The sequence below is a fragment of the Dipodomys spectabilis genome, unplaced genomic scaffold, assembly GCF_019054845.1.
Source record: "Dipodomys spectabilis isolate Male_0828 unplaced genomic scaffold, ASM1905484v1 ptg000266l, whole genome shotgun sequence".
In the NCBI taxonomy this organism is placed as follows: Eukaryota; Metazoa; Chordata; class Mammalia; order Rodentia; family Heteromyidae; genus Dipodomys; species Dipodomys spectabilis.
Genome location: NW_024870943.1, coordinates 2196403 through 2322500, shown reverse-complemented (window position 1 = coordinate 2322500; position 126098 = coordinate 2196403). Strand labels below are relative to the sequence as shown.

General features: G+C 53.9%; 13 protein-coding genes across 14 annotated transcripts; 1 reads left to right on the top strand and 12 right to left on the bottom strand.

Moving 5' to 3' along the window:
• Nucleotides 1-6258: 6258 nt before the first annotated feature.
• On the bottom strand, nt 6259-8705 carry Klk4 (kallikrein related peptidase 4). The gene is made up of 5 exons (XM_042700189.1): nt 8642-8705; nt 7705-7873; nt 7114-7364; nt 6874-7010; nt 6259-6411 (listed from the first exon to the last, which is right to left on the bottom strand). Exons 1-5 carry the CDS (start codon nt 8703-8705, stop codon nt 6259-6261), a joined length of 774 nt encoding a protein of 257 aa, XP_042556123.1.
• A 6218-nt stretch (nt 8706-14923) lies between these two features.
• Nucleotides 14924-19060, bottom strand: Klk5 (kallikrein related peptidase 5). The gene is made up of 5 exons (XM_042700163.1): nt 18982-19060; nt 17746-18004; nt 16862-17118; nt 16649-16782; nt 14924-15076 (listed from the first exon to the last, which is right to left on the bottom strand). The coding sequence occupies exons 1-5, from the start codon at nt 19052-19054 to the stop codon at nt 14924-14926; spliced, it is 876 nt and encodes a 291-aa protein (XP_042556097.1). The 5' UTR covers nt 19055-19060.
• A 3279-nt stretch (nt 19061-22339) lies between these two features.
• On the bottom strand, nt 22340-27382 carry Klk6 (kallikrein related peptidase 6). The gene is given in 7 exon segments (XM_042700092.1): nt 22340-22438; nt 22440-22505; nt 23802-23938; nt 25349-25569; nt 25571-25594; nt 26375-26531; nt 27343-27382. Coding segments are annotated over 7 exon segments (744 nt in total).
• A 5934-nt stretch (nt 27383-33316) lies between these two features.
• Klk7 (kallikrein related peptidase 7) lies at nt 33317-37132 on the bottom strand. Its single transcript, XM_042700180.1, has 5 exons — nt 37060-37132; nt 36583-36742; nt 36040-36287; nt 35562-35698; nt 33317-33483 (listed from the first exon to the last, which is right to left on the bottom strand). Exons 1-5 carry the CDS (start codon nt 37130-37132, stop codon nt 33328-33330), a joined length of 774 nt encoding a protein of 257 aa, XP_042556114.1. The 3' UTR covers nt 33317-33327.
• A 5743-nt stretch (nt 37133-42875) lies between these two features.
• Klk8 (kallikrein related peptidase 8) lies at nt 42876-45968 on the bottom strand. The gene is given in 5 exon segments (XM_042700173.1): nt 42876-43031; nt 44251-44384; nt 45168-45430; nt 45693-45889; nt 45891-45968. Coding segments are annotated over 5 exon segments (828 nt in total).
• Nucleotides 45969-47980: 2012 nt separating this feature from the next.
• On the bottom strand, nt 47981-53155 carry Klk9 (kallikrein related peptidase 9). Its single transcript, XM_042700091.1, has 5 exons — nt 53113-53155; nt 52789-52945; nt 50154-50419; nt 48421-48557; nt 47981-48136 (listed from the first exon to the last, which is right to left on the bottom strand). The coding sequence occupies exons 1-5, from the start codon at nt 53153-53155 to the stop codon at nt 47981-47983; spliced, it is 759 nt and encodes a 252-aa protein (XP_042556025.1).
• Nucleotides 53156-57049: 3894 nt separating this feature from the next.
• On the bottom strand, nt 57050-61205 carry Klk10 (kallikrein related peptidase 10). Its single transcript, XM_042700198.1, has 6 exons — nt 61142-61205; nt 60576-60674; nt 59101-59281; nt 58261-58535; nt 57991-58124; nt 57050-57589 (listed from the first exon to the last, which is right to left on the bottom strand). Exons 2-6 carry the CDS (start codon nt 60658-60660, stop codon nt 57437-57439), a joined length of 828 nt encoding a protein of 275 aa, XP_042556132.1. The 5' UTR covers nt 60661-60674; nt 61142-61205; the 3' UTR covers nt 57050-57436.
• A 1931-nt stretch (nt 61206-63136) lies between these two features.
• Klk11 (kallikrein related peptidase 11) lies at nt 63137-65822 on the bottom strand. Its single transcript, XM_042700196.1, has 5 exons — nt 65759-65822; nt 65192-65348; nt 64677-64942; nt 63771-63907; nt 63137-63464 (listed from the first exon to the last, which is right to left on the bottom strand). Exons 1-5 carry the CDS (start codon nt 65793-65795, stop codon nt 63312-63314), a joined length of 750 nt encoding a protein of 249 aa, XP_042556130.1. The 5' UTR covers nt 65796-65822; the 3' UTR covers nt 63137-63311.
• A 3292-nt stretch (nt 65823-69114) lies between these two features.
• Nucleotides 69115-73993, bottom strand: Klk12 (kallikrein related peptidase 12). Its single transcript, XM_042700090.1, has 5 exons — nt 73957-73993; nt 73117-73294; nt 72236-72492; nt 70125-70258; nt 69115-69270 (listed from the first exon to the last, which is right to left on the bottom strand). The coding sequence occupies exons 1-5, from the start codon at nt 73991-73993 to the stop codon at nt 69115-69117; spliced, it is 762 nt and encodes a 253-aa protein (XP_042556024.1).
• An 8588-nt stretch (nt 73994-82581) lies between these two features.
• Klk13 (kallikrein related peptidase 13) lies at nt 82582-89945 on the bottom strand. Of its 2 annotated transcripts, none has more exons than XM_042700177.1 (5): nt 89894-89945; nt 85595-85784; nt 84898-85166; nt 83205-83341; nt 82582-82770 (listed from the first exon to the last, which is right to left on the bottom strand). In XM_042700177.1, the coding sequence occupies exons 1-5, from the start codon at nt 89943-89945 to the stop codon at nt 82582-82584; spliced, it is 837 nt and encodes a 278-aa protein (XP_042556111.1). The 2 variants fall into 2 exon arrangements, with proteins under 2 accessions (XP_042556111.1, XP_042556112.1); XM_042700178.1 differs by having other exon boundaries at nt 85117-85166.
• Nucleotides 89946-95248: 5303 nt separating this feature from the next.
• Klk14 (kallikrein related peptidase 14) lies at nt 95249-98971 on the bottom strand. Its single transcript, XM_042700089.1, has 5 exons — nt 98923-98971; nt 98149-98323; nt 96446-96699; nt 95884-96020; nt 95249-95401 (listed from the first exon to the last, which is right to left on the bottom strand). The coding sequence occupies exons 1-5, from the start codon at nt 98960-98962 to the stop codon at nt 95249-95251; spliced, it is 759 nt and encodes a 252-aa protein (XP_042556023.1). The 5' UTR covers nt 98963-98971.
• A 5852-nt stretch (nt 98972-104823) lies between these two features.
• Nucleotides 104824-108038, bottom strand: Ctu1 (cytosolic thiouridylase subunit 1). The gene is made up of 3 exons (XM_042700157.1): nt 108004-108038; nt 106549-107097; nt 104824-106219 (listed from the first exon to the last, which is right to left on the bottom strand). The coding sequence occupies exons 2-3, from the start codon at nt 107054-107056 to the stop codon at nt 105585-105587; spliced, it is 1143 nt and encodes a 380-aa protein (XP_042556091.1). The 5' UTR covers nt 107057-107097; nt 108004-108038; the 3' UTR covers nt 104824-105584.
• Nucleotides 108039-115456: 7418 nt separating this feature from the next.
• On the top strand, nt 115457-122028 carry LOC122125620 (sialic acid-binding Ig-like lectin 13). Its single transcript, XM_042700154.1, has 7 exons — nt 115457-115937; nt 116118-116396; nt 116597-116647; nt 117321-117578; nt 118119-118215; nt 118480-118630; nt 121566-122028. The coding sequence occupies exons 1-7, from the start codon at nt 115490-115492 to the stop codon at nt 121767-121769; spliced, it is 1488 nt and encodes a 495-aa protein (XP_042556088.1). The 5' UTR covers nt 115457-115489; the 3' UTR covers nt 121770-122028.
• Nucleotides 122029-126098: the final 4070 nt, after the last annotated feature.

Genomic DNA, 126098 nt, shown 5'->3' with positions numbered 1-126098 from the left:
CCTTGGGTTTGATTCCTCAGTACCACATGCACAGAAAAAGCCAGAAGTGGTGCGATGGCTTAAGTGGTAGAGTACTATCCTTGAGCCAACGAAGCTCAAGAACAGTGCCCAGGCCCTGAGTTCAAACCTAAGACTGGGAAGAAATCAGTAATAAGAAAATCTTAAATTGTCTTACAGTTGTATGGCAGACTTTAATCTAAATTTATTTTAATTGTATATGCGTGTCTTTTACATGTTACTGTGATTCCACTCTTTCTTTTTGGTGCCTGTCTTGGGGCTAGACCTCAGGGGTTGAGCATTGTCCCCGAGCTTTTATGCTCAGAGCTGGTGCTCTGCCACTTGAGCCACATCTCCACTTCAGCTTTTTGCTGGTTCATCAGAGGTAAATGTTGCACTGACTTTCCTGTTCAGGCTGGCTTTGAATTGTGATCCTTGGGTCTCAGCCTCCTGAGTAGCTAGGATGTCAGCCACCAGTTCTCAGCAGTATCATGCTTTGAGGACATTGATGGTGCATCATTCAGGCGTGGTAGTAGATTGGCTCCATTTCCAGCCCTGTCCCCTTACTCCGTTCTTGTTTTTTTTTCGGTCGGTCGTGGGGCTTGAACTCTGGGCCTGGGTGCTGTCTCTCAGCTCTTCAGCTCAAGGCAAGCGCTCTACCACTTGAGCTACAGCGCCACTTCCGGTTTTCTGGTGGTTTATTGGAGATAGGAGTCTCACGGTCTCTCCTGCCTGGGCTGGCTTTGAACCGCGATCCTCAGATCTCAGCCTCCTGAGTAGCTAGGATTACAGGCATGAGCCACCAGCGCCCGGCCCTTACTCCGTTCTTGATCTCCTTGTATCTCATTCTCCTCTTGGAGCCCCAGGATTTCCTCTCCTGCCACTTGCATCCCAACGGGCTCGGGCACTTTGAGTCAGGGACCAGAAGGCAGAGACGAAACACAAGTCTACAGAGACGGGGACATGGCGCTCACAGCCTCCCTCTTGCTTCAAGCTCTGGGTTCGAGACAGGGAATCTGGAGACCCAGATGGGAGCAGAGCCAGCAACAAATGCAGGGAGGCAGCCCCCAAAAGATGGGCTGGAGGTAGGAAAAGCAGAGGTAGAGAAAGGAAGAAAAGAGAGAGAAGGGAGGGAGAAAGAGGAAGAGAGAGAAAGAGATCTAAACTCTTAGAGATGGAAGTACCTTCTTCCAGCTTATTAAAGCTGCATCCTGCTGTCATTATCTGCGGCGGCCTGGCCGTGACGCACCTGGCTCCTCACTCATAATTATAACTCAGCTCTGGTGGCCCACCCACCCCATCTCCACCCTCCCCAGCCTCGGTAACAACCCGTTCACCCCAGCGTCTGTGGGCCGACATGTTTCCGAGGTCCACACGGGTGAGATCATGCAGGACTTGTCCATCCACGCCCGGCCACATGCGTGGATGGACAGTCTTCCACACCACCAGCTGTCAAAGTTGTGCATTTCCTACGCCTTTTCCTGGTTATTTGAGTTGATGGGGGTTTCTCAAATGTCACATTCCCCTTTCTGCTCATTTGGAATTTAGTAGCTGTTTTAATTTTTCAGTGGTCACCCTAGATTTTTTCTTTTTTTGGGGGGTCCGGTCGTGGGGCCTGAACTCTGGGCCTGGGCGCTGTCCCTCAGCTCTTCAGCTCAAAGCTAGCGCTCTACCACTTGAGCCACAGCACCACTTCCGGCTTTTTTCTTTTTGCTTATGTGGTGCTGAGGAATTGAACCCAGGGCCTCGAGCATGCAAGGCAAGCGCTCTACCACTGAGCCACCTTCCCAGCCCCTAGATTTTTCTTATCAGACGTAGTCATGCATTTTTTATTTTATTTTTTGGTGCCTCGCTGTTTTCCCAAACAATGAAAGACTTTAGAACAAATTAATTCTGATCAGTTTTTCAAACTATTGTTCTCCAGTATTAAATTTTTTTTGATATTGCCTTTTTGTTATTGTTGTTGTTGGTCATGGGGCCTGAACTTTGGGCCTGGATGCTGTCTCTGAGCTCCAGCTCAAGGTGAGCACTTTACCACTTGAGCCATAGCGCCACTGCCGGTTTTCTGGTGGTTCATTGGAGACAAGAGTCTCAGGGACTTTTCTGCCTGGGCTGGCTTTGAATGGTGATCCTCAGACCTCAACCTCCTGAGTAGCTTGGATGACAGGAGTGAGCCACCAGCACCAGGTGCCATTTCCTTTTAAACTGAAGGTAGCCAAGCATGGTGGCTCGTGACTATAATCCCAGCCCTAAGGAGGCTGAAAAAGGAGGATCTCAAGCCTGAGGCCAACCTGGGTTATAGAGTGAAAGCAAAACAAAACAGAAATTGAAGTTAAATTCACATGGCATAAAATTAATCATTGTGAAATGCACATGTGCCGGCACTTGATGCATTAACGTGGTTGTGTAGCCATTACCTCTCTTCTGGATTTCTTAATTACTGCTGGGAGTCTGGCTGCTTTCCTAACTGCTTTCTTGTAGGTGGTTAGGCCTTTAGCTCTTTACTTCTTTCAGCACCTTCTCTTTGTTTTGGGAACTCCGTACCTTCTTGGGTCTAGACAAGGATTCTCATTAGCATCTTGCTCAGAACACTGTCTAGAGCCATATTTTCTAGCAGATCATTATTATTATTATTATTTTTTCTCTCATTTTTTATTTTATTTTATTTTTTGTGAACACACTGTACAGAGGGGTTACAATTACATGGGCAGGATAATGCGTACATTTCTTTTTTTTTTGTTTTTTGTTTTTTGTTTTTGTCGGTTATGGGGCTTGAACTCTGGGCCTGGGCGATGTCCCTCAGCTCTTCAGCTCAAGGTGAGCGCTCTACCACTTGAGCTACAGTGCCACTTCCGGTTTTCTGGTGGTTTATTGGAGATAGGAGTCCCACGGTCTCTCCTGCCCGGGCTGGCTTTGAACCGCGATCCTCAGATCTTAGCCTCCTGAGTAGCTAGGATTACAGGCGTGAGCCACCAGCGCCTGGCAATGTGTACATTTCTTATCAAGCATTGCAGCCTCCTCCTTTGTTTACCCTTCACATCCCTCCCCGCCCCCACCAACGTTGTAAAGCTCGTTTTCGACATGACAACTTGTACTTCTCATTGTTGCAACAGGTCCACCTGTATCCTTAAACGACTTGTTTTTCCCCATCTACTCCACAAGTTATACTGACATCAAATATAGTGAAAGCAGGGGTTATACTGTGGGGGAGGGACATACAAAGCAACAAAGAGATAATCTTATAAATGCGTTAGAAACAAATGCATGAAAGAAAAAAAAACATTAAAATACATATCTAAGGGTTCATTTTCCTGACATCACAGTATCTGACCTTTTCCGCTTGACTCATACATATACTAGATATTGCAAATAAGGGAAACCATGGGACCTACGTTTCTTTGGGCCTGGCTTACTTCACTTAATATAATTATTTCCAAGTTTTTCCATTTCCTAACAAATGGGGCAATGTCATTCTTTCTGATGGAGGCATAGAATTCCATTGTGTATATATACCACATTTTCTTGATCCATTCATCTACTGAGGGGCATCTGGGCTGGTTCTGTATCTTAGCTATGGTAAGATCATTATTATTTTAAGGATTGTTTTCCTCTCTTCTGTGTTCTCCCTTCTGGGAGGAATTCCCCTCTGTGGTCTCATCTGCCTCCTAAAGGTCCTCTCACATCTCTCACACACTATCCCTCTCACATGATCTATCTTCTTTTCTCCCTGTGTGTTTTGAGTAATTTCTTCTAACATCTCTCTCATTTCACTAGTATTCTATTCAGCACTGTCTAACATGTTCTTTGACATTTCAATAGATTTTATAGGAAAACTGTAAGCATATAGTAAAATTCTGATTTTGCTTGTTAACTAGAGGTCAAATTTGTTCAAACTTCTCTGATGTTTCCGGCTGCTGCTGCTTTTCTTCTTCTTCTTCTTCTTCTTCTTCTTCTTCTTCTTCTTCTTCTTCTTCTTCTTCTTCTTCTTCTTCTTCTTCTTCTTCTTCTTCTTCTTCTTCTTCTTCTTCTTCTTCTTCTTCTTCCTCTTCTTCCTCCTCCTCCTCCTCCTCCTCCTCCTCCTCCTCCTCCTCCTCCTCCTCCTCCTCCTCCTCCTCCTCCTCCTCCTCCTCCTCCTCCTCCTTCTTCTTCTTCTCCTCTTCCTCCTTCTCCTTCTCTTTCCTCTACCTCCTCCCTCTTTCCTTCTCCCCCTGCTTTCCTTCTCCTTGTCCTCCTCCTTCGTGCAATCTAATCATGCCTGGCTTGTCTTGTTGAGATGGGATCTCAAAAGATTTTTGTCAGGATGAATCTCAAATGGTGATCCTTCCAGTCTGCCTTCTCAGTCTCTAGGGCTTTAGGCATGAGCCATCATACCAGTGTGCTTGTCCTTTATTATTTTTGTTGCTCTGAGATGCAAATGTTACCATTGGCAATATTTGATATGTTTATTTTCTTGTGCAATGATATTTGTCACTTTTCCTCCTTGTGATGGAATATTCAGGAGTTGTTCAGGGAAGAATGATTTATTTTGACTCATGGTGTTAGAGGGTTCCGTCCATGGCTCCTTTAGGTGCAAGGCCAGGCTGGGCTTTGTTGTGGGGAGGGTGGGGCAAAACTGAGCTGCTCACCTCATGGAGCCAGGAAACAGAGAGGGAGGGGCGGGGCTTGAGGTATAACTTTCAAACAACCGATTTCCTCCATCTAGGCCCCACTTCCTGGTTTCCACTAATTTCCAATAATACCTCCGATTTATGAACTCATCTGTGAATGAGTACCAGCGTCATAGATGGTACATAGTTAAGTCATAGCTCAATATCATATTAGGAACCAAGATTTCATCCTCTGAGCCTTTTTTGGTGGGACCTTCCTGATTGAAACCACCACAACCACCCCCATCACGATCAATTTCAGAACATCGTCATCCCTCCAAAAGGAAGCCTGGGCCATTAGAGCAGTCATTCCACCCTCTCCATCCCCCTTTGTTCTCAGAAATCACCAGCCTGTCAGACTCTATGGATTTTTCTATTGAGGGAATTATATACAATACATAGTTTTTCTTGGTGTCTGAGTTCTTGCAATTAGCATAGATATATGGCCAACATTTCATTTCTTTGTTGATTTATTATTTCGGAGATACTGGAGTTTGAACTCAGGACTTTGCACTTGCTAGGCAAGCACACTACCACTTGAGGCCTGGCCTCCAGCCACTTTTGGTTTGGTCATTTTTGAGATAGGGTCTTGCTTTTTGCCAGCCTGTGCTTGGACTTTGATCATCCTGTCTATGCTTCTTGCCATTACTGTGATGACAAGCATGCACCAGTTTCATCTGCCTTTTGTGACTGAATATTTCATCATATGGGCCTGGCATGATTCATTTGTGCACTTTACTTATTTAGGCTGTTGGGCTATTCTGTTATAAAAATATTCCCACAAACATAGGTATGTATGTATATATATGTATATATGTATTTTTTCTATGTAGTCTAAATCCCTACGCACAAATGTTATAGATGTTAAGCTATTTATTTCCTTATTTTGTGCTTGTACTGGGGCTAGAATATAGGGCCTGGGTGTTGTTCCTGAACTTTTCTACTCAAGGCTAGAGCTCTACCACTTGAGCCACAACTTCCCTTTTGGCTTTTTAGTGGTTCACTGGAGATAAGAGTCTTGTAGACTTTCCTGCTCGGGCTGGCTTTGAAACACGATCCTGAGATCTCAGCCTCCTGAGTAGCTGGGATGACAGGTGTGAGCAACAGTGCCCAGCAGCATGAGTTTGTTCATGTGTGTACACAGGAGTGGAAATTTTGCAGGTTAGGTGGGTGTATTGTCCCCACTGCTAAATGAGATTGGGACAGTACATTTCATTCTACTTCTGGATATCTGTTCTTCCATATTTCTGCATTTTCTCTCTGGACTTGGGAGTAGGAATCTCAGACTGGGAATGGAAGCAGGAAAGATGCCGCGTGCGCACACACACACCCCCTGTGCTCACACTTTTATTTCTGTTATTGTTGGGAAGGGATCAAAAACATTAGTGAAAAACCAACTTTGCAGTGGCAAGTTCAGGTCAACACGGGGACGCTAGGGGGCAGTATGTACAGGAAAGGACTTCTGAGTCTGAGGGAAGAGGCCTAGATCTGAGGGAAGAGGTCCAGGCTCCCCTTGAGGAAGTGGGTAAAGATGTGGGTTCTTGGATGAGGGCAGAGGTGGTGGGGTTTCTTCAGCAGGACCATCATGGGGTGGCTTGGGCCGGGGTGTGTTAGACTAACTGGTCAGGATGGTTTTCGTTATCCAGTTGGTGAACTTGCACAGATTGGTATAGACGCTTGGTACACTGGGCTGGCCGCACTTGTCCAGTCCCAAAGACACCAGACCCTGCAAGTGTTGGTTGCAGACGATGGGGCCCCCAGAGTCACCCTGTGGTGAAAGAAGGAGGGAAGAGAGAAAGAGATAAAAGAAAGTCTCAGAACTCAAGACACAGAGAACAGGCGCTACAGGTGGAATCAAAGGGGAACCAATGACATTGGGAGGCAGAGACAGAGCACCAAGCAGCACAACAAAACACCAGCGCCACACACCCGCCCCTCGGAAGTCCCAGGTGTTGCTCCTGCCCCCTCACAGCTAGCAGATCCCCTGAGGGTGGTCTCTCTCTCTGTCTCTCCTTTGTCTGTCTGTCTGGGTCCCATCTCTCTCTGCATATAACCTCAGGCCTTCTCCTCTCTCCCTGGGTTTGTCTCCTTCAATTTCGGTGTCTCTTTCCCTTCCCCTCTCTGTATTCCTCTCCTTCCTCCCCCCACCCATGTCTCCTGGTGTCTTCTACCTATGTTTCTTCCACCCCGTTATCCACCCCCTTATCCACCCTCCTCGCTCGGCTCTCACGTTACAGGAGTCTTTGCCATCTGGTCCTCCGCCGGCACAGAACATGCTGTAGTGGTACACAGGCGAGAAGACCTCCTTACACTGCTCCTCTGACACCACTGAGATGTTCACGCACTGGAGCCGGCTGGGCAGTCTGCCTGGGACCCAGAGCTTGGGGGGTCAGGCCCTTCCTGGCTGGATAGGGGGGATTTGCCCCCCCCCTCCCAGAGGGGCAGATCACCCACTCCCCAGCTCACCCACCGTTCCTCAGCAGACCCCAGCCGGAGACCAGGCATGATTCCCCAGGGGTGGGGCACTGAGTCGCCACGGCGATACTCCGGATAGTGTGGGACTCGACCACCGATTCGTTCAGCTTGATGAGCATCAGGTCGTTGGCCAGAAAGGGGTGGTTGTAGTCAGGGTGCTGGATGGAGAGCGAGGCCTGCAGCTTCCTGCTGCCTGGCTCCTGTTCGGCCTCCAGATTGTGCAGGCCCAGCCCGATGGTGTAGGAGCTGAGGGCCAAGCGTCAGGTGAGAGCTTCTGCAGCTGCGTTGGCACCCCCACCCTGTCCTTCACCCCAAGACCCCTTCCCAGCTGGATGCTGTGCTAAGAGCTCCCCAACCAGCACCCGAAGCCCTCGGATGGTGGCCCCTGGGACCTGATCCAGCCCCTAAACTGGGATTTTGTCTTGCTTAGGGCTTGTTTCCTAAGCAATAGCGTCTGTCTGGCGGCGCCTCCCTCTGGGTTCTGCTGGTCCAGGCTCAGTTCCCATGGCAACCACCCACTGGGGTCTGGGTGGAGCCTGATCGTAGGTCCCACCCGAGGACACCTGCAGGCCCCTCCCTGCCCCACCTCTGTATGCAGTGAGCGGCCGACAGCACCCACTGCGGATGCACCAGGACGCCCGAGCAGAAGAATTCGTCGTCGGCGAACAGAGCTGCCTGCCAGGGCTGCGAGTAGGGGCTGCAGTCCTCCCCGTTGATGATCTGGCCGTGGCTGTGGCTGTGGGAGGCGAGGGACCCTGGGGGCGGAGTCAGGGCTGGGGGCGTGGCTGTGATCTGGGGGCGGGGCCAGGGCTGGGCTGGGGGACCGCCCAGAAGGCAGGCTCAGTGCTCCAAGGGCAGGGTCAAGTTTTCAGGGTGGAGCCAAGGCTGAGTCCCGCCCAGAAGGCGGGCCCAGGGCTCCAGGGGCGGAGTCTCAGTGGTCAGGGCTGCAGGGGCTGGGCCCCATCTGGGGAGGTTGAGGCAGGACCAGGGCTTTCAGGGCCCTGTGTGAGTGCAGTGGGATGACCAGAGCCTTGGGGGCCGAGCCAGGGGTCTGGGAGGAGTGTGTGTGGGGTGGAGATGACAGTTTAGGGCCCCTCTGAGTAGGGGAGCGGGCTTGGGGGATGTGACCAACCCAGACAGAGTTCAGGGGTGGGGACAGGTTTGGGGGTCAGGCCAGGTCCCTCGGGGAGAGTTAAAGCCCAACGGGGCGGGGCTTAGGTCTGGGAGCCAGGATGAGCTCACCGCAGGAGGAGGGGCTGGGCTTGGAGGGGGCCCGCCCTCAGGACCCCCACCCTCCCTGCCCTGCTCACCGGGCTGGCAGGGTGTCCCTCCTCTCTTCTCCAGAGAGTAGGCACAGATTCTGCAAGGTGCGGTCCCTGGAACCCCGACCCCCATCTGGTGGTGCCTTCAGCTGGCCCTGTCCCCAGATCGCTGAGATGCAACCCGTGTCACCCAGAAACACCACACAGCCGTCACCTCACCACATGTGTGGCCACCCTCGGCAGACACCCACACACGCATACCTGTGACCCCAAAGACGAGGTACCCCACAAGCCAGCCCCAGGGAGCTCTCGTTGTGACCATCATATCAGAACCTGGAAATAAGAACGGGGTCCTGGGGTGAACCTGGAGACCTTTGCCCCCCTTCTCTGTCCCCTTGTGACCCTTGGGGTGTTGGTTGGGAGCCTACATTGCCCCCACCCCTACAGATGGGAGGGGGAAAGAGAAGGAGGGAGAGAGGGAGGGAGAGAGGGAAAGACAATGAGAGAGGGAGAAGGAGAGAGAAAGGGAGGGAGAGAGAAAATAAGAGAGAAAATGGCAGGGTGAGAGAAAGAGAGAGAGAGAGAAGGTGGAGGGAGAGAGGGGAGAGACAGGGGAGAGGAGGGGAAAGGGGAGGAAGGCGGTACAGCATCTCTCCCTCTCCCCATCTGTTCCCAGAGTAAGAGGTAGAGGTGAGATCGAGCCCTGGTCAGGGCACTGGAGGCTGCGGGGGGAGGTGGAGATGTAGACGCCACAGGTCCAGACAAGAGCTGGGGACAGTCCTCTAGAGCGAGCCCCAAGGGTGAGGGCAAGGGCAGGGGCGAGGGGTGGCAGACTCACCTTCCCCGAGAGGTGGGGACCTGCGCGTCTCACGGCTGCCTCTGGCTCTGAACCCGCTGCTGTGTCTGCTGCGGCTGGATTTATAAACCCCGCCGCTGGGCTGGCCTGCCGCAGCCGGCCACCAGGGGGCCCGGGGGGCTTCGAGCAGGGGCCAGAGCCTGGGCCCACGCCCAGCCTACGCTCTGCAGACCTCCTCCTCCTCCTCCTCCCCCCAACTCCTCCTCCCCTTCCTCCTCCTCTTCCTCTTCCTCTCCTCTTCTCCCTCCTCCTCTTCTTCCAGCTCTTCTCCTTTTTCCTCTTCCCCACCTTCTACTCTTGCCCTCCTCCTCCCTTAGTCCTCCTCCATCTCCTCTTTCTCCTCGCTTCCCCCCCCTCCTCCCCCCTTTCTTCTTTCCCCTCATTCATTCTCATTCATTCTCAGGTTCTTTCTCATTTTCCCCCATCCTCCTCTCTTCTCCATCCATCTCTTCCTGGGTCTCCCTGTCACTCTGCAGTTCCTGGCCTGAATCTCTCTCTCTCTCTCTCTCTCCCTCTCTCTCCCTCTCCCTCTCTCTCCCTCTCCCTCTCCCTCCCTCCCTCCTTTTTCTCTCTCCCTCTCCCCCTCTCTTCCTTTCTCTCTCTCTGCCTCTCTCTCTCTCCTCCTCCTCTCCCTATTCATCTTTATTTCTGCTTTCTTTTCTCTCCCTCTCTCTCTCTGCCCTTGTCTGTCTCCTCTGCCCCTTGTCCGAGTTTGGGTCCTATCTGTCCCTGGCTCTTAGCGTCTCTGTTTCCCTGGAGCGACAGACCGCACCAAGGAGGGTGGGTGGGGGTGATGGATGCCCACTGTGATCGGGTTGGGGTGCAGAGCTCATGAGTGGGGGCCAGTGCTGCAGAGGAGACTGGGCAGCTGAAGGCGGGGGAGAGGTGTGGGTGCTGCCCCAGGCCTGGGCCTGAGCCCCGGCTGTGTCCTGTGTGGAACTTGAGGTCAAGGTAGGTGAGCAGCGTTATCAGTGCAGATGCAGCCAGAGGCAGGGGTGGAAGGGGCCCAGCAGCGCCGGCCATGCTGACCTGGAGGAGCAGATCCTCCTCCAGCTCCCATGGTGGCCAGGCCAGCGGCCAGCAAGCCCTTGCCATCCTGGCCGCCTCTTGCCGGGGCCCAGTGAAGACTTTAGGGGAGGCACCGGGCAGGGTGGGGAGGACTTAGTGTAGATAACTCACAAAGCTGGGGACAACAATGCCCTCCCGGGGTGTGCCCAGGTTGGGGTGCTCAATCCGGGGTCCCCTCCAGAAGGGAGAAAGAAAGGGAATTAGAGAGAGAATCTGAGGTTCCTCTAGCCCTGGGAGAGGGGGCGGCATAGGGAATCCTGACTTTATCGACAGAGAGGAAGGACAAGGATTCATGGCCATTAAGTAGTCCTGGTGGATGGTGATTTCAGTCCTTGTTTCTAGAAGGTTCCAGAAATGCTGTTATGACCATCATCACTGTTTAGTAGGAGTCATCACTACCCCAAGGGAGGTCTGACCCAAAGACACTCTGCTGTCCCTCAGGAGCCCCTGGCTCATAAAGACGATATCCATCTGCCTGGATTCCAGAGTGGATTCCAAAGTGTCTGCAGAGAATGGCTCAGAGCAAAGGCATGCGTGTGTATAACATATAATATTATATAGTAGAGAGTTGTGAATATGTGTGTGTATGTATAACCTGTGTCTGTGTGTGTTGGTGTGTATACTCATGGGCCAACAGTGCCACCTGCTGGACCACAGCGGGCTAGCAGAGGAGACCCAGAGGCTTCAGTCCAACAGTGCCACCATGTGGACACCAGGGTGGGGGACTTGCAGGGGGAGCCAGAGGCTGCAGTCCAACAGCACCATCATGTGGACACTAGGAGACTTGCATGGGGAGCCAGAGGCTGCAGTATGACAGTGCCACTTCGTGTGGACCAGGACCAGGAGAGAACCAGAAGCTGTGATCTGACTCTGCCACTTCATGGGGACTGGGGGACTCACATGGGAGGATCAAAAGCTGCAGTCTGACGGCCACCTCATGAACCTCAGAGGACTCTCAAGGAGAGAACCAGAGGCTGGCAGTACCACCTCATGGACACTAGGGGGACTGGTAGGGAGAACCAGAGGCTGTAGTCCAGCACTGACACCTTGTGGACACTGAGGGATTTACAGGGGGAACCAGAGACAGTAGTCTGGCAGCCCTACCTTTTCAAGGACACTGGGGGACTCAGAGAGAACCCCAGGCCGCTGTCCTGCAGTCACCTCGTGGGGACCAGAGGCCGGGGTCCCACAGCACCACCTTGTGGGCTCAAGCCTGGCTCAGATGCTGTCCAGCACATGGGAGAAATGTCCATACTCATTTCCTTGCAATGGTGGCCACGAGGAGGTTTCATGTCCTGTGTTTACTGTACTTTGGTGTTGCTTAGAGTGAGTTAAAGCTGAGGATGGCCAAGGCTGTGTAGCAGCACCTGGGCCATAAATGCAGGAGATAAAACTCACCACTTGCTGCACATCTTGTGCTCCATCTTTCTGCTCGCCTGTCTTCCATCTCTCTGCTCACCTGCCTTCCATCTCTCTGCTCACCTGCCCTCCATCTCTCTGCTCCCCTGTGTTCCATCACCCTTCTATTCTGTGTTCCATCTCCCTGCTCCCCTGTGCTCCATCTCCCTGCTCATCTGCGCTCTATCTCCCTGCACACCTGTCCTCTTCTCCCTGTAGACCGGTCCTGCATTTCAGTGGTCGCCACAGCTGTAAGCTTGTGCCAGCTGTGTTTGCATCACTGTCTGGTCTCTGGGCTTTGTCCACCTCAGCATGCCTCATGAGTCACAGGGTCGTGGTGTGTGTCCCCTCATAGGTGTGTCAGACTCTTTTGGTTCCTGGCCTGGGAAGGAATCACTGAGTCACCAGGAGTGTGTTTGCTGCTTTAATTCAATCCCTGAGCTGTCCTTCCACCCAGTGAAACGTGAACTCACGGTTTGTCCTGACCTCCTACCCTCTCTGCTTCCGGGCTCACTGGCTTCTCCGGGCCATAACTGAGCCCCATCAGTGGCCAGCTAGCGTCTGGTGTTCTGTGTGCAAATTGCCTGTTCTTACACATCATCTCAGTTCTGATAAAGGCACTGCTCTCTTTTTATTTACTTATTAATTCACAGTGGTTTTATTTGTTGTTTATTTTAGTATTACAGATCATGTTCTCAATTACATTTGCCTTTGAGCCTTCCATCACCCACCCTCTTGCCATTTGTGTTTTGTGTTTGGAACAAAGTCTCACTAATTTTTTTTTTTTGCCAGTCTTTGGGTTTGAACTCAGGGCCTGGGCACTGTCTCTAAGATCTTTGGCTCAAGGCTAGCGTTCTACCACTTGAGCCACGGCACCACTTGTGGGTTTTTCTGTTGATGTGGTACTGAGGAATGGAACCCAGGGCTTTATTCATGCTAGGCAAGCACTCTACCACTGAGCCACATTCCCAGCTCAAGTTTCACTAATTTTTAACTTTACCTAAGCTGTCTTTCAACTCATAATCTTTCTGTGACTACTTCCTAAGTAACTGGGATTACAGGCTGGAGCCACCACGCCCAGCTTGATTAGTGTTGCTGACATTGCAAGAAGGCTTTCCTATTTCACAGATCCTCCCCCAGATCTGAACGTTTATCTTTTACTTCAAGGTCACTCATTCAGCCTTGGTCCACCAGTGTCACCTGCCTGATAATCTGAGGGCACTGAGCCAGGCATCCCCCCATCCCTCCACTGGCAGGACTGCTCTTCCATCCCAAGTGAGTGGGGAGCAATGATGCCATTCCGGCAGGGTCTTCTGAGATCTCCCTTCTCTCTGGAAATCTGGTTGTCTTTAGATGTGGTTTTTGTTTTGCAGCCTCAGTGAGTGTCTAGGAGGGTGGGGAGCTTTTTTCTTGTACTGCCATGGGGTGTGTCTTCCATGCTTGTGTTAGTGTACAGGCCCAGTGTGTCTCCTTCACACATGTGCCAGGGTGCAGGCTGATCACCATCCTACCTGCCCTCCATAGCAGACCCTATCTTCCAACTCCTGGAGCTATCTCTAGCTCCAGAAAAGACACATCTTCATCTGGAAAACAGAACTCAAGATCTCAGCTCAGTGTTTGGTTTCTAGAAACTTCCCTTCCCATACCAGCCTCTTTCAGTCAGCCTTAGGGACAGCCAACTACTCTGTCTAGACACTAGATTTTATTCTTCTCCCTGAATCAAAGGAAGCTGTGTTCTGGCAACCTCAGCTCAACCTTGTCTTCTAGACTCACCATAAGGTGCCTGGTCTACCCTCGACCATCAATTTTCCATGTAAGAAGAGGCAGAGGTGCCAGCACTGACCTTTCCCTTCTCTTAGCCACCCAGAAAACTATGAGGAAAGTGCAGACAGATTTTACCCTACAGTGATTGCTTTGCTACTGGGGAGGTGGAGACTGAAAGTATCAAAGTTTGAGTCCAGCCCCATCTCAACAGAAAAATCTGGGCATGATGGGGTTTTCCTGTCATCCTGGCTGTGATGGACCAGTTTTACAAATGGCAACAGATGCCACAGGTCTGTTTTGTGCGCAGACCCAGTATGCCTCTTCCACATGCAGGGATTCTGTCTTTCTTGGTAGGCAGTCTATCTCTTGAGCCATTCCTCCATCGTTTTTGCTTTAGTTACTTTTCAAATAAGATCCCCTCCCCCATTTTTATGCAGAAATCATCCTGACTCCTTGTGTTTACCTTAGCGTCCCATTTTCCATGAAGAATCATAGGTCTTTGTGAGAGAATCATAGGACTTTTGTGAAAGCCACTAAGGAGGAGCTTGTTTTGGGGGGGAGGGGAGGTTGCCTCACCAAAAAGGAAGATCTTACAAGGTGAACGTTTTAGCAAGGATTTATTTTTAGTAAAACATGGTTGCTGTAGGGAGAAATAGAAAAAAGAGAGAGAAGGAAACATTTCCTGTTCCTTGTGCAGAAAATAGGAGTCAAACACGCCTAAGAATATTCCTTTTTAGGCCAGGCACTGGTGGCTCATGCTTGTCATCTTAGTTTCTCAGGAGGCTGAGATCTGAGGATTGCAGTTTGAAACTGTGAAACTTTCATCTCCAATTAAAAACTCAAAAACTATAAGTGGAGTTGTAGCTCAAACTGGTAGAGTGCTGGCTTTCAGCAAAAGAGCCCAGGGACAGCACTCATGCCCTGAGTTCAAGCCCCGTGACTGACAAAAGAAATATGTTTTTTACTTTTTTGGTCTATTTTACTCATTCCAATGTTTTCACTTTCTGGAGTTATTCTTAGAGGAAAGCAGCTGTGAGGCCAGCTATGTGTGGAGGGAGTGAGGAGCAGCCCGGCTGGTCTTGGTTTCTTGGGGGCTGAATGACCCAGCATGGGAGGCAGAATCAAGGAGGACACACACACACAGAAGCTGCTTCTTTTCAGGCCTTTTATTTTAAGGACAGAAATGTGAGTCGTGGCTGCAGAGAAGACTGGACTTTGATCTTGAGGGAAGACACATTGGGAGACTGAGTCACAACCAGCTCAAGAGACAGGGCCTGGCCCCTGTGTGTGTGTGTGTGTGTGTGTGTGTGTGTGTGTCCGTGTGTCTGTGTGTGTATATACATGTGAGGGGCGGTGAGGGCTCTGAGTCAGGGGCCCCAGAGAAGCCTGGGAAGGAAGGGGGGGGTGGTCTCTGCTTCTGAAAGATGCTCCAGCGTGCCAGGTTCTGGGGTGACTCATCAGTTTGACTTAATGGTTTTCTCTATCCATTTGCTGAATCGGCAGAGATTGGTGTAAACGCCAGGCTTGTTGGGCTTGGCACAGGGGAAGTCACCCCAGGACACAAGGCCCTGGAGATCACCATTGCAAACCACGGGTCCTCCAGAGTCACCCTGTGGGGGATGAGGGAGGGAGAGGAAGGGGGGGGTAAGAGGAGAGGGAAAGGGAGGGAGAAGGCGGGGCAAGACAGAGGCCCAGATGCAGTGCGAGTGAGGGGAGGCACACCAAGACCCCCAGAGATCCCATAGATGGAGAAGGGCCAAGGGCAGCAGACAAGAGGACAGAAGGCGCATTAGGGCCAGGATGAAGCCGTGGATAAAGAGAGACAGAGGGAGACAGACATTAACCTTCCACCCCAGATGCTTTGTCTCCTGCGTGGGGAGGGAGGTTCAGGGGTTGAAACTCAGAAAACTTGAGCCCCCACACTTGCTATGCAGGTGGCAGGCTGGCCTCTGGGGCCGAGCCCCGCCCACCAAGGTCCTGCCCACCGCAGCCCCACCCAAGCCATGCCCACACCACCAACCTGACCATTCCCACCAAAATCACCATCACAGCCCTGGCCACGCCCACAAAGCCCCTCCCACTACATCATCCTGACCACACCCACCAAAACCACCACCTAGTCATGCCCTACTCAGTGCCACCTCCTGGCCACACCCACCACAGCCTCTGCCCACTGCATCACCCTGACCACACCCACCAACGCCATCAGTGGTCACGCCCCACTACAGTCCCTCCCCTGGTCAAATCCACCATGATCACACCCACCATGGCCACGCCCACTTGCCTCATGCCAAACCCTTTTTGGTTTAATTAGATAGGGTCTCCCACTTTTGGCCTTAGATCTTGACCCTTCTATTTCTGCCTTTTCAAAATACACAGGTAAGGGCTGGGAATGGGGCTTAGTGGTAGAGTGCTTGCCTAGCATGCATGAAGCCCGGGGTCCAATTCCTCAGCCGGAAGTGGTGTTGTGACTCAAGTGGTAGAGTGCTAGCCTTGCGCAAAAGAAGCTCAGGGACAGCGCCCAAGCCCTAAGTTCAAGCCCCAGGACTGGCAAAAACAAACAAAACACCAAAAAATCCATGACAAAACTGTAGTGAGTGCTTTGTGAAGGTAAATACCCCTTAGACATGGAGTCTCCTCCTCTCCCCTTCTCTTCTTTCCTCTTCTCCCCTGCTCTGTCCTCTCCTCTCCCTTCTCCCTGGTGCTGGGAGTCAAGGTCTTGTATATGCTATGCAGATGCTCTGCCACTGAACTATATATATACCCTCACCACGGAACTATATATACCCTCACCCTGAGTTTGAACTCTACAGGCCTGGCATTTTCTTGGCCGGATCTCTACCACTTGAGCCTAGCCTTCATGGTTTTGGCTATTTTTCTGATAGGGTCTTGGATTTTGTGAGGGCTGGCCTGGATTCCTACCTATGCTCTCCCCCATCGCAGGAATGGTAGGTATGAACCACCACACCCAGTTACTTTGTTAACATGAAGTCTTACCATTTTTTTTTCTTTTTGGCCTGGGGCTGGCTTTGAACCACAATCCTTGTGATCTCTACCTCCCAAGTAACTGAGATTACAGGCCTAAGCCACTACACCCAGCCCCTCACATTCTGTTTCTATGGGATGGTGCTACTCGGGAATATGAAGTCAGTGAGATAAACGGAGCTCACTTGCAGCCTCACCTGGCACGAGTCTCTGCCCGCTTCATCGCCGGCACAGAACATGGTTTTGTCGATCTGTCCTGGGTAGGCATCCTTACACTTGTCCTCACTGAGCACAGTTATGTTCAAGCACTGCAGGACCTTCGGGAAGCTATCTGTGAGACAGAAGTGCATAAGAGGCCCGGGTGGAGGGTGAGGTCGGGTGGGTGGCAGCCGGGGGAGCTGGGGACTCACTCTGGGGACTGGTGATTGTCCCCCAGCCGGACACCAGGCACGTGGTCCCGGCGGACGGACAGTGGGAGGAGATGCGGATGGGCTTGACGGAATGCGAGCACTTGATTTTCTTGTTCAGTTTGATGAGCATGAGGTCGTTGGAGTGGCCGGGATGTGAGTAACCGGGGTGGGGGATGGCTTTGGCCCCCTGAAACAGCTGCTGCCCAGCTTCATAGACGGGAGACATGGAATGGTGGCCAAGGCGGACGCGGTAAACCCTGGGCGAAGGGGGTATGGGGCATGATCAGCCTGGCTCCCTGTCCTCGGGGGTGACCCCAACTCGGCCCCAACCCCAGCTTTGACAGAGCCTTGTCGTCTCTGTCTCAACTCTCTACCAATTCCTCCACCCCAACCCTGAGTTTCCACCCAGAAGCTGTCAACCTCCTCATCGACCCACCTAGAGCCCCTCCTCTAGCACCCTTTCCCCCCAACCCTAACCCAACCCCAACCCCGCCCTGCCCCCAGCTCTGCAGCTGCTCCCCACCCCCATCCTCATCCCTGCCTAGCCTCCGTCCCAGAGAAACCCGTAATTCCCAACTCACCCCGATCCTCCTGCCACCCCAAACCATCCATATTTCCCAAACCCAGCCACTGCCAACTCAATACCAGGCCAGCTCCAGTCCTTTCCCACCTTCCATTCCCAACATCCATCCTCCACCCCACCCCATTTCTGTCCTCACCCCACCCCGATGTAAGGCCTGTCCCAATCCCATCTCCATCCCAAACCCTTCCATAAATGCATCCTTACCCCCACTCCCCGCAGCCACCTCACCTCCATCAGGGTCTCCCTCCCCCCGCCCCCCATTTCCCTGTGCTGCCCCTGCCCCGTGGGCCCGGTCACTCACGGCTTCCGGCAGTGGGCGGCCGTGAGCACCCACTGGGAGTCCACCAGCACCCCTCCGCAGTACAGCTTGTTGGGCCCCAGCAGCAGTGCGGCCTGCCACGGCTGGGTGTCCTTCTCGCAGTCCGAGCCATTCACGATGCGGGAGCTGCCGTCTGATCTGGAGCTGTCCCTGGCCCCGCTGTCCGCGTCGCGGCTGTCCCCAGAGGTCTCCTTGTCAGAGGGGTTGTTGCAGGTGACAGCCTCGTTTGTAAGAACAGGCTCTGGGGGTGGGGAGGAGGGGAGAAAGTGGGCGGGGTTCACACTTGGGGCGGGGCCTATGCACCGGGAAGTGGGACTGATCACACGTGTCTGGCCAGACTTTCTGCCACTGATGATGAGGGGCGGGACCAGGCTCCAAGGGAAGGGGGGGTCCTGGGCCTTGGCTGGACCTTAAGGGTTCCTGGGCTGGGTTAGAGCTCAGTGGGGGGATAGGGGAGCCCGGGAAGGGTAAAGCTGGGTACAGAGGCCCTGGGACACCCTGAGGTCCAGGATGCAGGGGTCAGGGCTGCAGGGGTTGTGGAGATGGGACTTGGTTTTGAAAGTGGATGGAGAGAGCAGAGCCTGTCGTGATCAGCTGGGCAGGGACAAGGCCTTGATCTTGTGGGGTCGAGGGGGTAGGAATCCTGCATACAGACGCCCTGACTTGAGGACATGATGGTCTGGGTCCAGAGCTGGGCGTTCACTTGGCAGCAGCCCTCCACACCCACCACCCCGGGCACAGACACATGGTCAGCCCTCCACGAAGCTTGGTCCTGCCACAGCCACGCACAGACAGACAGCATCTCCCTGGCACTAGCACCCATATCCACGCACCACGCCCAGGCAGGGCGCACAGAGACGCCCCGGAGAAGGCTGGAGCCCCAGACACCCCGGACAGCAGCAGCCCCGCGTGAGGCCACGTGGCCAGCCTGGCTACAGACTGTACCACACTAGCACCATAGATGTGGAGCCACAGAGTGGCCGAGATACACACTCTGAAACACATACCCTGTGTCACACAGTCACACACATGGACGCCGAGGGTTGGTGCCCCTCAAGGTGGGAAAAAACACCCACACGCGTGTGCCTTACACATGCACACACACACACACACACATGCCCGCATCACAGCCCACCCAGACTTGCACGCACTCACCCCCTGCTGGGGTGAGACCCCCACCCCCCCATGTACACTCACAGGGTGGGAGGGAGCGGTTACCTGTGACCCCCAGAACCAGCGCCGTGATCACCACACCCAGCACCCACATCCGGGAGGACCCCGCCGTAGCCATGACCTCTGCGCCTGGTGTGGGAAGGAGAGGGCTGAGTGATTCCCAGTACCCTTGCCCCCCACCCTTCCCCTCCCTTCCCTGCCCCATTTCCCACACAGACAGGATCCCAAATTTCCACCAGCAGTACTGAGCTGACGCCCTGGGGGCTGATGGCCGAAGGCAGCCCCGCGGGCCCCCCTGGTCCCTGCACATCCCATCTGGGACCACAGCCCCCCTCCGCAGGCCTCACCCGCCAGCCCAGCGTCCCCGGGCAGGGCAGCGGTGGGTCAGGCTCCCTGCTCAGCTGCCGACATCACACCTTCCTGCAGCCTTCTCTCCCAGGCTGCAGCTCCTGCCGGGTTATAACCACCCACAGGCCCCCGGGGCCCTCCCGGGCAGGGAGGGCCTCCCATCTGGCCTTAGCAATCACTCCTCCTGCCTCCCCTCTCCTCCACCCCAGAGTACCCCCACCCACCCTCTCCGGAGCAGGTGCCACGCCCTCCCTCCTTCACTTCCTCCCTGGGTTGTGGAGGAGGGAGGCCCAGGTCAGCCCAGGCCAGGGCCTTCCCCGCTTCAATCTCTCTGTCTGTCTCTGTCTCTCTGTCTGTCTCTGTCTCTCTCTGTGTCTCTGTCTGTCTGTCTCTCTCTGTCTCTCAATGTTCTTCTTCCCTCCGACTCGTGTCTGCTTTCGAAACTCTTCTTCCTCTCATCTGAGGGTTGTCTTTCCCAAGCCTGTCTCTGCCCATCTCAGTCTCGTCTCTGGGGGTTCAGATCTCTCTGTCTCTGTACATGCCCCCCCCCCCCCCCGTCAGTCTTTCTGGGTCTCAGTGTCTTGCTGTCTGTCTGTCTTTGTGAACCTTTCGTGGCAGTTCAGTCAGATCCACCTCCCCTGATTTCTCAAGCATTTTGTCACTCTATCTGCCTTGTGAACCGTATAACCATGTGAGTTTACACACACACACACACACACACACACACACACACACAAACACACACACACACACCCCAAACCATCACTACAACCCAGACGGCAAACAAATCCATCATCCCTGAGACTGTCCTTGATCCCTTTTGTGAGTGTGCAACCCTCTGTCAAGACCCTTTCCATCTGTTGCTTCCTCTTCCTCCTCCTCCTCTTCTCCCCCCACCCCACCCTGTCTCTGCATCTTCCTGTCTCCCTGGCCATTTACAGAGAAACCATTCACCACCACCTCCCTAGCCCCTGCCCCTCACCTGAGCCCAGACCACCGGGCAGAAGGCGGCAGAGACTCAGGCCAGGCCCCGGCACGTCCTTTGGCTGGGCAGGCATAGCCGAGCGTGGGTGCCGGAGCTGGGCAGGGCTACCTGTTGATAAAAGAAGAGGCTGAAAGCCAGAACAGGGGGCGGCAGCTCCTGGCCCCTTGGGAAATGGGACACTGGGTGGGGATCCTGAAGGGTGGCTGGGCCCTCCCAGAGGTGGCTGTTTGGGCCGCCTCACCTGACCTCTGTTCTTCTCCCTCCCATCCTAACTCTTTGTCCTGATCTCTGTCCTTGCTAGCAAGTAGAGCCAAACATTTGTGTGTTGTGTGCCAGACACAGCTCTGGCATGGGTAAGGTGACAGATGTGAAGCTTATGTCCAAGTTGGGTCCCTTTTCCCCAAGGGCAGGAACGGGGTGCCAGTTGGGGGCTCAGAACCCCAAGACTGGTTTGAATCCCCAAGGAGAGGAAATATTCCAAATGCCCAAAACCAGTTTGGGCCTGTTTGGGCCACACCCTATCCCTTCTGTGGTGTTTTGTTTGTATGACAGGGTCTTTCTAACTTGGCTGGTTTTGAACTCCAGATCTTCCCTGTCTCTGCCTCCCAGGTAGTTGAGACTGCCATAGATGCACCATGCCTGGCTTCTTTGGTTCCTCACCCGGAGGTCTTTAGGCTTGTCCAGTACCCAGGTGTCCTTCTTTCCCTCCGAGCCCTAGGGTCATGATCTTTTCCTCCTGGTGACCTACAGTTCCAGCCACATCACCTGTGCCTTGGGATCCAGGATGTCCCCTGGGGTTCCCTGACCCTGTCTTCCCTCTATTAGGAATGCCTTCAGCTCTGTGCGGAGGTCTTCTACCCCATTACCTTTCTCCAGCCCCGGCTCAGCCCATCTTCTCTCCCTGCACCATGACTCCACACGCTGACCCTCAGCTCCGTTCTCTCCCCTCCCGTCCATTCTGCTGCCCACACTCCCAACCCTTCTACAGCTGTCTGGGGCCTTCAGGACAAAGTCCAGACTTCCAGAGTCAGCCTCCTGCTGTCTCCTCCCATCCTGTCTCTCTTCACCACCACCCCTATGCAACCGTCTCTAGACCCGCTCTCCTCCCTGCTTTTCCTGCTAAAAAGCCGATGGGAAAACCATCCCCGGGGACTAGCATGAGATAGAGTGGTCCAGGCATCTTCCTGGGGCAAGTGGCAATCCAATGGGGGCGGTAAGGGGCAGAAGAGAAATGGGAAACTACCAGGTGTTTGGTGGCTCACACCTATCACCCTCGCTACTCAGAGTGCTGAGATCTGAAGATCATGGTTCCAAGCCAGCTTGGACAGACTCGAACCTACAATTAACCACCAAGAAGCTCGAAGTGGAGCTGTGGCTCAAGTGATAGAGAGCCAGCCTTGAGTGAAAAATCTGAGGGACAGCACCCAGGCCCTAAGTTCAAGTCTCAGAACAGACACAACCTGCCCCCCCCTTTTGTCCCCCTGTCCTGGGGCTTGAATTCAGGGCCTAAGCGGTGGTCCCTGAGCAATTTTGCTCAAGGCAAGCACTTTAAGCCATAGCTCTACTTCTAGTTTTCTGGTGGTTCACTGGAGATAAGAGTCTCACAGACGTTCCTGCCTGGGCTGGCTTTGAACCACGATCCTCAGATCTCAGCCTCCTGAGGAGCTAGGGTGACAGGCGTAAGCCACAGGCACAAGCCACCGGCACCCAGCACAAAGAGCTTCTATTAGTGACAAATCCACATGGTACAGTGGTGTCTGTAAGCACATGGGGTGCACTAGCCCATGCATTTCTTGCCTCAATTGCCCTAATGTCTCAGGCAGGAGCTGTTGACCGAGGGAGTTCATCCCCAAGGGATCAGGCAGAGTCTGTGGTCTTGCATCTTTATTAAACATGCGGGGCCAGATCTCAGCAGGGGCTGGGATGGGAATATTGAGGATCTAGACAGTGCGGTTGGGAGTCAAGAGTGGGGCCAGCTGGTGGAGTTGGAGGTCAAGCATGGGGCCAGCAGGTGGGGTCAGAGGTCAAGCGTGGGGCCAGCCGGTGGAGTTGGAAGTCAAGCCTGGGTTGTCACAGGCCAGAGCCATCCTGGCGAATGACGTTCTTCACCCATTGGAGAAGCATGCAGATGTTGGTGTAGACTCCTGGTTTGTTCTTGGATCCGCTGGGGGAAATCACCCCAAGCCATAATGCCCCGGAGATGGTTGTCACATATCAGGGGGCCCTCGGAATCACCCTGTCAGAAAGAGGGAGTGAGTGTGATTTAGAAGCCGGAGGGAGGGGGAGAGTGGCTGAAAAACGGGGGTGGGGGTGGGGGAAGAACGATGGAAGGGTGACCGCAGTGTGCTGTACTCGTAGCCTGACTCCTGGAAGAGAAACCCTGGCCATGCCACACACGCAGGAGGCAGGACTGTGGAGGGGATCGAGGTTCTAGGCCAGCCAGGGTGGAGAGGGGGGATTGAGCAAGATTTCCCATCTCCACAGAGCAAGCTGGATGTGACCGTGAAAGACAGCCATACAGGGGAGGCACAGAGAGGAGACTGTTGACCCAAGGTTGACCTCAGGGAGAAAGGGAGAGACCTTATCTACAAGGAAGGAAAGAAGGGAGGGCGGGAAGGAGGCAGAGAGGGAGGGAGGGGTGTTATAGCTCAAGTGGAAAAGTGCCTGTTAAGCAAGTTCAAGGCCTTGAGTTTAAATCCCAGTATCACAAATGAAAGAAAGAAGGAAGGAAGGAAGGAAGGAAGAAAGAAAGGAAGAAAGAAAAAAGAAGGAAAGAAAGAAATAAAGGAAGGAAGGAAAAAGGAAGGAAGAAGGAAAGAAAGACAGAAGGAAAGGGCTGGGAAGGTGGCTCAGTGGTAGAGCGCTTGCCTTGCATGCATGAGGCCCTGGGTTCGATTCCTGAGCACCACATAAGCAGAAAAAGCTGGAAGTGGCGCTGTGGCTCAAGTGGTAGAGCTCTAGCCTTGAGCTGAAGAGCTGAGGGACAGCGCCCAGGCCCAGAGTTCAGGGCCCATGACCGACAAAAAAGAAAAAAAAAAAGAAAGAAGGAAAGAAAGGAAGGAAGGGGAAGTGAGGGAGGGAGGGATGGAGGGAGGGAGGGGAGAAGGAAGGAGGAAAGAAAAAAAGAGAGAAGGAAGGAAGAAGGAAAGAAAGAAAGGAAGGAAGGAAGGAGGAAAAAAGAGAAGGAAGAAAGAAAGACGTAAAGGAAGGAAGAAGGAAAGGAAGAAAGCGGAGGAGAAGGAAAAGGGGGAAGAGGAGGAGGAGGGGAATAGTTGGCTAGCACAGCCCCTGTCACCATTCTGGATCTCTCTGGCTCTTGGTCTCTGCCTTCTGTCTCTCTTGGCGGTCTATCTCTGCCTATCCCTTGCTGTGTCTCTTCCTGTGGCGTGGAGTCTTCTCCCCCTTTCCCGCCGCTGCCCTGGTGTTTCCATCTCTGTGCAGCTGTTTCGGTCTGCGTCTCTCCCTGTCTCTCCCTGCCTGTCTCTAGCAGGGTGTCCTTGGCTGCCTGGCCAGCAGGTCTGGGTTGGTTCACCTGGCAGGAATCTGCTCCTTCCTGGTCGTTGCTGGCACACACCATGGTCCGGGTGATCTGGCCGGGGTAGGCTCCCTCACAGTCTGCCTTTGGCACCAGGTGGACTTCAGCACAGTTAATGGTGTCAGGAAAAACACCTGCTGGGAAAGAGGTGGGTCAGACTCAGCAGGCCCCGCCCTTCCCAGACCTCCCCAACCATTCTGCTCCCACCCCTCAATTGTCCTTATTTCCCATTGGTCCCCTCTGCCTCTCATGCTTAGACCCCCCCCCCCCACCCCATTTCTATGGTCACAGCTTTCTGATTGGTCCCTTTCGCTATCAATCTTTCCTCTCATGGACCCGCTCTCCTTTCCTATTGGCCCTTCAGCTAACAGTCCATCTCCCCTATTGGTCTTTTCCTATTGACCCCGCTCTTCTTTATTGGCTCTCATTTACTATTTTTTTTTTTTAAATCCAGTTGTCTATATTATTATTATTTGCTTTTGGTTGGTTATAGGGTTTGAACTCTGGGCCTGGGCACTGTCCTGGGCTCTTTAGCTCAAGGGAGCATTCTACTTCTTGAACCACAGCACCACTTCCGGTTTTCTAGTGGTTTATTGGAGATAAGAGTCTCACGGACTTTCCTGCCCTGGCTGGCTTTGAACTGCGATCCTCAGATCTCAGCTTCCTGAGTAGCTGGGATGACAGGAGGGAGCCACCGGTGCTCAGCTTATATTATTATTATTAATCTCTTCATTCACCTTCAGTGGGTCCTGCTCATCTATTGGAATTGTCTCTTCCCTAGTTTCTCCTCTAGTGACTCCTCATGACTATTGGCTCTTTCCCATTAATTTATGTTTTGTTTGTTTTTGAGATAGAGCTGGCCAATCACCTCTGGCCCCCCCCCCCCCAACGCCCTGATTGCTGGCCTTGTCCCCTGCACACTTTCTGTACTATTTTCTCTCTCAGTTGATGTGCTTCCTTTGGTTGCCTTGTACACTGATGTCCTCCAGTTACTTCTTCCTTCCTTCAATTTTTTTTTCTCATCAGGGCATCCTTTTTTTTCCCTTTTAATTTTATTTTTGTGTCAGTGCTGAGGCTTGAACTCAGGACCTGGGCACTGTCCCTGAGGTTAGTTAGTGTCCTACCACTTTGAACCACAACTTCACTTTTGGCTTTTTCTGATTACTAGGAGATACGAATCTCATGGGACTTTTCTGTTTGGACTGGCTTCAAACTACCATCCTCAGAACTCAGCCTCCCTAGTAGCTGGGATTACAGGTGTGAACCACAGCACCAGGCTCTGGGCCCAGCATTTTATGGCACATCCTTCTCTGCTCTTCATTGCCCTGTTTGCTTTCTCCATTGGCTGAACACTCATCGCCCCCCAAATTCTCAACCTTCTCTCTCCTGTGGACCTTCTGCCCATGAATACATGGGTCCCTGGGTCCTGCCATTCATTGTTAACGTTCCCTCTCATAGCCCACTACCTGCTGTTCCGTGTTCCTTTTGGCCCTTTCCTCGGGCCCTCCCCCAATCCCCCCCCCCCCCCCAATCCCCTTACTGACTCTCTTCTGTCTTGTCCCAGCCCAGGGTTTGGCAGTGGGACTTATGGGCCGAGCAGTTGGTCTCCATTGGCAGTGGCTGTATCCGATGAGAGGTCTTCACGGGCCGAGCCAGATGCAGCAGCATGAGGTCGTTGTCACGGGTCCTGGGGCGGTAGTTGGGGTGGATGACCTTGCAGACCACAGTGAACTCCTCCTAGGAGCTCTCCTGGTGATGGAGGTTGCTTCCCCAGGTAGACCTGCAGTTGCCTGCAAAGGGGTCCGAGTCTCACCTGGAGCTCTGGGGCTGTGGCTGAGGCTTCGACAGGGCCCGGAATCACCTGCCTGCTTCCCCAGTGCAGGGTGGTTCCATCCTCCAGACTTCTCCAGAATTGCCCTTCCTCCTCCCCGCTGCCTGGGGTGGCCAGTCAGCACTCCCCGCCCCCCGGGTTTGCTTCCACAGACCCCACCAGCTGCAGAGTGGAAATGCTGATCTGTGGCTCTAGTGATAGAGTACTTGCCCATCTAGACCGAGGGGGGAAGAGACAGAGAGAGAGAGGGGGGGGAAGGAAGGAAGGAAGGAGGGAAAGAGGGAGAGGGAGAAAGAGAGAGCATTGGGTAAGAAGGAAGGAAAGAGTTGGGAAGGAAGGGAAAAAAGGAGGGAGGAAAAAAGAGAAGAGATGAGGAGAGGTCAGAAGGAGGGAGAAGGAGGTGTGTGTGTGGGGGGGGGGGGGTGGTACATTGGGTCAGAAAGGAAAGACTAAGCTTGGTGGGACAAGTAAATCACAGCACTCAGGAGGGAGAGGCAGGAGGATTGTGAGTTTCAGGCCAGAATGGGCCACACAGAGAGACTCTGTTTCAGAACAAAGAAAAAGGAAAAGAGAACAGGTAGTGCACCCCTGTTGGCTCACATCTGTAATCCCAGCTACTCCAGGGGCTGAGAGAGCTGGGGATCAAGGTTTGAAGCCAGCTGGGGGCTTCTCTCTGCCTGAACCCCCTCCAGGGCTTCCTTGTCCTCCCCCAACCCCCCCATCTGAGGCAGCTACTCACGGTTTTTTGCAGTGGGCGGCTGTGAGCACCCACTGCCGGTCCACCAGGACCCCACCGCAGAACAAGTGGCCAGAGGTGAAGAGTGCAGCCTGGAGGGGGTAGGCGTCTGGGTGGTAGGGACTGCCATGCACCACTTTGTCCTGCTCCTCTGCTCAGGCTGAGGGACAGGGGCACTGGGTCACAGAGGGCCCGGAGATCCAGGCCCATCCATTGGGACAGCCCCCGACAAGGCTCCTTTCCCAGGCCTGTCACACACTGAACCAGGCTCATCATCCTGGTCATCCAGTCATCCCCCAGCCTTCCTCCCGCCTTCCACTTCCTCACCTCTGTTCCTCCCACCCTGACAGCTAAACTCATCCGATACTCATTTTTACTTTTTATCGGTTGTGGGGCTTGAACTCTGGGCCTGGGCGCTGTCCCTCAGCTCTTCAGCTCCAGGCTAGCACTCTACCACTTGAGCCACCGCACCACATTTGGCTTTTTCTGCTTATGTGATGCTGAGGAATTGAACCCAGGGCCTCATGCATGCAAGGCAAGCACTTGACCACTGGGCTACCTTCCCAGCCCTCATCTGATACTCTTTCAAAACAACAAAAAAAGAGGTTTTTATTTATTTTTGTGCCAGGACTGGGGCTTGAACTCAGGGCCTGGGTGCTGTCCCTTAGCTTTGGTGATCAAGGGTAGCGCTCTACCAGTTGAGCCACACCTCTACCTCCAGCTTTTTGGTGGTTAATTGGAGATAAGAGTCTCACAGACGTTCCAGCCTGGGCTGGCTTTGAATTAAGATCCCCAGATCCTCCCCAGTAGCTATGATGACAGGGGTGAGTCACCAGTGGCTAAACTCTTATCCCCAAGCTCAGATTCGCTTCCTTCCTAAGCCCCGCCCCCCATCTTCAACTCCCTCTCCAAGCACATTACCCCTCCCCCATCACGAGATCATGCCTGGCCCCCTCTACTTTCATCCTCACCTGAAGCAAGGAGAAGTAACCACAGGCTCAGTGTCCTCATGGTGAATCCTGGGGGAGGGAGGGAGGCAAATGTGCTATTAGTCAGAGACACAGCCTCCACTGGAAGCTCCGCCCTGCCCTGTCCCTCCTCACCCTCCCTGTCCTCCCTGACTGGCCCTGCTCCACTGCCCTTGACCTCTGCCCTTTCCTGATTTCTTGTGCCCCTCACCTCCTTCCCTTGTCCTCCAGATGAGAAATCTGTGAAGGAAAGAGCCCAGAGAACCCCTGGGACCCACTCACTGACTCCCAGTAAGACTTAGTGACTTCTCCTTTCTGCTTCCTCAAATCTTGCTTCTCTTCCTTTCCCAGCAACTAGGAATCAGCCTAGGGATCTCCTATCTTCCTATCTGTGGAATGTGTGCACACCTGTCCTAGGGCTGAACACAGGGCCTGGGCGTTGCCCCTTAGCTTTTTCACTCAAGGTGAGCGCTCTACCACTTGAGCCACAGCTCTACTTTGGTTTTCTGGTGGTTCATTGGAGATTAGAGTCTCACAGACTTCCCTGCCCTGGTTGGCTTTGAACCACAGTCCTCAGATCTCAGCCTCCTGAGTAGCTAGGATGACAGGTGTGAACACCAGCACCCAGTCTTCGGTGGGACACTTTTCTCCATGCCTTGGCTCTGCACCCACCCTTGCAGGCTGTGTGTGTGTGTGTGTGTGTGTGTGTGTGTGTGAATGCTCCTTGTCTTACCTGAAGACTGTGCGTGTATGTGTGTGTGTGTGTATGTCTGCATGCTCCTTGTCTTAACTACAAGCTGTGTGTGTGTGTGTGTGTGTGTGTGCATGTACCTTGTCTTACCTGCAGGCTGTGTGTGTGTGTGTGTGTATGTGCATGTACCTTGTCTTACCTGCAGGCTCTGTGTGTGTGTGTGTGTGTGTGTGTGTTCCTTGTCTTACCTGCAGGCTCTGTGTGTGTGTGTGTGTGTGTGTGTGTGTGTGTGTGTGTGCATGTACCTTGTCTTACCTGCAGGCTCTGAGTGTGTGTGTATTCCTTGTCTTACCTGCAGGCTGTGAGTGTGTGTGTGTGTGTGTGTGTGTGTGTGTGTGTGTGCATGTACCTTGTCTTACCTGCAGGCTCTGTGTGTGTGTGTGTGTGTGTGTGTGCATGTACCTTGTCTTACCTGCAGGCTCTGTGTGTGTGTGTTCCTTGTCTTACCTGCAGGCTCTATGTGTGTGTGTGTGTGTGTGTGTGTGTGTGTGTGTGTGTGTGCATGTACCTTGTCTTACCTGCAGGCTCTGTGTGTGTGTGTTCCTTGTCTTACCTGCAGGCTCTGTGTGTGTGTGTGTGTGTGCATGTACCTTGTCTTACCTGCAGGCTCTGTGTGTGTGTGTGTGTGTTCCTTGTCTTACCTGCAGGCTGTGTGTGTGTGTGTGTGTGTGTGTGCATGTACCTTGTCTTACCTGCAGGCTGTGAGTGAGTGTGTGCACGTGTGTGTGTTCCTTGTCTTACCTGCAGGCTGTGTGTGTGTGTATGCACATGTTCTTTGTCTTACCTTCTGGAGTTCTTGGGCTGGAGAAGAACAGCATCTCCTGACCTGTAGACAGGGGACAGAGAGTAAGTCGGGAGTGGGGGGGCTGCGAGTGGGAGAGGGACAGCACAGAGCTGCAGGTCACAGGTTACAGGTTACTGCCTGGCGCCCGGCCTCCCAGACTCTCGTCCCTGGGCCTCCACTTCCCTGCTCTTCCTTTATACCCCAGTAGCCCCTAGGTTAGCCTCTCCCTTTTCTTTCTGAGAAGACTGCCTACATTCCTTCTGCCCCCACAGCAGCTACCCGTGACCCCGAATTCAGTTCCAGGAAGGAGGCAGCCAGCCTTGCTATACCTGACCCCTAATTCAGTTCCAGGAAGGAGGCAGCCAGCCTTGTTACACCTGGGTCTGAGGGAGGAGGCTGGGCCTGAACCCTTGGGTCTGAGGGAGGAAGCTGGGTCTGGACCCTGGGTCTGAGGGAGGAGGGTTGGCCCTGGACCCCTGTGTCTGAGGGAGGAGGCTAGGGCCTGGACCCTTGGGTCTGAGGGAGGAGGCTGGGCCTGAACCCTTGGGTCTGAGGGAGGAAGCTGGGTCTGGACCCTGGGTCTGAGGGAGGAGGCTTGGCCCTGGACCCCTGTGTCTGAGGGAGGAGGCTGGGGCCTGGACCCTTGGGTCTAAGGGAGGAGGCTGGGCATGAACCCCTGTGTCTGAGGGAAGAGGTTGGAGTCTGACCCGCCCTGGGTCCTGAGGAAGAGGCTGGGATCTGGTTCCCTCAGTCTGAGAGAGGAGGCTTGGGTCTAGATCCCTGTGTCTGAGGGAGAAGGCTGAGGCCTGGACCCTGGTGTCTGAGGGAAGAGGCTGAGGTCTGGATTGCTCAGACTGAAGGAAGGGAGCTGGAGCTAGTTCTTCATGTTAGGTTTTTAAGTGGTAGAGACAGATGCTTCCTTGAGGATCAAATGCAAATTGTGAGGCAGAGACTAGCTCCCTGGCCCCCACCTCTGCTCCTAGCCTCCATGACTTCCATCTCCCATCCAGGAGTGCTCAGGAGCAGCAGCCCTCCAGCTGCCCGGGGTGATGGGGCACTGGAACCAACCACTCAGGTTCAGGCCATCAGGGTGACTCACCTGCCTGTCCCTCTGTGGGTGCGATGACCTCCCTGTCCCCAGGAGGGTGTGAGCTGTGCCCTGCCCCAGGCTGGGTGGGCAACGGGGAAAGGGTGGCACAATGGAGCTCTGTTCACAGGGTTGGTCCTGTGCTGTCCTTGTCTCTGTTTCTCAACTCCTCTTCCAGGAAGGGCGGTGGGAGGCTAGGCCCATGGCTCCCTTTGTCCTTTCCTGAACGGCAGTTCTTCAGAACTTTAGGCTCCCCTGATCCCTCTCCCGCCCTCCTGTGGGGTCTCTGGTCCCATCTGTACCCCCCATTTGGTTGGAGCGCGTCTCTCTTTGTCCCAGTCTCTGCCTGTGTATCTTGCTTCCCTCTGCCTTGATCTCCATCTTTCTGTCCCTCTCTGCTTCGTCTCTGCATTTTCCTCTTTGTCTTGGATCTGTGCCTCGCTCCCTTTCTCCTAGATTCTCTGATTATTTCTGCTCACCATTTTCTGGACCTCCTCTTGTCTCTGGAGGAAATGCATGTGTGCCCAATGTTGCTACGTTCTTGGAGCCATTCTAAAAGGCATTATACAATGCTGGGCACTGGTGGCTTGTCCCCATCATCCTAGTACTCCCAGAGGCTGAGATCTGAGGATCTTTTTCCAGCCTGGGCAGGAAATCCTGTGAGGCTCTGAGCCTTCTCCCTGAATGTGCTGTTCCCACCTTTTCCTGCCAGTCACCACTTGCCCTTCCAGTCTAGGCGAGCGTCACCTCTTCCACGCAGCTTTCCCAGATCACCACCCAGTGTGCACCTGCTGTGGAAGGTTAGTCAATTTCTCACGTGAGTGCCCACAGCAGGTGCCTTCTTCCAGTCACCCTGGACTGGGGCCATCTGGATTGGAGGCCTTGTGTCCCCCACTGGACCTCCAGCTCTTGGAGGGCAGGCCGTGGGGCTGCCTCCCTGCCGAGCCTGCAGTACGTGCACAGGCCCTGGCTCAGAGGAAGCTTGGGAAATGTTGACCAACTGGTGACACACAGCCTTCTCCTGCCCACCTCTGCATTCCGCAGAAGGGAACTTAATTGCTCAAGGTCAAGCACATAGGAAGTGGAGGAACCTGAATTGGAACTCCACTTCCAATGAGGGCGGTCATGCCAGCCCAACCCCAAGGCCAAGAGTTCAAACCCCATAATGTACATCGACCCCCCCCCCAAAAAAAAAACCCATAAGATTTCTTAGTGAGAGTATAAGCAGGAAAAAAAATCAGAAGTCACAATAAAAACCAATACTCATCAAATGCTTCTGTCGTGGACGAGTTTCCAGCACTTTCTATACACAGGCTTAATCTTTATCGTAACTGGAAGCGTAGGTGCTCAGCATTTCATTTTAAAGATGAATGGAGATAGGGAAGGAATGTAGCGGGAGTGGCCAATCATCAGGGCGCAGTGGCATACACCTGCAATCCCAGCACTCTGGAGGCTGAGAAAGAAGGATCTGGAGTTTTGAGATCAGACTAGGCTATGTAGCAAGAGCCGGTATCAAGATGCAAAACCAAAAAAATAAAACCAAATGAGAGCTGCCTGATGGGTAATGGTTCAGTGGTTAAGCTGGTGCTTATCATGTATGCGACTCCAGGTTCCATCCCTAGCAACAGAGACAGACCTACAGACAGAATGACAGACAGACACACACAGAGAGAAGGACACATAGAAACAGATGCAAACAGACAGATACAGAGTCAGAGGGTGACAGACACAGAGAGACAGACAGATAGAGACAGAGACAGAAAGAGACAGACACAGAGTCAGAGTGAGACAGACAGACAGACAGACAGGCAGACAGAGACAGAGAGAGGGGGACACACAGATACAGATGCAAACAGACAGATATAGAGTCAGAGGGTGACAGACAGACAGACAAGAGACAGAGTCAGAGGGAGACAGAGAGAGAGACAGACGGAAACAGAGAGCGGGACACACAGACAGATGCAAACAGACAGATATAGAGCCAGAGGGAGACTGAGAAAGACAGAGACACACAGAGAGAAACAGAAACAGTCAGAGGGAGACAGACAGACACAGACACAGAGTCAGAGAGGGAGGGAGGATAGTTTGGAGGTGTGAGGAGTGTGTCTTGGATTCATGAAGCTGGGTTCCTGCAGCTACTGCCTCCAACGATTACAAGTTGCCTCCCCAAAGATTGCTGAAGTTCGTTTCCGGTGAATTCAGCTGGGGTGTCAGGTCACACCCTGCCTGCGGGCCTCCCGGCACACAGGGGCAGGGAGACAGGCACACGCAGGCTCCATCTGCCTGTGGTGTCATTATTTATGTGTAGTTTGGCGGGTGGTGGTGGTGGTGTGGGGTGCTTGTAGGAAAGGAAATGTTGATGGACCTCCAAGAGGGGAGATGGCCAAAGCTGTTAATGCCCCTGACATGTGACACAAGCCAGTGAAAAAAAGGATGGGACCTGGACTCCCATGTCTGAGGGAGGAGGGCTGGGGCTGGATTCTTGGGTCTAAGGGAAGAGGTTGGCTCGGACTTGTGAGTCTGAGGGAGGAGGCCTGCGGTCTGAGGAGGGACTAGGCATGGACTCCTGGGTTTGAGGAAAGAGGATGAAGCCTGGACTCGTGGGTCTGAGAAAGGAGGATAGGGCCTGGACCCCTGGGTCAGAGGGAGGATGCTAGGGTCTGGACCCCTGAGTGTCAGAGAGGAGGCTAGGCCTGGACCCCTGCGTCTGAGGGAGGAGGCTGGGGCCTGGAATCTTGGGTCGGAGGGAGAAGGATTGGTCCTGGACCCTTGGGTCTGAGGGAGGAGGCTGGGGTCTGGACTCCTGAGTCTGAGGGAGGAGGACTGGGACCTGACCTCCTGGGTCTGAGTGGGGGGCTGGGACCATTTTGCATGGCTAAGATTGCATGTATTTTTTTTCTGGGTTTCACATTTCCACGATACTAACAATTCTTTCTGACAACCCTGCAGACACCGAGCGAGCGAGCGACTACTTAAGCCATCTCCAGCCTTTCTCCTCTTTGTTACAGCCCAGTGGTGATTAATTGAAACCTCACTCAACTTTTGAAAAAGAATTTTTTTTATTACTCTGTGGAATTAAAATTACTTGGCGGAAGCCATCTGTGTGTTTGTCCGTTCCAGTGACAACTGTCCACATTGACAGCCATCTTCTCCCTACAATGTCCACCACCGCAGTGATGCTTTTTTCCATTTGGATTTCCATCCTTGACCATTTTTTTTTTTGGACTGGTTTATAGACATGGTGTGTTTTGAGCTTTGAAAGTATCTTTGAAGAAAAGTGAGGCTGCATGTGACTTGTTCATCAACACCACGATTTCCGTGGATTTTTCTCTTGGTGGTACACGGTTGCTTGGCTTCGCTTGACTGTCAGCGACGTCTTGATATTACTTGGTTTATCCACTTGGTGTACTTGCAAACTTGGGTATAGACCCCCGGGTCGTTGGGCTGTCCGCAGGGAAAGGTTCCCCAGGACACTATACCTTGCACGGTGTCATTGCACACCAGCGGTCCCCCCGAGTCACCCTGCGGGAAACAGAGCGTAAGATTAGCTTTGGCCTCAGAGCCAAGTCCTCTGTCTTAACCTCCCCGCCCCACCTTAATCAGTCTTGGGTCTACCAGAACACCTTGGCCAATGAGAAAGACCCATTGTTTCTGGGAACCAATGAGAAAGCAGAAAGGGGCTACTGTCATGAAATGGACACACTGGGTTCGTTGAAGACATTGGCTTGAGCCTTGACCAGTGGAACCAGTTGGAGGGGGTGGGGTGGGACTTCCGGGGAGCCAAGTATCAGTTATGTTCAGACAAAGCCCATTGGCTGCTGTCCTCTGTGCTGTGAGAGAAGGGGCTCCTTTTTCTTCCCTGCTCCTTTGGATGGGAAGGGGGAGCAGGCATCCTTGGAAACCCGGGGCTTGAGCTCTCACATCATCTGCAGGACTCAGAGCAGAATGGCAATGCTTGGCTTCCTGTCCAAATATCACTGAGGATGGGCTGGGAAGGTGGCTCAGTGGTAGAGCGCTTGCCTTGCATGCCAGAGCCCTGGGTTCGATTCCTCAGCAACACATAAGCAAAAAGAAAAAAGCCGGAAGTGGCGCTGTGGCTCAAGTGGTAGAGCGCTAGCCTTAAGCTGAAGAGCTGAGGGACAGCGCCCAGGCCCAGAGTTCAGGCCCCATGACCGCCAAAACAAACAAACAAACAAATATCACTGAGGATTCCAGAACATAACAGGAGAGCATTCATTCAAGCACAAGACCTGGTCAACTCAAGACTCACTCACTGAGACCTTGTACATGCATGAAGCTGGCCCTCACCAGGAGAGGGGGGGAAGGCTGCTTCTCTAGGCCAGACTTCTCTCTCCTATTCCTCCATCCCTAACACACCTTCCCTCAGATCTAAGAGTAGGGAGACATGGGAGGATTGATGGGGAGAGAGAGGACAGCTGGCCAAACAGGGGTCAGCAACAAAGAAGAGGAATGAAATGGGATTTGGCAGAGAGATGTGGGGGGAGAGTGAGAGAGAGACATTGTCCAAACATGGATGGGTAATTATGATAGAAGGGTTAAGAGGGGAGGAGGAAGAGGGTAGTTGTAGCCTCAAAACCAAGACTAGTAGTCAGGCAAGTGAGGCCTATACATTAAACAAACAAACAAAATCTTACTAATCACAATTTTGTTGTTGTTAGCAGTACTCGAGTTTGAACTTAGGACTTTGCACTTGTTAGGCAGGTGCTCTACCATTTGAACCAAGCCTCCAGCCCTGTTTGCTTTGATATTTATGTTCTCACTTTTTGCCCAAGTGGACCTGCACCATGATCCTCCTATTTATGTTTTCTGTGTTATAGGGATGATGGTCGTGTGCTACTGTGTCCAGCTTTTTTATTGCTTGAATAGGTGTTTGTGAGTATTTTTTTCGGGGACTGGATTCCATCTGTGATCCTACAGACCTCAGCCTCCAGAGTTGTCAAGATTATAGGCATGAGCCATTACGCCCAGCTGCAAATCCTATAGTAAAACAGCTTTATATCGATGCCAGGGGCAGAAAGGAAAATTCAGTAAGACGGACTCATGTTTTATTTAAAGCTGTGATAGTCAGCTCACTGTGCATTTGTGTGTGTGTGTGTGTGTGTGTGTGTGTGTGTGTGTGTGTGTGTGCATTTAAAAGAAATCTGTGTTTAGAAATGGTGGTACATGTTCTAATCCCTGCACTTGGGAGGCAGAAGCAGGAGGTTGGAGAGTTCAAGACCAGCCTGGGACTACACAGTAAATCCAAGCCAATCTGGGTTAAATACAGAGTTGGTCTCAAAAAAAAAAAAATGACACAAAACAAAACAAAAATAATTGCTTAGATGATCAGTTATCTCAAACATGGAGTTCTTGAACCACCTGCCCGGTCTATCTCAGCCCCATGAAGCCCTCCAGCCACCTCTAGGTCTCTCCAACCCCTGAATAGGCTACCGCTCCTGACAAGCGGAAAAAAAGAAGTAGGGAAAACTCAAGAGGCCGAGCCCAGTGGAAGGCCAGAGTAGATTGGGTGCCTGATACTATACTGGATGCTAAGAAGAGACATTCGGGGTCCGGGGGGCTGGGGAGGGAGGGGTGCTCACGTTGCAGGTGTTGGTTTTGGAGTCTGGGATGCCAGCACACAGCATGGTTTTGCCGAGGAGGTCCTTGTAAACCTTCTTGCAGTCCTGAGCCGAGATGAGCTTGACATCAGAGCACATGAGGTTCTTGGGGAAGGTGGCTGGGGTGGGGGGGAGGGGGAGAGCTGTCAGTTAGAGGTCTGGTGCTGGGGTCAGGAAGGGGGCTGAGTGCTAGAGGGAATGGAGGCCAGTGTTCTAGGACTGAGGGAGGAGGCTGGGCCTGGATCCCTGGGTCTGAGGGAGGAGGCTGGGCCTGGACCCCTGTGTCTGAGGGAGGAGGCTGGGCCTGGACCTCTGGGTTTGAGGGAAGAGGCTGGGGCCTGGACCCCTGAGTCTAAAGGAGAAGGCTGGGCCTGGACCCCTGGGTCTGAAGGAGGAGGCTGGGCCTGCACCCCCAGGTCTGACGGAGGAGCAGCCCCTGGCTCCCCGCCGCAGGCCTCACCATCGGGGCTGGTGGTGGTGCCCCACCCAGAGACAGTACAGGAGGTCCCAGGAGGCTCGCAGCCGTTGGGCAGGTTGGCTTTCTTCACTTTGCCTGACATCCTGACGCGCTTATTCAGCAGGATTAGCATGAGGTCGTTAGCATGCGTCTTCGTGGAGTAGCCAGGGTGGCGCACTGACTTGGTGGCCTTGATCTTCTGAGCGTTGTTGTCACCGATCTGGTCACTGCCAAGCTGCACAGTGTACTGACTGGGAGCAGGAGAGACACAGAGACTGGTCTGAGAGCCAGAGCGGGGGGTGGGGTGGGGGGGTGGGGGGTGGGGGGAGTGGGGGGGGGGTGGGGGTAGAGACCAGGACAGAGAGAGACAGAAATCCAGAGAGAGAAAGACACAGAGACAGAGAGTGGTGGACAGAGAGAGAGAGAGAGAGAGACTGAACAGAAATCCAGAGACAGAAGACAGACACCCAGAGAGGGAAGACTCAGAAACAGCCCCAGGAAGCCAGGAAGCGAGTGGGCGCAAGGGGCCAGCTCTGCCCTGCCTACCTCATCTTGCAGTGGGCAGCGGTGAGCACCCAGCGCTCATGGACCAGCACTCCCCCGCAGTGGAGCTGGTCCCCTCGGAGCAGGGCCACCTGCCAGGGATGCGAGCCTTTCTCGCAGGGGTAGCCGTCGATGATCCGATCTCCGCTCTTGTTGCCCTGATCTGTGTGGACACACGGAGGCACTGTGGGTAACCAGCATGGAGGTAGAGAGAGGCAGAGATGGGGGGAGAGGAGCAGGCTGCGCTGGAGACAGGCGGAGAGACGGGAGGGGAGCTCGGCGGCCACCAGAGGACAGATCGCCCACAGATGGCCACCAAGAGCGATGGACAGACACTGAGTACGGACAGCCAGTAGGGACCTGGGGCACTATGGGGACACCCGGTCCAGCCTGGCAGGGAAAGGAGCTGGTCTGGAGGAAGGTGCTCAGATGCGAGGACTCCAAGGGGGCTATCCATGGTGACCCAGGGAAAACCCTCACCTTCTTTTCCAGTGGTCCCCAGGGCTAAGGATAATGACAGAGCCAGCAGGAAAAGGAAAGAGGACCTAGCCATGGTGCCCTCCGCCTCTCTGTCCACCTCAAGAGGACCAGCTGCTGCTTCTGGAGCTGAGGATGGAGAGGAAGAAAGCAAGAGTTCTATGGGGATGTCCTCTGTACCTGGGGAAGCCCAGACCCAGCTTCTTCCCTTAGACCCAGGGGCCTAGGCCCAGGCTCTTCCCTAAAACACAGAGGTACAGATCCCAGCCGCCTCCCTCAGACCCAGAGGTCCAGATCCCAGCCCATATCCTTCACACCCAGGGGTCCAGACCCAGCCTCTACCCTCAGATCCTAGAGTCTAAGCCCCTGTCTCCCCGGCTCCCCCTCTGCCCTGCCTGAGTATCTACATGTCTGGAGCCTCAGTTTCTTTCCTGTGAGACATCCTCCAGCCTTCATGCCTGGGGTCCAGAGATTTTAGGCCCCACCCACCCACCCTGCGCATAGCCAGTAGGTGAGGTCCCTTCATACCTAGCTGTGTCTGATCTGATGTCGGCCAGGGCCTGAGCTGGGAGCCCAGCATGCCGGCCCTTGGCAGAGCGCTGTCTTATACCAGCCCGCCCCCGTCCCAGTGCCCTGGGGCGTGGGTGGGGCCCACTCTAACTCCTTCCTCCTGTGCTGGGCTTTGGGTTATCTCGCGTCCCTGAGGCTGCCGCAGCCACAGATACTGTGCAGCTCTCTCCGCCCTCCTCCCAGGCCAGGCAGGCCATGCCCAGATGTTCACCCCCGCACATTCTAGGCCCACGTTATCTCCTCCCTGTGACCCACTCAGACAAAGGACTACGTTTCTGGGCTTTGAAGGGCTGGAGCAAAATCATAGGAGGGTCAGAGGCTCAGGCCTAGATTCTACTATGGGAGGGGGGTGGTCTATACCTCCCCCCCAAAAGGGGATGGGTCTCCTGAGCAGCCAGTGGAGGCTTATACAAGCTAGATCCTGCTGATCTTTGAGCCTTGATTTTACTCCTGGCATTCCTATGGAAACGTGGCACTTGTGTGGCTACTACACCTGCTTACTATTATTTGGTGTGTGTTCTCACCTTTCTAAATCCTACTGCCCTTAGGTTTATCTCTGAAATATCAGCACCTGGTGTTTCTGGCAGGGTGCTGGGCAAGGTGGTCAGAAGTTCAGGCCTTGGACATCCCTTGCTGGATGGCTGGCAGTGCTGTAGGTTGTTGGGCTTGAACTCAGGGCCTGGGTGCTGTCCTGAGCTTTTTTCACTCAATGTTAGTGCTCTACCATTTGAAGCTCTAGCACCACTTCTGGTTTTCTGGTGGTTAATTGGAGATAAGAGACTCACGGACTTCCCCTGCCAAGGCTGACTTTGAACTGTGATCAAACAGATCTCAGCCTCCTGGGTATCTAGGCATGAGCCACCAGAGCCTGGCTTTCAAGTGTAATCTTGACACAACCAAACCGTACCAGCCTTAACCCCCAATCCTGCTTCTCTCTCTCTCTCTCTCTCTCTCTCTCTCTTTTGGTTGGTTGTGGGGCCTGAACTCAGGGCCTAGGCACTGTCCCTCAGCTCTTCAGCTCCAGGCTAGTGCTCTACCACTGGAGCCATAGAACCACTTCCAGCTTTTTCTGCTTATGTGGTGCTGAGGAATCGAACTCAGGACCTCATGCATGCAAGGCAAGCACTCTACCACTAAGCCACCTTCCCAGCCCTCGGCTTCATTTTTAACACCCTGATTCATATGTAAACTCAGAACCTGCACCTTGACAGAGTTCATAACTCCAAATATCAACACACACTAAAAACTGGACCTCAACTAAAAGTTATCACCATAGACTATCCCAAACCTGCTTGACGTGCAACTCAGATTTTAGTGTGTGCCATATTCCAGGATGCCTGTGTTGACATCTTCCCTGACCCCACCAGTGATCTGATGTCAGCCTAACGCTGACTCCAGACTCACCTGTCTCCTTCCAGTTCCTGCCTCAAGTTCCATCTTCACCTTTACCCTAGCCCTCGCCCCCAAGTCCTTCTTCCTTTCCTCAGCTCTACACACAATTAGGTGCTTTTGTATCAACCTAATCTAACATCAAACCTGCTAGCTCACCCCACATGAGCATGGACACCCTGCTAACTTCACTCCAGCCAATCTCTAGACTTGAGATCTTTACTGCCATTCCATCCAAAAATCAGATCCTGGAACTTGGATCCCTGATGCTGCTAGATCCTGAGCAGGATCCTGGCCTTGAGGAATGTTCACCTTCCTGGTTTGGGTTACCAGATCATGCAGAGAGAGGGGGGTGGGGGAGGAGCATGGTCAGGCCATGGGATCTCACAGCTCCAGGACCCAGTCATCTGTGTTTCTTTCCTGACAAAGACGAATTTCAGCAAGACTTGTTTACTCCATCCCTGATCATCAGCATTGGGTTCCCTCACACCTCAGTCCTCTGCCTTGTCAGGGATCTCTTAGAAAAGAAAGGGCTGTGTCATTGAGAGCCCTGTTTATCATTCCAAAATTGCTAGATGTGTGTTACATATCTGTCATTCTGAAAGCCATAGCCCTAATTATTTAATCTTGCTTTGTTGCTAGATCTTGGTCTTCATGAGCAGAGGATATGTATCTAGTACCCAGCCCAGACCAGAAACACAGGAGGCACTTAAATAAATACTAGTGTACAGCAGCTAGCACCCACAGACCCACCACTTTATGACTGAATCTTGCCTCGCGTCGCCTGAGCCATTCCGTCTTGGGGTGTGACAGAAAGAACGTGGCCTCTCAAGTACGCTGTGAGACAGTCTTATCACATTTCTCTAAAGTGAGGAGAAAAGCCTACTTCTTCAGGGCACTGGGGGGAACTATGTGAAAGATGGATGGAAAAAAAAATTAACGGGCAAGTGCCAGATGCTGATTTAGCATCAGCTCCCTGACTCCACCATCCAGAGCAGGAAGCAGCTTCTATCTTTATCTACCCACAGGGTGGGACAGCAGGAGCTTCCCAGACTTACTTCCCTGTTCTTCCTCAGGTTCAGCCCAAGTGAGGATGCTCGGTTTTGTTTTATGAATTAAAGTTTAAGAGAAGTTAGATCATCCTGGGTATGGATGGTGTACACCTGTGTACCCAGATTTTTTGGATGGAGGAGGATTAAGTCCAATGTTGGCCTGGGCAAAAGCATGAGACCCTATCTGAGAGATAACCTAAAGCAAAAGAAATAGATGTGTGGTTCAAGTTGCATGCCAGCAAGTATAAGCCCTGGGTTCAAACACCAGTAGTACCAGAAAGGGAGAGAGAAAGAAGAGAGAAAGAAAAGAAAGAATAAGAAGGAGGAAGAGAAGGAGAAGGGGAAGAAGAGGAAGAAGAAGAAGAGGAGGAGGAGAGGGAGAGGAAAGGGGTATAGGTTTGATGATTTGAGCAAAGTCACAGAACTAAAGAGAACCAGTCCATTCAAATTTGAATGCTGGGGACTCAAAAGCCTGTAGTTTGGGGGATGGGAAGGTGGCTCAGTGGCAGAATGCTTGCCTTGTATGCATGAAGCACCGAGTTCAATTCCTCAGCACCACATAAGCAGAAAAAGCCAGAAGTGGTGCTGTGGCTCAAGTGGTAGAGAGCTAGAAGAGCTAAGGGACAGTGCCCAGGCCCAGAGTTCAAGCCCCACAACCAGAAAAAAAAAGCCTGTAGTTTCACCAGGCTTTGGCACATACCTGAGAAAGAAATATGTCTGTTCCCTCCCCACCCACCTCTTTCTAAACACACTGGGTCCCATTCATGTTTCATACCTCCACATCGCCCCAAATCACAGCTCTCTGGGGGTGAATGCCAGCCCCTGTTGCCAAGTCTCACCTGCAATCCTCACCCTCAGACCTACGACCTACCTACTGAACCTTGGTTGGGTGAGTCATGCAAGCAGCTCACATTCACATGTGAGGATTGGCACCTGACGATCCCGCCAGCTGTGCCCTGCCCAGAGGGATCCCGGACACAGTGACTCCAACCCCGCCTGACTCAGCTTGTGCATTCTGAAACCCATTGTTTCAGAGTGCCTGGGTTCCCTTCCCTCTTCCTTCAAGAACAGTATCCCACTTCTATTCTGGGAGATGCTCTATCATCTGCTGTGGGTCTGGTGAAACTGTCAGTCATAGTTCTCCCAGTTCACCCACCCACCGTGATGGAGGGATGACCCAGGCCAAGCTTTCTCTGGACCAACAATGGTGAATCCAAAGGGGCGGGCTCAGTTCAAGCTGGACCAATAGAATTGGAGAGTGATGTGTGCAAGGCATCTGGCTTACCCACAAGCCTTATGCAAGATTTATAGACAGCCTGTTTCCTATCACAGGATGGCAAATAGCTGCGGATTGGATGGGTCCAGTTACATGACAGGATATCAGTGAAATAATTAACCAATTAGAGACCCACAGACCAAATAGCCACTGATTGGGTGAGACTGGTCACATAACAAGGCTTCAGCCAATTAGTGATTCATGATGTGCTGAAGGAGGACAGATGAGCCCAGATAAATCAGATTCTCTTTTATTAAAAAATAAAATGAAACAAGTACATTCGCTTTTCTAAGAATGTAACCTGGGAAATTCTGAGAGTGAGTATTCGTATCTTTATAATAACTACTGACTACAACATAAAATGTGTTAAGTTCTGGGGTGAGAACTCTCCTCACTTCAATTTGGAGCCAGTAATTCTCCCCCCTCTCCGCCCCCCAACCATGGCAGACCCATCCAGACAGCTCTAAACTGGGAAAAAAGATTTCTGGACACATGGGGGGCTCTCAAAGTATTTTGTTTTTTTAACCCATCGGTAGATTCACGGGTATCCATTTGTGGCTGCTTAAACTCTTCGTGGTATTTCCGTATTCCTAGGTATACACGCCACTGGAAACAGGGGAGTAGTGGGGCATGGTGCTGTTTGTTATAATCCCAGCATTCAGGAGATGGAGGTGGGAGGAGGGCAAGTTTCAAGCCGGCCTGGGCTACACAGTGAGATTCTGTCTCACGGTAGGAAAAGGGGAAGGATAAGTTGGGGCAGGATCTTCCCCATTCCACACTTCAGCTGCTCAGAAAACAATCATTTCAAGACTATCTTTTCCAAGCTGGATGTCAGTGGCTCATGCCTGTGACCCTACTTATTCAAGATCCTGAGATCTGGGGATCCCAATTCAAATACAGCTCAGGTGGGTAAATCTGAGAGATTCTTATCTTCAATTAGCCAGCAAAAAGCTAGAAGTGGAGCTTTGGCTCAAGTGGTAGCGCACCAGCATTAAGAGAAAAAAAGCAATCAAGAATGCAAAGCCTGCCAGGTGCTGGTGGTTCATGAATGTAATCCTAGCTACTCAGGAGGCTGAGATCTGAGTATCATGGTTCTAAGCCAGCCTAGGCAGAAAAGTCTGTGAGACTTTTATTTCCAATTAACCATCAGAAAACAAGAAGTGGCACTGTGGCTCAAGTGGTAGAGCACTGCCTTGAGCTAAAGAGCTGAGGCACAGTGCTCAGGCCCAGAGTTCAAGCCCCAGGACTGAAAAAAACAGAAAAGAATGCAAGGCCTTAAGTTCATGGTCCAGAGTTCAAGCTCCAGGGTTGGCATCTTTCCCAGATTGACTTCTGGGTACTCAAAAAACTCCCCCCACCCCACTCCCTCAAATCCTTCCTGAACAAAGGGGAGTGGCTCTTAGTGTGCTCAGATCTACTCAAACCTACCAGCCTCCTCACCTCCCATCCCCCCTGCAGGGTCCAAACACAGATAGGCAAGGAGTGAGCCAGGGCTGAGACTTTATTGGGGGCATCCAAGGGTCCCCCTAAGATCAGTCTCTGTTACCCATGGTTTTCTTCATCCAATCATGGTAGCGGCAGAGGTTGGTGTAGACGCCAGGTCTCTCGGGCCGCCCACAGGGGTCTGAGCCCCAGGATGTGATACCCTGGAGCACACCACCACACACCAGAGGGCCCCCAGAATCGCCCTGGGTGGAAAGAGAGAGGGATTTCCCTTACAAAGCAGCAGCAGGCATTTAATGTGAGCCTATTTAATGTGATTGGTCTCCTGTAGCCAATGAGGACAAGAGCATTGTTTCCAGAGACCAATCAGGAGAGAGAAGGCAGGGCTTCCAGTGTACTTGGGATGTCTGGATGCACACATGATGTCTAAGAGCTGTGGAGAAAATCCTGACCAATGAGGGAAGAGAGTGTATTTGTCAGGGTCCAATCCGAAGAGGGGGCAGTGGGGATTGATGGAGGGCACTGAGCTGATGTTTCCTTTATTGATCTGAGTTACCATACAGGAGAAAGAGCAGTGTGGAGGAGAGAGGAAGGGAGGACAAGGAAGGGAGAGGAGGAGAGAAAAGGGAAGAAGAGAGAAGGGAAAGGAGAGAAAAGAGAGGAGAGAAGAAAGACAGAGAGAGAGAGAGAGAGAGGAGGGAAAGAGGAAGGAAGGAAGAAATAAAAAGCGGGGGGAAAGGAGAGAGCCAGTCTCTATGGAGTAACTTGTCTCTATGGAAGAAATCAAGACATTGGCTTCCAGGATGTTGTCAGTGATGGGAATGACCCCATTCTTGGCCAATGGAAGAAGAAAGCATAGTCTTCATGGACCAACAATGAGGGTAGAGCTTCTGTGAAAGAGACCAGGGGTAGAGGAAGCCTGGAGGACACCTGACAGGGTCACAGCCAACAGGAAGGAGAATGTCTACCAGTGACAACCCCAGGGGTGGGGGTGAGGTGGGAGGAGACTTCCTGAAGCTTGGCATCAAAGTCAGCAGTGGCGCCATTTTTCTGGCCAATAGGCAAAGCAGTGTTGTCCCCAGGGAGCCAATGGCAGAAGAAGGGACCCATCCTTGGGACCCCAGCCAGAGAGAAATGATGATGACTCCCTTCCTGGCTACTGCTTGGGTCTACCAAAAAAAAAATCTCAGGAACTAATGCTGTGGAACTTGTGGCCTCAGATCCTTTCCTAGTCTCCCTCTGCACATCTTAGGTTGCGTTCTGAGAAAATGATGGCAGCCATTCAATGCTTTGTAACCTCCAGGGAGAGAGAGTTTGCCTTTCTTGGAACCTGGTCCGCACTCTGCAGGGACAAAGATAACCTCTCCAGTTACACACACACACACACACACACACACACACACACACACACACACGGCCCGGAGCCTGGATGTGCAGGGCAGGAGCCCCAAAGGTTCTCCTTACCTGGCATGTGTCGGCACCGTTGCTGTTGCCCGCACAAACCATACCATCATTGATCTTCCCTGGGTAGGCTTCCTCGCACTTCTTCTGGGAAAAGATTTCTACGTTGGCACAGTTGAGGGTGTCAGGAAAATTCTCTGTGTGGGGGAGAAGCAAGACAACAGATCTCTTTTCTTCCAGTCTCACCTGGGTCTACCTTCCCTCCTGAACTGTTCTCCTCCAGTGTCATCTGGGTCTACCCCTCTCTCGGGAACATCCACAGCTGCATGGGAGCTGTTGGCTGGCTCAGATTTGTGGTTTGATCGCCTCACCCATGAGCAGATTGTTTCTATAGCAATACCCTGTCTCATTGGCCCATAGGAGTCTGACAGGTAGGGGCACGGAGAGTCCTCATTGCCTTTCTGAGCCGAGTCCCCAGACTGCTTTTACTGTGAGGCCAGAGTAAAGGGCTAGATTCTGAGTTTTCAATGGATCTCCAAGCTCTAGAGTCCAAGTGAAAAGGACCTGGGGAGCTGGGTCCCGGGAGTCAGGAGTGAGGAAGGGATTGGAGCCCTGGGTGACAAGGAAGAGGGGATCAGGCTAGGTTTCTGGGGTTTAAGAGAGAGAAAAAAAAAGATACACAAGATCCTATTTTTCCCAAGTCCCTAAAAAGTCCATCTATCTTCATTCTGTTAAGATTCCATGAGACCCTATTCAAGAAAGTGCTCGGGGTGCTGAGTTTTTTGGGTCCTTCTTAACAGTTTTCCTTTTCTGTCCTGGGAGCTTTTAAGATTTCCAACATGCCCCCTGCCTCATCGCTTTTCCTTCTCTGCTTTCTCCTAAGGAAACGGGGCAGGAAGGAGATTTGCCTATGGTGTTGGATCCAATGGACCAACTAGCTCCTCTGCTCTCTTCTAGCCACAGCCAAGCCTATACATTACCTTGGGGGCTGGTGACTGTACCCCAGCCCGAGATGGTGCACTTCTGGCCCTGGTGGGTGCAGTGATACGCCAGGTCGATAGGCTTCACTGTAGGCCCCAGGTCGGCCTGCTTGCGAAGGCGGATCAGCATCAGGTCATGGCTGTGGTCCTCGGGATTGCTGTTGTTGTAGCACGGGTGCTGGATGGAGCGAGCCACGTACATTTCCTGCTCTCCCTCGTTTCTACTCTGTAAGCTGTGGTCTCCCAGGCGCACTGTGTATTTCCTGGGAATGCAGGAGAAGGGGAGCTCGGGACGGAGCAGGTGTCTCGGTCAACTGTTCCTCTCCTTCAGACCCAGGAGTCCATACCCAGCCTCCTCCCTCAGACCCAAGGGTCCAGGCCCAGCCTTCCTCCCTCAGACCCAAGGGTCATGCTTCCTCCCTCAGACCCAGAGGTCTTGCCTTCTCTTCTGAGAACTCCTCCAGTCTTCTTTTCTCAACATCCCCTGCTCCCCCTCCCCCAAATCTGGGCCCGGTCATCACTCACATTTTTTTGCAGTGGGCGGCTGTGAGGACCCAGTTGGTGCCAACCAGGACCCCTCCGCAAATGAGTCGTTGGCCCTGGAACAAACCGGCCTGCCACGGCTGGGAGTGGGGCTTGCACTCCTGACCCTCCAGTATCTTGGAGCCCTGGGCCCTGGAGCGTCCTGCAGCACGAGGGAGGGGGATGGGGCGCCACCCTCACGCATGCACAGTGCCAGGACCAGGAAAACCACTGTGGGTTCAAACGGACACACAGCCGGGTCTCTGCATGCTTTGTCATGCCAGGATCACACCTGAGGTTCCGGCAGCCTCACACAAACACACACACACACACAGGAGTGCAGCGCACGAGTCATCATACATGTTTCCACATACATATGGGGACCAGGTCCGGTGGACAGCACCCCACCACCACCCCAGTACCACCCAACCCACCTGAGTTACATGTTCCATGTCCCTACCCACATCCCCGGGCAAACCCTTCTCTTGTTCCCTGCTCCAGACCCCTGCATTCATACCTCACCAGGTAAGTCAGCCAGTGGGGGGCAGGGAGGCTCTCCAGCTGCCTGCTGCCCCCCCCCAGCCTGCCTGCCGCCCCCTCCCCCGCTCCCCTGAAGGTCCCCCAGTCCCCCTCACCTGCCTGGCCTCCCAGCAGCAAGAGCAGAGTGGTCCACACCAGAGCTTGGCTGGGCATGGTGGCTTCTCAGAGGGGCTGGGAAGAGGAAGGGATCCCAGGGTTTTTGGGGTTTTTTGTGTGTGTTGTTTGTTTTAAAATCTAAGTGTGGGGCAGAGGAATCCAGTTCTGCATCCCAAGGGGGAGGGGGGCGCCTGGGATCCCTCCGTCTTGGGGAGGAGGGAGCTGGGGACCCCGTGGCTGGGTCTGGGCCCTGTGGAAGAGGGGATCTGGGGCCCGGGCTAGTGTCTGAGCACCTCTGCACCTCACCTTCCAGAATCCGGGGGGGCGGGGTCACCTACTGATTCGGATTCAGTGGCAGAGGCCTCGTACTTCCGTTCTGTCCACCTGGTACAAGATTCCCAGCCTTTTAACCGGGAGTCCCCGCCCCACCCCGCCTCCTCCCCAGACGGTGCCCGGCGCGGGGAGCACCCTGCGTGAGGAAGGGCGGAGGGGCTGGACCCAAACCTTGAGGGAGGAGGGACTGAGATCTCCGGACACCTGAGGTGAGGGAGAGGAGGGGCTTAGGGCTGGGACCCCAGGCCTGAGGGAGGAGAACTGGAGTCGGGACTCCTGGGTCTGATGGAGGAGGATTAGAGTTTGGACCCCTAGGTCTGATGGAGGAAGCTGAGGTCTGGACTCTGGGTCTGAGGGAGGAGGCTGGAATCTGGACTCCTGGATATGGAGGAGGACTGGGGTCTGGATCCCCGGGTCTGAGGGAGGAGGACTGAAGCCGAATTGGTTTTGTTTTCCCTCCAGGAGGGACTGGGAGCGCGGTCGAGGAGGGGGTGGGGGGCGCCGCAGTAACCGACCCGCATCGGAAGGCCGGTGATCCTGCAGGGCCTGGTGAGGACAGCCTGGCCCACCCTCGGTCGGAGGGGTGCGGGATGTGGGAAGGCAGGTTTGGGAGGCGCCGTGACCTGGTTTCCCCTTCCCCTGGGGGCGGCGGGAGGGCCCGGTTGCCCTCGGCTGGTGGAGCGACGTCAGGCCCGGCTTAGGAGGGGCTGGGATGGGGACGGGCTTCCCTCGTTCGCCCTGCACCTCCCACCTCTGCATCCCACACCGACAGCACCAGGAAGCAGGTCTCCGCGTTTATTGTTGGTCACGCACAGGTCCGCAGAGGACTGATACCCTCCCCGACTCCCCCAGGCCTCCCCGCCAGGATTCAAACCCCAGACCCGCCCAGCGCAGGACTGCGAGGGGCGGAACCCAACGTTGTGGGCGTGGCTGCCGTGCCGCTGGGCACCACAGTGTCAGGCCTCTGTGGAGAAGGTGTGGCCGGATGGGCGGAGTCTAGAGGAGAAGTCGTCCCATTGGGCAACGTTATTCCTTGGAGGGAGGAGCCTCGTGATGGGGGCCTGCTCTCGGTGATATCAGGGAGCCAGGGACAAAAGGGGACGGAGTCTCATCTGCAGGGCGCCGAGGGGCGTGGCCTTGTCCGCCGCTTGCCGGAGGCGTGGCTGGGGCGTGGCCTTCCCTGGAGGGGCGGGGACTGAGGGGCGGAGTCCGCGTCCAGAGCTTGGTTGTAGGTCCAGGGTGTTCACCTTTGAGGCTTGGGGCTGCGGTGACCCCCAACCCCTCGCCCACCTTGCTCTCCCGGTGGTCCTGGGTAGGAGGGCTCACTGGTTTTCCTCTATGGTTTTCTGAATCCAGTCCCTGAAGTGGCACACGCTGGTGTAGACAGCGGGGCGCCGCGGTCTGGAGCAGGGCTCTGAGCCCCCGGACACCACACCTGCCAGGGTCCCATTACACACCAGGGGGCCCCCAGAGTCACCCTGTGGGGCGGTGCGGGGGGGGGTCGGGTGGAGAAATCGTTAAGCCACACTATTCGTGAGAATGACAGGGTCACAAAGGTTCCAGGCCTCCCTCCCCCCTCAGGCCCAGGAGCAGAAGCTTGGGGATCTCCCCAGCCCTGGCATTCTGACCTCCTAGCCCTGTCTTGTCCCAGGACTCTCTGGGCTCCCCCCTCTGGCCCCCCAAGACCCAGACAAGTGGCGGGGCTTCCCCCCTCTGCCTCCCTCCCCCTCTTCTTCCTCCCCCCCCCCCAGCGAAGTCTCACCTGGCAGGAGCCTCGGCCCCCCTCCCACAAGCCGGCGCAGAGCATGCTCTCGGAGATGTGGCCTGGATACGCCCAGTGGCACAGCATGGTGTTCAGGATGCTGATGTTGGCACACTGCAGCGTGAGCGGGTACTGCACTGTTCGGGAGGAAGCCCGCCGGGGGAGAGCTCAGTCAGTAGCCGCCCAGCTCTCCCCATGCCCACCCCGCCCCAGCCCCCCTGCAGGCCTTCCACAGGGAGAAGGGGTGCTCAGCTTCTTAAGACTCAGAGATGGAGAGCAGAGACAGGCCCAGGTCTGGGGGTGCCTAAGCAAGCTGGAGGCCCAGGGTTCAAATCCTAGGACTTCCAAAGAGAAGAGGGTGGGGGCTGGGGAGACAGAATAGATGGCTAGAGGAGGGGGAGCTGGCAGAAGGAGAGAGAAGAGAAGCCACAAGATGCAGAAACCAGAAGACAAATGTCTTAACTCACACAGGCCAACAGAGAAATCTAGGATTACAGATGAACCCCGTTTGGATCGATATAACTATAACACTGGGGCACAAACTCAGTCGCATGGGCGGGGGTGGGGGGGGAGGGGAAGTTGGTAGGCCCTGAGCAAGTGGGTTGTCAGGTCGCAGCCAGTGGGGTGAATTGCTTTGAGCCAGAGAACCCTTGTCCCAGGGACAGCCTCTGTGGACATTCCCAGGAGGGTTGGGTATGAGGGTGTACAGTCTTGAGGCCTTTGCTTTTTTTGTTGTTTTGTTTCTTGTTTTTGCAGTGGTGAGTCTGGACTGCAGAGCACTGGCGTGCTGAAACATGTTCGGCTACTATGAGGTGCGTCTCCTACCAGGGGCTTTGAGCTTCTCAAATCAGCCCAGAGAGCTGGCTTTCAATATAAAGTCTCCCAAGTTTGGCTTACCCCCAGCCACAAATACAGACTGATTGTTTTTGTCCAAGACAGTTTGTAAACTAATACTGGAAATATTTGTTATTAATAGCAATTAATACTGTTATTTGGAATGCCTAATGTTAAAGGCTGAGAAGGAGATGCACACTTTATTTCAGTTCTAAGTTGTGTGTATGTTTACCTTGCAACATCTCGGGAATCAGGATGTGTCTTCCAGTCAAACATGTCTTACCATCGTTATCACTTTCTTTTTTTTGTCAGCCTTGGGGCTTGAACTCAGGGCCTGGGCGCTGTCCCTGAGCTTTTTCACTCAAGGCTAGTGCTCTACCACTTTGAGCCACAGTGCCACTTCTGGTTTTCTGCTGGTTCATTGGAGATAAGAGTCTCACAGGCTTTCCTGCATGGGCTGGCTTTGAACCATGATCCTCAGATCTCAGCCTCCTGAGTAGCTAGGATGACAGGCATGAGCCACTGGTGTCCAGCTTAGTGTCACCTTTTTGTTTCCCCATATTCTCTCTCTCTTCCCCTCTCCCTTTCTCCCCCCAATCCCCACCTCTTTCTTTCCCTGGAACTCAGGATCCTCTTGTTTCAGCCTCCTGAATGCTGGGATTACAGGCATGTGCCATCACCCCTGGCAATATTTTTTCCTGCATCCTTAATAATTCATTAGGATAGTGATGCACACTAAAATCTAGAGCATTGTGGACTTGAGGAAAGACACTGATGTGTGATGAAGTTGATTAACGGAGAGGGAGGGAGAGTGGGAGAGAGGAGAAAATGAAGAGCGGGAGGATCAGTGCAGCGGCCCTGTACGGTGAGGGGGAGAAGTACCCCGGGCAGAGCCGTACCCTTGGGGCTGGACACGGCGCCCCAGCCTGAGATGAGGCACTGGGCGCCAGGGTCCACGCAGGTCTCGCTGACATTCAGGGGCTGCACGGCAGGGCCCAGCCGTGCTGGCCGGGGCAGGCGGATCAGCATGATGTCATTGTTGTGGTCGTTGGCTCTGAGGTCGCTGTTGAACCCGGGATGTGGGAAGAACTCGGTGGCTCTGAAGAGCTGCTCGGAGCCCTCCCACTTCCACAGGTGGTGCTCCCCGAGGCGGACCCACAGGAACCTGTGGGAGAGACAGCAGAAGCCAAGCTGGAAGCCAGTGTGGGGAGGGGAGGGGGAGGCCTGCTCAGCTCCGGGCCTTTTCTGTCTTTCAGGGTGCTGTGTGACCTTCCATAAACCACATACCCCCTCTCTGGGTCTCTGGCCCCCCAAACTGGCTTTTTGCTGCCCGTATCCCCTTCTCGTCTAGCCACCTTTCTCCCTGCCCACCTGGTGCCTCAGTGGTGACCCGAGAAGGTCCCTTGTGGGCACCTGGGGGCCCCACCTTCCACATCATAACAACCCCACCTCCTGCCACCACAGGTCTGGTGGCTTCCACGGGAGTGGCTGTCAGTGTTTTGGGGTGTGTGCATACAGGGGGACAGGATATGGAAAATCCCCACATTGGGGTGCGTCTGTGGCCTCAGGCTTTTCCTATTTGTCACGTCCTTCAATCCCTTCGGCACTTCTTCCTGATACCCAACCTGAGGCTCACTTGCTGAAGTCCCAGCGCATGCGCTCTGCTCTAGATCTGTGCTCTGGAGAGGTGAGTGTCTTGTGGAAGTCTACTCGATCCCCAGCTTCTGATCTCTGACATTAGGCACTAGGCTAATAGCAGAGGACTCGGGGCGTGAGGGGTCTGAGATGTGACTCTGGGCTCTGCTCCTCTCTGATGCCCTGGTGGCCATTTGCTCTGGGCAGGGAATTAAGCCCCTCCTCCTCCATCTTGCCTCTGAATCTCTCTCCCGCGTCCACATCTCTACTTTTCCCACCTTGTCTTTGGGGCTAAGTTGAAAACAAAGTTCTCTCAGACTGAGACCAAAGCTTGAGTTCATCACAGAGCAGTGCATGATGGGAAACTCCCATTCTGCATCCAGAAGCATCATGCATGCTTTATTCCTGAAGGAAAGATGGCTCATCCAGAGGTGATGCTGGGGGTTCCTAAGTCACATGTGGTGATTCCTGCACCCATAGTCTCCACACTTGAGAAGTAGAGGCAGGAAGGTTGCAAGTTTGAGGCCAGCTTGGGGGTACAGAGTATCACCCTGTCTCAAAATAAACCAAACCAAAAACAAAAAAAAGAAGAGGGATTCTGGCACCATTTTGAATCTAGAATCCTACTAGAACACCCAAAATCTTAGTGTTCTAGAATTCTATGATCCTAACCTACCCATGCATCTAGAATTCTGAAAGGCTCGAGTTTTGGCATTTTAGGGCTTGAAGGTTCTAACCTTCTGTACTTCCTCTGGATGGCATCTCCTGCATTAAAGCTACGCCTTTCAACAACCTAGCCTTCTATGCTCTTCCGGAAGCAGAAGAGTAGAACGTTCTCACTCTAGAATATGGTTTTAGAAATGTATGAGTCTAGGATTCAAATGGTTTAGGACTCCCAAAAAACTGTCAAGACTTAAAGCTTTGGGGGTTAGAAAACCTTGTAATGATAGAATTCTGGGACACTGAGTTCCCCAGATTTGACACGTTTGTAAATATAGGCTTCTAGAATTTTCTAGGCTCCAGGTTCTAGAATTCTAGGAATCCTGTCTCCTAGGCTAGGGTGAGTGAGTGAAAGCCTCCAGGACCGTAATGTCTCTATTCTGTGGGCCTAGAACACTCACAAGGCAAAGCATTCTAGAATGGCAGTCATTACAACTGCCACCTGCTGCGTAAAACACCTTTGGCCACATGGAGGGAAGAACTAGGTGAGGCTTATTAGGCTTACGACAAACCGCATGGCAGGCACAATGCTGCCACACTCAACCAGGCAGGGGCTGGGATAGAGAGTCCAAGATTCTAGAATTCTGTGGGTCCAACACTGGAGGATTCTGGATTTCTAAAGCTAGAGTGTGCATGTGTGTGTTTGTGTGTGTGTGTGTGTGTGTGTGTATGTTTGTGGGGAGGGGGTCTTAGGGCTTGAACTCAGGGCCTGGGCACTGTCCCTGAGCTTTTTCACTCAAGGCTGGTGCTCTACCACTTGAGCCACAGCTCCACTTTGGGATTTTTGCTGGTTCATTAGAGATAGAGCCTTACAGACTTCCCTGCCTGGGCTGGTTTAGAACTGTGCTTCTCAGATCTCAGCCTCCTGAGTAGCTGGGATGACAGCTGTGGGCCACCGGTGCCCGGTGACTCTGGATTTCTAGAGGTCAAGTCTAAGATTTTTAGGAACAGGCTTTGACTCTTAGATTCTTAGAACCAGGTTGGTAGGAACGCTGGGATTTTAGAATGGAGGAGGCTCCTGAAATTCCTCCCTATTTCATCCTAAGAGTTGGGACTTGGCCTTGCGCAGTCCTGTCCTTCCTGTAATAAGAAGACCCCCTGATCCCCCCAGCCCCCGGCCCCTGACCCCCAGCCTGGCCCCCGGCCCCTTGCCCGTTGTGGTCAAGGCAGGGAACTCACGGCTTACGACAGTGGGCAGCTGTCAGCACCCATCGCTCCCTGATGAGGGTGGCCCCGCAGAAGAGCCGGGTGAGGTGGAAGAGGCCGGCTTGCCAGGGCTGTGAGTGGCGGGGACATTCCTCAGCGCCGATGGCACGGGTGTCCGCCTGGCCATGCCCTGGGGTAGGGATTGCGGAGGGTCAGAGGGCCGGCAGGGAGGGTCTGGGAGGGGTGAGGGCTGCATGTATGGCCACAGCTGGGGATGAGGGGAGGCAGGATGGCAGGGTGAACTGCCGGGGGGGGGGGGGGGGGGAGGAGGGGAGGAACAAGTACCAGGTCACTCACCTGCCAGGAGAGAGAGAAGAATCCAGGCAAACGCCAGCCTCATGACCTCCGGGTGCTCGGGTCCTCGGGCCTGCACCTGGCGCGCCTCCTTCTTTATGGTAAGACATGTTCTCTCTTCCTCCTCCCCGGGGCCGCCCCTGTGATTAATGGGGTTGGGAAATGTGCCTGGGGGAGGGGGAAAGCCCTGGGGCCCCAGCACAGGCCCTGGGGGGAGGGAAGGTCGTGCAGGGCCAGGGGGGGCAGGAGGGGGATCCCCTCTCAGGATCTGACCTCAAGCTGCAGGATTTACACCCAGAACCTTCTGTGGCCTGGAGGAGGGGGAGGAGGATCACGGGGACCACGCATGCTCCATCTTGTATGGAGCAGAACCCCTCTCAGGGACCTGGGGCTGAGACTCCAAGGAAAGGAGCCAGGAGGCCCAGGGAAAGAGGATGGGGGGCCAGAAAGGGGGGCAGGCGGAGAGCATCTCAGAGTCGGCCAAGGCTGCAAAGAGCGCCCTGATCTACAGGACACTACCCCCAACCCCTGTCCTGGGTGGAGGGAGCCCCTTCCCACCAGCGCCCAGGCCGTGCCTACAATGAGGAGAAATCAAGATTGACCCAAACTTGTCACCATCTGTCTCTTCTGCACCTCCACCCCGCCCCCTCCCATCAAGGACCCTGGTGCTTGTGCACCCACTTGAAACCAAGTACCCCCTCCCCGCCTCCATCTTGTATTGGTACTGGGCCTTGAACTCATGGCCTGGGCCCCATCACTGAGCTCTTTTGCTCAAGGCTAGCCCTCTACCCCATGAGCCACAGCTGCACTTCCAGCTTTCTGCTATTCACAGCAGGTAAGAGTCTCACGGGCTTTCTTGCCTGGGCTGGCTTTGAACCATGATCCTCTCAGATCCCAGCCTCCCAAGTGGCTGGAATTACAGGCATAAACAGCGGCTTTCCCCCTACCTTCTCTGTTAATAATCCTTCCAGATTTTTGCCAATTCCTGAGTGCACTGGCTGCATGTCTCCCAGCTCCTGGTCTGACTCATCTCTGTGTCCCCAGGATCACCCAGTCTTGGGCAGGGCTCTTAGGAGTCCTTAAGAGATGTTAATTGAATGAGTGAACATCTTTCTCCATATCCTTCTTTTTTCTGACGTACTCTTACTCATCCTTCAAGACCCAACCTAAGTAACCCTCCACCAAGATGTCTTCTCTGGTTTTTCCAGGCAAAGGTTGCCTAGGCACCCTCAGTTCTGTCCACTTTTGCTGTTTGGACCATAGAGTCCAGGACTGGACCACCTGGGTCTGGTGCTCTTGATTGGCTCTGTATTGGTTTGTGACTTAGGTCAAGACCTCAGATCTCTCTGAGTCACTCCATCTGTCAAAAGTGTGGAGGGGCCATGTGAATGGACACCTATGAAGCACTTGCAAGACGAGGGGTAGGTAGTGTATGCCTGTACCCCCAGCTACCGTGGATGTACAACAGGAGGGTCTTAGGTTTGAGGCCAGCTCAGAAACTACCTCAAAAACAAAATATAAATGAAAGGGCTAGGGGTATGGACCAAACGGGAGAGCATTTACTGAGGGTACTCAGGGCTCTGGGATCCATCCCAGTACCCCAGGAGAGGGGAGGAGAGCGACACGTATGAATGTTGAGTAAATGAATCCCACGGAACTTTCTAGAACCTACCACCCACAGTCACGTGAATTCCCTCTCCAGACAAGAAAGTCCTGGAGACCAGGGGCTGGACCCTGTTTAATTCAGAGGGAGAAATTATGGTAGGAAGAACATTCAGGTCACTTGCTCAAGGCCACATATCAGTGACAGAAAAGCTTTTCTTCTCTAGCTGGTGAACTCTAACCTCACCTTTCAAACCCTATGCAAATGTCCCCTCCTGTGAAAAAGCCTTCTCTGACTCTCCAAGGTATGGCTGGTACTTCCTCTGTGACAACACTGTCGCATTTGTGTTCCAGGCCAGTCCTCAGTGTGTTTTGTGCCGGGCACTGGGGTAAGTGTTTAGAAAAATGCAGTGAGCAAAGATCTACAGCTCTGCTGGCCTTGATTTTGTGTGGGTGCTGGGGTGGGAGTGGGGAGGGGGCTATACAGACAATAATCAGGAAGACAGGTGAATGAGATAATTTGAGCTGTAATAAGCACTACAAAAGAAATAAACAGCTGTGCGTGGCTGTGCATGCCTGCAGTCCCAGCCATTCCAGGAGTGGAGACAAGAGGATGGAAGTTCAAGGCCAGACCCTCTCTGGAAAACGAGCTGGGTATGGCGGCACGTGTCTATAAGCCCAGCATGTACTCAGAGAGGCAGAGGCAGAGGCCAAGCGAGGGCAAAGTTAACAGAAGACTCTATGTGGAACCAACCAACAAAAACAACTAAAAGCAAAAGGTCTGGGGGTATGGTTCAAGTGGTAGAGTGGTTATATAGAAATCAAGAGACCCTGAATTCAATCCCCAGTATTGCTGAAGAAGAAAGAGGAGAAGGAGGAGGAGGAAAAAAGGAGAAAAGAACAGAAAGAAATAAGCAAATGAGATTATTGGCCATCCTCCTTTCCCAGGGCAATCCAGGAAGGTCTCCTGGAGGAAGTGGCCTTTGAGTAGAGGGACCTGAATGACAAGAATGTATGGCTTGCTCATCTCCACAACCTGATGGGCAGCTTCTTGAGGACAGGGTGTGGTGACTGGCACCCAGTCAGTAAACACCATGGAGGGAGTGAAGAGAACTGGTGAATCGCTTTAGTGCAGAAATCCAGTGAGCACATTTCCCGCCTCTTTTGTTTCTGATGCCCGGATGATGCAGCCGGCTGCTACACATGTGGGCCTGACATTTCCTGGGTGTGCTGTTGGAGACTGGGTGAGGAAGAGCCAGCCCAGGGAGACATTGCCCAGGAAGACATCGCCCAGACCTCGTGCTCAGACCTCAGACACCGGCCTTCCTCTGACCCCGCCCCCTCCCAAACCCTGCTGGGATTGCAACAGTAGTTGCTTTACAAACAGATGTTGGGCTGGATTACAGGTGCCCATGGCTCACGCTGTAATCCTAGCTACTCAGGAGGCTGAGATCTGAGGATCAGGGTTCAAAGCCAGCCTGGGCAAGAAACTCTGTGGGACTCCTTATCTCCAATAAACCACTAGAAAACCAGAAGTGGCACTGTGGCTCAAGTGGTAGAGCACTAGCCTTGAGCTGAAGAGCTGAGGGACAGCTCCCAGGCCCAAAGTTCAAGTCCCACAACCAACCAAAAACAAAAAAAAACAACACATAAAACAGATGTTGGAAAGAGTACACCAAAGCAGGTGGACTCTGTGTGTGTGTGTGTGTGTGTGTGTGTGTGTGTGAGAGAGAGAGAGAGAGAGAGAGAGAGAGAGAGAGAGAAAGAGACAGAGAGAGAGAGAGAGTGTATGCTGGGGCTTGAACTCAGGGCATGAGTGATCTCTCTTAGCTATTTTCCCCCCTCAAGGCTGGTGCTCAACCACTTGAGCCATGGCTCCACGTTGAGCTCTTTGCTCATTCATTGGAGTTCAAGAGTCTCATCAGGCCACGTGGGGCTGCCTACTAGTTTTGCTTGGGCTCTGTGGGTAACCTCACTCCCATCCCTCCCAGGAGAGAAATACTTATAGAGACAGTGTCCATGGGAGGAGAATCCCAGAGAAATTAAAAATAAACCAACTAAAGGTGTGTGTGTGTGTGTGTGTGTGTGTGTGTGTATGTGTGCCAGTCCTGGGGCTCCAACTCAGGGCCTGGGCAATTTCCCTTATTTTGTGCTCAAGGCTGGCACCTTGCCTCATGAAAGCCAAGAGGGGAGACCAGGAGAGTCCCGGCCAGCCTGGCTAGGACACAGGAATGAGACATTGTCTGGACCCCGTCACTGGGGAGTGAGGGACAGGGTTTTCCCATCAGCCCTTGGGGACTGCAGATGTTTGGGAATGAAGACTGCCACACCCTTCTCCTCTACATAGTTACAGGCCCTCGTGGGCAGGTAACGTTTATTCCATGCTTGTGGCTCCCTGCCTTCAGCATTCCCCAATCATCACAAAGATTCACATACGTTGTGGCTAAGAGATGGGCACGCATGGTCTCTGTCTTGTAGGGGGGAGAACCAGGGCTCAGAGAGGGCCTTAGCTTGTCCCAGGGCACACAGCAGCGAGCGGTAGAGGAAGCCATGGTGTCATGGCTCCAGAAACTTCCAGGAGACTATCTGCTTTCTTGCTTCTCTGAACAAACGACACTGACTGTCTGCCCTTGGGCTCCTGTGGGCGGGAGGAGGAGGAGCGAGGGGCAGGTGCTCCCAGGTATGAGGTGGGGGCCGTGGGGGGGATGTGGGGGCTGTGGAGGGGTCAGTTGGAGCGTATGGTCTTCTCAATCCACGGGACCAGCTTGCAGACCCGGGTGTAGACGGCAGGGTGCTGGGCGGAGCCACAGGGGTACATGCCCCAGGACAGGACACCCTGCAGGGTCTCCCCGCACACCAGAGGGCCGCCGGAGTCACTCTGCGGGGAGAGAGCGAAGGTGGGACCTGCCCCTGCCACCCAGGGAGGGACAGGATGGAAGGGGTGGGGTCTCAACAGCAGTGGGACTCAGCTGGGTGGGAGTTGGGGACCAGGTTGGGGTGCACTAGGGAGGGAGGAGGAGGACTTGGGGGTCTGGGGCTAGGAAGGGAGAATGGAGGTGTGCTGGGGTTCATGGTAGGCGGGATATGGAGAAGGGCCAGGAGAAGGGACGGGGCATCTGCTAGGAATGTGTGGAGCATGGGTGTGAGGTAGGGGTGGGGCAAGGTGGGGTGGGGTGGGGCAGGGCGGGCCATCCTGGGCCATCTCTCCATCATCTCCCAGCAGTTCCCCCCCCCCCACGCCCTCTGCAAGGCAGAGACCTTTTTGAGGTCAGCTCCTACCTGGCAAGGGTCCTGGCCTCTGTCTAGTCCTGCACAGATCATGTTGCTGGAGATCACGCCCGGATAGAAAACCTCACACTCTTTAGAACTCAGGATTGTCACCCGGGAGCAGCTCAGGCCTCTGTTGTACTTCACTGAAGAGGAATGTGCCTGATGAGCCCCAGGCCCAGCCTCCTCCCTCAGACTCAGAGGTCCAGGCCCAGCCTCCTCCCTCAGACCCGGGGATCCAGGCCCAGGCTCTGCCCCTGAGCCCTGGGCCCCAGCTCTTGCCTCTGCGGGAGGCGGTGGTCCCCCAGCCGGCCACGTGGCAGGTGTCCCCAGGCTGGGCGCAGCTGAGCGGCAGCCGCAGCGTCTGCACGCGGGGTCCCAACTCTGCGGGCCGGCCCAGCTTCAGCAGCATGAGGTCGTAGTCGTCGGTGCGGCGAGGCAGCACCGGGGCCGGGCCCCGGCGGTACTTGGGGTGGACGACAGCCCGGGAAGCCAGACGCAGCTGCTCCCCTTGGAGAAGCAGCAGGTGGTCGTCCCCGACTCGAGCCCACAGCGGTCTGGGGGGAGAAAATCCACCTTGGAGGGCTGGGTCCCCGGGAGGGGCGCGGGGGGGTCCCCGGGCCGGGGGGGGGGCGGGAACCCCGGTGTCAGGAGTGGCCGCGAACCCCGGGGACGCAGCCCGGCCTCCCCGGCGGGGACTTGGCGGGATGGGGGCTTCTTTTAGTTTGGAGCGCCAGTGCTTAGTCCTGTGCCCTCCACGCCCGCAGGGAACCAGGAACGAAGCGGGAAACACCGGGAAGGCCCGCGCCGCCCCCTGCTGTCCAAGCCGGGCTGGGACTAGGCGGCCGGGCTCAGCCACCCGCGCTGCGCGTCCCCGCCCCTCGGGGGCGTGGCCTCCAGGGGGCGTGGCCTCCCAGGGGCTTTCCGGAGGCGTGTCCTCCAGGGGGCGTGTCATTCAATGGGCTTTCTGGGGACGGGCCCTAAGGGGACGTGTCATCCAATAGGCGTGTCTGAGGGGGAGTGTCATCCAATGGCGTGCCCTCCCGGGGGCGTGTCCGCCAGGGGCGTGTCTCAGGGAGTGTGCCCTTCATCCCCAGCATGGCCCTCCGGGGAGACCCCTACTTATTGTCCCAGCAGTGCGCGGCAGTGAGCACCCAGCTCCGGTCCACCAAGACGCCCGCGCAGTGGAAGGACAGGCCGTTGAAGAGGGAGACCTGCCAGGGCTGCGAGCCACGCGCGCACGGGGCGCCCAAGGCCGCTGCGTCCGGGGTCGTGAGGTTTCCAGGGAGCAGCGCCTCGGCGGCTGCAGAGAAACAGGGGATGAGGCAGAGGTCAGAGCTAGCAGGGGCGAGGGCTGGGCCTGGGATCGGGCTAAGGGCAACGAGCAGGAACCCGAGGGAGGGGAGAAGTGGGTGGAGAAGAAAGGCGTGTGAGTAGGGGGCGGAGAGACTTGGGGGCGTGGCAGAAACAGGACAGGTTGGCCAGGACACAGTAGAGAGGTAGCAGGGTGCAAACAGCCTGAGAAAACAGCAGGCGAGAACTCGCAGAGGCGATGAGGGGGCGGAGACAAGGCGGAGCGACAGAAGGGGCGGAGACAAGGCAGAGTGACAGGGGGCGGAGACAAGGCGGAGCGACAGCAGTGGGGGCGGAGATAAGGCGGGGCGGCAGCGGAGGGGGCGGAGACAAGGCAGAGTGACAGGAGGGGGCGGAGACAAGGCGGGGCGGTAGCGGAGGGGGCGGAGACAAGGCAGAGTGACAGGGGGCGGAGACAAGGTGGAGCGACAGCAGTGGGGGCGGCAGCGGAGGGGGCGGAGACAAGGCAGAGTGACAGAGGAGGGGGCGGAGACAAGGCGGGGCTACGTGGCTGGAGGTGAGGGGGCGGGGAAAGAAGGAATGTGAGGTAAAGGGGCGTGGCCAGAGGCCGGTGGATTAGAAGGCTGGGAGAGAAAAGGGGTGGGGGTCATCAGATAGCGAAGGAAAAGGGGAAAGGGCCAAAGAGCGGGAGGGCTGGGTGGGACAATCTAGGGTGGAGTGAGAAGTAGGGTCAGAATGAGAGGAGAGAACGCCGCGGGGAAGCAGAGGTCGGGGTGGTGAAGGGACGGGCTCCCTGTGGGGCGGGACATCCAGGGATGGAGCTAGAAGAGCCCCTGTACCCACTATCCTCCACTCCCTACCCCGTGAGCTCGAGGGCTGGGCCGGGGTCCTAGAATCGGCGATAGCTCCCGCCCCCTCTCCAATCCCAGCGCTCCCGCCGCCCAGATTCCCAGTCCTCCTGACCCCCATCCCGTCCCCTATTCTCTGTCCCCCTGTCCTCTTGCCCCCTGTCCTGTCCCCTGTCCTCTGCTCCTCTGCGCTGTGTCCTCAGTCCCCTGTCCCTGTATTTCCCATCCCCTGTCCCCCTGCCCTCCTGTCCCCCATCCCGTCCCCTGTTCTCTGCCTCCCTGACCCCCATCCTCCTTCCACCCTCCTGTCCCCTGTCCTCTGTCCACTGTCTCCTGTCCTCTGCTCCCCTGCCCCGTGTCCTCAGTCCCCTGTCCCCATATTTCCCACTCCCTGTCCACCTGCCCCCGTCCTCTGTCTTCTGTCCCCCAGCTCACCCCAGAGTTGTGCCACCAGTAGCGGCAACAGCAGCTTCACCAGGGCCTGTGTGCCAGGGCCAGCGGAGAGGAGCAGGGGATTCATGACTAGGAGCTGGGCTGGGGAGGCAGAGAGGGATAAAACAGATGCTCCTCCTGAGAGGCCCCCCACCTCTGGGGGCCCTGTCTGCTGGGCCTGGGCTGCCCCAGCCCAGCTAAGACCACGCCAGGGCCTGCGGGGTGCAGTACCGCTGAGGCCCCTCCCGGCACCTTGCGGTCCTCCCCATGCCTGAGGCCAGCGCTCTCTGTGCCCAGGCTGCCCGGACTGGCGGTCGGCCGCGCCCAGGCCCCCGTTTCACCACCCCTACGGCAGGGGACGGAGTGGAGGCTGAGGCTCTGAGCCAGTGGGGCGGGGGGGGGGGGGGGGGGGGGGGGGGGGGGGGCTCTTCCCAGACCTCCCAGATGAGGGACTTCCCCATCCTGCGGATAGGGAATTCGAAGCGCCAGCAAGGCACCTGCCCTTGGCCCAAGGGTCCGCCACCCATCCTGGGGCACCCCACCCCAGCCGGGAGAGGGCACGGCATCACCTGGAGTCGCCAATAAGAGAGCAGGGCGGAGACCCAGAGCTTCCCAGCCCTGCGGTGTGTGGGCTCTCAGAATCCTCTGCCCCAAGACCCCTGCCAGATCTTCCCTTTTAACCCCCAAGATCCCGGAAGCTTCCCCACCCTCCCCCCAGGGACTCCCTCCTCCCTCCCTTTCTCTCTCCCCAGTTATACGTGGGTGGGGCTGGCACCCAACTTGGGCCTCAGATTCCTGTCCTGGGTGGGGCCCTGGAATACTGGCTTCCTCCGGAAATAGCCTTTGAGGAGCTGGATTCTGGGAGGGGGGTACCCTACCCAGAAGTCTTCCCAGATGTGGGGGTATATTGGATGGGGGGGGGGGTGTTCCAAGGCTCCAGGGATCTGGGTGGTGGGAGGAAGGGTGATGGTGATGGTCACAGATAGGAAATGAACTAGAGAGAGAGGTAGAGGGAGAAGGTGAGGGAGAGGGAGAGGGAGAGGGAGAGGGAGAGGGAGAGAAAAGCCAGAATCCAGAAGAGTAGTGAGGGAGGCTGAGAGCTCAGGGAAAGGGAAGGGCAGAGACTAGTTCCCCATGGCTGAGAGAAACCAAGGCTGAGAGAAGGGGAGTTGGGGGTGAAGGCAGAGGGGGGGGGGGGAGGCTGTGGTGCAGGCAGAGAGGCCTAAGCTAAGAGACAGAGGATGAGGGAGCAGGAAGGGGACCCAGGAGGGGCATGGAGGGGCACAGCATTCTGTGGATGGGACAGGGCCACCTGTGTCCCAGTGGCCAGTCCTGTGCATGCCAAGGGACGATGATGCCATCACACCTGCGTGCAGCCGCCTCACACCCTCCCTACCACCTGTATCTCCAGGTGACGCACAGGCCCGTGAATCACGGGAGGCCTGGGCTGCAAGGGTATCAACATGACTATGGCCACCTCCCTCCTTTTGAGTGAGGGATGGAAGGGTCAGGAAGGACATGACTCACAGACAGTCCACCCAACAACCAGAAGGCCCTAGTTTCAGCTCTGGACTCTTCCTCCTCGTGCCAGCCACCAAGCCCAGAAGATGAGCAGAGCACCTAGACGACTCAGGCAACATTCAGTCCATCGAGAACTGAGTTAAAGCCAGGTGTGGTGGCTCACACCTGTGATCCCGGCTACTTGGGAAGCAGAGATCAGAAGGATGGTGGATTAAAACCAGCCCAAGTTTGGAAAAAGTCAGCTACCTATCTCGTATGATCAGCTGGGCAAATTGATGGGAACCAGTAACGTGGGAAGCATAAACAGGAGGACTAAGGTCCAAGCCAACCTGGACAAAAACTTACGATGTTATTTGAAAAATAAAACAAGGCTAGAGTCATGGCTCAAGTGGTAGAGCTCCTGTCTTGCAGAAGGCTCTGAGAGTTCAGACCCTAGCACCACCAAAGGATGACAGGGTAGAAAGAGATAAATAAGAAACAAAGAATTGAGGTAACTTTAGAGGTGGCGGAGCTCAGCTGTTCAATCAAACACCTTGTGATAACAATATTCTGCCTGTGGTTTTGCTTTCTATTACAGTCGCCCTGATCATCGGCATTATTTGTGTCATGAAGTTACATTTCTGATTTCATGTAGTTTTGATTTTTCTTTTGGGGTGTGTGTGTGTGTGTGTGTGTGTGTGGTGTGTACTGGGGCTTGAACTCAGGGCCCTGGGTGCTGTCCCTTAGCTTTTCCCCTCAAGGCTGGCACTCTACCCCTTGAGCCACGACTCCACTTGTGGTTTTTTTGTGGTTCATTGGAAATAGTTTCACAGACTTTCCTGCCCAGGCTGGCTTACTTTGAGCCTCCATCTTCAGGCCTCTAAGTAGCTAGGATGACCAACGGGAGCCAGCGGTGCCCAGACCCTGCCCATAATAAGCACTCAGTCCATTCATTCATTCATCTGAAAATTATTTTATTGAAACTTTGGTTAATTCCAGGAACTATCCTTGGGGCTAAAGAGAACACAGAACAAAGTAACGACTGTTAACTCCAGAATCACAGCTTACTCTAAAGCCCCAGGTCTCTGGGGTGCTGACAGCTGTGAAGCAGCACCCTGAGTGGGGAGGCGGCTCTGGCTTAGGGTTTCTGATGGGTAGAAAGAACTGAAATTGGATTGTGAACAAGGGAGACACGGAAGGAGCCGGCCTGTGGCAACTGTCCTTCCATCATCTCATGGTTTAGTTGTTCTTCATCGTCTTATGGATCCAGTCCACGTATTTGCAGACTTTCGTGTAGACCCCGGGCTTTCTGGTCACTGCACAGGGATCCTGGCCCCAGGAGATAATGCCTTGGAGGGACCCGTCACAGACCAGGGGGCCTCCGGAATCACCCTGGGCAGAGGCAGGAGAGAGAAAGACCCAGTCAGGGGAAAGGAGGGGGTACCCAGATGGGTGGCGGCGGTGGCGGCAGAGGTGGGGTACAGAAGACAGGGCTGTTCCTTGGGCTGGTGGTAGGTTGGGGGTGGGTGGGGCTGGGATTGGACGTGGGGGTGCTCATGGGCCCAGCGATCACGTTCAGGTGGGGAATATCAATGGGAACCGGGTGGGTCGGGGTTGGGGCTGTGGCTGTGGCTGTGTGTAGATTTCAAAGCTGGGGCTGGGGCTGGAGGTGTGCAAGGCTGGGCCCAGCCTGCTCACCTGGCACGAGTCCTTGCCCCCTTTCCGAACGCTGGCGCACAGCATGGTGTCCGTGATGTTGCCAGGGTAGGCACTCTCACACTCCTTGTGTCCAATGATGGAGATGTTGGCGCATCGCAGGGAATGAGGCAGGTGCACTGTGGAGACAGACAGCATGGACAGGGCAGGGGTGGGCGAGGGACCCTGCCTCTCCTCCCTGGGCCTTTGCACCTGCAGCCGGTTCATCTAGCTCTGCTTGTAGCAATGGCAACAGGAATAGATTGATTCCATTCCCTTATGGCTCTCTCTCTACTCTAATTCTGCTGGTGGCTGTGTGGACTCATTTACTAGAGAAGAAAAGCAATCCGGAGAGGCCAGGCCCTTCCTGGAGGCTCTACACTAGGGAGTTACAGTGCTGGGATCACATATCACAACCATCTCTCTTCTTGCTGGTACTTGGATTTGAACTCATACCCTCTGTTTGTCATGCAGGTACTGTATCTCATGAGCCACGTCTGTAGATCTTTATTGCTTTCATGAGTGTTTAAAATTTTTCTTTTGTTTTTGAATAGGCTCTTTCTACCTACACCCTCCTACAAAGCTGGGCTGACAGATAAGCACCAACACGCCTGATTTCATTTGTTCCCTTGGTTTGGAACAGCAATTCTCCCTATCCTGTGTCTTGAGTATCTGGGATTACAGGCATGACCACAGTGCCCCTTCCTCTCTGTCTTCACCTTCTTCAGCTCTGACTTTTGGATCTTTCGTTTGTCTGATCTCACTAACAGATGTCCCCCCAGTACCCTGTCCCGTGTCCCTCTAAATCTCATCTTGGAGGGTCCTTTGGTCCCCTGTGTCATTCCACATTTATGTCCACCCCTTCCCTCCCTCTCCCCCTCCCCCCACATTTCCCTCCGGAGCCCCTACACTGGGGGCTGGACGTGGTGCCCCATCCGGAGATGAGGCAGTCAGTGCCGGCGGCGACGCAGTGCGGTGACAGGGTGAGCGGCCGCACGGAGTGGGTGATGACAGCCGGCGACGTCATCTTCACCAGCATGATGTCGTTGCGGTGGTCCTTGTTGGGTAGACTGTTGTTGAAGCCAGGGTGGGGGAAGGACTCGGTGGCCATCCGCCTCTGTTCACAGCCGTCCTCCCGCTGCAGGTTGTGCTCCCCCAGGAGGACCAGGTAACGGCTGAGGTGAGAGAGATGTGGTCAGAGAGGGAAAGGTGGGGGTGCACTGGAAGGGGGGGGAATGACACCTTCTAGAACCCAGGGTTCTTCCAAACCTCTCGCCCATGGGAACCCCCGGCCCCCAGCCCACTATCTTCAGTGTGCCATTGCTTGCACCCCAGGCTCCATCTCCAACTTCTTTTGCTACCAACCCCCCCCCACCCCTCCGGCTCCCGCCCCCTCCCAGCCCCGCCCCAGCCCCCGCACCCACGGCTTGCGGCAGTGAGCTGCGGTCAGGAGCCATCTGGGGGCGATGAGGGTGGCCCCACAGAGAAGCCTCGTCTTCTGGAACAGCGCCACCTGCCAGGGCTGGGAGTGAGGCTTGCACTCGTACCCTTTGATGATTCTGGTCTCTCCCCCTACATGCCCTGCAGGGGTGGGGACCGAAGGAGGGCCTTAGGTGGGACAAGAGGAGAAGCTCCAGGACTCTCAGAGTCCAGGGTGGCCGGGGACGGAGAGGGCGGGTGCTCCGAGAGTCTCAACCTGGTGAGCTGGAAGGCTGTGGCCAGGCAGGAAAGACCTGAAGCATTTCCATCTTGGTGGGGTCAGTAAATGGTGGTCCTGAGTACTTCCAGTGACCCATGTCCCCTCCCCCCCTTTCCTGGGCCCTCGGGGTTCCCTCTGACTGCCTCTGATGGTAAGGGGGGGCTGTCTGGTATAGCCCAGGGTTATCTGTCAGCATGCAAACATCATATGGGTTGTCCTGTGTTTGGAGCCTCAGCTGTGCTGGGATAGGAAGGGGGGTGACCCTGCCCACCCCATCCCCCCAACCCTGTACCTGTCACCAGAGCAAGAGTGAGGAATTGGAGAATCATCGCGGCCTGGAGGGGGGCGGGGCAGGCCCCGGGTGCCTCTGGGAACAAGGAGGAAGAGAGGGCTCATCACCCATGGCCTTTCCTGTCTCCCTGCCGGCTTCCCCCCGGGAGAGTCAGGACTGGGGCAAGAAGCCCCTGCAGACAATCTCCAAACCTTAACATAGATCTTAAACTTTTCAAGTGGCCTTGGAAAGGTGGGGAGGGGGGGGGAGCAAGATCCAAGCTAGAAGCTTCCGGAATGCCACGGAGGGTGTTGAAAAGCAGCTGGGAAGGGCTTGGTGGGGCAAGTCTTAGGCTGGCCTTGTTTCAGTCAGCTGAGGGGCCTCCTGGGCACATTTTGAGGGGTGTCTTCTTTCTGGCTTATAAGACCCAGCCGGGTCCCAGGCTTGGGGGTGGGACAGTGAGGGGGAGGGCAGGGGGCCAACCACTCAGTAATCCCCCCAGTTTTGTGAGCCTGTGAGTCTTGTCCCCAGTGAAGGAGGGGCTCTGTGTGGGGCTGGGGGTCCCGAACCCCTTCTCCTCCCTTCCTCCTGGCTGAACCCCCGGTCCTCTGAAGGACAGATGGACACAACTGGGTGGGGCTGGCTGGGGGAGGGAGGGCCGGTGCCCTGGGCTGCCCTGGCCAGCGGGGGTGGGGTAAAGGGCTGGACTTAGTCATTGGGGTTGAGGTCAGAGGGCATCAAGTTTAGGGGCAGCTAGTCAGAAGTGGCAGGCACACAGAGAGGTAGAAAGCCCTTCCCCTCCACCCGACACCCCACCAACTAAGAAGGGCCAGACAGAGAAGAGGGAGAGAGGGGTATGGGCCATGACTAGGATGGCAGGCTCCTGGAAAGGGGGCTTCCCTCCCCTCCCGACTCACAGGCTCTGGGGCTGGAGCTCTAGGGGCCCGGCGGTGACAGCTGCTGGCAGGCTGTGTCGGAGCACCAGGCACTAGGCGGGAGGGAGGGCAGGCGGGCGGGAGGGAGGGAGGAAGGGAGGGCGGGCAGGGGGTGGCCCGGGGCGGGCCCAGGCTGATTGGCCTCCAAGCCCTGCCTTATCGCCCTGGGGGTAGGGTGTTAGGGGGGCCCTCCCCAGGCCAGGGCCCTGAGACCAAGCTGCCTGCCTTTCTCTGCGGCCTCTCTAAACCCCTCTACTCTGTGTCCGCCTGTTTGTGGGTGGACAGCCTTCTCTTTCTTGCCTGTCCCTCCCAACTCTGCCTCCCTCTTGTTGCTTGTCATACTGTCATCTTTTCTGTGTGATCTTTTTTTTCCCCTGTCTTTAGGTTTCTGTCCCTATTATTTCCTCTTTGTGCCTCCTCTTTCTTTCTTTTCTCTCTCTCTCACTCTCTCTCTGTTTCTGTCTCTCTCTTAGTCTCTGTCTGTCTGTCAGTCTCCATCTCTCTGTCTCTCTCCTTCTCCATCCCTCTCTGGCTCCTTGCACTGTAGCTAATCTTTTCCACTGAGGTCCCTGTGTGTCTCCTTCTGCCCAGCCCTTCCCTGGTCAGAGCCCAGACCCAGACGATCCCTGGCCTCCTCCTCTCCAAGGTGGATGGAGGGGGAACTGGGGCGTCACAGAGGTGGGACTGCTGCCAGGCAAAGGGGCAGGACAGGAGGGAGGGGGAGACAGGTCGAGGCCTGTGAGAGCCAAGGCCCAGGGAAGGGAGATGAACCCTCCCCAGAGGCCTCCAACCCCCCCCCTTTTCTCTAGGACCTCATTTCTCTATGGCGTCCTCCCTGTCCCCCCCTCCCCAATCAGGCCTCCAACACCAGACATCTGGGTCAGCTGTGCACTTACTCGATGCTGGGTGAACCCGGCTCGATGCCTGCCAATCCTTCAGACACCTCAGTTTCCTCATCTGGGAAATCTGGGTGCGGATCCCCACTTCTCTCGGCTTGTTTGTGTTCGGTCAGATCTGTTCCTGGAGCTTACTCTTCTGTCACCCGTCACCAGATGCAGAACAAGGCGGGGTAGGCCTGGGCTCTGACCTCAAACTCCGGCTCGGCCTCTTCCTACCTTGGTGACTGACGTGGGGCAGGGACTCCACCCCGGTGAGGCTCAGTTTCTTCATCTGCAAGATGGGGCTGCCGGCCCTGCCTCCGGGGGGAAGGTGGGGGTGGGATGAAGATTGCAGGAAAGTGCTGGAAAGAGCCAGCCCAGAGAGGCTCAGAGGAGTGAGGCTCAGCCAGCGAGGCTCTGCCTCCCTCTCACCCCCAGTGCCCCTGAAGTGACCCCCAAATCCCTGAAGACAAGGTAGAGCCAGAACAAGAGGCCAAGACCTAGGTGTCGTGCTTTCCAACCTGGACTATTGCAGATATGTAAAAGTCAATGGCTATGAAAACCTGCTAAATACAATGTATGCTTGGCACACATTGGTTATGGGGGGAAATGTCTTATAGTTTGCTAAATGCAAAATTCCTTCCTTCCTTTCCTTTCCATCTTTCTTCCTCTTATGTTGATAATGGGACTTGAACTCAGGTTGCTACTCTACCACTTCAGCCACAGCTCTGCTTGTGGCTTGTTTGGTGGTTAATTGGAAATAAGAGTCTCACAGACTTTTCTGTCCCAGCTGGCTTCAATCCTTAGACCTCAGCCTCTTGAGTAGCTAGGATGACAGGTGTGAGCCATCCTGCCCAGTCAAATTCTGTAATTTTCACTTAGTAATTCAGAACAGTTTTGTTTCTTTCTTTTTTTCCTTTTCTACTTCTCAAGCCATTGAAAATTTTACGTACTTTGAGTACTATGTCTGTCACACTCAGAGGAAAAACACCCTTCATTTTATTGTTGAAAGTAATTTTTTCTACTCTGTTTCCCTGAAGAAACTTCCATCTTTTCTGATATCTTCTGAAAGGGGTGTGTGTGTGTGTGTGTGTGTGTATGTGTGTGTGTGTGTGTGTGTGTGTGTGTGTATGCGTGCGCGCATGTGCACGTGTGGTACTGGGATTGAACTCAAAGCGAGTGCTCCACCCCTGGCCCCCAGTTCTCTGCTATCTGGTGAGGCCTCCTTCTTTTTTTTTTTATTGTGAAAATATTGTACAGAGGGGTTACAATTACATGGGCAACATAATGAGTACATTTCTTATCAAGCATTGTGTAAGGCCTCCTTCTGACCTCAGATCATCTAAGGACAAAGAGACAGACATGGCCCGTTCTTCATTGATATGACATTTATTCCAGACCATATCCAGCTCACCCAGCTCCAAGTACCAGAAGGGATGTGGATGCCTGGATTCAGAGGTCCTCAAAAGTTCCCCCAGCTCAACGAGAGTAGGGGCTGAGAGCATCAGAGGAGAAGGGGTCTGGGATCTGAGGCTCAGAGGGGTCCTTGGATGAGTGGCACAGGCTAGTTGTTCCTCATGACCATCATGATCCAGTCCACGTATTTGCACACTTTTGTGTAGACTCCTGGGATGCCTTTTTGCCCACAAGGTCCTACGGAACCCCAGGACACCAAGCCCTGAAGGACACCTCCACACACCAGAGGGCCCCCGGAGTCACCCTAGAAAACAGAAGGCAGAGCGCTGGGGGGATAAGGGACAGATCCCCACACTTGTTTCCTCCCCCATGCCCAGCCCACCCCTAGGCCCTTGCTGAAGACGGCTCCAAGCCTGGTCTCATGAAAAGAGCACACCTGAAGACAATGACAACCACTGATAGAAGGAAAGACACTGCCCCTAGAGGCCAATCCCAAGGAAGGAAGGCAGGACTCTAAGAGGAAAGCTTAGAAGGTTAATTCAGGACAGTGACTGGAATTCTGTCCAATGAGTGAAGAGAATACTACCTTCAATGACCAATCAGAGGGAAGGAGGGCAGAATTGTGTTAGCATACACAATGACTGGGGCTTTGGCCAATCAGGAGAGAGAACACTATTACCATCGACCTATCCCAGATAGAGGGCTTTGTTAAGGGCAGTGGCTGGCTCCCTGGCCTTAGGGAAGGAAGCTCAACTTCCTCTGTGGGATACCCCAGAGGGCAAGGAGACAGGATCAGGGATGAAACAGTCCACTGCACTCTTCCTGTCTCTGTTCCCCAATCTCAATCTCAGACTGAGGTCTGAGATAGAATCTTCTGGAGCTGGATTGTATAGAGGAAACTTAAGACTGTGGATTCTAATCCTCATCTTGTGTTCCAGATCCTGGCAGATTCTCTGCCCTCCTCCATCCCTTGTCTTTTGGGTCCACTCCCCCATCTTTCCTTGAATTCTGTCTCTTCTTCTCTTTATTCTCAGACTCCCTGCCTTTCTCAATGCACCTCTCTCCTCTGACCCTGTTTCTTGTCTTGTCTAACATGCCCTCAGCCTCCTCCTTTCTCCTCAGTCCTGGTCCTGGGGGGCACAGCCTTCCTTTGCTCACCTGGCATGCATCCTTCCCCGGAAGGCTGCCTGCACACACCATATTGTCTGTGACTCTCCCAGGAAACACTGCCTGGCAGGTATCACTGGAAACGATGGAGAGGTTGAGGCACTGGAGTCGGTCTGGGAATGGGCCTAGGGGATGGAAGATGGGTGTCATAGAGTCCCATCCATGCTCCCCAAAGAAGCCCAATGCAAATCCATCCCCCTGCCCTAACACCCAGCCTCCACTACAACCATAAAACCCCTTAAGTTTCAGCTTGATGACTCGATGTCTTTGTAACCCTTGACCCCAGATCACTACTGGCTGGCCCCTTAATTTTTGACCACCAACTTCATTTCCTTATGATCCCAGCTTCCCGGCATGTCTCCTGTCTCCAGACTTCATAGCCTTGTCTCCACCTGGGATCTTAGCTCTACAGCTTCTAAATCTTCCTTCCTTCCCTCCCTCCCTCCCTCCCTCCCTCCCTCCCTTCCTTCCTTCCTTCCTTCCTTCCTTCCTTCCTTCCTTCCTTCCTTCCTTCCTTCCCTCCTTCCTTCCTTCCTCTCTACCACTGGACTTATCCCTTTCCTTATTCTTTATTTACTTTTTGAGTTTTGGTCTGTGGCCAACCTCAATCGAGATCTTTTCTCATAGTGGGAGCTCAGGCTCAGCTTGCTTATTAAGTCTCACAATCCACCCCTCCTCCCCCCCTCCCTTGACCTTGGGCCACACAGTGCTCTCTGTTTTCGTCTTCCTTATTGTTAGGGTAGCATGTGGGAGCCACCCTGCCTGGCGCTGGAAGCTTTGATTTTCTTCATCCCAATTCCAAAATGTCTCCCAATCCTAGTTCATTTGATTGTAGATTCCCTGAAGCTGAACCTCAGCCCCCTCAGACAAGAGATAATAACATCCTGATATCTTCAGATTCTGACCAGGTGGTGCCAACGACTGGATCCCAGGGCCTCAGCTTTCCAGGGACCTCTGACACCTGAGCCTCTAACACCATTGATAGGTCCCTGACATCACATTATGATTCTGACTGCATCCTTGATCTGACTGCATACTCAACGCCTTAACCTCTTTATTCCCAAGACTGGTCCACCATGACCTCTGACCCCAAACCATGATTCTTAATGTATAAGCCCATGCCCTGGCCCTTTCCCCTCTTCCTTCCCCCTTCATACTCTCCCCACCCACCCCTGTCAATGGAGACCAAGGACAAGACCCCAAGCATGCCAGGTAACTGCTCTTCACGTTGAGCTATACCCCTATCCCTCCTCTTCCTCCTCCTCCTCCTCCTCCTCCTCCTCCTCCTCCTCCTCCTCGTCCTTCTTCTTTTTGGTTGGTCATGGGACTTGAACTCTGGGCTTGGGCATGGTCCCTGTGCTCTTCAACTCAAGGCAAGTGCTCTACCGCTTGAGCCACAGCGCCATTTCTGGTTTTCTAATGGTTTATTGGAGATAAGAGTTTCACAGACTTTCCTGCCTTTAAACCATTATCCTCAGATCTCAGCCTCCTAAGTAGCTAGGATTACAGGCATGAGCCCGGCTTTCTTCTTCTTCTTCCTCTTCTTCCTCTTCCTCCTCCTCCTCCTCCTTCTCCTTCTCCTCCACTTCCTCCTCCTTGTCCTCTTCTTCTTCTTCTTCTGCTTCTGCTTCTGCTTCTGCTTCTTTGCCAGTGCTGGGGCTATGAACTCAGGGCCTGGACACTGTCCCTGAGCCTCTTTGTACTTAAGGCTAGTGCTCTACCACTTGAGCCACAGCACCATTTCCAGATTTTTCTGAGTGATTCATTGGAGATAAGAGTCTCACAGACTTTCCTACCCGGGCTGGCTTTGAACCACGATCCTGAGATTGCAGCTTCCTGAGTAGGTAGGACGCAGGTGTGAGCCACTGCCGGCGCCCAGTCTGTGAGCTGCTGGTGCCAGGTCTGTATTTTGTCTTAGAGACAGGACCTCCCCCATTTTTCCCAGACTGGCTTTGAACCCACAACCCTCCTGCCTCCACTCCTGAGTAGCTGGGATTACAGGCATGTACCACCACACGCCACTGCTGTCACATCTCTTCACCTCGCACTGGCCGTCCCAGGCTTTTCCCCATCCTGAGCCCCCGGCTCAAGTGCTCCCTTACTCCATGGCTGGTTGGTGGTCCCCCAGCCTGAGATGTGACATTGGGTCCCAGCAGGGGCACAAGAAGTGGGCAGGGGCAGGGGCTGGACACTGCGGGTCAGGCGGACAGTTCTGCCTAGGCGCAGGAGCCGCAGGTCATGGTCGTGGCTCTGCAGGGCGCCCTGGTAGCCGGGGTGAGTTATGGAGAAGGTGCTGCGGCGAATCTGCTCGGTCCAGTCCAGCCGGCTCAGGCTGTGCTCCCCGAGACGTACCCAGTACCTGCTGGGGGAAACCGGGAATCCGTGACAGGTAGCCCCCCCCCCTCCTTCCCTCTGTCAGTCTGTCCTTGCATATCTAGGTCTTTCCACTTGGGGTGCTCTCTCTACTCCTCCACAGCAGGCCCCTGGGCCTCTGGAGGGCCAGGATGCCTCTGCCTCACCCCGCATGCAGCCAGCGCTGCCCCGGCTCTGCCTGTCCCCCATCTTCTCCATCCCTTGGCTTTTGGTCCCCCCCCCCACTTTCACAAGACTCCCCAGAGCATCTGTCCCAGAAAGGTGCTTATTTGTGCAACTCGGGACCATCAAGGCTCAGGAGAGTTGTGTGAGGACCTCTGAGCTGAGACTGGGGTTGAGGAGGGAGACAGGTTTCATACAGGGAAGGAAAGATACAGGGAAGGGGAGGGGGGTGAGATCCAGGCCCTCCCCCATGCTGCTCCACCTCAGGCCCACTCTTGGGGAAGTCCTCCTCTTCCTCCTCCTCCTCCTCCTGCTCCAAGTCCTGACTCTTGTTGCTGGACCAGCTTCCTCACCCCAGGCCTGTCAGGTGAGTGACACCTGTCGGGAGGCCCCGCCCCCCACACCACCCACCTTTGCCCATCCCAGGATGGGGTGTGCACCAGCTCACCTGCCCTTGCAGTGGGCCGCTGTGAGAACCCAGTCGGGGTCAATGAGGACACCCCCACAGCGCAGGTTGCTCCCTTCGAACAGCGCCACCTGCCATGGCTGAGAATTCCGGACACACTCTACTCCGTCAAAAATCTTCTCCAGGTCGGCTTGACTGGCGCCTGGCTCAGCAGCAGAGGCTGTAGAGATTGGAAGGAGACATGGGGACGGGGGGGGGGGGGGGGGGGGGGGGGGGGAGGGGGAGCAAGCCCAGAGGATTGTGGGTGGAGAAAGTAGAGGGTACAGGGAGAGAGGTGCCTAAAACAGAGAGGGAGGGAAGGAGGAGGGGGAGGAGAAGGAAAGAAAGTGGAAGGAAGGAAGAAAGAAGAGGAAGGAAGGTGGGAGGGAGGAAGGAGGGAGAGAGGGAGGGGGGGAGGAAGGGAGGAAGAAAGGAAGGAAGGGAAGGAGAGAGGGAGGGGAGAGGGAGGGAGGGAAGAAGGAAGGAAGGAAAGGGAGGAAGGAAGGAGGGAGGGAGGAGGGAGAGAGGGAGGGAGGGAGGAAGGAAGGAAGGAGGGAGGAGGGAAAGAAGGAAGGAAGAGGAAGGAAGGAAGGAAGGAAGGAAGGAAGGAAGGAAGGAAGAAAGGAAGGAAGGAAGGAAGGAAGGAAGGAAGGGAAAGAAAGTCTCAAAAGAGAGGGACAGTACACACTCCAGTGAGAGAGAGAGAGGAGGTTGAGATGGTGCAGGGAGACAGGCAGGGCCTGAGATCTGGGGTCCGTGGGGGCATGGGGTGAGCCCCTGTTCCCTCCTTATGGGGAAGGAGGCCCAGCCCCCGCCCCACCCTTCCCTGCCCAGATAACTCACCAAGAACAACCAGGAACACTAAGGCTCTGGGCCTCATGGCAGGCCTGCAGGAAAGGACAGGGAATCTCAGAAGACGGCCCTTCAGGGTTCTGTCCCCACTTGCTCCCTCAATCTCCCCCTCCCCCATCCCCTGCATCTTATCCTGCCCCTGTCCTGGATGACCCTCCATGGTCTGCCTCTTCCTCACCTGTGTCTTCGCTGCCTCCTCTCTGTGTCTGTCTGTCTGTCTGCTGTCTTGCTGCCTACCTAGCTGCTTGTCCTCTCATCTGCTCCCATCTACTGGGGCCAGCCACCCCACCTGTCCCCTCCCGTGTGGCTAACTGGGCTGTCCTGGCCAGGCCTGGGCCATTCCCTGGTGGAGAATGCTTTTATCCACCGTTCGCTTGGGCTAATGACACTTAACAGCTTCACAGTTAAATGCAGTGAGGAAGGAGGAAGGAAACCAGGGTGGGAAGCCTCAGCTCCACCCCTGTTCCCTGGTCTCAAGCCAGCCCACGGCCTGGACTTGATGATTCAGGGTGACTGTGGAGCTGGGTTCTAATCCCCACTCTAGTGGGGGGGGGGGAGGCAGGGGGAGTCACCAGGGAAAGGGGGGCTTGCAGCAAGCTCCCCAAACTGAGGCAGAGGAGGGGAGGAGGGGGGAGAGAGATGGCAAAGTAGGTGGGCCCAGACAGGCAAGAAAGGTTTCCCAAACGATTCTGAAGAGGTCTGATTCTGGTGACATTTCCTAAAGTTAACTCTGAGCACTCTGGAGAACCTTCCACGTGTCTCTATTTATAGAGGTGATGAAATGGATTATCTGATGTCATGAAGGTTTCCCTTTACCGTATGAGTTTCTGTTGCTTAAATGAAATACGCATGGAAAGAAAGAAAGAAAGGGGAAGAGGGGGAGGAGAGAAAGTGGAGGGGGGGAGGTCTGTGCTGGTTTTTCTCATAGGGAGTGAGATGGAAGAAGACATGGAGACATAGGGTGGATAAAGGGAGGTTGTAGACAAACCAGGAAGGCACCAGAGACAGATTGGAAAGGGAACTGGAAGACAGGAAAATGCTAAGCCTCCCTCTCCTGTTCCATCTTTCCTTTTCTCCTCAGGTTGCAGCACTCTGCTTCTGTCTGTTCTCAGAACAATAAAACTTCAGCTTGTGATTTACTGTCCAAAGCCACCAAACGCAACCCCTCCCTTCTTGGGGATTTTGGAGGAATCAAGTTTATTGAGGTGTAATTTATATCCAATAAAAGTCATCCTTCCGCTTCGGGCAGGAGCTGGATAGCTGGATATGATTTTGGCTCAGCCTTAGAAATCTCTGCTTTTCACGAGGAGTCGGAAGTTTAGATTTATAGTGGGGCATTCCCTCATCCTAGAACATAGCGAACACACAAAACGGTGGATTTCCTGGTCAGCTCTCTTTCTGTTCATCTCTCCATCTCTATCTCTGACATCTGTAGCCTCTCTCTATCTCCCTCTCTCTCTCTGACATCCATCTTTTCCTGTCCATCCCTCTCCTCCTCATTCTGCTTCTAGCTGTCTGGATCAGTCTTATTACTTAAGTTTTTAAAAGTGGTTATTATAAAAGTGATTTACAGAGGGATGACAGTTTTAATAAGTCAGGTAGAGAATACATTTCTTTGTGGATAGTGTCCCCCTTCCCTCTCTCCCAGTTTTCCCTTTCCATCCCGGTCCACAAGTTGTATAGTTCATTTTCCACCTAGTGTCTAGTGAGGACCACCGCTGCATTTGTTCACTCATTGTCCCTCCATTTCTGTGCCCCCCCTTCTACCCCACAAAAACAGGTAAATGGACAAACAAGATCAAAATAAACGAAAACAAAAACAGCAGCAAAGGAAAAATAAACTCATTTCCATTTCCTGGAGTTCATTTTGATAAATATTATTTTATATGATCAGATGCACACAGGCATTGCATCTTTATATTCCTCCCAATCATTCATTTTTGAATTAGTGTAATTAATTGCACAAGAAAGTTTCATTGTGACATTTCCATATATGTGTATAATGTCTGTGGAACAAATTCCCTTTTCTGTTATCTGTTCCTAAGCTCACTTCCTCACCCTAGTTTTAAACAGTTCTTAGTAGGTTTCATTGTTAATTTGTTTTGGTCGGTTGTGGGGCTTGAACTCAGGGCCTGGGCACTGTCCCTGAGCTCTTTAGCTCAAAGCTAGTGCTCTACCATTTTGAACCACAGCGCCACTTCCGGTTTTTTTGGTTGTTAATTGGAGATGAGTCTCACAGATTTCCCTGCTTGGGCCCGCTTGGACAGCAGTCCTTAGATCTCAGCCTCCTGAGTAGCTAGGAGTACAGGCGTGAGACACCAGTGCTCAGCTTCATTGTTGTTGTTGTTGTTGTTTACACACATAAAATTTACAATCACCTCACCCCCTCCTCCCCAGCCTGCTGGTTCTCCTCAAACAGGTTTCCCTTTACAATCATATCTCCTCATCCTCATGATCATTATTTTATTTCAGTTTAAGGAACCCATACACTGTTGGTAGGAATGGAAATTCCTGCAGCCCCTATGACAGTCAGTATGGAGGTTCCTCATAAAACTCAAGATAGATCTTACTTGGGTGTCCAGAGAGTTTTGTGTTTTCCATGCTAGTCAACCCTCTCTCCTCATCGTCACCTTTTAATGCCTGGATGTTCCTTCCCTCCCTCCCTTCTTCCTTCCCTCCCTCCCTCCCTCTTTCCTTCTCTCCCTCCTTCCTTCCTTTCCTCCTTCCTTCCTTTTTAAATTAGTGTAATTAATTGTGCAGAAAGTTTTATTGTGACATTTCCACATATGTATATAATGTATGTGGATCAAATCTACCTTTTCTGTTACTCCTTCCTTCTTTCCCAAGAAGAGCCTCGCTTCCAGCTTCCTTCCTCCTCTTTCGGCCTCTCCTTCCTAGCTCCTTCACAATAGGGTTTTGTTCCCAAGGCAGTGTGTGTAAAGCCAGGGAGTTACCGGATTCCTAGACTAAGCCTGGTTCTCACCCTGCGAGTTCTCCCCGAATGACTGCATGCACCTTGGGGTGACACCTGTTCCTTCAGGTGGGAGGTACTCAGCGCACCCCCCCCCCCCCCCCCCCCGCCACCAGGCATCATGTCTGTCACCAATTTTTTTGTCCAGGGATGTGATACCCCAATTTCTGTCTCCCAAGTTAGTAAAAGGCTTGGGCCACCACTGCCTGGCTTGGGTGTGTTTTAATTTGGGGGCTGCTAAGAGTCACAGTAGCTGGGTTTTTTTGTTTGTTTGTTTGTGGACAGAATCAAAGATGGAGGGCTCTTCATTCTAAACAAACAATTTTCAGAAATTGTGACTGTGTGTATAAGCTGCTTCACGAGGATGTGCATATCCTGGAGGTTTGGTCAGACGAATTCCTTTGGACAAAGGTGCTCACTATCTGTATGATGTCATCACTATGACATCATACCTATGTCTTCAGTGTCTGTATGTCAATAGTATGATGTCACTTCTGTGCTTCGGGAGAAAGAAGCAGTTGTGAGGGTTCATGATACAACACCCAAAGCGTAGAGCTTTGGCACATCAAATATAGCCATGTATCACTTCACCGTGGGAATGGATCTAAGAAATATGTTCTCAGCTGATTTCGCCATTGGGCAAACCTCACAGTGTGTTTACCAGAGCCGGTTGTTGGGCCCAGTTATGGTAGAAAGACTAGACCCAGAGAAACACAAGCAAGGCTTTATCAACATTGTGGTTGTGGTTTTTTTTTTTTTAAATTTTAAACCAGTATTGCTTAATAGTTTACTTAGGACACATTCCCACCAAGAATTCCCACCTAGGTTGTTGTATCCAAATAAAGGATTGAAAGCTGTGGAGAATGTCCACTCCTGATTGGTCTGTGTAAGTTCCCTTATACAAAGTAGGAATTGAAGCTTGCAGAGAATGCCTACAGCTGATTGGTCATTGCCTGAGCTCCATTGTAAGGTAGGTCAACTCATTGGTTGGCTTTGGCAGGGCTGGCATGGGTGAACAAGACTAGTGTGTTTTCAACTCCAGGGCTGTGTGTAAGTCTCCTGTGCAAAAGCAAATGGTCTGATTCCTGCAGGGCATGTTGCTGGGTAACAGGAATTCTTTTTAATTTTTTTAAATTTTTAAAAAATTTGTCAGTTACAGGATTTGAATTTAGGACTTGGGTGCTGTTCCTGAGCTTTATTATTTGGCTCAAGGCTAGCACTCTACTACTTTGAGCCACAGCACCACTCCTGTGTTTTGGGGGGTTAATTGGAAGTAAGAGTTATGGATTTCCCTGCCCGGGCTGGCTTTGAACCACGATCCTCAGATCTCAGGCTCCTGAGATTATAGGTGTGAGCTACTGGCGCCAGCCCAGGAATTCTTTTTTTTTTAAATCTTATTTTTATTTACCAACCCCCTTTAAAAAAACAGAAACAAAAACAAATGGTCTTCACATAGGTCTGGAAGCTGGGATCCTCCTGTCTCTGCTTCTGGAGTGCCGGGATAACAGGCATGCACCACCCTACCTGAGGTGCCAGACTTTCCTCCTGCTTTTAATTGATTGTAGCCCCAGACAGAAGTCAGTGCTTAGCTGGGCGCCAGTGCCTCACGCCTGTAATCCTTGCTACTCAGGAGGCTGAGATCTGGGGATCACAGTTCAAAGCCAGCCTGGGCAGGAAAGTCCGGGAGACTCTTATCTCCAAGTAACTACCAGAAAACTAGAAGTGGTGCCATGGCTCAAGTGCCAGAGAGCTCTCCTTGAGCTGAAGAGCTCAGGGACAAGCATCCAGGAACAGAGTTCAAGCCCCATGATGGAACAAAAATAAAAAAAAGAAAGAAGAAAGGAAGGAAGGAAAGAAAAAGAAAGAAAGAAAGAAAGAAAAAAGAAAGGAAGGAAGGAAGGAAGAGAGAAAGAGAAAAAGAAAATCAGGGCTAAGTACCTGTTAAAGACCTTCCAGGCTGAAGAAGTAAAATCTCAGGGGTACATATCCCCTCCAGCCTGGATGAGGTAAAGTCACCCATGAATTTCCCTTGAGGCAGTGACATTAGTTACTCCCCCTCCCCACCCAGTGGGGCTCTGGAAGAGTAAACTGCAAGGTCTTCCCAGGGCCAAACCCAGCTGGACCAAGGCCAGGAAATAAATGCCAGCTACCCTTTGACAAAGCCCCTTTCCCACTCCTTGGGATAGGTGCCTTCAGCCTGCTGTGGAATGCATTCCTCCCCCCACACACTCCTGTCCTCATTGAAACTCCCCTGGGCCAGGAGCGCAGGTGGCTTCCACATCCCAGGCGAGGGAGGAGGGAGGCCAGAGGCCCAGCCTGGCTGGCTTTCCTGAATTAGTGTTGTGAGTACTTAAGACTCTCCAGCTCAGCCATGCCATTATTTTCTGTTCCACGGGAAGCTCTGGGCGGCTCCTTCGGCTCTGAAATCCCCAGCTGTCACTCAAAGCAGATGGCTCTGGCTTCAGAACATGGGAGACACCGCATCATACCAGTTATGTCTGTAATAAGAGCAACTACCTTGGTAATCATGACAATGGTGGCCACCTCTTATGAAGTATTTGCTCTGCCCAAGGTGTTTCCAGGGCTTTCCACCTGCAAACTCACAACACTGCCTGGCCCGTAGACCTTGGCGGTCCGTGGGATGTGTCCTGTTTGACAAAGGTTATCAAGACAGGCAGGGTCCTGCACGCCTGTGGTCCCAAGTCATTCAGGAGGCGGAAAGCAGGTGGATTGTGAATTCCAGACAGCCCACGCTTCACAGTGAGACCTCTTACTGTGAATAAACAATAAAAGGAAGCAAACAAGCACACGTATTTATTTATCCATTGTTTATTTATCTAGGTAAGTAGTACTGGGGTTTTCACTCTGGGCTTCCCTGGCCGGTCTTGCTCACAAGCCACGCCTCTGCTCCTCTTTGCTTGGTTATTTCTCAGGGCAGGTTTGGTCTATTGCCTAGGCCCAGCCTTGGACCCCAATCTACCTGCATAGCTGGGAGCACACTGATTTTTTTGTTCAGATGAGGTTTTGCTATTTTTCTTTTTTGGTCTGGGCTGGCCTGAACTTTGATCCTCCTGATCTCTGCCTCCTGAGTGGTTAGGGTTACAGGAGGGTAGCTGGGATCACAGACTTGAACTACTTGCCAGGGTATTAATTTTTTGGGAGGGCAGTCAGTCATGGGGCTTGAACTCATGGTCTGGGTGATGTCCCCCAGCTTTTTGGCTCAAAGCTGGCATTCTACCACTAGTACTTATATTAGCACTCCATTTCCAGTTTTTCTAGTGGTTAATTGGAGATAAGAATGTCAGATTTTCCTGCTTGGGCTGGCTTTGACCAACGATCTTCAGATCTCAGCCTCTTGAGTAGCTAGGATTACAGGTACCTGGCTAAAAAAGTTTTTCAAAAATATTCACTGGGGCTCAGTGGTAAAGTGCTTGCCTTGCATACATGAGGCCCTAGGTTTGATTCCTCAGTACCACATGCAGAAAAAGCTGGAAGTGGCGTTGTGGCTCAAGTGGCAGAGCGCTAGCCTTGAGCTGAAGACTGAGGGACAGTGCCCAGGCCGAGAGTTCAGGTCCCACGAACCAACAACAACCAACAAAAAAGTTCATTGGTATATTTAGTTCTTGATCCTCAGGTGGAGAAAAGTTGGGTTAGCTAGTGATCTGGTCTCTGTCTCTTTGTCCTTATTCCATTCCAATACTGTGTCTCTGGATATTGTGCATCACTATGTATCTTCCAGTATTGTGTATCACTGTGTATCTTGTCCAGTTATTAAAGTAATCCTTTGCCTTGGTTATCCTGTATCTCTGCTGTTATCTTGATTACTGTGTTCTTCTTAATTGCACTTGTTATTGTAGTTTTTATTAATTGGAGAAAATTTGCCTTAGATGATTAACTATTTAAAGGGCAGATCTTAGCTGGATGATTAGATTTTTTTGTTTGTTTGTTTTTTCCTCAGTCTTGGGGCTTGAACTCAGAGCCTGGGCACTGTCCCTGAATTTCTTTTGCTCAAGGCTAGCACTCTACTACTTGAGCCACAGCACCACTTCTGGCTTTTTCTGTGTATGTGGTACTGAGGAATCGAACCCAGAGCTTCATGCATGCTAGTCAAGCACTCTACTACCAAGCCACATTCCCAGCCTGATGATTAGCTATTTAAAGGGCAGCTCTTAACCAGGCGACAGTGGCTCACGCCTGTAATCCTAGCTACATGGGAAGCTGGGATCTGAGGATTGCAATTTAAAGCCAGCCAGTGCAGGAAAGTCCATGAGGCTCCAATCTCCAATTAGCCACAGAAACCAGAAGTGGAGCTGTGGCTCAAGTGGTAAAGTGCTAGCCTTGAGCAAAAGGCGCTCAGGGACAGTGCCCAAGCCCTGAGTTCAAGCTCCAGCACTAGCAAAATAAATTTTTTTAAAAGTGGGGAGGGCAGATCTTATGTATAAATGTGGAAATGGAGCAATGAAGCTGTGGGAAGTGGAAGGGCTGGCGGGGATTGGTGGTGGTGGTGAATGTGGCTGGGTACATGGTAGTTTGCACGCATGTGTGTCATGCGGGGACAAAACCTGGGTACAACTCACTGATGCCAGTAGAAATCATGTGTGCAAATACATGGCGTTTGTTCCTCCACAGTGCCATGCATTTGTTTATTAGTCTATATTCCTACAAACTTAGAGGGTGGATGTGAGTTCAAGACCAGCCTGGACTACATAGTGAGACCCCCATCTTCGACAAAAACAAAACAAAAAAAATAAACAAAGATGCTCCAAGTTTTATGACTTGTTCAAAGTAGGGATTTGCATTAAGCAGACACTGGGATAAGCACCTCACCACTCCGTTTTGGGATCAGGGCAGAGATTAGAGGAAGACACATTGAGCAAGCCGGGTCACAGGAACGATACACAACACAGAGGACAGGGACGTGGTGGGCAGCAGAGTCCAGAATGGAGGCCCTTTGGAGCCATCACAGTAGAGGTCAGTGATGGTTAGGGAGTATGGGGATTGAGAGGGGGTATTGGTGGGCTGGCATTGGAGATTGGGGAGGGGATATCTGGTGCACTGGGGCTTCTAAGATTCTGAGGAGCCAGAGTCACTGTGAGGAATTCCTCTTCTCTCTCTCTCTCTCCTTCCTTCCTTCCTTCCTTCCTTCCTTTTTCCCCCTTTGTACTAGGGCTTGAACTCAGGACCTGCACACTGTCCCTGAGCGCTCTCTCTCTCAATTCTAGTGCTCCTTGAGCCACAGCTCCATTTCTGGCTTGTTTTTATTTTACTGGTTAATTGGATGTGAGTCTCATGGAATTTTCTGCCCCAGCTGAGTCCAATCCTCAGATCTCCCACCTCTTGAGTAGCTAGGATGACAGGCGTGAGCCACCTGTGCCCGGCTTCGATGAAGGGAAGTTGCCAGGATGGAACAAGCGGGTGTGTATCCGGCTTTATGGTGGTTGTGATGGTGTAGAGGGGGCCTGGGGTGTTGTCTGGGTTGGGATGCTCTAGCAGGCCGACAATGGGGTGCTCTTGAGACATGAAATGGGGCAGACTGCACGTCGCCTCAGTTTCTACTGAGGCACCCTGGAGAGAAGGGACAGAGAAGGAGTGATCGGACAGGGAGGTGGCATGGCAGAGGGGGTGGGCAGCAAACCAGCCCACCTTCACTGTGGGCCCTTTGTCCATCTCTGCTTCTGGGGCTGGTGTTTTTGTATTGTCCTGAGGATCCAGTCCACATATTTGGAGACTCGGGTGTAGACGCCAGGTCGGTTGGGCTGCCCGCATGGGAAGTCTCCCCAGGAAATGATGCCGTGGAGGGTGTGGTTGCAGACCAGTGGGCCTCCGGAGTCACCCTGGGGTGAAGGTGGGGGAGAGACAGAGAGAGAGAGAAAGAGAGAGACAGAGAGAGAGAGAGAGAGAGAGAGAGAGAGAGAGAGAGTCCTTATTAGGCCAGATGGGGAGATGGGGGATAGAAGTGGGGACATACCGACACATGGAGTCACAGACAGAGAAAGGGGTTTTATGCACACCAGGATCCACCTGTTCCTGAAGCCCCGCACCTTGGTACATCCAGTGACAAAAGCAAGCTTTTTGCTGATGGATTAAGCCAATGTGAGTTGGGTTTCTGTCCCTTGAAGCTCAGCACTGCCCATTCTAAACCATAGCAGCCAGATACTGGAGCAGACTTTCAGTCGAAAGTGACAGGGGAATTGTGTCTGCAGTGCCCCCTCCCTGGGCTGGAGGCAGATGGGCTCCCTCCAGCCCTGCCTGCCCCCTCAGGCCTCACCTCACAAGAGTCCTTGCCGCCCTCCTTGGTGCCGGCGCACAGCATGTTGGCTGTGATCTTCCCTGGGTACACCTGGCGACACTCCTCATCAGAGCGCAGCTCGATGTTGGCACACTGCAGGGTTTTGGGGTAACTCACTGGGGAACAGAGAGAGGGTCTCAGGGAGCCGGTGGGGAGGAGGCTGAGTCCTGAGTTTGTGAGGAGAGTTGGGAACAGATGGATGGGGGGGGGGAATGGGGAAGGGCGAGAAGATGGAGGGGGGAGGGGAGGACATGGGGAGACAGAGAACTGGAGGTGGGAAGAGGGGAAGGGGTGATGTGGGGGAGAGGAAGAAACTGGAAAGAGTCCAGCAGAGTGAGGGGCAAGAGTTGGCCTGGCGGGGCCTGCTGTTATGATGGATTCTAGAGATCTAGACACGGCGCAGTCAATTATTCATATGTAACCCTATCATGGTGTGTAATCATTTATCCATATTTACACTCTAAGCATTACCAATTATAATGTACAGCTAGAATATGTAAATATACATAATGCATGCAATGTGTGTATTTATAAATGTGTATGCTATAAGTGAGATGTGTAAATAGACAGTATGTGTCAACATGTGTACTTCTGGATTGTAAATACATTTAGTAGATAACTGATGAAATACACGGTACTATTTGCAAATACATATTATAACCTGAGTTATATTTAAATTCATAACTTATATAACACATTTAGCGGTCGGGTGCTGGTGGCTTACCACTGTAATCCTCGCTACTCCGGAGGCTGAAATCTGAAGATGGCAGTTCAAAGCCAGCCAGGGCAGACAAGCCTGTGAGACCCTAATCTCCAATAAACCACCACCACCAAAACAACAACAACAACAAAAGCTGCTGTGTCTCAAGTGGTAGAGCGCTAGCCTTGAGTGAAAAAGCTCAGGGACAGGGCCCAGTCCTTGAGTTCAGGACCAGCACAAATACAACAAAATACCCACATATTTACTTGATACAATTCTCATACAACATCAAGTATATTCCTATCAATATATTGATATATCATGTATATTAAATTACATATTTATATTTTATATTCCTAAAGGATTTACATGTACTATATCCTATATGTTTATGTATTATAGATAAGATCATGATGGTTCATTTACATGTAAGTAGGAATATATAAAGTTACAATAAGGGCTGGGAAGGTGGCTCAGTGGTAGAGTGCTTGCCTTGCATGCCTGAGGCCCTAGGTTCGATTCCTCAGCACCACATAAGCAAAAAGAAAAAAGCCAGAAGTGGCGCTGTGGCTCAAGTGGTAGAGCACTAGCCTTGAGCTGAAGAGCTGAAGGACAGCACCCAGGCCCAGAGTTCAGGCCCCACGACCGGACCCCCCCCCAAAAAAAAGTTACAATAAAATGTTTACAAATAAATACAAATTTAAATCACACATCGATCATTTGTCAATATATATATATAGCATACAATGTTGCTTATTATTTAGTATAATGTCTACTTATTGCTATTCTTTTTCATATATACTTTTAAAATTATCTTTAAGTATTTGTACAAGGGGTTTTTGTTATTATATACTATTATATTTTAGATAAATGTATACAGTTATGTGTTTTCACCTCTTTGTCTATGAGGAGCTCCTCCCTCCCACCACTGCCTCAATTTCCCCAGCCACTCTTGCCATCCTCTGGGCTTACCCTGGGGGCTGGTGGTGGTGCCCCAGCCAGACACCCGGCAGCAGGTGCCGGCAGGCAGGCAGGGGTCCCGGGACAGCGGCAGGACGCGGACCTGGCCGGTGAGCTGGACGGGGTCCCGGAGCTCCAGGAGCATGATGTCGTGGTCATGGTTCAGGTGGGTGGGGCTGACCTGGTACTCAGGGTGGGGGATGGAACGGACCACCTCCCTCACCTGCTCGCCCCTCTCCGTGCGCCCCAGTGCGTGCTTGCCCAGGTGGACGGTGTACCCCCTGTGGGGACGGCCAGAAGACAGGGCGATCAGGCAGAGTAAGTGCAAGTCCCCGTCCACCCGGCCTTCCCCCCATCCCAGCTGCCTCCCCCTCCGCCACCACAATCCCACCCAGGCGTGCCCCCAGCCTCCCCTTAAATCTTGCTGTGCCCCAGGTCCCTCCTCAGCCCCGCCCCCACGGCCCAGGCCCCGCCCATCAGCCCCGCCCCACTGCCCAGGCCCCGCCCCCACCCTCTCAGCACCACCTCTACAGCCCATGCCCACTCCAAGTCCCTCCTAAGCCCCGCCCCTATGGCCCTGGTCATCATCAGCCCCTCCCCACGGCCCAGGCCCCGCCCCAGGTCCCTCCTTAGCCCCGCCTCCCATCCAGGCTCCGCCCCCGGATCCTCAGTCCCGCCCCACGGCCCTGCTCCTGTGTCCCCCACGTACTCCTTCCGACAGTGCGCTGCAGTGAGGACCCATCGCGCATGCACCAGGACCCCCCCACAGAGCAGCCGGCCTCGCACCAGCAGGGCGGCCTGCCAGGGCTGCGAGTGGGGCAGACAGGTGTAGCCACCCGGGAGAAAGCCGCTGGTGCCATTGGTGCCATTGAGGATCTTGGGGTAGTCCCGGGAAATGCCTGGGAAGAAGAGAACCGAGAACTGAGGGCCAAGGTGGGAAGGCTGTGAGGGCCCATGGCCGGGGAAGGAGGAGGAGTGCAGCTCTCGGTCCAGGGCTCATTTGGCCCCTGGAAGCTGCCATGTTCTATCCAGTGGACATAGGTCAGGACAAACAATTCATTTTCCTGTGGAAGAGCCAGTCTGTCGGATGGGCATTGAGATGAGGATGATTCTGGGAAGTGGGGGCTCAGCTTTCTCTCCATCTTAACCATTGTGCCATCTCCGATTTCAGGAGGTGGAAGCCAGACTGACCTTTGTTACTACCTAGGCGCCATCTATCCATCCATCCGTCCCTGCATCTCTGCATAATACCCTCCTCCATCCATCCTCCATCTCTCCACTCATCATCTATGCAAGCCTGCATCCATCACCATTCATTCATCCGTCGTCTGTCCATCCCAACCGCCCATCGCCCCATCCACTCATCACCCATCCATTTTCCATCCCTGAATCCATCCATGCATCCATCATCATTCATTAGTATCCATCCATCCTCCATCTATCTATCATCCATGTATCATCCCTCCTTCCATCTGTCATCCTCCATCCATCCCTGCATCCATCCATCATCCTGTATCTATTGTCTACCATGCACCCATCCATTCATCCACCCATCATCCCTCCATCCACTCATCCATCTATCCTTCCACTCATCATCCACCCATTATTCATTTTCTATCCCTGAATCCATCCATGCATGATATTCATTCATCCATCACCCGTCATCCTTTATCCATCCATCCATCCACACATCTTCATCATCCATCCATCACCCGTCATCCATCCATTCATCCATCCATCCATCCATCCATCCATCCATCCATCAACATCTATCCATCACCCATCCACCCACTTACCACCCACCCACCATCCCCTACCCACCCTCAATCCACCTATTCATCCACCTACCCATCCATCCATTCATTCCTTCAACACTTATTTACTGGGTGCCTCCATGACCTTAAGTATCCCACAGGGGAAATACTGTGGCTGAACTAGCTGGAGACTCATGTTGTCTACTTGAACTCCTCTTAAACTTCTTATGTCCATCTAGAGTCTTCTCAACCCAGGCTGTCCCTTCTGATCTTTCCCACCACAGTGCTCAGTCCCTAATCTGGGGGGTCACCTTTACTTTCCCTCTTTCCTTTGTCATTCATAACTGACAAGTCCCATTGACTTGATATCCTGACGATCCACTTCTCCCTAGCTCCCAGCACCATCTTGGGCCAGAGCCCGAGTGATGATGATGTCAGCATCCTAAATGCGTATATGTTTGCAGTCCTCCAACCAGTCTTCTCTCCCTCCCTCCCTTCCTTCTTTCCTTTCTCTCCATTTTGACGATCAGCTTCCCCAACAAGAGGCACCTTCACTAATTAGAGCTCCATCCTTTAGGCTCAGTACTGGGCCCAGCACACACTGGGACCTCTGTAAGTGAACTATGGCTGTGCCAGGCCCTGTGTCTGGTAATGGAGGTGCAACTGTGGGCAGCACAGCATAGAGTCTAGTCATGAACATGCTGTTTGTTTTTTTAAATCACACCAACTTGTACAAGTTACCCACCTCAGTTTCCCCAGCTGAGGAGTATGGGCGTCCCTCCATGTCTGTGGACCTACGTGGGAGATGCCAGCCACCCCAGGCCCTGAGTGCAGGGGCGCTCCAGGCACTCCATAAACCTCCACACATCCTCCCTTCCAGCTCCAAGCCACTCCTGATGATTTATGAAGCCTCGTAAAATGCAACTGCTTTGTAAACAGTTACCACCGCAGTGCTGAGGGACGGATGCCAAGGGAGCAAAGGCCCAGGCATGCTGACTACTGGCGCAATGTTTCCCCCCCTGAAATATTTACCATTGGCAGTTGGTTGATCCCTTGGGTGAGGAAGTGCAGATAGCAGGTGCTGAGGGACAATGGATGGGGGAGGAGGGGCTGAGGGACAGTGGGCAGGGGGTGCTGGGTCAGCCAGGGCCCAGAGACATCCTGAGTTCCAATCCCGCAGCACACGTGGAAACTTCATACTAATTATCAGCTAGGCTGGGAGCCCCTGCGCCCCCTGATCAGTTTCCTGCTCTGGGACGGGACCCCACCTGCCTTAGAGTTAAGGATCTGATTCTCAGATCTCAGCCTCCTGAGTAGCTAGTACTACAGGCGTGAGCCACTGTGAGCCAGGTGTCTCCCTTTTAAAATCAGGAGAAGACAGACATTAAAAAACAAAACAAAAAAAAAAAAACTCAGGAGCAAAACACCTGAAATGTGTTAAGCTATTTACTAAATATCAGTATCTAAGCGTCCAAAAAAGGGGTGAGAATGTGGCTCAGTGGTTGAGTGCTTGCCTAGCATGCATGAAGCCCTGGGTTTGATTCCTCAGTACCACATACACAGAAAAAGCCAGAAGTCATGCTGTGGCTCAAGTGGTAGAGTACTAGCCTTGAGCTGAAGAGCTGAGGAACAGTGCCCAGGCCCTGAGTTCAAGTCCCATCACCACCACCAACAAAAAAGAGTCCAAAAAAGAGCAAAATATCTGTGGTTTCAGATGGTCCAGCCAAACAAAGATTTATTGTTATTATTTTATGTGCCTTCTATTTGTTTTGAGGCTAGAGAGTGAACTCTGTTCAGAACAATGATATAAATATTACTTCTTAATGCTCTTTTCAGTTGGAAAAAAAAAAGAAGCAGGCATTGGTGGCTCACCCCTATAATCCTACCTACCCTTTTATATGTAATTTGTTTATAATCTGGTTTACTAACTTTGCCTGGCTGGCCTGGAACTCCCCATCCTCCCCATCTTCCTGCTTCCTCCTCTAAAGCGGCTGGGATTACAGGTGTGTACTACCACGCCTGTCTTTGAGCCGACTTTAAGAAAGCTCATTAGGGCCAGGAGCCATGAAGATGGCTTCAGGGGCTTCGAGCCTGGGACGAGATGGTTAGGGCGGGCGGCTTGGATTAGGATCCTGACTCAGGCCTCTCAGTGTCCTTCTGTCTCCAAGTCTCAGGAATCCAGGCATGAAATGGGTGTAATTATAAAGCACCTACCTCACTGGGCTGTTTAGGATTCTACAAGACACAGCATGTGGGCTCTAGGGCCAGGGTGCAGCAGCAGGAGAGGGAGGGAGGAAATCCTGGGAGTGCAGCTGCCCCGCCTCTGGCCAAGGACAGCACCCAGTGCCAGGCTCGGCTCGGGGTTGGGGGGTGGCACTCTGACCCTCCTCCTCCAGGTCTGCCTGTGGAGCAAAGCCTTTGGGAGGTCCTGCAGGACCCTGGGTGCTATCTCTAGCCTTGCCCTCCCCGCTCCTCAAACCTTCACCTCACCTCCCCAATTAATTATTAGTTAATTATTGGAGTAATTGCTTGAATAATGTCTGCATCCCTGCCAGCTAGGCTGTGGGCGCTGAAGGCAGCCATGATGGTGTGGCTCTGTGGGGTTGAGGTAGCTGCCGGACGAAGCCCAGTGGTTTGACAGCTGCTTACAGAATGAAGGAATGAGTGAGGGAGGGAGAGAATGAATGATGCGAGCCTCCACGGAGCTGCCAGAGGCTTTGCCTGCAAAGTCAGGGAAGGGTGTTTCAGATATGAAGCAAGGCCTCTTTGGAGGGCAAATTTTGGGTGGAGTCACCCCAAGGAATCAGTCTAGAATAAACTAGGAGGTTCTGGAAGGAACTGAGAATGGAGAATTGGACAGATTAGGTCTTCTTCCTGCTCCCTCCCCCCCTATTTTCCTAGGCTTGGGTGAGAGCGTGAGAGGATCCCATCTCACAGAAGAAACCACCCATGAGCAAACCCTGTGACTGGCTCAACAACTACAGCGTCGGTGGCATTTGAACCCCTGACTTCCTGGCTGTGTGTGGGGGGGGGGCGCCCTGGGACTTGGCATGCTGCCCTGGGGACCCTCTGGGAGCTGGCTTACCCTGGAGGTCAGAGGTGGAGGAAGTGGGGGGGCATTGGGGCCACCCCAGCTGGCAAGCAGGTCAGGCAGGGTCAGGCCACGGTGTGGGGGTGGGAAGGGCGGGGCTAGGGCCCCACACTCCCTCCCCTGTCCCCAGCTGCCATGGGCCCGCCTGCACCCCCATACTCACCCCCTGACAGCGCCAGGGTCAGGCAGGCCATGATGGCGGCCAGGGACCACATGGTGATTCTGGGATGTGCGGGGCCTGGGGAGAGGTTGAGGGGTGCAGTGAGGGGGGTCCCCTGGGCCCCGCATCTCTCCCCCACCCCGCATCTGAAGCTCTCTGCACTTGAGCTTTTACCCTTGAACTTCATTCATTCCTGCAACCCGCCCATCCCCCACCTGCAGCCCTGGTGGGGAAGGGGGCCCTGCACCGGGGCCACCTGTGCCTTTGCCCCACGCCTCCCCCTCCTCTCCATCCCTAACCACAGCCCCTCTGGGGGGTGCCCACCCCACCCTGTCCTGAGGGTCTTTTCTCTGACAACCTCCTCGCACCTGCGCCTACGTCCCCCCCCCCCCACCGCATTCTACCACCTCACAGGCCTAGCTGTCCTCTGCGACCTGTGATGCCCCCCCTTCCTCTCCCCCCTCCCCACCCCTCCCCCCACAGCCCTACCTGAGTGAGGGCCCCGGGAGAGCTCAGCGCCAGCTGCTTTGAACTTCAGCCCTGGCCCATGGCTTTTAACCCCTGCACTCCCTCCCCCTGCATCAGTTTCCCGGTGCTGGCTCCCCCTCTCCACCCCCCGACGGCTCCCAGCACCCCCAGTCTGGGCTGGTCCCCGGCGGGGGGGCGGGGCCCGGAGGACAGGCTGGGACCCGGGCCTGGGCCCGCCCACACAGGGTGAACCCACTGTGAACTTCCCGCAGGCCCAGGGCCAAGGGGGAGCCCCCTTCCTGCCCCGGAGTGGGGACCCCAGCCCCCCATCTAGCGCTGCACCTGCATCTCCATCCCAGAACCTAACCCCTGAGGTCCTCTTCCACACACCTCACCAGCCCCGTGCCCCATCCCCACTCATCACCTCCAGCCAGCCCCTTCTCACCCGAAATTTAGAGATGCCAACCGTGTTCCATCACCCCCTCTCCCAAGGACAGGAGCCAGCGGCTGGGCACGAGGCACGGGAGGCTGGACAGACAGGTGCAGGTGCCGGAGCTGCCCTGACACCCCGATCCAGCCCGGGGATCAATGTGGGGTCAGTATGCCTTTAGGGGCAGATCCTCAGGGTGAAGGAGTCCAGGAAGGAAGGTGGGGAGGGAGCGGGTTCTGGGGGCTGGGGGGGGGGGGGCGAGGAAGGAGGAAGAGGTGGTGGTTGGGGATCGTGGGCGTCTTCTGGAACTGAGGCCGGGCGGGGCCCATACATTAAGCCCAGGGGGTGGAGGGGCAGGGTTAGGGATTAGGAGGACAGAGGTGGGGTCAGAATTTGGAAAGAAGCCAAGGCTGGAAAGAGACACCTGGCAGTCGGTGTCATCAATGAGACGCTACAGGGTACAGGCAGTGGGGTTCAGGCAAGGGGCTGGGGATCGCGTGCACCCTGGTGTCTCTCCGTATTCTGGGAGTTTAGAATGATCTCCAAACCTAGTGCTCAGAGAGACTTTTGAAACAACGGGTGGAACTACGAGTCTCCGGACATCTACCAAACGAAGCTGTCACAGTTGATCAGCGGGCACGGAAGGGGATTTATAGACTATCTTAGAGGGGGTGAACTTGTGCAACACTTTGTTCAAATTATATCATGTGCATCTCTGGAATTGTCACAACGAAAGCTCCTTTGTGCTATTCTTGTGTGCTAAAAAAAAAATGGGGGGTGGGGGAGATGTTAGCTTTTTGTCAAGCATGGTGGTACACACAAAGCCCAGCACTTGGGTGGTAGAGGTAGAAGGATCCAGAATTCGAGGCCAGCCTGGGCCACACAGCAAGACTGTTGTCTGGGGGTGGGGGGGAGAAGGATGTTGTTTCTCTTGACTTATTATGAAGTGCCATAGTGCCTGTAAGATCTGATAGAGAAGCACACACAGGTGTAAAAGTGCTTTATTCCACGCGCGCTGTGTGGGTGTCAGCAGCAGTTAATTGTATTTCCACCTGACAAAATTCATTTTCCTGGCTTTGGATAAGAATAATTTGTAGTGCTATCAGCCATCCACCCTTTAAAGTGGTCCCGTTGCTCCATGACAATGAAACATGCCGCAAAATCTGAAGAGCTGTTCTACTATTTTCTTTTCTTTTCCCTGAAGACAATCTATTTCAAAGTCTTTCAACGGGTAAAGGAATTCTGTTTAATATGGGATCTGAGGCAGGTGCTGGTGGCTCACACCTGCAGTACCAGCTAACTCAGGAGGCTGAGATCCAATGATCATGACTCAAAGCCAAGTCCCTGAGTTCAAGCCCAGGACAGGCACGTTACCCCTCCCCCTTTGCCCTGGACCCCCCTCCCCCCCAGCATTGGAAGAGGATTTGTGGTCAGCGTTCTGAGGCTTTGAGGGTGATGGGGTGGGAGTGGGGGTGGGGGCTGGGGGCTGGCATGGCTGTGGGGGTCCCATGTGAAGGTGACAGAAAGGTTCCTGGGAGTCGCCTCCCTCCGCTCCCTCCGCCTTCCAGGGCCAGATTCTGAGTGGGTGCCCAATTCATTCCTGCCCAGCAGAGCTGGGTTCAGGTAGGGTGAAGAGGGAGGCTGCCGGGTGACTCGAGGTGACGGGCTTGCGTGGGCAGTTTGGGGTACCTGTGCCCTCTTGTAGCCCTGGCCCTGATGCTTCCAGAGAAGCTTTCTGGTTTGGGGAGAGTCCGGAGGCCCTGGCATGGAGGTGGCTGGTTTTGGCATTTGCCGAGGGGTGAGCGCTGGGTCAGCGTGGAGGTGAGGATGCTGGGTGTCTGTCGAGGTCATGGACCCACCGAGGGCCGGGCGCCTCCACCCCCTCACCTGATTATCAAGACAACAGGAGCCCACAGCTGGAAGTCACACCGGGGCTGGCCCGGATCCAGTCACCATCTCTTACATGTCCCCGCCTCTCCCCTGTGCAGGGCAGGCCCAGAGAAAGGTGGACTAGGATCAGAAAAAGAGATGGGGTTCCCGGTAGCTCAGCCTGTGGACATGGAGGATGTGAGATCCCAGGGGGATGGCTGCCCCGTACCTCAGTTTCCCCATAGGTCAAGGGCACGACATACACGTTTCATTAAATGAGCTATTATTATCTTCTGAAGGAGAGTATGAGATGCCCCGGTGAGGACTGAGCACCCCCCCCCCCCCAGTCCGCTGAGTAAAGAAACAAAGGCAAAGATGGAGGCCGGCCAAGGTTCCCAGAAGAGGCCTCACCCTAGCTTGGCTTCAACATGGGATTCTTTGTCAAGCAGAAACTGGAAGTTCTGGTTGGAATTGCTGGTTGGGTGGAGAAAGTCAAGCTCCCCACCCAGGCCTGGAGGAGGAGCTCACCCCCCACACACTCCCCTGCACGCGTGAAGGGAGGGAAGAAGACACAGAGAAGGATGGACAGGGTGGATGGCAGGGAGCCCAGCACACAGAGTCCTGGACGGCGGGACATCCAGGGAGACACGGTTCTTGGAGAGACGGATGGATTCTTTCCTAGAGTGGGGTTGGCATTCCTTAGGGTTCTGGTCCCCAACTTCTCATCCACGCACGGCACCATCAGGGTAGCGGGGGTTAGATGGTCTGCCTCGCCCACTCCCATTCCCACTCCTGGTCCTGTGCTCTCTGTCCCACCCACTCACAGCCTCTTGGGGGCGCTGTTCTAGCTCACAGTTACCTGTCTTACAAGTAGCAAGTTGTGTGTGTGTGTGTGTGTGTGTGTGTGTGTGTGTGTGTGAGAGAGAGAGAGAGAGAGAGAGAGAGAGAGAGAGAGTGCCAGTGCCAGGGCTTGAACTCAGGGCCTGGGCACTGTCCTGGAGTTTTTCCTCTTCCTCTCAAGGCTTAGCGCTCTTCCACTTGAGCTACTGTTCCATTTCCAGCCTTTTGGTGGTACATTGGTGGGACTTTCCTAACTGAGCTAGATTTGAACTGAGATCCTCACATCTCAACCTCCGGAATCATTGGGGTTACAGGCACAAGCCGTGGTGCTCAACTGCCAGTATCAGTTTTCTGTTTTGTTTTGTTTTTTAAACCAGTCTCATGAATACCCATACATGCTGTGATTTCCCCGTATCTCCATAACAGAGCGAGGTTTGTGTATGTGCCAGTACTTGAACTTGAACTCACTCACTAGTTGCTCCTCCTCTGGGCGGGGCACCAGCCTCTCCTGTTCTTCCTGGTGTCTCCACGGTTCCGTGCTTGGACTGGTGTGAGCTCATCTCGTCTTCCAGCATTACCTGCCATCCTCATACCGCCAACCCCCCTCCCCCCCTCAATTTAACGTCTCTGCCAGGCAAACCTTGCTCTTGGACTTTTGGCTTCACCTCCAGCCACCCAGCCTATATCTCCATGTTCAAAATTAAATTCCACAGCTCTTATGTTATGCACACACCTCTCTCCAGACCCTGGTTTGCTCTAGTAGGGGATCACACCATCTTTTCATTACTGGACTAAAACTTTGGTCTCCCTTGAATTCCTTTGCGCACATCACACATCCAACTTGTGTGTCTGTGTGCATGCATGCGCCAGTTCCGAGACTTTGAACTCAGAGCCTGGGTGCTGTCCCTGAGCTTTTTTTCCTTCAATGCTGGTGCTTTTCCATTTGAGCTGCAGCTCCACTTCCAGCTTTTTGGTGGCTATTGGAGGTACAATTCTCAAACTGCCCAGCCCAGGCTGCCTTTATAACTCAATTTTCAGATCTCAGCCTCCTGAGTAGCTAGGATTATAGGCGTGAGTCACCAGTGCCTGGCTGAGAGAATAGCTTTGTTGGAACTTGAACTCAAGTGTGATTAAGTCACACTTTCCTGAGGCCTGACAAGGTCAGGGCAGCCTGTGTCCAGTTGTTCTTGTCTAGAAGCAGGAAGCTCAAGAAAGGAGAGTCTTGCCCTGAGCCCCGGGCTTGGCTTTGTCCCTAAATCTCTGAGCTGTGTGGCTGGTGGCAGAACAGAGCCAGGGGAGCAGCTCAGCCTCACCCCACTGAGCCACCTGTTGGGACACACGCGCCACCGTGGATGTGCCTTTAACAAACCGAACCAAGAGATGGGTGAAACATGAGATGACTCCCTTTTTTGTATCCTTTATTTTGATTTGAGACACATTGAGGGTTTTGTAAATTGTCTTCTTTGGAGCATTTGTGTGACTGCTTCAGAGCCTGGAGGGGGGCCTTGATAGAATGATAGGGATGAATTATAGAATGATAGAGAGGAATTATAGAACGATCGTAATGTTTGAAGTGCAGAGAGAAAAACCTAAACCACTGCTCCCAGCTTTGGTGGGGCCAGAAGTGGAGGCTGGGATCATGGAGCTGGAGGTTCCCAGTCTGAGAGAGGAGGCTGGGCCTGGACTCCTGGGTCTGAGGACACAGAGGGGCAGCTGACACGCAATCACTTTGTGGGGGGCGGGAGGGGGCCTCAAGGGCCTCGAAGGGTGGTCTGGATCCAGCCAATGTGCTTGCACAGGTTGGTATAGACCCCAGGGTAGCCACGCATGGCGCAGCGCTCCATCCCCCAGGACACGAGGCCCTGGAGCTGTCCGCCACACACCAGGGGTCCCCCGGAGTCACCCTGATGGGGGGGGGGACAGAGGCAGAGTCAGGCTGAGGCCGAGGGAGGGAAGCTGAGTGAGACTCCACCTCCCTCCCCAGTCCCGGAGAGGCACAGCTTCTCTTCACTGGACCCCCATTGGTGTCTGTGCCCCACCTCGGGCCCCACGCTGGTGTCCCCCACCCCACCACCATGACTGTCCTGTGCTGGTCCTGGCTCCTCCATCTCCTCTCTGTCTGCAGAGCGCTGTCTTCACCCTTTCTGCTTCTGCCTCTCCCTGACACCCTCACTGCCTTCCCTGAGAAGTTCTACCTCACGCCTGCCTGAGACACCGAGAAACTGAGTGTCCCAAGGTCCTGGGGCTGAGAGGCAGCACAGCCTGGACCCAGGGTTGGGCCCAGCTGGGGGGTCCTGCTCCTTGCTTTTCCACTGGACCTCGGCTCCTGAGGGCTTTGGTGCCCATCCCCAGACAGGGCCTCCCACCGCTCCAGAACCTGCCTCACCTGGCAAGAGTCCTTCCCGCCCTGGGGGACGCCAGCACACACCATGTTGGGCGTGATAGCTCCAGAATAGGCCTGGCGGCAGGTCTGCTCCGGAAAGACACTGATGTCCGCACAGCGCAGGGTTGGGGGGAAATTGGCTGTGGGGACACACGGGGTCAGAACTGGGGCATGCCCTACACTGGGACCCAGCCCAGGCCCAGCCTCCTCCCTCAGACCCAGGGACCAGACCCCAGCCTCTTCCCTCAGACCCAGGGGCCAGATCCCAGCCTCCTCCCTCAGACGAAGGGGTCCAGGCCCCAGCCTCCTCCCTCAGACCTAGGAATCCAGGCCCCAGCCTCCTCCCTCAGACCCAGGGTCCAGACCCCAGCCTCCTCCCTCAGACCCAAGGGTCCAGACCCCAGCCTCCTCCCTCAGACCCAGGAGTCCAGGCCCCAGCCTCCTCCCTCAGACTCAGGGGTCCAGGCCCCAAACTACTCCCTCAGACCCAGGTTCCAGATCCCAGCTCTCTCCTGCCATATTAAGAAGGTCCCCACATCTGTCCCCCCGGGATGCCACTCCTTACCGATAGGGCTGGAGGTGGTCCCCCAGCCCGACACCCGGCAGGGTGTCCCGGGGCTGGCGCAGGCGGAGGCCAGTGCGATGGGCCGCACGGCTCTCCCCAGTGGCACGGCCCGCTGCAGCTGCAGCAGCATGAGGTCGTTGTCGTGGGTGCGGGGATTGTACTGGGGGTGCGGCACCTGGCGAACCACGCGCCGGATCTGCTGCGTGGCCTCCCACCGCCTCAGGTTGTGCTTGCCCAGGGCCACATGAAGGATCCTGGCCCGGGACCCCGAGAGGAACCAGGCTTAGAGCCCACCCAGAGCCCCTCCCTCCCCCACCGGTTTCCCTCCCTGGCGGGAGATGGCCTCTGCACCTAGCCTGTCCTGGCCTCACCTGGCCGAGCCCTGCCAGGCCTCACTCAGCCTCACCCGAGGCCACTCCCCTTTTGCATTGCACTTGAGTTTCTGGCCCTGTGTAGAAGGCTTTGTGTTCTTGGCTTCATTCTTGGGGGTGTGAAGATACCTATTCTTTGGGTTCTAACTGATCCCCTAAGTTCTAGCTCTAGGCTCTTCCTCAGAACCCATATGCTAGCACAGGCCCCCGGCTGGTTCTAGCCTGGGTGGGTTCTGAGTTCTAGACCTTGTCACGTGTTAGACTTGAGTCTAGATTCTAGAGCGAATCCGGACCTCGGCATCACTTCTAGACTCTGATGTGAGCTTCCGGTTGTAGGGATGGGCTAAGAATTCTCTTCTGACTGGCCTCGGTGTGTAACTTCAGTTTGGGTTTTGGATTTTGATGAAGGCTTCCAGAACAGGCTGAGAATTCCATAACCAGCAATGGATCACAACCCAAGCTAGCAGATTCTACATGATCTAGGTGCTGAGATCAAGCTCTGGAGTAAGCTTTTTTCTATGTTCTTGCGTATGATCTAGTGTGAACTCTTGGTTCTAGGTGAGACCTGTTTTGGAGTAAATGATAGGTTTCCATGGGGGCTGTTGATTCTCAACTTTGGTCTGAACCCCAGACTTTAAGATGAATCTGTAAACCTTGATAGAGCGCTAGAGGATGTTCTGGATCAGAGGAACTAAAAGCTGGATTTTGTTCTGGCTTTATGTTACTCTAGAGGTTCCCTGAGTGTTCTAGATTGAACCTTACATAGTGGCATTAGTCTGGAGACAGGTGACTCTACTGGGCAGAGTCTGTCAAGGCTGGGATGCAGAAGCTAGGAAGAGCTCTGAGTTCTTGAGAGTCTGTAGATTATGGCCTCTATCCTGGGATAGAAATTTTAGGCAGCACTCAGAGTGCTGAGATGCTCAAAGAGGAGCTGTCGGTTCAACTCCAAGTTCAGCCTTACTTAGATCAGGAAGGAGTTCTAGGTTCTGACTCAATATCTTTACAGCTGAAAGATGGGTTCTAGATTGAGGGGTAGAATTGTTCTGAACTGGGTTCTAAGTTCTAGGTAATGCTCAAGATCCTGTGCCCTGAATGTGGAATGAATCTGGAATGCACTGGCCCACGGGCTGTGGAGTAGATTTCTTTCAGAAAAGAAAAGAAAAGAAAAGAAAAGCTTATCTGGGTTCAGGAATCTTAGCTGGATTCTATCTCCTGAGCTTTGCCTTTCCTTCTAGGCTCTTCTGTAGACCCCCCTCACCCCCCTGCAAACCAGGCACGTGGCTGCAGACTCTAAAGCACACCGGGCATGGGTGTGGAGGGAGGGTCACTCACGGGCGAGCACAGTGGGCAGCAGTGAGGACCCACTTGTCGGAGAGCAGGGACCCTCCACACAGGAAACGCCGCCCCGGGCCGGCCAGCAGCGCCGCCTGCCACGGCTGCGAGTTCTTGTTGCACTCATAGCCGCCGATGATTCTGTGATCGTCATCCACCGGGCTCTGCGCCCGGGCTGCGAGTGGACAGGCCGAGCAGGTAACCCCATCTTCTCCAACCCCAGCCCTGTAGGATGCCCAGGATCTCCTTGCGTCCCCCCCGGCCCCGCCACCCACGCCTCTGTGCTCACAGCCAGGAAGGCTTTTATTTTTTGCGGGGGAAGACTGGGGATTGAACTCAGGACCTCATGGGACTCTGCCAGGAGAGCCATAGGCCTGGGGGCACCAGGATGTTCTGGACCCTTCCCTCAATGACATTTCCCTGGAGAAATGATGCTCCCAGGACCCACCCCACGACCCCCCTCCCCCCCCACACCCCAACAACCACCTTTGCCACATCATTTCTGCCCCCACGGTGACCAAGCAGAGTCCTAGGGTCTACCATCTTGACAGGACTCACTCGAGGACCCCTGTGGGCCCCCCATTCCTTACTCACCTCCTCCAACTGCCTCTCTCCGGAACCCCACTGTTTCCTATGACATCCCAGTGAGGACTGCCTCCACCCCCCCCATGCCCCCCCCAAACCTGAGCTCTGGGCTTTCTGGACCAGGCTTCCTCCAGCATCCACTCCAGAACCTGTGCTCCAGCTCTTCCAGAAGCTTCTCTGCTCTCTTACCTCCAGCCAAGATGTGGAGGGCTGCCAGCAGAAGGAACATTCTGGCAGATGCAGGTAGAAGACGGGAGAGAGGGAATCTGCAAGAGGCCCCTGGAGACGTGGAGGCAAGACAGACTGGAGGATGGATGAGCGGTGGGGTTGGAGGCCCTCCGGTGAGGACACGGACAACGATGCTCGCTCAGGTCCCTCTGGTGTGGGAGGAGGTGGGGTGGTGTCTCCCCAGCCACGCCAGCAAAGCCTTTTATCCCTGGTCAGGTGGATGCCCTGCCCCCACCACCCTGCTGCCCTTTTTTTTTTTATTGCTTAGTTTCCATTCCAGAACTCCCTGCTCCCCTCCTTCTCTCCCTCCCCCCTGCCTCCCTCCCTCCATCCCTCCCTTTCTGTCCCCTTCCCTCTATTCCTCCCTCCCTCTCCTTTTCTCTCTCCCTTCCTCCCCCTTTCCTCCCTCCCTCCACCCTTCCCTCCTTCTCTTCTCTCCCCCCCTTCTTCTCCCCCCTCCCTCCCCTCTCTAGCCAAAGAAACAGCCACCAAAGCTGAGACCCGCCCTGGTGAAAGATGCCAAAATCTGGGCAGCCGGGAAAGATGACCCCAGGTGAGCCAGGCGGGTGGGGCGCTGGATGGGTGGATTGGGTGGTGGGTGAGTGAAATCTGGGGAGGGGTATGGGTTCAGAGGAAAGTGCTGGGAAGGAAGGAGGGAGGGAGGGCGGGGGGGGGGGGAGAGGAAGAGATGGAGACTCACACCGGGGTGGGAGCATGGAGGAAAAGGGGAGAGGTCCAGCCGGCCCGGGACTGGTCCTGGTCCTGGGGGTTCGGTCCTGCCCTCCGCAGCCCCTCCCCCAGCCTCTTAAATTCCCTTAATGATTGTAATTTGTCCCCAGGTCTTTGTAGTCCCACGACAGACCCAGCCCTGGGATGGGGGTGGCGGTGCTGGGTGACTCAGAAGACTTGGTCCTCCCTCTCCTATGTGGGGAGCCCTCCACCTGATATTCGGGGGGGGAGACAGGCTTCCTGGCCACTTCCTTCCCAGGGGTCTGCAGGGTGCAGCCGGGGTCTTGCTCCGCCAGCCAGGCTGCCCCACTGTGCATCTAGTCCGCATGCCTGTCCAGTGCACGAGCGCATGACTCCATGGGGAGCCGAGGCCTGCACAGCGCAGCCCAGCCCAGCCCAACCTTCGTGGCAGAAAAACCCTGGGCACACAGAAGAGGCTGGCACGGGGGCTGCTGGTGGCTGTAGGCCAGGGCTTCTCTGAGCGGTGAAGTGGCAGGACAGCAACCGGGCGGGCATGCACACGTGTGTGCATGCACACACACATGTTCCAGATGCACCTCTGGGGGGACGAAGAGTGCGGAGGAGGCCCCAAAGAAATGCATAGGTTGGGGGTGAGCTGAGGTGACCAGAGGCTCCGAAGGATTGACCGCAAGATGGGGTGTGGAGACCAAGAGATGGGCGGTGTGGAGACGTTTTATTTGTTTACGTGTTTTATTGTGCACTGGGCTTCATTGCAAGGTACTTCGCTCATACCCTTCTGCCTCCATACCCTCTCAGTCCCTGATCCCTCACTTGCTCCTCTCTGTAGCTCTCCTCTCCCCTTCCCAGTTTTTTTTGTATGTGCTGGTACTGGGGCTTGAACTCTGGACCTGGACTCTGTCCTTTAGCTGTTTCCCCTAAAGCCAGCGCTCGACTATCTGGGCCACATCTCCACTTCTAATTTTGGTGGCTCACTAGAGATAGGAGTCTCACGGACTTTCCTGCCCCTGCGGGCTTGGAACTGTGATCCTCGGACCTCAGCCTCCTGGGTAGCTGGGATTATAGGCGTGAGCCACTGGCACCTCTGCAAAGAGGCCCCTTTTGATGTTCATGTCATCTCATTTGCTCACATTTAGATCTAGAGTCTGCATGCGACAGAAAACAGGGCACATTTGTTTTTTTAGTCTGTGTCTTCCTTCTCCTCCTCCTCCTCCTTCATTTGCAGGGACGTGGGGCTTGAACTCAGGGTCTTTTGCTTGGCCAGCTGGTACTCCACCAGAGCCCTGTCCACCGCCTTCCCTCCCTCCTGTCAATCAGTGTTCATTGAGCACTTACTATGTACACACACACACACACACACACGGTTTTAGGCATGGGAAACAATAATGAACCAAATAAACCAAAATAAATTGCTGCCTTATATTCTGGAAGAAAAAAAAGAAAGAAAATAACTGAACACAATATATACTGAGTCCTGAGGGCTTTGTGACTGGGAGAAGGGTGTGCAAATGTCCTGAGGTGGAGGGGGTGTGAGGAGTCTAGGACTAGAGGCCAGGGTGATGAGAAAGGAATGGAGGATAAACTGAGGTACACACAGGGTAGGCGCTCTCTTTTAGACCCCCATTTTAGACTGGGAAACTGAGGCAGAGAGAGAAAAAGATAAGCTGTGGCTTGCCCAAGGCCTCCCAGCCGGAAATCGAAGTGTCGGTTCCACCAGGGCCTCGGTGTGAAGTGAAGGAGCTCAGCCGATCCTTCCCCTGCATGCGTGGGACCGGAAGTGAGACGAGGTCAGGCCCCGCCCCAGGTTGCACAAGGCTCTGAGGTGGCTCGGTGTGGCTCAGTGAGTGGAGCCGGGCAGCCAGCTAAGTGGTGGGATTAACTCCAGACCTGGGGAGAGCCACCTTCCCATTGTTCCAGGGAGAGGAAGAGGAAGGGGCGTGGGCCAGGTGGAGGCCAGGAAGTGGAGGCCGCACCCTCCTCCTAGTAGCTTCTATTTTTCAGGGGTCAGGGGGCTGAGGATGCTGCCTGGGGGTCGGGAGGGGGAATGGGCAGACGCGGGGGATGGGGGGGGGGCATCGTCTCCAGCAGGCCGGACAGAGGCAGAGAAAGTGCCCAGGCTGGAGGGCAGCCTCGGGAGGCCAAGGATCTGTGGGTGACCACAGAGAGCCACGGAGGGCGGGTGGCATCCTACGGTGAAGGACAGGCATGACAGGCATGACGGAAGCGGAGGGAGGCTGTGGTCAGGCTTGGTGTTGGCAGACGTGCTGGGTGGGGGCGTGGGAAGAGCACTCCAGCCAGGGTACAGGGGTCCTCTCCTGACGCTCTCGTGTGAGCCATCGCGGCCCATCTCTTACCAAGCACAAACATCGAAACCGCCAGCGTCACACTGAATCCTCAGAAAAGTTAGTCAATATTACAGACGCTGGTGCCCGGGTGTGGCCGAGGAAACCAGGGTTAGGGCAGAGGTGGCAGAGCCGGGATTTGAACCCAGCATGTTTGGTTGCTAAACACCCAGCCAGTAGCCTGGAAAGGATTGGAGTGAGCGCAGATAATTTATAAGAGGGACAAACAGACCTCCCTCTGTCCTCCCTGGGGTGGGGGTGGGGGTTCTGGGAGGAGCAGCTTTTCATATTCTGTGTCTCAGCGCTGCCAGGGGGTGCCCACCTCATCCCCCACTTCACAAGTGAAAAGACAAATGAGGCCAGGTGCCCCAGACTGCGTGGTGAGCAAGTGACAAGAGGCAGGATTTGAACTCGAACCCACCTGGCTCCGTGCCCCCGTTCCACTCCTGCCAGGTGGCCGTGGGGTGGCCCAACCTCTCTGGCTCATCTCTTAGGCGTACATCGTGGGTGAACACCCCGCATGCCCCCAGTGCCGGCTGCTGTGCCCGTGTCCTTTCTATTTCCAGCATCCACCTCATCCCATTTCTCCTTTAAGCCCTCCCCATGGTCCCCAGTCTTCCCTCAGCTCCCTGGCTCGCGAGCTAGGTGCAGTGTGACTTCTCCTTGGCTCTTTTCACCTCCAGCTTTGGCAGTTTGTCACCCCAGCTCCAAAATAGAGCAAGGATTCCACCCACTTATCTCCTCTCGGCCTCCCTCTAGCCAAGCCAACCAGCCTTATCTCTGGCCTGGGCAGGTGCAAGAGCATCCCAACTGGAGCCTCACGTCCAGTCCTGTTGAGGCCTGTCCCAAAGCCAGGTGAGGGCCCAGCTGGGACTGAAATCAAACCCAACTGCCCCAGGGCCGGCGGTGGGTAGCAACTTTCCATCAGCCACAGACCCTCCTCTGATGCCCAGGCTGGCATCTGCCTACTTCAGGGCCTGGGTCTCGGCTATTCCTCCTGCCCAACACACACGCTTCCCCCCACTCCACCCTTCGCGTCTCAGCGTGAAAGTTCCTCTCTCCATCATCATCTTCACAGCTGACATCTCAACTCCCTCCCCACGCTTCATTTTAATTGGTAATTGCTTTGCTCGCCTGCTTCCTTGTTTGTTGCTGGGTTTTTCTCTCGTTGGCACCTAGCCAAGTTGGACGCCCCTCATGTGTTATTTATTGTCTTTCTTACTCAGACATATCAATGAGTGTCAGCTCTTACAGGACAGGATTTGCCCTGCACCCTGGCTGGCAGTAACCAGCCATGAACGAAACACGATTCGCACTGGGGCTGGGCTAGGGCAGGGTGCTTGCCTGCTTCGTTCGTGCATGGTCTGGCACCAGGCACGAGGCAGGGACCATGGGAATCGGCTGAGCCAGTGGGATGATCTAGGAGCCCAATTCCTGTTGTCTCAGTGGTCCCTGTTCCCCACTGACCCAGCCAGGGGAGAGCCCACAGAGGTGGCAGGTGGCAACGTCTACCTTCCAGACCCTCCAGAGGAGAGAATGCTCCTGACCTCAGTCAACAGGCAGAAAGGGTCCTTGTCCTGTGCAGGGTTTCTGTCTTTACAAAGCCATAGCCCGGCTGGCCCTCCTGCCCTCAGCAAACTCTTCAAGAGTTCACAATGCTGTCTGTGGGAAAACACCTTCACTTCAGTGGATCTCTAGGACTGACATGATCTTTGAATTCCTGTTGTTCTTTCCATCCTGAGCACCAAGAGGGTTTGCACTTCTTCCTCAGTGAGCACATTTTCTCCCTTGGGCAGTACTGGGGGTTGAACTTAGGGCCTCGGGTTCCCTACGCAGACACCTTACCCTGGAGCCACTTCTGGTCTTTTGCTCTTCGATTTATTATTTTTTTCACACTTGTACCTGGGCTAGCCTCATACCTATGGTCCTTCTCTCCTTCACCCTGCCTTGCAGAGCTCTGCCTCAATCAATGTGGGGAATGTGTGAACCAGCCCAGGGGTGGTCCTGGGGTCAACGGTCCCCTTGTTCTCCTGGTGCAGATACCTGCGGAGGTAGCAGGATGCCTCAACACTGGCAGCCTTGCAGTCAATGGCCGCCTGGTGCACAGGCGGTGTCATGGTGCCCCCTCGTGGCCACAGCTGTGAACTGCACCTTCCCATTTGGGCTGGTGGCCCTTTAAGCCCCAATGCCATGGGGCTTAACTATCCCTGGCTCTCCTCAAGTTCAGAGTTAAATGCAAAACCGCATCTGTAATTGGTTCTCCAGGCTTCCAGCAGGCTGCAGAACAAAAGGAGCAAGAACCCCCTGTCCTCTCAAGGGCTGCTGGTGCACCCTTGGGTGTCATCTCCTGCTCTGGGGGCCCCCACCTGCCCATTATCACCAGTCTCCTCACTGAACCAGAGGCAGGTTGCTTCTTGGGCACACGGGCATGGCCTCAGCCATCTTCCCTCAGCTCTGTACTGAGGATTGAGCTCAGGACCCTGTACATGACAAGACCCCGGCTCTACCTCTGACCTTGCTCATCTCCCATGGTCTCTGATCTGGCCCCCTTGAATGGCTCTCTCCAGGCTGGACAAATTTGTTCTCACATCCTGGCTCTTTCGGGGTGAGGTTCCTCTGCCCAGGGAGCCCTCTCCCCTGCCAGTGGGCTGCTGGCTTCTTTGCTGCCTTTTATGCCATCTCTGCTTCAATGCCTATGGCCCAGATGCCAGTTCAGATTTCAGGGGCTCCTGGAGGCTTCCTCTTTCCCCATGTTCCCCCTTCGAAAAAAGCTGGGACAGTTGCTCCTCTCAGATGTTAAATATTTATTTGACAACTGCTAGGTCTCTTGCAGACTGTCAGTCCAGAGGGCGGTGGGCAGGCCCCTTGCACCAGAGCCCTATACACATACAGCAAGTGCTGGAGGGACACTTGGATGGTGATGCTGATGCTGTTACTGGGGCAACCTGGAGAGGCTGGACATCGGTCCTGCCCACCAGCCCTATGGAACACAAGGGTCTGAGAGTGTCTCCTGGCCAGGGCTGGGTGGGCCAAGGGGGCAGTGTCAAGGCAGGATGATGGGAAAGGTGCACATCTCTGAGAAAGATTCAGGCCAGTATTCGGGAGGTAGGCTGAGAGCGAGTCCCCAGGGAAGGTGGAGGGGCTCACCCCCTCCTGAGCCTCGCGCTGTGACCTGGGACTCGGGACTGGAGGGCCCTGGCGGCCTCCTCCACCTCCTGCCTTCCATTCCCCCAAACAGTGTGCACCCCGAGGGCGGAGCTGGCTCCACTTCCAATGCTGTCATTGGAGCCCAGCAGCCTCCTCCACCCTCGAGGGAACATGGAGACCCGGAAGGGATGGAACCATCCTCCGCATGGCTGCTCCATCAGCTCCATCTGGAGGGCAAGGCGGGATGAAGTGCAGGTGTCCGCAGATGGTGCTCACTGTTCGCATCCTGTGACTGTGTTTACCTCTCTGGGGGCAGACTGGGCCAGATCCAGCCGTCCAGGCCCCACTGAGGGGCTCAGTGAGCAGCCCCAGCCCACCTGGACCCAGCTGTGCGGCCCGTGCTTCCCCCCTTGGACCCAGGCGGCATCACACCGGGCCCAGAGCGGCTACAGCCCCGTCTCCATCCTCACCTGGGCCCACAGGGACCGGAGAGGCTGCAGGGCCGGCCTTGGTCTCGGCGGTGGCGGCAGGGGTGCACCCCGGCCCCCCATTACCCGGTGCTCCATCCTCCGGCCCCGCCTCGCCCAGTCCCTCGTCCAGCCCGCGCCGGCCCTTGCCGATGGCCAGGCGAGGGCGGCCGCGGTTGAGGCCGTCCAGGAGCGCGCAGGCCTGGCAGAGCGCGCGGCTGGCCAGCGCCCCGCAGCGGGAGCAGGAGCCGGGGCGCGGGGGGCGCGCGGTGGGGGCCAGCGCCAGGCGCTCAGCCGAGTGCACCAGGTCCAGCACGGCCGACGGCCGCGCCGCCTCCAGGCGCTTGAGCAGCTGGCGCGCGTACCCGCGGAAGGCCTCGGGCGCGAATGCGCACTCGCGGGAGAAGTAGCGGAGGCGGCGGAAGTGCGCGTACAGCACCACCTCCTTCTGCGACGCCAGCTGCAGCGGCCGGCAGCGCGGCAGCGCGCCGCCCTCGCCCGCCGACCCCAGGCCCCCGCCGCGCGCCAGCCGCCCCGCGTCGCCCCGCAGGAAGTTCATGAGCACCGTCTCCGCCATGTCGTCCGCGTTGTGACCTGGAGGCGGGAGAGAGCCGTGTGGGTCAGGGCGCGGGGTCCTCGCTCCGCCGGATCGCTGCAGGGGGTGGGGATGGGTGGGGGACCCCGGGAGGGGCTGGAGGGGGTCATGGAGACCCGGGAACCCAGGACAGCCAGGGCCCGGGAGGGGCTGCAGGGAGTCAGGGAGACCTCCAGGCCAAGACTGAAGTCTTTCGGGACCCTCTGCCTGGCCCCAGCCCGGCCTCACCAGTCTTGGGGGGAGGGGAGAGTCAGGCTCTGATTCATGGTGCGCCCTCTCAGTGCCCTCCCCGCCCGCGCGCCCCACCCGCCACCGCGCATGCGCTCACCTGTCACGATGTGTGTGGCCCCCACGCGTCGCGCCCCCTCCTCCAGCGCGCGGCGCCGCAGCACCCCGCAAAAGGTGCAGCAGGAGCGGCTGCGGCCCGAGCCGGCTGTGCTGCGGGCCACGGCGTCCATCGTCCAGCCCCCAAAGAGGTCCGCATAGGCCACAATGGTGAGCGGCAGCCCCCAGCTGGCCGCCTGGTCGCGCACGGCTGCCAGCGCGGCGTCCCGGTAGCCACTGATGCCCTCATCCACGGCCACCAGGTGCAGCGTGATGTCCAGGCTCGGCGCGAGCGCGCGCAGCACATGCGCCAGCACCGTGGAGTCCTTGCCGCCCGAAGCGCCCACGGCTACCACGGCGCCCGGCGGCAGCAGGCGGCCTGCACGCACCGTGTGCAGCACCTCGGCCTCGAAGGCAGCGCAGAAGCAGGCGCCGCACAGCGCCTGGCCCGAGCGCGGGCGGCGGAGGGCGGCGCGAGCCGCCTGGCACGAGGCGCACGTCGGGGCAGGCATGGTTGGGGCACGGAGGCCGGGGCGGGAGGGGTCGGCTGCACCTGCACGGGGAGAGAGAGGCGGGTTACACGCACAGCTGTGTCTGCACAGCCCTCGAGCCGGCCATCAACTCGGAGGTTGGCAGGGCTGAGTCTACCCCATGGTTTCTCCTGAACCATTGGACAAAGGCCTCCTTAGCATCCTGCTATGAGCCTAATCTCACTTTATTTACTTACTTGTTGCTGACTGAGATGGGGTTTGGCTACATAGGCTTGGAACTTGCCACACAAACTAAGTTGGCCATGGACAGACAGACATTTTTTTTTTATAGTCTATTCGGTCTTTCTGTATCTAATAGAGCTATCTTTCTGCCTAGATTGAGACAGAGTCTCTACACGTACCCAAGACTGGCCTGGGGTATATACCACTCATCCATTCATATGTTCAGGCTGGGTTTCCCTAGCCCAGTAGGTAGCAGAGTCTGGCCTCGAACACTCCACCTAGCCACCATCGCTTCCCCAGTAGTGGGTGGGGTAACAGGCACGTCATCTCACTCTGAGAAATGCGGATGGTCTGTGAGAGACCATGTGACGTCTTCTCTGACGTCATCGGCTGGCCTCCTTCACCACTCAGGCCCTTGACTCCACTCCACATAGCTTCTAATCCTGCAGGACTCACCTCCCGGGACCATAGGCTCATCTGTCACGGCTGAGCGGCGTCCCCTAGCCTCCTCCTCCCTCCCCCATCCCCCCCACACCCCAAGTTTTTGACTCCTGCCGGGTGGCGGGCAGGACCACAGTGCCCGAAGCGGGAGTTCTGGCATTTGGGACACAGGCGTTGGAAACTAGAGGCGAGTTCGCCACTCTGGTCCAGAGGGACCGTCAATCCTCCCAGATCACCGAAGCACGGGGCGCAGGCCACTCCGATGCTGGGATCGGGGGGCGGCAGGAAGAAGAGAGAACACTCACCCGGGCCAAACGCGGCGCGGACCTCCACGCCCAGAACGCGGAAGCTGGGAGCGGAAGTGGCTCTGAGACTACGACTCCCAGAAGGCCTCGGAACAGCCCTGCTATGGCTCCCAGAATGCAACAGTCCCGCCAAGGCGCCGGTGTCTTCGAGACTGCTTTGCCTACAACTCCCGACAACCCTTGCAGCTCTTTTTTCCATTCTGCCTACTTCTCCCAAAATACAGTGCCTGGCTTCTCTTCTGCGCCTGCGTACGGGCGTAGAGCCGGGCGAACTGTACTATCGTTGTGTTTGTGTGCTGTTGCCGTGCGGTATGCGTAAAACGAGGCGAATTGCTGACTTTGTGTGTGTTTTATAGGCTATGAAGGGAATTACTGAGCATATGATTTCTGGTTTGTTGGGGTTGCGAATGAGAAGTGTGTGTGTGTGTGTGTGTGTGTGTGTGTGTGTGTGTGTGTGTGTGTGTGTGTGTGTGTGTGTGTGTGTGTGTGTGTTGGGATTGGCGCATGCGCACGGCGGATTCCACAGCTGGGGTCAGAGCGGCGCCAGGAGTAGTGCGTATGCGCAGTTGCATGAGAAAGGGGTCTGGTTACTGCTGGCGAGTTTCTCACCCCTCACAGACCCTCACCTGTCAGCGATTTGGGGGGCTGTAGGTAGCGGGACCACTGTGCAGACTTTGGGCGGGAACACGAGTGCACAACACGGCACGCGAAGCCAGAGGTGCAGCCCAAGGATGGAGGACCGGTGACAGAGGCCTGGATGGGATATGGGAGATCGTAGACTTCCAAGACCACCTTCCTCTGATCGCTCTCCCTTCCGAGTCTTCCCAGAATGTCCTGAGCTCGAGCCCCGCCTCGCCCGGTCAGGTGGTCAGGACGCAGGCGCGCTGGAGGCTGCGCCCGCCTCTCCGAGCCTCTTGCGCTGTCCGGAGTCGTGGAGCCGTGGTTCCTCAGACCAGGAGAAAGGGCTTTGGCTCAATCTCAGTTTTAGGGTGTTTCCCACCCCCCCACCCTCCACTATGTAGCCCAGACTGGCCTTGAAAACTCATGGTCCACCTGTCTATGCCGCCTAAGTAATTCTAGCCCTTCGGAGGTAGGGACAGGAAGATGGAAATATGAAGGCCAACCTGGATGGTGTCTTGAGTTCTAGAGCAGCTTATGCTATGTAATGAAGCCACACACAAAGTCCAGCCCCGCAAACATTCTCCGTGTCACTCCTCACCATGTGGGGGCAGCACCGAGCAGCCACCGTCCCTGCCCTTGGCAAGGTGACAACGTTGACATTGCACGTAGGTCGTTCCCGAGGGTGGGCAGGAGGACGAGGGGGAGGAGCAGAGGTCTTTTCCTCGCCTCCGAGCCTCCTCCGGTGGACATGAGAGGGTCTCCCACCTCATTGGCCTTCTGCTTTGTGCCACCAGGCTTTTCCAGAGAGCTGCGGACAGCTCCAAAGGAAGCTCAGTCTGCACCAGCACCTTGGAGAGCACCTCATTCCTGGGGTGGGGGGGGGGGTGGCTCCCTAGAGCCAGAGCCTGTCCTGGGCAGAAGGGGACACCCCCTTGCCCCTGCAGTGCCTTGACCCCTTTGGGGTGAGATAGGTCACAGATGGAGGGCAGAACTTGGTAGCTGGCTGACGGACTCGGGCATAGTGGGCGAATGGAAGGCATTTTTTGGAAGAATGGTACACTTGCTGAGTGTGGGAATTCCATGACAGGTCACCGGGGGAGGGTGGGAGAGAGGGAGCTGTCTGCTATCACCATAGGAGCTAGGAGATAGGATTTCAGCATCGGAAGTTTCAAGGGACATATCCAAATGATGCCACCTTACCCCGGTGCCGGAGCCTGCCGGCAACAAAAGGGAATCCTGAATGAGGGGGCAAGGATGCGGAAAACTAAAGACATAAGACAAAGGATGGGGTTGGGAGGCCTGCAACTCAAGACTGCAGCACCATTTATTTTTAACTTTCCCTAATATATACTATTAGAAGTCAAGAGGTAACATAAGGTTACCATAGTCCAGAAAAACAAGGAAAATTTCAGTAAAAACAGAGTGCAGTAAAAACAAGACAAGGTCAACTGGTAGAAAGTAAAACAAACTCTGCAGACATAGCAAAGCAATCCTGGGCACCTGGTGTTTTTTAAGTAAGCCAGTTCCTTGTATGTGCTTTTAAGTGAGCACCAGGGTCAAGATGATCTTTAAACTTTACTGTCGGCTCCCAACATCTGCCCCCTCCCCTCCCACCCCATCAGGTGGTCAGAATGCAGGCGTGTTGGAGGCTGCACCCGCCTCCCCTGAGCCTCTTGCGCTGTGCAGAGTCTTGGAGCCTTGGTTCCCCAGACCAGGGGAAAGGGCTTTGGCTCAATCTCAGTTTTAGGGTGTTTCTCTCCCCCCCCCACTATGTAGCCCAGACTGGCCTTGAAAACTCATGGTCCACCTGTCTCTGCCGCCTAAGTAATCCTAGCACTTGGGAGGTAGGGACAGAAAGATGGAAATATGAAGGCCAACCTGGATGGTTGTCTAACAATAAGTATGGATTTAGTTATGCCGCTATACGAGCAATTAGTAAAAGAACAATTAGAGCAGGTAACATTAAAATAATTAGCTCCTACAGAAATATTAAACAGTCCATACATAATGACATAAGGTGGTGATCACAACTCATATTTTTTTTTAAAGAATGAATTGGGCCAGGTTATGCTGTTGAGTGCAGCCACCAGCATCCAAACATGATGTTGAGGATGCCCATTCATCCACCACAGCCCAGGATTGTACTTATTAGTAAGATTAGCTCCAGACTAGTCCATTAATTGAGAGTTAGTTCCAGAAATATTGGTAACAAATGGCTGTACATGTCTGTACCTTATTGGATGAGGCTCTCCTGTAGATACTATTTGTGAAGAACTAATGCAACAGGGGATCATATAGGATGGAGTAGAATTTGCATGAACTGGGTGCCCAGTTGGTAAAGATGTCATCTGTATATTGTACATTTGATTTTTGTCCGGGATCCAAATTTTATGAGTCATGGATAGCATTATAATACAGCCTGGAATGGAGCCTTTAGAGTTGGTGGTAAAGCATAAAGGAGTTCCAATGCCTGAAGCTGAGATATCTCCCATCTTAGTGTGCTGGATGAAGGAATCGGGGGCTGTACTGTATGCTGATCTATTGATGTGAATGAGTACTTCAACTCCCTCCCAAGTTGTAGGGTGTACAATTGGGGGATCTGGCACATAAGCCCAATGTGTCAGCGTTTGTGTCATCTGAATGAGCCTCCACAATCCTAACTCAATGCTCAGGCAACCAGTGGGATTTATTTTCTTCCTGCGAAAAAACACAAACATGTCCTCGACCCCAAGTTAAAACTGGATCGGGGCCCGTGCCAATCACCTGTTAAAGGATCCTTCCACTTAACTTGGGCAAAAGCTCTTTGCTCTCTTTTTTTCCCCCAAAACCGCTGTGCTGGGGAAAGGCCATTACAATCTAAGCTTTAAAAATTTAGTACAAATAAAGCGTGAGAAGAATACTAACAAGGGAGAAGAGGTATAATTCCCCCCTTTTAATTAAAAAAATTTGGTATTTTAACAGCCCGTTGGCTTGTTTAACAATTTCCTGTCTTTGAGGAATATAGGGAATACCTGTAGAGTGAACAATCTGGTAAGATTTACAAAAAGTTTGAAAAGCTTGTCCAACATATCCCAGACCATTATCAGTTTTAATATGTTTAGGAAGTCCCATAATGGCAAAGCAGTGTAGGGAATGAGCAATACAATGTTTGCTAGTCTCCCCAGCAAGAGGAGTAGCCATAGTAAAATTAGAGTAGGTATATGGTAACAAGGACAAAGCGAAGCCATCCAAAAGATGGAATCAGGCAGGAGTTTAGTCTACTTTTTCCACGATGGAGGTAGTCAGGATAATGATGTAGATTTCCTCCAGGTGACTGTCAGGCTGTAGCAGCAGCAGCAGGGTCTCTCAGTGGTTCCAAGGGACTGTCACACCTCGTGTTGGGCTGTAAATTTCTACACAGACTGGTTAAAGATACAAGTAATACATAGGCTTGGCAGGCTGTGGCCCCACTAGTTTTTAAGACTATTTAGACAATAGCCCAGGACAATTTACCAAGATGACAACCTTTTTTAACTAGATAGTTCTTTTAATAAGGCTGATTTTCTAGGCAGATATAGAGGGCTCAGGCCTGCACTCCTATTTTCCATGATTTTTTCTTCTGTCTATTTTGCCACTTTTTTTTTTTGGGTTCGGTCCTGGGGCCTGAACTCTGGGCCTGGGTGCTGTCCCTCAGCTCTTCAGCTCAAGGCTAGCGCTCTACCACTTGAGCCACAGTGCCACTTCCAGCTTTTTTCTTTTTGCTTATGTGGTGCTGAGGAATCGAACCCAGGGCCTCATGCGTGCAAGGCAAGCGCTCTACCACTGAGCCACCTTCCCAGCCCCCATTGCCACATTTTTTTAATGACTCTGGTCCCTTGTTCTAAAAAGGGGATGATTGGCGAAGATTCATCTTCTGTAACTTCTTCAAGCTGACTCAGGGGTGTTGATCCTACCTAGCCAGGAACCTATAACCTTAGTCTATTTTACAAAGAGGTTACCAGGGTTAGATGTCATTAAGAACAATATTTTAACTTTTGACAAATGCACAGACTTTTTCTTCGGCTACAGCAGTGTAGCTTGTTTCACACTCTGGTTTGTAATAGCATCTTTAGGAATGTGACCTCTAGTGAACCTAAAAATGCCTAAGTCACCTGTGCAGGCCTTTAGACAGATGTTAATAGAAACACACTCTCAGGTTTACAAACTTTTTTCTTGAGCAGATAAATTTCATGTAGCTGGTGTTAGATCAAAAGTTACTGCCAATTAGGGCTTTTGGCACACACAGGGGTTGTGATTTAAACCAGCCCCCACATTTTATAACTTCAGCTTTTTAGTACTATCACAGATTACTAACAAGCTTCTGTCCCTACAAGGTAGATAGTCATGGACATTAGGCATGCTTACAAACTATCTTCCTATGACCTCCTGGCTCTGACCAATTTTTGAAGGGCCACGCACAAATGACTCTAGGATTTAACATTTTTGTCATCCAAGCAGTGGCTTACTGCCTCTGGATGCTCCTCCATTGCTCTTGTCCCAGGAATGTCTTCTCTACACTGGGATAAATGCCTCATTTGCATTTCCCTTAGCTGGTCGCTGGACTTGAACTCAGGGGCCTGAGTGCTGTCCCTCAGCTCTACAGCTCAAGGCTAGCACTCTGTCACTTTGAGTGCCAAAGCAACTCTGCTGAGTAGCGGTGACTGTCTCACAGGGACCTTTTGCTGCCCAGGCTGGCTTTGAACCAGTTTGCAGATCAATGAGTCTTATAAAAGGCCACTTTACTCCAATTAAAAGCAACAAGGTGGTCAACATAGAAGTAGCTTTTAAGCATGCTCTTACCTGAAACTTATTAAGAGCCAAGGTTACATCTGACAAACTTGTAAGAATCCTGTGCTTTGCTCTGGACTTGCTGGAAACTTAAAAAACCTATAAGAGCAAACTGGAATAGCAATTAAGCAATTAATTTGGTAACCCTAATTTTTCCAACACCAATACAGAACCTGCAGGCTACACAGATACCAGACAATTGCAAAGCAGCAATGTTTTTAACTTACTGGCCATTTGCATCATAGTGTCCCTGAATCCTTTTTTCCATTTTTTTTTTTTTTTTGCTAAGTTCCTCTGGGAACCAGGGGCATACTTCCCCAACAAAGTGAAAGAAACATTCTAACTGACTCTGTCTAACTTTCACTCCTCGAGCGTGAAGCATTCCCTTGAGAGCCTGCACATATAGCGTGCGGCTGTTACCTTGCCCCATAATTTCTTACTCCCGACTATACTCTCTCCTGTTCTCTATTTTAAGTTTCTGGACATCCTCTTACCTTAGCGGGGTCCTCTGCTGTGATCCCAGGTTTTCAGGTCCCTGTTCGGAGGCCACTTGCTGGAGCCTGCCAGCAACAAAAGGGAATCCTGAATTAGGGGGCAAGGATGCGGAAAACTAAAGACATAAGACAAAGGATGGGGTCCGGAGGTCTGCAGCTCAAGACTGCAGTACCGTTTATTTTTAACTTTCCCTATTATATACTATTAGAAGTCAAGAGGTAACATAAGGTTACCATAGTCCAGAAAAACAAGGAAAATTTCAGTAAAAACAGAGTGCAGTAAAAACAAGACAAGGTCAACTGGTAGAAAGTAAAACAAACTCTGCAGACATAGCAAAGCAATCCTGGGCACCTGGTGTTTTTTAAGTAAGCCAGTTCCTTGTATGTGTCTTCAAGTAAACACCAGGGTCAAGATGACCTTAAACTTTACTGTCGGCTCCCAACACCCTGGACCTCCGTGCCTTTTGGAAAATGGAATACATGGATCAAGAAGGCCACCAAGCTCTCTCTACCCAAGTCTAGCGTCTCTCTTGTGTCCTTGGGCCCCCTCTCTGTACTCGGTCCTCAGATGTGTTTACACTTGAATGGCATGGAGACAGCAGGCAAGAGTCGACATGCCCACTCTCTTGCTTCTGCTTTTCTTTATAAATGAGAGGCCATGAGGTGGCATGGTCCCTTCTGACCACAGGGATGTTGTAACTGCTTCTGCTAGAGCAGTATTGAGACAAGAAAAAGGAGCCCCAGAGGCTCACAGGATATGATTCAGAAAGTGAGTGGGGCGGGGGGCACATATGCACACACCAGTACTAGAGCTTGCACCACTTTCCCTTAGCTTTTTTCACCCAAGGCTGGAAACTCTACCACTTGAGCCACACCTCCAACTTCTGGCTTCTTAGTGGTTCAAAGGAGATAAAAATCTCACAGATTCTCCAGCCCAGGCTCTGAACCTGGATCCTCAGATCTCAGCCTCCTGAGGAGCTAGGATTACAGGGGTGAGCCACTGGTGCCTGGCCTGCGACAATACATTGTCATGGGCCAGTGCAGCCCCGCACCCAGCCTGAGAACCACCCCCAGACCCAACCGAGCTTCCTGCCATGGGCAGCTCCCAATGCACCCACGTCAATGACTATTTCCTTCCCAGTGCTCGCTTACTCCACCAGAATGGTGTCCAGGTCCACGCTGGATGGAGGAGGGGCCGTGGCTCACTGGATGGGGCCTCCTGGTTCTCTTGGCCTCTCATCTCCTCCTTGGCTTCACCAACACCCACAGTCCATTGGGGAGCCATCAGAGGGGACCTGCTTTTTGCAATGCTAGCAATGTCCCCCCACGAAGGAAGAACATCACCAGGGAGGGAGGAGGTGGGTTAGGGGATGGGTGGTTCCCTCTCGTGTCAGGGTCCAGGGGTGCCCGTGGATGGTGGAGGGCTGATGGGGCCCTGACAGTGCCTGGGTTAAGGCTTCCTCCCTCTTCCCTTCCACTTCCTCTTCCTCCTCCCCTTTGTGTAGCTCTTTTTCCAAGCCCTGCCCTTGGTTCCTCAAAGAAGAGCCTAGAAAAACAGATTGCAAATGGTGAGCCCACTGCACCAGCTGGACATGTGGCTGCTGCTGCTGCTGAAACTGTGGGGGTGTGTGGGGCTGGAGTGGAGGAAGAAGCAGAATGAATTGTACAGCCTTCAGGTACAGCGTCAGGTGACGGTGCAGGAGGGCCTCTGTGTCCATGTGCCCTGCTCCTTCTCCTACCCCAGGGAGGGGGAAATGGAAGGGATGCCAGTCCATGGCTACTGGTACAAGTCTGAAAAGCTGAAGATTCTGGTGGCCACAAATGACCCAGCGCAACAGGTGCACGAGGAAGAAAAGGGTCGATTCCACCTCCTCGGGGATCCCAAGATCAACAATTGCTCCCTGGGCATCAGAAACGCCAGGGAGAAAGACAAGGGGACGTACTTCTTCCGAGTAGAGAGAGGGAATATAAAATGGACTTATACTGGTAACAAACTGTCCCTGAGAGTGACAGGTAAGTCCCCTCCCCAGGTGGACCCTGGAAAAGATTGTGGGGGCCACAGGGAGGATTTGATGGGACCCCATCCTGGGGGGAGGCGGGGGAGAACACAAGGGGCTCCCAGGAGGAGCTGGGTCAGAGTGTGAGCTTCCTTAGGGTCTCCCTACTGACCCGTGTGTCCTCTCTCTTCACCAGCCTTGAACCGCACCCCTAACATCCTTCTCCTGGGGACCCTGGAAGCCGGCCGGCCCAGTAATATCACCTGCTCTGTGCCCTGGGCCTGTGAGCAGGGGGCACCCCCCATCTTCTCCTGGAGGTTGGCCTCTGTGTCCCCTCTGGGTCCCCAGGTCACCCAGTCGGCAGTGCTCACCTTCACCCCCCAGCCCCAGGACCATGGCACCAACCTCACCTGCCAGGTGACCCTGCCTGCAGCCAATGTGACCAGGAGTGCGGCCATTCAGCTCAGCATCTCATGTGAGAGCTGGGTTGGGCCCCTGGGCATCTGGTGGAGAGGACATGCTGCAGGGGGGGGGGGGGGGACAGAGGGCAAGAGGGCTAGGCACAGGAGGAAGGAGGATGCAGCCCCACTGCTCCCCACTTACATACCTCCTGGGGATGGAGGGCAGATGTCCGGCCGGCCACACCACTGATGCACCTGCCATGTTCTATCTCAGACTCCCCACAGAACCTGACCCTGATGGCAGTGTCCGAAGGAACCAGCTCAGGTAGGAGGAGCCTTGCGGGCAGGGTGGGACCCTACCTCAGGAATGTGGTCCTCCTCACCCATCATCATGTCCCCCCCCCCCCTCAACTTCTGGTCATGGCCCTCCGCCAGCATAGGAACAGGGAGACAGGCACACTGCAGGCCTTCGACGGGCCTTCCTGTCCTCATCCACCTGTGTGTTCTCATTGGTCTTCCTTCCACCAGCCCGGGGTGGGGGGTGGGGGGTGGGGGCTCTGCTCATGAGGAGACACAGCTATGTGGACACGTGTGGACAACCAGAGTCTCTGTTTGTGGAGGAGACACAGCCACGTGGACACGCATGGACATCCTGCACCATGCTCTGGAGACCTCAGCTCTGCTGGGCTTTGGCTCGTCCCCTGTTTACCTGAGTCCATCCTTGGGCTCTAGGACGGTGCTGCCCATGGCCCCATGGGCCCTAGTTCTGGGAGCATCCCTGGACAATGGAGTGGGGGGCTCTGGTTTTATTTTATCAATGGAAATGGGCAATGAATGGTTCTGTCCACCTCTCTGTGTGTGCACATGTGTCCATGTATGCACGTGTGTGCATGTGTGTACATGCATTCATATCTGTATGTGTGCATACACGTGAACGTTCCCTTCTTTGGCCCCCAGCATCCTTCTGTCCTCTCTCTTGTATATCTGTCTCTCTGCAGCCCCGGAAGCCCTCAGGAATGGCTCATCTGTCTCGGTTCAAGAAGGCCAGGCTCTTCGCCTGCTATGCTCTGCAGATGGCCACCCCCCTGCCAAACTCAGCTGGTCCTGGGGTAACCTGAGCCTGTGCCCCACTCAGCCCTCTGACCCAGGCATGCTGGAACTCTCTCCAGTCAACCTGCAGCAGGGTGGGGAGTTTACCTGCCAAGCTCAGAATGTCTTGGGCGCCCAGCACATGTCCCTGACCATCTCCCCACAGAGTGAGTGCCCACTGGGCTGGAGAGGGGTTGGAGGAGGGAAGCCCCACTCGACCCCAAAGTCAGCTGCCTCACTCAGCTTCAAAGAGGAGCCCAGCTGTGAGGCCTGGAGTTTCCCTGGCCAAACCAACCAACTCAGAGATCAATATGAAAAATATTATGATGTCCAGTGTCATCTCAACAGACAAACTGGGTGTGGTAGAGGGTGCCTGAGATTGCAGCTAGGGGGAAGGCCTAGTCAGGAGGATCCCCCTCAGAGGCCTACTAGGCAAAAATGCAAGGCTATTGCTGAAGTTGGGGCTCTGGTGACAGGGCACCTGCTTAGTAAGAGTGAGCCACTGAATTCAAACTCCAGCACCACCAAATAGTAACAACAACAACAACAACAACAATAATAATTTTCAATGAAGACAAGCTGCCAGCTAGCACTTTTCAGACACAAGGGGTCTGGAAAGTCTAAGTTTGGGGTCCAACAGGGATAAGGTGGGGGAAGGAAGGAAAGTCCTGGAGGGGAATCCACAAAACACGCCCTTCTTTCCCCAGGCAAAGCGGAGTCTCTGTCGGGAATGCTGCTGGGGGCTGCCGGTGGCGCCGGCGGGGTCATCCTGCTCCTCTTGGGCGTCTGCCTCCTCTTCCTCCTGTGAGTATTGGGGTGCGGGGAGGGCAAGCCGGACACAGAGCCCGGAGCCCACAGCTGGAAGAACCTGGATACCCGAGGGTTCGAAGGGGGGGGCAGCCGTGCTCCTCCCTTCTCAACACTGGAGCCTCTGGACGGGCCCAGGACCCCTCCCCCCCCATCTCCACCTGCCTCAAAGGGTTTAATGGGGAACTGGGGTAGAGGTGAAGCTCTGCCCGCTGCACCCTAGCCTCGCCAACCTGAAAAGCCCCCTGTGTCCTTATTCAGAGTCCGGTCCTACAGGAGGAAGTCATCAAGGCCAGCGGCAGCCACAGCTTGTGTCACGGATTCCAGCACTGGTCCCGGTGCGGGTGTGGCCTTACATGAGTATGATGTGGCTGTGGCCCCGCAGGTGCATGCTGTGGGCGGGGCCCCACAGGTGAGTGGTGTGGGCGGGGTCTCACATGTGCATGGTGTGGGAGTGGTATCGCATGGACATAGTGTGTGGGTGGCCCTGCAGGTGTGTGGTGTGTGCGTGGCATCGCTGGTGCGAGGTATGTGCAAGGCCTCGTGAGTGACTGGTGTGGGAGGGGCCTCGTGAGTGATTGTGTACATGTACATTTATGGGCGTGGCCCAGCAGGTGTGGGCGTGGCTTCGCGGGTGCGTGCTGTGGGCGGGACCCTATAGGTGAGCAGTGTGAGCCGCGCCTCTTGTGTGCATGGTGTGGGTGGGGCCTCGTGAATGCCGGGTGTGGGCGTGGCCTCACATAGGCCTGCTGTGGTGGCCCGCAGGTGAGTGGTGTGGGCGTGGCCCCGCAGTTGTGGGCGTGGCATCGTGGTGCATGTGTGGGTGTGGCCATCCAGCATCTTCCCTGGATTCTTCCTCCTCCCTGAGTGTGACCCAGGTTGGCTTCTTGCTCCTAAGGGTCACAGGGCCTCTGCGGCCAGCTTTCCCGCGGTCCTGCTCTACATTCTTACACGTGTAATTACTTTGGGTGACTAGTGCAAGTGGGCTCACGTACTACTTGTCTTTTTGTGACTGCCTTATTTCACTTCACACATGTCCTTGAGGCCTATCTACATTGTCACACGAGACAACATTTCATTCTTTTTTTAAAAAGGTCCTTGTTTTTTCCTTTTTTTTTTTGTCAGTCATGGGTCTTGAACTCTGGGCCTGGGCACTGTCCCTCAGCTCTTCAGCTCAAGGCTAGTTCTCTACCACTTGAGCCACAGCGCCACTTGAGGTTTGCTGGAGGTTCACTGGAGATAAGAGTCTCATGGACTTTCCTGCCTGGGCTGGCTTTGAACAGCGATACTCAGATCTCAGCCTCTCAAGTGGCAAGGATTACAGGGCACCTACTCCTGCCTTCATTTAGTTTTCCTAATAGTGGTTATCCTAATGAGCACAAGACTGTATTTCTTCATTTCTTCTGCAGTTGGATTATTTATTCATTGCTGTTGAATTGTAGGAGCTCTTTCTACATTATAGATGCTAGTTTATTTCCAGGATCTGATTTCTCAATCTGTAGCTTGAGTTGTGGTTTCTGTTATTGCCCAGGAAGTCCGCCATTTAGAGTCGGCCTGGCAGAGGGTAGAGCTGGTCCCCATACTCAGACACACTGGGCTGACCAGTGAGTAGAAGAACAAAGAGTAAGGAAGAGGGCGAGAGGCCAGGGCTGACCACAGGAAGTGAGCCTGGAGAAGTGGAGTGTGGCAACCACAGCCATGGGTGACAAACAGACACCATTCAACTTTCATTTTCACTGTCTAGTCTGGCAGTAGCATGGCTGGGAAGAGAAGGACAGGGACATTGGAGGCCAGAGGTGGTGGCTGGCAGCCAATGAAGGGACTGACTAAGGGGTTGGATGGAGCCAGAAAGGTGTGGCTTCTTGCAATTCAGCTTGCAGAGGGCTTTGGGGTAGAGGTGTGGAGTTGGTCTCTCTGCCATATGGGATTGGCCCAGTGGAGCTCCTGGTGGGTGGTCAGCCTGAAGCAGGACTGGATCTTAATTTACATACTCATGAAAAAAGGGGAGGAGCAATGTCTCTGCCAGTGGTATAGACAGGGCTTGTGTGAAGGGTGGGGCTGGGAACGGGCCCTGCCCCCCCAGGGAGGTGCCATACATCCCCACTCATTACATTATCAGTAGCTTCAAACTTCTTTCGTGCTGTCCCTCAGCGCTTCAGCTCAAGGCAAGCACTCTACTGCTCGAGCCACTGCACCACTTCCCATTTTCTGAGTTCATTGGAGATAAGAGTCTCACGGACTTTCCTGCCCAGGCTGGCTTTGAACTGAGATCCTCAGATCTCACTCTCCTGAGTAGCTAGGATGATAGGCATGAGTCACCGGCCCTTGACACTTATTTTCTTAAACATGTATCATTTCTGTGTATATGTATACTAGTCATGGGGCTTGAACTCAGGTCCTGTACACTGTCCCTGTGCTTTTTTGCTCTAACCACTTTTGGCTTTTTGGTGTTTAAGTGGAGATAAGAGTCTCATGGACTTTCCTTCCTGGGCTGACTTCAAACTGTGATCCTCAGACCTCAGCCTCCTGAGTATCTGAGATTACAGATTTGAGCCACTGGTGCCAAGCTAACATATAAAATCTTCATAACCTTCCTTTAAACTTATCACTTAAAAATATTGTCTTACAGCTGGGCGCCGGTGGCTCATGCCTGTAATCCTACCTATTCAGGAGGCTGAGATCTGAGGATCTTGGTTCAAAGCCAGCCTGGGCAGGAAAGTCCATGAGACTCTTATCTCCAATAAACCACTAGAAAACTGGAAATGGTTCTGTGGCTCAAACGGGAGAGCACTCACCTTGAGCTGAAGAACTGAGGGACAGTGCCCAGGCCCAGAGTTCAAGCCCCATGACCGGAAAAAAAAAATGTGTGTGTGTGTGTATACATATACATACATATATATGTAGTCTTACAGTCCTGTAAGTCCATAGTGGGTCTAATTGGGCTAAAATCAAGGAGTTGGCAGGGATGGGGTCTGGTTCCTTCCTGGGGCAGGTGAGGTGTGTGAGCAGGGGAGGCCTTCCTACCTTCTAGTACCTTTTTTCAGTTTCTTTCTTCAAGGTTGTGTGGTTTTCTTTGTAGAGTTACTTCAGCCTCTTTGGTTAGGTTTATTCCTCAGTATTTGTGGTTGTGGTTGAGGCTCTCGTATATAGAATTGATTTTCAAATTTCTTTCTTAGCCTGCTTCCTTCTTTCAGCGTCTAGTAAAATTACTGATTTTTTATGTTCTGCTGAGCCAATCTAAGAGTCTTCTGGTGGATGTGTGGATGAAGGGACCCCCAGTCCACTGGAACCCCCTTCCTGATCCTACTCCCCTGTCCTCCTCTGACTTCCACATGCTCTGCCCCCAGGGCCCCAAGACCAAATCTGAAGCAGAGGACAGTTTCCTGTGCCAGCCTCCCAAGGTTTCCTCTTCCAAGGAAGGTGATGCCCACTACGTAGAGGTAGATGAGATCCACTACGCGACGCTCAGCTTTCAGGGGAGGAAGCCCAAGGAGCCACAGGGCCAGCCCGCCATGCAGAGCGAGTATGCAGAAATACAGACTCACACGTGACAAGCTAGAGAGGCTTGGTCCTGGCTGGAAGGATCATGGCATCCACCGGGCAGAGGGCGGGGGTGGGGGGGGGGGAAGCTACAGCCCCTTCCCCCCGCCACATGGTACCTCTAGGCTGTTGCTGGATCTTTCCTCTGTTCGCCAGCCCTACAGACCCTGGCAACCCCATCCTACCCTCCACCTCTGTGAGTTTATGTTTTAAAATCACATGTGAGTGAGATTGTGCAGGATATGTCTCCCTCTGTGCCTGGTTTATTTCACTTAAAAATGTCCTCTGGGCTGGGCACTGGTGGCTCATGCCTGTAATCCTAGCTACTCAGGAAGCTGAGATCTGAGGATCACAGTTCAAAGCCAGCCGAGGCAAGAAAGTCCATGACACTCTTATCTCCAGTGAACCACCAGGACACTGGAAATGGCTCTGTATCACAAGGGGTAGAGCTGGAGCTAAAGAACTGAAGGACAGTGCCCAGGCCCAGAGTTCAAGCCCCATGATTGAAAAACAAAATGTCCTGTAGGTTTTTCTGCATGGTCACTGATGACAGAGCAATGTGTATTCAGAATATTGAAAAGAGAGGATTTAAAATATTCCCACATTTAAAAATGTAAAGAAATGGTAGCTATTTGAAATGATTTATGACAGTGTATCTTGTAGTCCCAGCCCTTGGGAAGGCTGAGGCAGGAGGATACTATACTAAAACAATATTCAGTGAAAGACAAAGTAGGTGCTAGTGGCTCACGCTTGTGATCTTAGTTACTCAGGAGGCTGAGATCTGGAGGATTATCATTTGAAGCCAATCCAAACAGAAAAGTTTAAGAGAAACCATCTCCAATTAACCAACAAAAAGCAGGACTGGAGGCATGGTTCAAGTGCTTAGATGACCAGCTGAGTAAGCTTGAGACCCTGCATTCAAACTCTAGAACTGCCACAACAAAAACAAATAAAAGTCACCAGAAGCTTGCCACTGGTGGCTCATACCTGTAATACTAGCTACTCAGGAGGCTGAGAGTACAGGGTCAAGGATTGAAGGAAAGTCCATGAGACTCTTATCTCCAGTTAGCCTCCAGAAAACTGAAGTGGTGTGTGGCTGAAAGTGGCTGTCTTAGATGAATAAATCATGTCCTGAGATCAAGCCCCATGACCAACCAAAAACAAACAAACAAGAACAACAACATCAAATGCCTCGAGTTCTTACCATATATTGATTAAAAATAATCCCAGTAAAGTAAAAAAAAAGCAAAGCAAAGAATAAAAAAAACAAAACAATAAAATAATCCCTGTCAAACTACAATATATGTATATATGTATAAGTATATTGTGCATGTAAATAGATACAGGTTAATATGTACATGTGTATGATAAACTAAGAAGTTGATTCTCAAATCTATTCAAAAATACAAAGGGCCAAGGATAGTCAGAGGAGGAGGAGGAAGAAGAGGAGGAGTATTAGTGGAAAGAGGAGGAGGAAGAGGAGGGGGAGAGGGAGGAAGAAGAGTTCAGACTAACATTTCTTATGATACTGGATCACACAGTATAAAGAATCGGACTAAATGGGGCTGGGAAGGTGGCTCAGTGGTAGAGTGCTTGCCTTGCATGCATGAGGGTCTGGGTTCAATTCCTCAGCACCAAATAAACAGAAAAAGTTGGAAGTGGCCCTGGGCTCAAGTGGTAGAGTGCTAGCCTTGAGCTAAATCACTGAGGGACAGTGTCCAGGCCCAGAGTTCAGACTCCCAAACCAACAAAAAACAAACAAACAAACAAAAAAGAATCTGAAAACAAAGGGGCCAAGAGCTGGGGTTGGCGCTGATCAGGTAACTTCTGTGGAGGTGGGGCCAGCCAATAAGAGTAGCCAAGTCTGTTCTCCAGCCAATCACACTACACTTGTCTCTTCTCCAGCCAATCAGCAGTGCACAGCACTATCCCATAGCCAATTGGAGTATATACCTCTTGGAGCTGACGGATAGCACCAGAGCCAATCAGGAGCTGAAAGTGCATGCCCCTTCCCTGATGTCCAGTGAGCTCCAGACAATCAGTAATGGTGGGCAGCGCCCTGGGATTACACCAGCACCAATGCAACCACAACTTATACATTAACCCTGATCCAATCCCTTCCACTTGATAAACTCTGCTAATTTTACCATTTTCTTCATCACATTTTCAAAATGCATCAGTTCCTTAGTATTTCTGTTTATGCTCTCTATTCCCTGGACAGATATTTTGGGGTTTCCTTCATTCTCTATGGCTCTGGACCTGCCCATTAGTCTGGGGTTCACCTTGCCTCCCAGCTTAGATGTCCACCCACCAGACAGATCTGAGCTCTCCACTCATCACCTGACTCAGCTCTGATCTGGCCAGGCTGAGTCCCAAACTGCTTCCTTGTCACCAGCCAGTGCTCCTCCTGAGTCTGCCTCACTTCAATTCCTCCCCTCCACTAAACACATACAGCCTGTCCCACCTGGGGAGGGGAGAGCAAGGATGCAGTGGCAGCCATGCAGAGATAGAGCCTGTGCCAGGGACTCTTCACTTCTCTTTCTCCTGCATCCTCTGAGCAGCCTGGTCTTACAGACTTGCCCTGACAATCTGAGGGCTGAAGACTAGCTGGCCCACTATGGGCCACAACAAGATGCTCCAGTACTTGATGGGGGGGCGGCAGGAAGTCCCAGGCCATGGTGGGATCAGGACTCAGTCTTCCTGTGATCTTTCTCCTTGATCAGCCGTCTTCTCTCTGTGTTCTCATGTGGCCTTCTCTGTGTGGTAGTTGGTCCTGCCTCCTCTCCAATGACTATACAGGTTGTATTGGATTCAAATCCACCCTCGTGAGCTCATTTTCAATTAGCTTCTCTTTATCGACACAATATACAAATAAAGTCACATCCTGAGTTCCTGAGTGTTAGGACTTCCATATGTGAATTTGAAGATGTACCCAATTGTCCTATCACATTCCCTGAGCCTCCGCATCCAGCTGTGCAGGTCTGCAGCTTGGCTAGACCCCTTCCCCGGGCAGCACAGAGGGCATTAGGGCCACAGGTCCAGCCTGGCCACTGTGTGGCTACAGAGTCTGACTCTGGCTTCCTTGCTGCGAGGTCTCAGATGATGCAGCCCAGAAGGAAATGTGGGCCGCAGGAGATGCTTGCTGGGGGCAGGTCTCAGAACGACCACTGAGGATGGGCAGGGTAGGACTCCTGGCCTCACGGCATTTAGGACATCCAGCTGGGAGTCTGCAGAGCACATTGACCTCCATCTTCCCATGGGAGGGTCAGGAATTGAGAGGTCTCCTGGGACAGATGAGGGGGCCAGGATCCCCTCACTCCAAAGCCAACATCGTGTGGTTGGTGCTCACATGCCAGGGTCTTTTTCTCTGCTCCATGTCCATGCCAGGAACACCTGGGGAAGGACAGGGAAGTAGCCAATTTCCCTATCACTGTGACAAATACCTGGGAGACACTATCGAAAAGGAAGGAAGATTTGTGCTGACACCAGACTTCAGACTTCTATGGCAAGATGGCTCCATTGCTTTTGGGCCTGTGGCAGGACCCAGGGGAGGAAAGCAGCTCAGTTCCTAGCAGCCAGGAAGCAGAGAATAGGAGAAATGGCTGCTCAGCTTATGGCATAGGCCTCAAGATCCCAGTGCTGCACACAAGCCCTGAAGAGCCCTTTACTAATCTCAGCAAGGATAACCCCAGCCAAATTGATCATTGAGATTAACCACCACAGAGAGAAGATAAACTCAGAGGCCCCAAATCACCCGAGAAGCCACACACTCAGACATGCCTGTCTGAGAACTCTCCAGCTGTCTGCATGGGATAATGGGGTTTCTTACAGACCCCTGCATCACAGCCCCTTCTAGAAAATGATGGCTTGGCCTGGAGTTTCTCCATCTTCTCCTTCCTTAATGAATTTCTCAAAAGGCAGAGATGAAATCGGTCAAGGTTGGTCTTGTACAGAAAGAAGCAGCTGCTGGTGGAGTTGTTGTCATGGTCATTCGTTCAGGGGACCTTCCCCCAAATGTATTGCCTTCCTGTCAGGCTTGAATTCAAGTCCTGCCAGGTGGATTCCCTAGAGCACCCGAAAGCTGTGTGTACTCAGGAAGTGCTGACTGGCCTGATGGAGGCAGGTGTGAGGCCACAGACAGAGGGCGGGGAGCACAGTGTCCGTCCTTCTTGGTGTATTATGGCCCCATCTGTGAAGGGAAGTGGGAAAGTTTCTCTAACAGTGACTGGACATGCACTTCCTCCTCTGTGGTCAACTGGCTCCTCATTCCTGCATGTCCTATGGCGCTGTCAGTCCTGACACCAAGGCCGATCACTCACACCCCCAACTTCTCACCTCAC

Coding starts and splice junctions, on each gene's coding strand:
- Klk4 (XM_042700189.1), bottom strand. CDS start 8,705: ATGATGGTCACAACGAGAGCTCCCTGGGGCTGGCTTGTGGGGTACCTC. Junction 7,874..8,641: donor CCTCGTCTTTGGGGTCACAG/GTATGCGTGTGT, acceptor CTCCGCCCCCAG/GGTCCCTCGCCTCCCACAGC. Junction 7,365..7,704: donor GCCGCTCACTGCATACAGAG/GTGGGGCAGGGA, acceptor CTTGGCCCTCAG/CTCCTACACCATCGGGCTGG.
- Klk5 (XM_042700163.1), bottom strand. CDS start 19,054: ATGGCTACGGCGGGGTCCTCCCGGATGTGGGTGCTGGGTGTGGTGATC. Junction 17,119..17,745: donor GCCGCCCACTGCCGGAAGCC/GTGAGTGACCGG, acceptor CCCTTCGCCCAG/GGTTTACCGCGTCCGCCTTG. Junction 15,077..16,648: donor CGGGCAGAGACTCGTGCCAG/GTGAGGCTGCAA, acceptor CATCCCCCACAG/GGTGACTCTGGAGGACCCGT.
- Klk7 (XM_042700180.1), bottom strand. CDS start 37,132: ATGGCTAGGTCCTCTTTCCTTTTCCTGCTGGCTCTGTCATTATCCTTA. Junction 36,288..36,582: donor GCTGCCCACTGCAAGATGAG/GTAGGCAGGGCA, acceptor TCCTGCTCCCAG/TCAGTACACTGTGCAGCTTG. Junction 33,484..35,561: donor CCAAAACCAACACCTGCAAC/GTGAGCACCCCT, acceptor TGTTTCCCGCAG/GGTGACTCGGGGGGACCGCT.
- Klk9 (XM_042700091.1), bottom strand. CDS start 53,155: ATGAGGCTGGCGTTTGCCTGGATTCTTCTCTCTCTCCTGGCAG. Junction 52,946..53,112: donor TCTTCTCTCTCTCCTGGCAG/GTGAGTGACCTG, acceptor TCCCTACCCCAG/GGCATGGCCAGGCGGACACC. Junction 48,137..48,420: donor GGGGCCGAGGCTCCTGCCAG/GTGAGACTTCGC, acceptor ACCGCCCCACAG/GGTGACTCTGGGGGCCCCCT.
- Klk10 (XM_042700198.1), bottom strand. CDS start 60,660: ATGAATCCCCTGCTCCTCTCCGCTGGCCCTGGCACACAGGCCCTGGTG. Junction 59,282..60,575: donor ACTGGTGGCACAACTCTGGG/GTGAGCTGGGGG, acceptor GTTTCTCTGCAG/CCGCCGAGGCGCTGCTCCCT. Junction 58,536..59,100: donor GCGCACTGCTGGGACAATAA/GTAGGGGTCTCC, acceptor TTCTCCCCCCAG/ACCGCTGTGGGCTCGAGTCG.
- Klk11 (XM_042700196.1), bottom strand. CDS start 65,795: ATGATTCTCCAATTCCTCACTCTTGCTCTGGTGACAG. Junction 64,943..65,191: donor GCAGCTCACTGCCGCAAGCC/GTGGGTGCGGGG, acceptor CTCTCACCTCAG/CCGTTACCTGGTCCTCCTGG. Junction 63,465..63,770: donor GGGGCAAGGACTCGTGCCAG/GTGAGCAGGCTG, acceptor GCCTCTGCCCAG/GGTGATTCCGGAGGCCCCCT.
- Klk12 (XM_042700090.1), bottom strand. CDS start 73,993: ATGAGGCCCAGAGCCTTAGTGTTCCTGGTTGTTCTTG. Junction 73,295..73,956: donor AGTGTTCCTGGTTGTTCTTG/GTGAGTTATCTG, acceptor CAATCTCTACAG/CCTCTGCTGCTGAGCCAGGC. Junction 70,259..72,235: donor GACCACCAACCAGCCATGGA/GTAAGGGAGCAC, acceptor TCCATCCCCTAG/GCCCATTCCCAGACCGACTC.
- Klk13 (XM_042700177.1), bottom strand. CDS start 89,945: ATGTGGTCCCTGGCCGCCATCATGGCCTGCCTGACCCTGGCGCTGTCA. Junction 83,342..84,897: donor CACCACCACCAGCCCCCAGG/GTAAGCCCAGAG, acceptor TCTGTTCCCCAG/TGAGTTACCCCAAAACCCTG. Junction 82,771..83,204: donor GCGGCAAGGACTCTTGTGAG/GTGAGGCCTGAG, acceptor CCTTCACCCCAG/GGTGACTCCGGAGGCCCACT.
- Klk14 (XM_042700089.1), bottom strand. CDS start 98,962: ATGTTCCTTCTGCTGGCAGCCCTCCACATCTTGGCTGGAG. Junction 96,700..98,148: donor GCTGCCCACTGTGCTCGCCC/GTGAGTGACCCT, acceptor GTCCCGGGCCAG/GATCCTTCATGTGGCCCTGG. Junction 96,021..96,445: donor GACCACCTCCAGCCCTATCG/GTAAGGAGTGGC, acceptor GTGTCCCCACAG/CCAATTTCCCCCCAACCCTG.
- Ctu1 (XM_042700157.1), bottom strand. CDS start 107,056: ATGCCTGCCCCGACGTGCGCCTCGTGCCAGGCGGCTCGCGCCGCCCTC. Junction 106,220..106,548: donor GGCCACACACATCGTGACAG/GTGAGCGCATGC, acceptor TCCCGCCTCCAG/GTCACAACGCGGACGACATG.
- LOC122125620 (XM_042700154.1), top strand. CDS start 115,490: ATGGTGAGCCCACTGCACCAGCTGGACATGTGGCTGCTGCTGCTGCTG. Junction 116,397..116,596: donor CATTCAGCTCAGCATCTCAT/GTGAGAGCTGGG, acceptor GTTCTATCTCAG/ACTCCCCACAGAACCTGACC. Junction 117,579..118,118: donor CCTGACCATCTCCCCACAGA/GTGAGTGCCCAC, acceptor TTCTTTCCCCAG/GCAAAGCGGAGTCTCTGTCG.